Consider the following 126005-nt stretch of genomic DNA (forward strand, 5'->3'; position numbering starts at 1 on the left):
AACAGGTTTTGATGTATCTCCAGCAGTTTCTTCTATCGCTTTATCTTCTTGTGCCCCTGCCTCCTTTTTAGGGTTTCATGGCTATTCCAAGCTGAGAGAGTTGATTTAATTTCATAATAGAAATGACTGTCAATATTACGGATGAGAGTGAAATTAAAACTTTCTCATTTTGCAAATGGGATAACAGAAGCCCCACGAAACTAAATGATTTATCTTAGAGTTACAGCACCAATATCTCAGAATCAGATTTGTATCGTCTTGGTTCTCTTTTTACTGCTACACACCACTCTTTTTTTTAACATTTTTTTTATTAGTAGTCATTTTACAATGTTGGGTCAAATTACAACACACCACTCTTGAATATGAGAGATTGACATTAAATAGGGAGCCAAAAATTCATGTACACAAATATCAGAGTTTAATAAGAAGGAAGACCTGCCAGGTCACCCAGTCTTAACTACCTAAATGCTCATGGCAGTATTCAGAAGGGAAAATATGGGCACATGTTGTCATTTCTGTGTCAAAAATAAGATGAACATTTTCAAAATATAAATGTTACCATATACCCAGATTCAAAAGGTGTTTCAAATTTAGGCTACTTGCCTTAGACAGATTAGAAGAAAGCAATTTGTTAGAAACAGATGAAAGAACCTTCAAGGAAGATGAGGGAAGTGAGACCCTTGGTTAGATGCGTGACTTAGAGGATTTGTTTTGTTTCTCTGGACTTTTGCTTCCTCATCTGAAGTAAATGAATGGACTATCATATTGAAATAAGATGATCAGAATATGTGCACTTCAATTTCTTTAGGTATACATGCCAATTAGTAGTAAGTACCCATTTCTCTATTTTTAACTATTCCAATTATTCATTTGTTTTGAATTAGAAATAAATATTGTTGGTCCTTCTTATGTTTTCTTTTTTTTCCAGGTAATTTAAGTGCCTTTTGGGAACTTTGCCTGCCAGACTAATTCCATGGGAAAAGTAAACAATGTAACTGAATTTGTTTTCTGGGGTCTTTCTCAGAACCTAGAGGTTGAAGAAGTTTGTTTCGTGGTGTTTTCTTTCTTCTACACAGTCATTCTTCTGGGAAACCTCCTCATCATATTGACAGTTTATGTGGGACATCTTTTCAAGTCTCCTATGTATTTCTTTCTCAACTACTTGTCTTTTGTGGACATTTGTTATTCTTCAGTCACGGCTCCTAAGATGATCGTTGACCTATTAGCCAAGAGCAAAACTATCTCCTACGTGGGGTGCATGTTGCAACTCTTTGGGGTACACTTCTTTGGTTGCACTGAGATCTTCATCCTTACTGTGATGGCCTATGATCGTTACGTGGCTATCTGCAAACCCTTACACTATATGACCATCATGGACCGGGACAGATGCAATAAAATGTTGCTGGGGACCTGGATAGGTGGGTTCACACACTCCATTATCCAAGTGGCTCTGGTAGTTCAACTGCCCTTTTGTGGACCCAATGAGATCGATCACTACTTTTGTGATGTTCACCCTGTGCTGAAACTTGCCTGCACAGACACATACGTTGCTGGTGTTGTTGTGACAGCCAATAGTGGTACCATCGCTCTGGGGAGCTTTGTTATCTTGTTAATCTCCTATACTGTCATCCTGGTGTCCCTGAGAAAGCAGTCAGCTGAAGGCAGGCGCAAAGCTCTCTCCACCTGTGGCTCCCACATCGCCGTGGTCATCATCTTTTTTGGTCCCTGTACTTTCATGTATATGCGCCCTGATACTACCTTTTCAGAGGATAAGATGGTGTCTGTGTTTTACACCATTATCACCCCCATGTTAAATCCTCTGATTTATACACTGAGAAATGCAGAAGTAAAAAATGCAATGAAAAAACTGTGGAGCAGGAGGGTTTTATGGGATGCTAATGATAAATAGTTAGAAGCAGAAATTCAAGGTGGATGATCTTAAATTTTCCCATCTACACAGTGAAGACAATAACAACCTCAGGGGTTTTTTTGAGGAACAAATGAGAGAATAAAACATTCTATAGATGTAAGTTATGATTTATCATTATTATTATAGTTGTTCTAATACTTCATAATCAGATGATTTTCTGAAATATCTAGGACAAGGAAATCTTATTAAACTCAGATTTCATCAGGATCGTACTCAGCACCACAATTTTGTCCTTGCGCTTTTTCCCTTTTGTCATTTTCTTTAAAGAATGAGAGTCTACTGTGAAGTGCCTAAAGCTGTTTTATGGTGTTTAGAACTGCGAGCAATCAATACAAGTAGTTTGTATGAATGAAAGGATACAGGAACAGTGGCAAAGATCTGAGCTAAGGCATCCTGATGTAAGTTCTCCAAAACACAGTGAAAACAGCCTCATCTGGATGGAATGGGGAGACGGGGGAAGTGTGCGCAGAATCTCAAAGAGATGAAACACAGGCTTAGAAAACAAAAGGTCTGTTCTCATTCTCTGGGCTTGGGGAAAAGTTCTTGCTTTTTCTAGGACTCATTTTCTTTACCAAAACAATAAGTAAATTGGAAAAAACAAATGCCTCTAAGACCCCCATTTTAACTGTAGCATCCCATTAATATGCTTCTGCTGACCGACTCTCACCTTTAGTTGCCGTCTGTAGCTAGCACTCTTTATTTATGTAAAGCAACTAACAAGAAAAGCTAGAGAAACTCAGTAAAAAACAAAGACATCTGTGATGAATACACGATTGTGTCTCAATCAACAGGGTCAATGCAATTTGCTGAAATTTCCTCCGTATTTCCTCCAATGTTTGAAACAAATGGCTTTACTTAAAATAGCCATTTATCACTGCTTGGCTAACATAACCTGATTTCCAGCTGTGGATCCACAGACATTTACTCTGGACGTCTTTCTTAAGTAAACTTATAACAGAGAAGAACAAACCTGATTTCATATTGAATCTACTCCTTTAGCTCTAACTTTTGTGCTCAGTTGCCTGTGCTTCGTCATGCTGGCTCCACGCCTTTTGTAAAAGACTGTTGCCTAGATCCTGAAATATAGAGGCTAGCCCATTCTCAAGGCTCTGATCTTTAAAAGTATAATATTTTTGCATTCATATAGAAATAAGTTGCAAGCCGACAATAGCATTTGTCTTAATGGAGGTTCATAGGAAGATTGTGACTGGACCTACCTGGACAGCTGGAAGAACAAAGGATTCCAGCACCAAGAAGTCTGCAACAACAAGCCACACCCACCCCTCCTTTAATACAAAAGAAGCCTGAATTCCAAATTGGATAAGGTGGTTATTTGGGATATTAGTCCACTATCTTCTCAGTCTGCTGAATTTCCAAATAAAGCCATTATTCCATGATCCAACAACTCATCTCTCAATCTATTGGCTTGCCATGCACCAAGTAATATGGGCTTGAATTCAGTAACAAACTGAAACTTGCCCTGATGACACAATCCTCCTTCACTTCACCCAACCTGAGCTTTATTTTTCCACAGCAGTAAACACATCACTATCTCTCTGCTATTGTTTCATTCATTGTTTTCACAAGTATGATTATTCAAGTTATTGCCCATACCTGGGTATGTGTTTACAGTTGTGGGGTGTGTGTGTGTGCACACACAAACATATTATGTCAAGGACAATGCATAGTTAGTGCTTTAAAAAGTAATCTCTGATGTTGGAGCATTCACAGAATAGAAGGTAAGAAAGATCAAAGGCATCAAGACATCTGGACTAGAAGATATAGTTAAGACATCCTTGCCCTGGACCACAGGGATCCATGTGTATAGTCCCCAACTTGGACATGTACTCACTGGATCTCTATGAACTTCTCTTTGCTCAACTTAAAGAGATGATTAGCCTCTCAAATTTATCTGATCATGGAAATCATCATGAGAGGTTTTTGAACCAATAACGGTATCTATTCGAAGAGTTTCTGATTCAGTTGGCCAGTGTTAAAGGGTATAAAAACATCGGTATCTTTAACAAGCTCCTCTGGAAATTTTTAAACAGGCAGTGGTGCATCTAAGATCTTAGATTTGGAAACACTGGGACTAGGTGATTCTTGATGTTCTTCGAGCATAAGGGGTCTATGAACAATGACACCCTAAGAGACCTAACTTCAGATGTATATTCCCATCTGTTCTGCTATAACTTGAACTGAACGTAAAAAACTGTAGAATAAATAAATGTTATTCATTTGATAAGTTTTGTCCACAATACTCTTTCCTTTATGTCTCTCCATTAAAGCCTTAACTATCAAGGAATAGTAGTAATATTGATGGTCTGACATCCCTAGAAAGGTAAAAGGTGACAGATTCAATACTCTCAAAGACCAAGAAACAGACCATATAAAATAGTATTCAAGTTTCTACCAGTGGCTTTATAAACTTATTCCTGTTCAGAAAACTTCCTCAGAGTCAATTCTAATCAGAAGAGTTCAGAGAGTCTGCTCTTGGTTCCTTGGAAAGAGGTGGCCAAGAATCATGGCAACTCAGACTCTCCCCAGTTTCAGTGGGGGTGACTTTTGTCAATGACAAGATCACCAAGATTTGATCTGTGGATAGCACAATCAAGCTGTAGAAGTGGGGGTCCTGATGCACCTTCTTGACAATTTGGTGAATCCAACCTCCAGGTCTCAGGTGACCCTAGATAGCATCAGAAGTCTCTCCCAATCTATAAGGCTTGAGGATTTTTGTATAAATTAAAGAAACACCTCAATGTACCAAAAATGATTTTAGTTTATGCTTTCCAGTTGGTTATATCTGTGTCTTAGTCTAATCTCCCTTATTTCTCCCTAGTACAAGGTCCTGCCTGAGTGGGAATGAGACAGATCTGCATAGTATGCATGATGGAAGAAAGCATCAAAATATACTATTAGCATGAGGAACAGTGAGGACTAACAAAAGGCACCCCCAAAACACCCATCTCTTTAGCTATGTGCCTTCTCAAATTCATGGCCTTTCACAGACTGGGAGATTTTCCAAATTGCACATTTACAAAGACAGTCAGTTTGCTTACTCATGAAGACTTTTAAAAAGAGATGATAAATATGGTCATAGAATTACATTTATGGGGTTGAAAAAATGTTCATTATCCAGTTTGAAACTTCTAATTACCACCAATAAAGTACTAAGTATTAATTAGGACAACTTCTGGAAGTATAGTGTGAGTAGTATTTGTTGGGAGACACTTGGTGGGGCCGGTGATGTGAGTTGGTGAGAAGAATTTACCAGAAAGGGAGATGTTTAAGGGCAAAGGAAAGGTTTAATAGTTATGTTCCTATAGGCAGCAGCGGGTCACACAGGCAAGTGGTGCCTGCGTGTCCACCAGGAGGAACGTGCAGTTTCTTTTATTGGGGAAGAGTCTGTGAACACAAAGAAGTAGTGGAGCAGCCTTCTGATTGGCTGTAAGTGAGGGACTGTGGTACATGGGAGGATAGTAGATTCACAACTCCAGTAAGATGGAGACACAGGCTGACACATGAAAGTAGTGGAATTTATGATTCTGATAAGGGGGAGACATGAGCTGTGATAGGTCAGCCTGAGCTACGGTGAGGCTAGTCACTTCCCACTTCCCAGCTGTTAACTATGCTAAACAGCAGTCAGGAGTTTACCTCCCAAAGAGGAGCAGGCCGATGCCTAAGGGCTGGAAGTTGGTGGGGGTGGGGTGGAGTCGCAGGGCCTCAGCTGCACCATTTGGCATCTCAGTCTTATTACATTCTATTGCGTTATTTTAGAAGAAGGGTGATTTGTTAATGTAAAAAAATTAAAGTATAAAACACTTGCAAAATTTTTGGCATTTTAAAAAATTATTGCAGTGGAAACCTCAAAAATATGGAAGTTTTTAGGGCCACTCTGTGAGAGATGTCACAGTCAGGCTATCTCTTTCCTAGAGGAGATCACAACTGCCAAACCATGCTGTCTTTACAATTTGCCCTGACAAATTGCTCGATGCCTATCTGTCAGGGTTATGAAGGGCAGAATGTTCCAGAATGTCAGTCACAAGTTCCAGAGTGTCAGAGCTGGAAGGGATCTGGAGATCATCAGATCTACTCCCCTTGTACACAGTCTCAGAAAAGTAAAGTGACAGAAAGGTATAACCAAGCAGGACCCTGTGGGGCCTTCCTGAGACAGGGCCCTCCCCCATATCTTCTGCTGTAGCTCATCTATGAAGTACCCAGATAATAGTATCTCCTGTCTATTTCCTGAGTTTTTCAGATGCTAAAAACCACCACCAAAGGGAAGAAATTAACTACTTGATGATCATGAGCACGTCGTTCCAGACCTTCTGGCACCTGGGAATTGATAGTGTTGACTGCCTTGTTCTCTCAGCATCAACCAGAGAATCGTGCATGAGCTGATCATGTACCCTATGATCCCCCTCCCTTACCTGGCCTTTAACCATGCTTTGCTGAAATCTTTAGGTAGTTCAAGGTTTTCTTGGGCATAAGCCACCTCATTCTCCTTGCTTGGCCCTGCAATAAACCTCTCTCTGCTCCAAACTCCAATGTTTCAGTTTCTTTGGTCTCATGGTGCATCAGGCACATGAACTTACTTGCGTTCAGTAACAACGGGCCGAGGGGCCATCTGTCTGCAAGGCTTGCAGCTTTTGATGACAGCACACCACCTCTCTGTACCTGAAATATTTGTCACCATTACAGATTGTGTGGTTAGAGCTGGGTCCAGCAAAGGGTGCAAATACCAGGGGCTTCATCTCCCTCTAGAGAGCTTATCCCGGCACCACACTTTCCTCATGGCATTCTTCATGTCTGTGTTTCTCAGGGTGTAGATGAGAGGGTTGAACATAGGGGCAATCATGGTGTAAAACAGCGCAAAAATCTTGTCGTTACTGACAGAAGCAGCCATGGGGACATAGGTGAAGATGAGGGGCAAGAAGAACATGAACACGACAGTGATGTGTGAGCCACAGGTGGAGAGGGCTTTGCGGCGGCCCTCGGAGGAGCGGGTCCGCAGGGTGGACAGGATGATGATGTAGGAGATTATCAAGGCAGCGAAGGTCAAAATGGACAGCACCCCTGTGGTGGTGATGATTGCAATTACCAACAGCCTAGTGTCGGTGCAGGCCAGCTTCAGCAAGGGGAATATGTCACAGAAATAGTGGTCTATCTGCCTGGGGCCACAGAAGGGAAGCTGGATAATAATCAATACTTGCATGATGGAGTGGATAAAGGCGCCGACAGCAGACGCCATTACGAGGCCATAGCACACCTGTCTGTTCATGATGACCGTGTACTGAAGAGGTCTGCAGATGGCTGCATAGCGGTCATAGGCCATGGCCACCAAGATGAAGATCTCAGTGGCGCCAAAGAAGTGGGCATAAAACATTTGGGCCACGCAGCTGTTGTAGGAGATGGTCTTCTCCTGGGCCAGTAAGTCGGTGATCAGCTTGGGGGCCACGGTGGAGGTAAAGCAGACATCCATGAAGGACAAGTAGCTGAGGAAAAAGTACATGGGCTGTTCTCCGAGGCGGCTGCCCCTGATGGTGAGAAGAATGAGAAGATTTCCTGAGAGAATCGCAATATAGCAAAGTGAGAACAGCACAAAGCAGGTGACCTTCGTGTTGTCATCACTGCAAAGTCCCAGGAGGATGAATTCTGTGATATTTTCATGTCCCATTGCTTCTGTGTGTGTGAGCATTTAGGAGGGGAAGTTAGTACACCTGAAACATGTAACTTTTTGAAATGATTTATTTTAAAAGTCATTCATTTTTTCAATAAATACATATTGATTGTTTCATATGAAACAATCACTATAATTAAGACTGAGGGTACAACAGTGTACAAAATACACACAAACTCTACCCATAAGTAAAGATCATTAGAGCAGACATGCAGAGACGGCAACAGCACAAATAATTAGCTCACTGCAGGTATGATAAATTCTAAAGCCTCACACTTACCAAGAACAGCAGGATGAGTATTTAAAAGATGAAACACTCAAAGTTTTGGGAGTCAATTTGGGGATGCAATTTCAGTATTGTCCCTTAAGAGTGACATTTGAATCTCTGGTATATATGAAACAGCACTGACGTGATCTGTTCTTCAAGGGCAAGAAGGGCCCTATAAGTCTTAGTCCTTCCCAGTGACTAAATCTGTGCTAAATCCTGAAAGTTCAGTCATGTCATTAGACTTCGTGAGGTCATAATTTTAAATATTGAATCTCTGGATGACAATTTCAGATAATGCATTAAGAAACTTTTCCTTGAACATTTAAAAAATGGAGGGAGAGAAAAAGTAACAATCACAATTTTGGGGAAAAAGTTTGCCCCTTTTTATCAGCTTCTGGTACATTTATGGCTTCCTGAAATCAACCGTATTTCCCAGGTCACTTTCCAGTCTAACCCAGGAGATCTCATCATTCCTGCCCTTCCAGCACACTTCCCGGCACATTCTTTTACTACAGCACCCTTGGAGGGGCAGATTGCATGTGAAGATTCTTTTTCACTCAGTCTCTTTCCATCACCTTGTATCTCTTTGAATTGAGTCACTTTTCTTAACAGGCTCATTATACTTCATAGGAACAAATCCTTGGATATTTTAGTTAAAAAGGAAATATTCTTTGGTGCAAAATATAACAAAAATCCCTTACTTCCTTTCTGCAAACTGATCTAAAATGTATCAAAAAACTACTAAATTCAAGACTCAATTTTTTAAAAAGATAAACCCTACACATTGAGAACATTTGTCAGTCTGTTTATGAGGGGTTATAATAGTAACTGAACACTAAACTTTACTCCAACTAACTAAAAAAAGGTCTATTTTTCTTAAATTAATCAATATATTCAACAATTAAAACAAAAGTTCTAAGAAAAATTTTCATGAAATTTGGGAATCTGATTCCAAAATTCAGAAACAGTTCATATCCAAAGTAGTTAATCTAACTTATTAAAAGAAGGAACAAAAAGTATCTGCAAATACCAAATTCCCAGTTTATCCTTCCCCATCCACCGTTTCCTCCCTGGCCACCATGAGTCTGTTTCTAGTTTGTAAATAAGTTAATTTGTGTCATTTTTTTTAGATTCCTCATAAAAGTGATATCATATAGTACTTTTCTTTCTCTTTTTGGCTTAATTCACTCAGGAGTAAACTGAGAGTTCAAGATTGGCCGATACTAACTACTATATATAAAATAAACAACAAGATCCTACTGTAGAGCACAGGGAACTATATTCAATATCTTCTAATAGTCTATGATGAAAAGAATATGAAAAAGAATATATATACATATATATGTATAACTGAATCACTCTGCTGTACACCAGAAATTAATACATTATGAATCAACTATACTTCAATTCAAAATAAAAGATATAAAAAATAATATATTTTAAAAAATGAATATACATACCTTTCAGGACTGAAGTATATTATAAAGCAATGGCAATTAAATTGTTGTTGGGAAAGACAGATTGCTAGACTTAAACATGGTCAATAAATAAACACATATCTATATATTGGAATTTATTCTATGTTTAATTTGAACTTTTAAATTGATGTGAAATAATGGACTTTTTAGTAACTAATGTTAGGACTTTGAATTTCCCTCTATAAGAAAAAAATATATCACAGGCTCAAAAAATTATGTTCCAGATGGCTGAAAGATACAAATGTATCAAACAAAACTAGAAAAAATATTTGAGAAATAATTAGAATGATTTATATTTTAGGATAGGGAAATTTTTTAAGCAAAGCACTAAAGCAAATTCATGAAGAAAAATATAATACATTTACATTTTCTGTATGACAATATCCCATATGGACAAAGTATTTCAAAAAGTAACAAAATGAGAGCAAATATAAATCCTACAAATCAATAACATAAAGATGAGTAACTCAAGTTTCTAAAATAACAAGACCTTTTTTTCTGGGCAACATAGAGAGAGGAAGGTACCACTCGTCAATAGGATATAGATAAAAGTAGTTAATCTCATAAAAATTGAAGAAATTCATACTAAGCAATGAGATACTATCCTCAATCATCAATTCTGTAAAAATAAAATTAAAAAGCCTCTCCATATAACATTTTGATAAGTGACCCAGTGCAATCTTCCCACAAAGCACACAGAAGGCTATTTATTGCAGAATTGTTCCAATTTAGAAAATGGAAATAATCTAACTCCCTCCAAATAGAATGAAAATAAGGTGAGGCATGTTCTTATGAAAAACTAGGCAGAAATTTTAATGTTTGATCCATGTGGCACATCTACTATGATATGAATCACTAAGATATGTTTTTAAATGGAAAACATAATAAAATGCAAAAGATAACCACAGTGTGAGAATTTGCATGTTAAAAAAAATCGCACCCACTGAATACCGTGTAGTGTCTATGAGAACCTCTGTGTTTATAAATCAATAGGGAAACATGTGGACGGAAAGAGTCATTCTCAGAAATAAAATGATAGCCAAAGGGGATTTTAGCGGTATGCAGTATTTTGATTTCTTTACTAAAGAGAGTATATTTCAGTTATTACTTCCATAATTAAAGTTAATTTAATTTCCCCCCCAAGGGAACTGTTTTCAATACCTCATAATAGCCTATAATGAAAAAGACTGTGAAAAGGAATATGTTTATATGTATGAACAACTGAATCATTATGATATAACCCAAAACTGTGAATCAACTATACCTCAATAAAAGAGTTAATTTTAAAGCTCATTATTTTCTAACAGGGTTTAAGAATACAATACATAATAAATGGAATTAAAATAATATATAAACCACAGTCCTTTCCTGGGATTCAGTAAACACATATAATTTATTTCTCATTAGGTTCATTATTTCCTCAATTACTTTAGTAAATACAGACACAGATGTTTTTCCGCGAGCATTGTATGCCGTCAAGTGTCATTAAAAAATGTAAACAGACTAATGAATTTCTGTCACCCTCACTGTGCTCCACAAGGAGAGAGTTGGCATAAAGAAACAGGAAATGCATTTGTATATGCATCTATATTTATACTAATATCTGCATCTCTTTTTACACATATCTGGATTTGGTTTTCATATCAGCATTATAAAGTCTAGTTATACTTTGATAAGTCTAATAGGATTTAAATAATTTCCAAGATCATTTGTTAAGTCTAATAGCTATTATTTCTGAAGACTCAAATTTGTGATTTACTCTTTCTCATGGCTCCTTGTTTTGCTGAACTAATACTGATTCTTATTACAAGTTTTAATGGAAGGAAACTGTATTTGTAGCAGAAGAATTAGAGTGTGCTGCATGAAAGGTATCTGATATGTGATGGGCTCAATTGAAAAGACATCATAGTTAAAGCTGCTAATTAACTGAAAACATCAGCTCTACTACAAGTTCATTTGCAAAATCTAGGCTGGAGAGCATCCTAAAAGAGACAGTTAAGAGACTAATGTCCATCCTGCCTTACTATAATCTCTAAAAAGGAATTTTTAAAAAATGGAAAAAAAAAAAACTAAACTAAACCTCTGATTTTCAGGGTCTTCTTGGTTTCCTTAGTCTCACAGAAATGTTTCTTAGGAAACAAGACTAACTAATCTTTAATTCCTAAAATAAATTGGCAACTGTCTCCACAAGGGAGACAGGTTATTATGGTAAGTGAGGGTACTTGAGTTAGACTAAATGAATTCTAATGTATTATGGCCCACTTCTTAACAGTTGAATAATCTTAGACAAATTGCCTATTCTCTGAGTCTTGTTTTGGTTTTTTTTTGTTTGTTTGTTTGTTTTAATATGGAAACAGTAATAATACTAGCACCTACCACATGGGATTCTTGTGAGAAACCAATTGCAATATCCATGTAAAATATTTTGATATGGATACATGCATCTAACACATTGCAAGAATTAACTGAATTCTGACTCATTATTCTTTATAAAAGGACTAATACTCTATAAGTGTTTCACCATTTATGAGACAAGGGGAGCTCAGGGAATACGTTTTCTTCAATGAATTTAACATGCCACTGAACATAGATTTCTAATGAAGTTATAAAGTACTTTGACCACTGGCCACTACTGAAAGTCCCAACTACCAGGACAAGGGTTCGGTAACAGGATTTCCCACTTCACAGATGGAAGAACTAAAATCAAGGTAAAATTTTCTTCATGAAGACCAGCAGAATCCTACAAAAGATAATCTGTCTTGTACAATTAGGAAAAATTGAATCAAACACTTCAAGAAGTTAATAATTTTATCCATATGTTTTACTTAGGTCATTTTATAGTTTTCTTTATTTCTTTCAATTTTAATAATATATGCATGATGTACCTTTGTTAAAGAAATAGCCATTAATTATATAATTTGCACTTCTCCAGCTGCGGCCTCATAAATTTCCCTCTAAACTACCTGTATTCATTTCAAATGTCAGGGATTATTGCAAAATATTACAGAGCTATGACAGAGGAAGTCAGGAAATGGAATTTCAGGTCCTGATCTGCCACTCCCTGATTGTGTGATTTAGGAAAATGTCCCTTACATTTGATGAGTATCTATTTTCTGTTAAGAAAATGAGGAATCATAATTTTCATGCATTATTTTTCAGCTGCAAAGAGCTATTTTTTTAAAATCAAGTGATTTACTAAATCATTTATCAATTCATTTTCATCAGTTTTATCATCTTTATTTCTTATCTTGTTTAATTTTTTAATAGTTTACAAATGTATATGGTTTTTTATCATTGATTTTTCAATCCAAAATAGACTGCAACACATTTCAAAATCCTCTAAACCTCCTGTCCTAGTGTCTAACAGTCCTAAGTTTGATACCAGGATTTCAGGATAGCATTCTTGCCATCTATCTGCTGTTAATAGCAAACTTTAAGTTGTTTTGTGAACTAATGTCAAATTGTGACATGACACAATGTATATGCTTAGAAGCCTATAAGGGTTGTAAAATAAATAGTTACCAAGCAGGTATATATTTTTAGAAATACATATTTATAGAAAAATACTTTCCTAGGAAAAAAAGCAGATAAGGATAGGTAATTCTACAGCTAGTCAAAGAGATGACTCTCTGTAGACGTTCACCTGCAAAAGTAAAAATGGAAGAAAGAAAGAAAAGATGGAAAAAGGAAAAGAAAAAATGAAAACTCACATATATAGTATCAGCCAATTCCAATCAGTATTTGAAGGGAGATCCTTGTCTTCTTGAACTCATGACAACAAATAGAAAAAGGTTTATATATATATATTCTAAATCAAAACAATAGATAGATCTCTTAGGGGAGAAAAAGCAATGTGCTTTGTATCTAGCTTTCAAATTATATTTAAAATAACAATATTTTTAAAACCACTTTTATGAATATTCAGAATAGGAATGAGGCTTACATCACAAAACTGCAGGGAAATGTCAAATGCACATGGGGCTTTCTCTCTCTTCTTTTTCCCCTTCAGTACAATAAGTGCAGCAAGGTCTGGCTCCCTAAATGCACAGGGTCTGCGGGCTCCTGGAGAATCTGCACTGAAAGAGGCAGGAAGCTATTAAAAGACACTGGAGGGACCTGCGAGCAATCCCAACGGCAAGCCCTATGTTAATTCTTGGATACTGAAAATAAAAAGAAACCCTGGTGATTTTAATTTGCTACTGCTTTGGCTTTTCAAGTGTCCTTTTAAGAATATATTATGTTAGATTGCTTCAAATGTATACTGTTAAATATCAATTATGGGTTTTTATACTCAGTAACCAAAAAGTTTTAAAATTAGCCTTAATAATTTCTACACAGGGAATAAACCCTAATACATTCATTATATTTATTAAGAGTCTTCCTCTGTGTCCATTACCAAAGGCTAATTATTTATTAATGTTGAAGATACTGAGATGTTTTGTTAACAGTTATTGGAATAAAGTAGAGACAGTAGAATTAATAGCTTTATTTTAACAATGGGCCTGGAGCTGTGAGTAGCAACCAGTCAGTCGGGTTAGTTGACTGTGTTAAGGGCAAGCATAAGAATAAGCAATCTGTTAGCCTAAGTGCGGCCATTTATTAATCCTCCTTCACAAGACCCTCTTTCTAAATAAGGTCACATTCTGAGGTACTACGGATTAGCACATTATTTTCTTGGGGGAATCAATTCAGCCCATAATGACATCCAATTTCAAGTCAAGGGTGAGTGCTTTGTGTCAAAAAACTCTTCACTCACCAGACTTAACATTTTAAGTGTAAAAGTTTCTTTAAAAAAAAAATTATGTGTAATATTAGGCAACATTGTTTAAAGTTAATTAATTTTTATTTAAGGAATTTCCCACGTTGTGATTTTTTTTTTCCACTGCCCATCAAGTTCCTCCAAAGTCTGAGTCAAAATTTATCTTCAAGATAACACTTTTAAAAAGAACCTAGACTTTTCTTTTATTTGAATATATTAGACATATAACATTGTGTAAATTTAAGATGTCCAACATCTTAATTTGATCCAGTTAGATACTGTAATATGATTGCTATTTGAAAAAAATAAGAACTTACAAGCTGTATTGAGAACAATTTATATCAGTGAATGGAAGTTATTCTGCAACTCATGCGGAGAAGGGTTTTCAGAACACCTGTAATAAAGATGTTTCTGAGAACATTAAAGTAAGTAAATAAATAACTCAGTTGTCATATCCGTCAGCCCACAGTTCTCTTTGCTGGGCTTCTTTTATCTCCCCGAAAATAGATACAACTGATGACATACTTCGAAAGTTTCTCTCACCCTAAAAACACTGAGATGTAATTTCTTCAAGCAATTTACTTTAGGGACCTCTAACTATGAATTAAGTTCAAATCATATTCACGCCTAAGCTATCATACCTAAGAATAGTACAGATTTTTAAGATATTGACCTATGGTCAAAATAATTAATCATAATTTAGCACCTCTGTCTTGTAGGTCTTGTAGTTTTTCTCCCACAGATCTAACGCTTAGTTTTGTGAGTGAAGCTAACCACATCGTTACTCTATGAGGCATTTCCCGTGATGTGAGTCTACAGGAAAAAAAAATACTTTCTTTTTTTGGAGTTTTCTCCCACTTATCCCTGGTTAACTGTTTGGAAGCAATAAAGAATGATGGAGGAAATTTATGCAGAGAATAAATATCATCGCATGACAATTCTTTTTAAATGAGGTGATAGCATGGCATCTAGGCTAAGGGAGACTGTTCTCGTCTTTCAAAAAAGAGGAAGCTACTTACGACAATGCGAGACAACTTTTGAGTTTATGATTCTCATTCTTCTTCACACAAATGTGTATTTTAGATCTCAGAGTCCCACTCTTTTTCCATCAGAACACAGACTTAAACAAAAAAATCCTGGTGAAGTTGTACACTCAGTCATCTTTGAGCTTCTATAATCTTTATTATAAAATCCTGGATAGGAATTTGATCATAATCTCTGTCTACAAGAGATGTGGTGACAGTGACCATGGGAGCTCTATAGTCAAAGCATGTCCAGAAGGTGTATTAAATTTTCATATTTTCCTTGTCTTTTCAAAAATTGTTTATTTGGTGGGAGAAGCAATTAGGTTACGTATGTACTTATGTATATATGTATTAATGGAGGTACTGGGGATTGAACCCAGGACTTTATGCATGCTAGGTACACACTCTACTACTGAGCTATCCCCTCCCCACTTCCTTGTCTTGATAGAAGACTTCAACTAAAATTTCACCAATGGGAATATACTGCTATATAAACTTTGCAAGGCCAGAATCAAACTGTAGCATCTGTGATCAGTGATAAACAGTTTGAGATGGATTAGCCTTGAAATTTACAGAATCTGAAAAAAACAAATGATGCATATGTTTCCCTAGATTCATTCCATTCCCACATGGAGAAATAGATAATCTTTTTCTCAAGCTAAAAAACTTCTAAAGTTTTTGGTACAATAAAATTAATACAAATTTAGTCATCTTAATACAATTTAATTATTTATAAACAGAAATAGAAGTTACAAATAAACAAAAAATACTCATATTGAATTTTCTACATGCATAAAAATACAATTAAGAAAATAAACTGAAGTAAGAAAGATTCTTAGGGATCATATAATTAGAGACTTCAGTGTTGATGGATGATGACAAAAAGCGATACCCATTCTCTTGCATAAATTTTCATCCCACTATCTGTCTTTCTTAACTTATTCTTTTTTTTCTGGATTGTATTAAAAGACAATAATTTATATCTGTGATGTAACTATCTTCCAAAGTCTAAAAACCTTCCTCTGAGTTATAACATTCTTTCTTTAATTTATGTTCAAATTCCCTACCATCAATTACATGTACTCTTTACTTCTGGCTCACATAAATACACCTACCTTAATTTGGGACATCTATGATATAATCATAATAATCTAATACTACAAACAAATTATTATAATGGGTGTGATTCAAGAGAAAAATTAATACTTCCTACAAATCTGAAGGGGTTATTTTAGGAGCAAGATCTAGTTTTTACAAAAATAATGTTAATATAAAGTCAACCCCAACAGTCAGAACCTTCCTAAGAAAAAAAGACGACTCCTACAAAAGGGTGAATTTTCTCATCATATCCTGTAACTGTTCTAGAAGGATCTAGGTAAACAGGATAAGAATTTGAAGTATAACCCCCACCAAAGAAGGGGTATTACCAAGATTATACATATCGTCCCTTAAAACGTGAAGATTTTACAATTATTTGAACCTAGTGCTGCCTGCTGAGTTAAGACAACTAAGTTGAAGGTCCATGATCAGGCATGAGACCACAAGGTCCAGTAAATAAGCTGTTAGGGAGAAAACCTGTCAGGCTGTGGCTGTGAGCTCATAGAAGTATAACTCTAAACAGAGAACACCGGAAATCAATACAAAGAAGCACAGGGAAAACTGATCAAAACTGCCGTGCTATTAGGCAGGTCAGAGAGGCAGAGAATAGAAGTGAATATCTAAGGCAGTGTGTCTTACATGAATTTTCCTCCCAGTGTTGTGTCTTCTACATAAAACTGACTCAACACTAACCAGCATATGAGTTCACATTGCCTTTTTCCTAAAGAAACTAATTCTCATGCCTCTAGTTAGGATTATAGTAACTCTACAATAAGAAGATATTCTCTAAGGCTTTCTTTTAGAGCAATCAAAACTATGAAGAAAAGTTTGAAACTTCTATTCATCTTTTGTCGTCTGAGATCACCTTTTTGCTCCACAATTTCCTCATGGCATTTTTCACTTCTGCATTTCTCAGCGTATATATTAGAGGGTTGATCAAAGGTGTTCCAAGTGTATAAAACACAGCTATCATCTTATCCATGGGGAAGGTGGTTGCAGGCCGTGTGTATATAAATATACAAGGACCAAAGAACAGGATGACCACAATGATGTGGGAGATGCAGGTAGAGAGGGCTTTTCTCCTCCCTTCAGCACTGTGGTTTCTCAGAGAATGCAGGATGACAACGTAGGAGACCATCAGCACAGCAAAGCTCACTGTGCATATGGCCCCACTGTTGGACACCAGGAGTAGGTTGGTCACATAGGTATCTGCACAGGCAAGTTTCAACAAAGGCTGCAAGTCACATAAATAGTGATCAATCACATTGGGGCCACAGAAAGGTAAACTCAAGGCTAGAAAAATCTGAGCTAAAGAATGCACACAGGACCCCACCCAGGCCACAGCCACCAACACACAACAGACCCTGTGGCTCATGATGGTCGTGTAGTGCAGGGGCTTACAGATGGCCACATAGCGGTCAACAGCCATGAGGATAAGGATGAAGATCTCCAAGCAGCCAAAGAAGTGGAATGAAAAGACTTGGACTATACACTCATTGAAAGAGATAGCGGTCTTCTTCAAAAGTGCATCCATAATCATTCTAGGGGCTATGGATGTAGAGAAGCAGGTATCAGATAAGGATAAGTGGAAAAGGAAGAAGTACATTGGACCCTCAAGTGTCTGGCTGGTCTTGATGGTAGTAATAATCAGAAAGTTACCCAACAATGTCCCCAGATAGAAAATCAAGAAAATGACAAATACTATTTTCTTTCTAACGGGATCCTGGGTCAACCCAAGCAGAATGAACTCAGTCACATTATTGTTCAGCTTCATGATTTCATGAGCGAGGAGACAGGATGACTGTGAAATGGATTATCTGCACACAAAAAAAATAATAATAATTAATTCATGATGTGATACATGGTTTTACAGAATATTTTAAGGAAAATAAGTATTTCTCATCATGGACAATTAATTGTAGTTTCTTAATAATTCACTTCAATCCTTTGCTCCTTAATTTGTAATGACCACTTCATAGGATCTTTATGAGTCTCAAGTAAGCATGTGAGTGGTACACTTCCCACGGCACTTTTCAAATACAACTCTTTGTGGCTTTTACATGATTCTGGTTAATGTTGCTATTCAATGAATGTAAAGTTAAGAGATATGGCTCCATTTTATTAACTTCATTACTTTTCCACATTCAGTAAATCTAGGGGCCATATTTGGATGTTGTATCAGTTGGCATTTTGGATCTATGTGGCTGCCTTTGGAAGTTCATAATATAAATGTAAAATCACTGCCCACTCCCATGCCATAAAAATGTCTCCTTTATACAGATATTTACATCATGTATTTGATATATTTATTTATAGAAATGTGTATTTTTATAAATATATATATGTCCCACTTCATTGTACACTCCTTTCCAGATATGACAGCTTAAAAGAGGAAGCACTAAAAATCTCTAAATAAAACACAAGTTACTTTTAAACACCCTTATGATATTTTTTAATATTTGACATACACTTATCTAGGGAAGTGAATGTTTTTCAATAGTTGATAATATCTCAAATATCCCCATTTTTATTTTTCTTTATCCAATTTCTGAAAAGCATCCTCTAAAAGATGCAAAGTTTTACAGGTTACATATAAATGAAAGGCAGGCATTAGCACTTGAAAGTTCATACATTCACAATTCAAGTGTTTAAGCATTTTAGATCTGAAGTTGTTAGGGCAGATGTCACCAGGCAGTTTGTGTAGGACCAGATCATGGTCATAATGCCCTGCAGTGTTTGTTTTATCCAGGTACCCGAAATCTCCACATACTTGTAACAGAGCAGAGTCAGAGAGGGAGTGAGAGATAGTTTTAGGTAAGAAGGATAGTAGATGGTCAGTAACTGACAATTCAATTTGTTTTCTGTCCTGGCAAAATCAATTACTATGACTATCCAACTTTAAAACTTCATTTCATTGAATGAAGATTTTTATTTATTTATTTATTTATTTATTTTTGAGATTTGGAAAGGGATATTATCATTGGCTTCACTTCTAAGAACAAAATATTTCCCCTAGGTATTTCTTGTCAAGATGATGTTGAAAAGAATTCAAATAAAAATATAAATGGAATGTGACCAATTTAAATATAATTTGGAAGACTTACCCCATAGTGTTTCACCTCAATCCCATCCATACCTTCATTGCATTGTCTTGAAAGTTGTGAGTGGGCAAAGCACAGACTATGATAGACCAAACAGACACAAAATATCCCTTATTTTTTTCTCTCCCTTGCTAAGTTTTCTTCCCTTCAGCAAAGTTGAAATATACCTTAAGATCCTCCAGATAAATAATTGCTCCCAGGAAAGTGTCTGAAGACGCTTTTTACTTTGTAATTCCCAATTTAAAAAAAAAAAAAATCTCTTTGGACCCTTTGGTAAAGATCTTAAACTTCGAGGGAACTTAGTATCTAACTCAGTGCAATAAGCTCATTCTGTCCTTAGTCATTTGAAAGAATCATCCATCATGTAGTAATTGTACTTGTGAAAATATGGCCTGCGTTTGTGGTCAACCCTTTGTATGGCTTTTGGTTTGTATGTTATCAATCTCTTTAGGCTGTCCATTTCTAGACTAACCCTATTTATAGATTAGGACATATATTTTTAAGATAAGTTAAGAATCATAAATACATACAGTTTCACTAACTTGTTAGTAATTGTGAGTTTTCATCAAATATTCAATCAATGGCTTAATTAGTAGTTTCCATTGTTACTGCAATGTTGTTTTATTCCTAGGTACTTTAAACCGTCTCAAGACTTCAGAATCCAATGGCTAAGAAATCTCTTCTGACAGTCTCCAGTGATTGCTTTATGATAAAGGAAATTCTCTTTTCTGTTCTTCAGTGGTTTCTTTCATAGCATTTCTTGTATTATTACATACTATGCCTAAATTCAATTGTGTGGGCTTTCCTTGGCTTCTTTCTTAGAAGGAAAATCTTTGAAAACTACCTAGTCTCAGGATAGTATCCTCTATAGTTCCAAACCTGATGGCTTGTGCAATGTAAGTGCTTTGTGTTTTTAAATTAAACTTTCTTAATTACTTCTTATAATAATTATCTGCTTGTTTTAGCACTATTCTGAATATAAAACGCATTCACATTATTAATCTACTTTGATCATCCACATATTATGTATGGTGAACAGACAAGCATGCCCCCAATTTATAAATCCAGAAAAAAAATTGTGATAAATTTTAAACAACTTAGCAAATCAGCTCTACAACCTGGAGTAAAAGATGCTATACTTTGAATCGCACCACGTAGTGATGAAGATTTGGGACTCTGACACCTGTAAGAATGCTTATATTGAATATTTAACATTTTTTAACATGAATCCTAGAACCTTGAAGAATACAAGAAGTGCCCTGGCATTTTTTCCCATCCTCTTAATATTTTTACATGTTTTTGTGCATGCCTCTGTGTACGATCATATATCCATTTTTTTCACTTTTTCCAGAGGTATAGTAACAATTTTCACCAGGTCCTTGAAGGAATCTGACACAAAAAACTGTGTTGCAGTGATCTGGAAATAAAATTGCCCTGGTAAAACAGCACATCTTCTAATAACTACTATACTTATCTCAACTTTTTGAACAAGTGTAGCCAACTTTAGAACAGCTAAGTTTGTCAAGACAATAATGAAGAGATAAGACGTTGAGTTAGGAGCCAACAGAGAAGAGCTGAAAGAAAACCACACAGAAAAGCTGGTGGGTAGATGAGGGTGGACTACAGACTATTAGGTGGGTCCCTCTACCCTAAAAATCTGTCTTATTACAAAAGCCACAGTGAGAAGAATTGCTGTCCTTAGGACTCTCTTAAACTATCCAACCCTCCCTGATTGGATCAATCCACATTTCTAAATTTGGAAGAATACCTACACTCATTTCATTTCTATGAAAAAAAATGTCCCTTTCTCTATGGGAAGGTTAACAGATTGTCCCAAGGTTCTTTATCCCTCAAAAGTCCACATTAAAGAATGATAAAACTCCCCTCCCACGTTCATCACACACCACCTCTCAGCTACATTATTCAGTTCTTAGCCTCCACATTGTCAAGTTTCCTCTGAACTTTCCATCAGGAGTAGCTATTCAGCTTTTCAAACTAAATCTCAGATGTGTGTCAGCTGTAAATCATATTTTAAAATAGCATTTTAGAAACATGCAGTGAGTAACAATTGAAATCTGTGATGTACAGCAGTTTATTTAAAGCTGTCTCTTGTATACGGAAAAGCTGGCGTTCTCCAGAAGTGAAGTCACAGTCTACTTTTTTCTGGGTTTTTTTTTTCCTTAAAGAAAGTAGGAGCAATATAAGCACAACACAAACAGAAATGCATGTTAAAATGATCTTAGATTATTCTGTAACGACGCCTCTTTCAACACAAAGAGGTAAGTATTCTGTCACTCACCTGCTAGAACACTCTACATTAGTGTCAAATCTATCCCTTTTTGAAAGCAGTTTTCCCATAGAATACTGGAAAAAACCCATCCTGTTCTGCATTCTAAAGGGAATATTTTAAGACAAAATGACGTAAGACATTAGCATCCTAGAGAGTAGTATTCCCTGAAGCTTCCCTACCTTTGCTAATCAGAAACATCCCAGATGTTGAAATACATTTAACTTTTGGTTTGTCCACTCAGCCTGTAGAAAAGCAAGTTAACCATCCTTGCATTCAGAAACCAAATACAATCTTTGGAGGTGTCAGGTCCCTCAGGCTGACCAAAGATATCACAGAAAAAGAGGAAAATACCAGTGGAAGGCAGAGAGGATGACAGAGAACAGGAAGAAGGTAAAACACTCTCTCTGGGGAAAGGAGAAGTGGATCACCAGGAAGCCGCTCTGCTCCCACCTGGTGCCCCTGATGCCCCTCTGTGCTTTACGAGACAAACCTCACCAGCTGTTGTAACTTAACTGCAAGCACGTTCCAGGGGCGGCATCATGGTGCCTGAGACCAGATGTTCTATTCTGTGTGCTGTAACCATCCCTCACCAAGAACCCGCAGATCTGTAATAAGTGGTCTGAGGAGTAAAATGTCTGCTGAGCATTGAGTAGCTAGCTCATATTTTTTCTAATATTTTTCATTTGTTTTGCTAACTAATGTTAGTAAAAATTACCTTTATTAAAGTATACACCTTACTGATGTAGTTTTACTCCACTGAGTATTAACTGAATGCCATTTCATATGAAAGAAATCTATAACTCACTACACTAAGTCTACTGATTTAGGACAGCAGATAGAAGCGAGGTCAGGCCTTGGGATACAACACGTACTCCTCCAGGAGTCCTTTTCATTGATGTGCCTCAGAAGCACTTAGAATCAACAGAAATAGGACATTGAATCCCACCGAGCATCAGATGGGACTTTGAAAATGTCATGCTGTTCCCATAATAGGGTATGACATTTTTCATGATGTAGTGTGGAACGTAGCATCAATAAGGAAGATGCATTCAATCCTTGGAGGACATTCGCTATTTTGCTGAAAAATATCTAAATACTTCTGCAGATATATCCCGCCTGCCTCATAAGAATATTAAAGATAAGTTGTAAAAACTGTCTTAGTGGGCTCTGGTTGTTTTCTTGCCTGACAGAAGTCCAGTTTTCCTTCTTTGAGTTACTGAACCCTGATTTTCCTCTGAAAATCTATAAACTCTCCATTTTCAGTGTATACAAGTAGGAGTAGTGAGTGCTTCTCCCAAGGGTGGGAGTATGACCGCTGCTTGGTTGATCAGAAGGTGTTTCCTCAGACTGTAACGATGGATCAAGAACATATTAACAAATGAGATACAAACTAAATACTTGGACTATTGAGAAAAATTTTTTTTAATTTCCTAATAATTTCTCAAAGTATAGACTCAGAACTCCTGCTTAATCTTACTACACATAGACAGAACCTGATTGAAAATGGAGTCAACAAAAAAGAAAGTAGAGCCAACACACAGAAGAAACCCATTCTGATAGTAAATTTTCAACTTGAGAATTCAACCATTTCCAAACTATTTTGCCATCTTTTATTTTACTCGTTTTATGTTATTGCTTTTTTACATTTATATAAATAATAAAGTGAATCCCAGTAAACCTGCTAACATCTCAAGAATGAAAATATTACTAACAATTAAATCTATTTTAATCCCTTTCCTCTCTACCCCCACCTCATCCTAAAAATAACTGATATCTTGATTTTATCCTAAAAATTTATATATATATTATATATATATATATAATATATATATATATATCCCCCCCTCCCCAGCTTTGAATTTTAAAGAACTTAGCATCTTATATGCAAACTTCTAGGAATGGCTTTTATTTTTTCATTCAACACTACATTACTAAGTTTTTTATTGGTTATTGAATATAGTTGTAGGTTCCTTTTCACTGCTATATTATACTCCATTGTATGATTATTTCAAAATGTGTTTATCTGTTATTCAGCCAGTGAATATTTGACTACTATGAACAGTAAGTATGAGCATTTTTAAACATGTCTTTAATGAGTGTAACTCATAGGTTGCAGGATGTGTTGCAGGTTGCAGTATTAAGCTTTACAAAATAATATCATACATTTCAGCAAGGGGCCCAGGAGATACAATTAACTATGTGACAAAGAAGAAAAGAACTGGAATATTTGTGAGCAGATCTAATAACCTTCACAGGATTAGCAAAGGATTAAGTGGAAGAATGTTCTAATTTGTTGTCATTTTAATTAAGACCATGGATAAAATTATAATATGCAAAACAACCTGAGTTCATATTTTTTTAATGTCAGTTTAAAAATGTCACTTTAACCTTGTCACATTTGTAACACAAGTTTCTGAACCCTAAAAATAGGCCAGTGTCCTGTGTAGGGAAGAGAGTTTCTTTGTGGCAGAATGACTTCCTCTTATTTATTAAATATTACTAAAAATACGTGGTCTGTAAATTTAGATTTGAGGTATATGGTGATGCTTCAGTTAGTGAGGAGCATATTTACAAAAACATTTCCATTGACTCCTACTTACCTACATTGATTAAAGATGACTTGCAGAGTTTGGGGGAGGCATCACAATGAAAGATCTTAGTGAACTGCATGATATAAATTTCTTTGACCTCTAGAGTGTGGCCAGGACTCAAAAGCCTAGCCAAGAAGAGTAAGATCTTCCATTGGAAGAATGATGATGAGATGTATCATCTTTACCCTCTCGTTTATTTGTAAAAGAGCTCTATTTAATAGATAAAGTTCCAGGACCTTGGGTCCTAAGTGGACCTGGTAACTTCTAATGGAAGGCCCTGTCTACAAGTACTAAAATCTATAAGAAATTCTTAATATTGGTTGAAGAACTCAAAAAGGTGGCCTAATTAAAGATAGGTTTACCTTTATCCTATTTCGTAATTTAAAAATGCAATATGAAGCGATGCTTGGGAGATGGGTAAGTGGAGCACAGAGGATTTTAAGAGCAGTGAAAACACTCCATATGATACTATAATGGTGAATGTACATCATTAACATTTGTCTAAACTCATGGAAGGTATAACAACAAGAGAGAATCCTAAGGTAAACTATGGACTTCGGGAAATTATTGTGTGTACATGTAAGTTTATGAATTGGAACAAACATGCCACTCTGGTGGGGGATGTTGATAATGGGTAAGGCTAAGCATATGTGGGGGCAGAGGCATATGGGATATGTCTGTACCTTCCTCTCAATTTTACTATGAACATAAAGCTTCTCTAAAAAATAAAATATTTAAGAAAAATTAATCCAATATGATTTATTTGCTGATGCAGAGACTTCTATATGCAAATGCCAAGTGTTTGTCTAGGGTGTAATTTCTTGGGGTCATGAGTTACACTGGGGCAATGACTATGAAATATTCTTTCAGTCAATCTTACTTACAGATGCCTTGAAACTCCAGCCCCTGCCTTTGGCTAATAAAGCTGGGAAGGAAAAAGTGAATTCCCTGAGGTATGTGGCAAACTGTGGTCACTCTCTCCTTCCCACCTGGTCTCTTGGTCTCCAAGGCTGATGCAACATTTTAATTATTCAGAATGCTTGGTGCCAAAACCACTTCCACACTAACAGGCTCTTTTGTTTATGAACTCCCCAGTGATAACTTATTTTAGCAACCAGTGGTTTCTTGGCAAGAAGCTTCAGAGATGAACACTACTATTGAGCTACTGAAAATGGCTCCAACTAGCAAGCCCCAATTCCCCTAACATAATGAAAGATTCTCTCGACATTACATCAGCCACCTTGAATGGTGTCTCTGTCTCCCATGCCCTGACCAGTCAAGAACTGCGACTGAGGACTCTTTCCTTTTTCCCCATCTGTGAGTTCATGCCAACTCTCTGCTTTTACACAGAGCATCTTCCTAAAATCACTCTTCACCCTCCTCCTGTCACTCAGAGCATGGGCACAGTACCACCTTCACATCCAAGACTGGGTGCCCCTTTGAACTCTCCATCATTTATATACATAACACGTAAGGGTACCTTTTTAATGTGTAGACAATTGTTTTTCAAATTTAAGTATCTTGCAGAAAACTTTTAAGTAGGGATGCTCTGAAGTTCAGCTTCAACCTTGGTCTTCAGCCAACATTATTTATCAGCTTGGACTCCAGCATTTGAAAGGCTGAAATCTAAATGGCTACATCAGAGACATCTCTGCCCTTCAGGGATATGACCACATAGATTACTGCCATGTCCAATCTGCATAATGGCACAATCACAGATTACTCACAGCATTCAGATTTATTATTAATCTATAAATATTTACTCTCAAATATTGGTGAACATTCTAGGTGTGATTTGGAGAGAATATCTTATTTGTTTCATTTTTTTCCACTTTGGTTTTCTTTGGATGTGAAACATTAAACAAATTGACATTCTTGTAATACCAGTGATTATAATATTAACCTCATCTCCAAAACATGAACACAGACATGACAGCCACAGCTACAACTGACAGTTCATCACGTGAAAGACAAGCACAAAAAAGATCACAAAGCAAAAACTAAATTGCACAACTTTTTACTTTCTTCATTTTTTTTCAAACCTAACACCTCATTGACAAAGAATGGAATCTTATTATTTTTCTTGCCACAAACTAAGTAGTAAAATTATCTGATAAGTCTTCCACAGTTCTGTAAATTTGGTGTGTGTGTGCATGTACACACCTACAAAATCCCTTAAAGTGTATGAAATTTCTCTTTAAAAATTTTTACTTATTGTTCACTTTGAACATTTTTATAGAATGATGACCATTGGAGGGGTCTTGGTGGATTCCTTTAATGAGACATTGAATAGTTAGTAGAATAGGACAGTAAGGGGGAAAAGAAGAAAGAAATAGGATGGTTCAGGTTAAAAATGCACTCTTTAGAGGAAAGGAAAATGAGCTTTTCATGGAATCACCCAGGGATGCTGGATGCTTTAGCTTCCATTTTAGTGTCCATAAATATTTACAAAATGATCCTCCTGCATTCAGCAGGAACTGACCTAGAGTTCTCAATACTGGAATATGAGTGAAGAACTAACAATTGCCAAAATTCCTATTCTTGCTTTGTGGTATCAGAGAAGGCTGCTGGTACACCGGAGTCGGTAGAGAAGTCACTGTAATATCAGTGGTGCATGGTAAAGAGAACTCATTAGTGGTGTATGGTAAACATGTATAGTAAACTTAACTCATCATGGGTGATCATCTGGAATCAGTTCTATGGGGAACATTTTATGGGGACCCAGGCCTCTGGGAACATAGGATCAGGGCCTCCTTCAACACCCCATAATTAGATAGTAAGAATCCATAATGAAATGTGTTCTTAGATTGGAGTTGATTTTGATTAGATTTGGAATCTTCATTATTTTACTCTTGGTTATTTTGCAAACTCTAACCTCGGGGCCCACAGGTTCTTGGAAACAAAGCAAATGCCATTCAATATATATTTGGGCACTTCTGCTCCCAACCCAGTTGTCAAAGGCTGGACAAAAACCATGCCCATAGTTTGCATATTTACTTTCCAATATGAACAAATTGGCCTGGTTAAGAAGTGTCTTATTACTTATTTTACTGGGGGACTGGTTAACGTGCAGGTGAATTTGTGGAGAGCTGAGATGGTCGGGATGTTGGGGATCTTCAGGATGACAGGCAAGATTAGTGATGTGAGAGGAAATAATTCCAGGAACTCACACAGGACCTGGACTAGTTTGGGCTTCCTACCCATCAGAATAGAAAACTTCACAATTGAAAATACAGCAATAGAAACTATCCAAAATGAAAAACAAAGGAAAAAGAGACTTAAAAACAAGGACAGAAAATATCAGTTAGCTGTGAAAAATTTTCAAACGGCCTAGCATATGAGTAATTGAAATCCTAAAAAAACAGAACAAGAAAAGCAACAGAAAAATATTTTTAAAAATAATAGCCACATTTTTTCCAAATTTAATGAAAATTATGTAAGTCCACAGATCCAATAATCCAATAAACCTGCGCACAAAAAATCATGGAGAAAGTTACAAAAAAAATGTGTTATAATGCATTGGTCAAAAGCAGTGATAAAGAGAAAATGTTAATAGCAACCAAAGAGGAAAAAAATAAAAAAGAACTTTATGTACAGTTTATGCCCAGAGGAATAAAGGCAAAACTTACAGTAGACTTCTCACCAGAAATAACATAAACCAGAAGACAGTGGAGTAACAGCTTTGAAGTATTCAAACAAAACTTGTCCACCTAAAATTCAATACTTATCAAAAATATTTTTCAAAACAAAGGTGAAGTAAAGACTTTCAGATACTCAGAAGCCAGGGAGTTCATCAACACCCGACTGCAATACAGGAAAGGTGAAGGAAGTCCTCCAGTCAGAAGATGATACCAAATGGAAATCCAGATCTGCTAAAAGGAATGAAACCCCCAAAGTGGTAACCATGTGTGTAAATACAAATAATAAGATTTCTATGTGAGAAAACGTCAACACTAACTCATTTTTCCTTCCTGTAAAATGTAATTTTTGTCTCAAATAAATTTCCATCTTAATGCTATCCTATCCATGTGCCCAATATTGAAACCCTGTATTTAAATACCCACTCGATACAGCCACGATTACCCTCCTAAATCCCCTGAAAGTTAAGTGTGCTGGTCCCTATAAAACAGCCCCAAACCAGGCTAAAGGTTGAGTGTATGGTAATTTTTAAAGCCTCATGGACTATGAGAAATGTATCCAAAATACCCTCATCTTTAAAGAACGGGGAATTTCTACACTGAAATAATCCCACTTTGTCAGTTATCTATCACTCTATAACTGTCTAGCCCTCTGAGGTTTGAAATGTCATCAAGAAGCAGAAGCTAAATGAACCAGCCCTGCGCTCCTGGAATTGTAACATGCTCTAGGTGGAAAATGAAACTGTGAGAGGAAGTGACTTTAACCATCTATCCCATGAAAACTATTCTGAACCACGTTTGCACTTACAGGTACCACAAAGTAGAAGAAACTGATTATTATAGGAACAGTTAGCAACAAATATTTGGGATAAAATCAGGAATAGATGATGCTTTGGAGACTGTTTCCAGGGCAGTCAGAGAAGCTTTCTGCCAGATTTAAGATGTTTTGAAATCTGTTTGGAGAAGATGCCAAATACACCATTTACAGAATTCTTAACTGAAGCACAACACTGTTAAGACCTTTCAGAGAAAAACAGAGACAAAGACTCTTAACCTGGAGGGAAAAGGAAAAGCTTGTTACTGAAGAGAGTTGACAATACGTTTTTTTTAAGTGGGGAATTTGTCACATCTCTGGACAAACAAGCTAAGCTGATGCAATGATAAATATAAAGTCTTTTATCAAATAAAGATCAGTTCCCAGGAAGAACTCTAAACAGGCAAGGGAACATGCCACACAACCCTATCTTTGCACAGATTAAGGACAACCCCATTCATGATAATTTCTGTAGCTCCAACACCCCTTTGGTCAACTTGGCCCTTATGCTACCTTCCCACAAGGTGGCGCCCAAGTCAAATAGTAGACTAAGTCCAGTTCCTTCAAAGTTCACTTAGAAATTTTGTAGATTTGTCTTCAGAAAATGCTAATGGACTGTGCGCATTTTCAACCTAGAATTGTATTTCATCCTGTGGTCCCATTACTTTGGGGCCACACTAACCAATCCCCCTTAAAATCATAACCTAGCTCTCAAGTGAGACTTTGACGCTACTAGACCATCACACTCCATTTACACCATCCATTTACTCCCTCATTGTTCTACAGTGAATACAGGGCTGTTAGGACTGTTAGTGATACAGGACCATACCTGCTAGAGGAGTACTTCCACCTTTTTCTCTTTCTCTAAAATCCCAGTACTTTATTCTCTTTCCTCTGTCCCAAACCAATGACGTCACTGTCTACTTCAGAGAAACCTTGAAGCAGTTAGCCTTTAAATATAGCCCTGTGTGAAAAGCTGGTATTTTTTCCCTGTGAACAGCTGTAGTCTGCATTTTAAACTTGTATTTAGCAGTTTGTACTGGTCCTCTCGAGCTCCATTCCACCTACCTTCACTTTGGAAGGCATTGGAATGCTAAAAGCCATGCTACTGGCATGCCCTAGAGCTTGGTCTCTGGATGGAAATTAGATTCCTCCCATTGTATGCGCACCTAAGGGATTTGGAAGGTGATAACTGCAAAGGCTGTGTTCTTTCAGCTTTTGGCAACAGACCCATGAACGAGACCCGGAGAAAATTCGTAATATACTATGCCCAGTGTTTCACAGCTGCTAAGTAGCAGTTAAAGCATTTCAATTCATATCTTTTAACTTCATTTAGTTCAATGCCCTGTAGACTAAAATAGAGCTTTTTTTTTTGGTGTGTAAATTTCTGTAGGTATTTTGTTAACACAACTTCAGTGATATCTTCAGTATTAAAAATAATCTGACCAGGGAGTTACAAAATTATGACAAGATTGTAGCACTTCATCATCTGTAACTTTTGGTAATTGTGTTTCTCCACAACAATGCAATATTCTTGGCTTCTTTTCATCATCTGCTAGTCATCTCCTACCTGGGAGATGGAAATACAACCAAGGGCAAATCAAGGGTCAGCAGTGGAGAAGTATTAAAAAAAACTACCACTTAATCCAGAGCATAAGCAAGTATTTGAATAATATCAAACTGATAAATGGGAGTCTGATGGAAAATCATCAAGATCTCAGTGGGGGAGGTATTAAAATAATCATGAATGAGACACCAATGTAAAAAACTGGCAACAGCAAGTCAGGAGGTAATAGGACTCTAGGATGTAACAGAAGTCAGTTTGACTACCTCAGGGTAGAGAATCTTGATAGGTTAGGAATTCTTTCAAGGAACCAAGTCTCCCTTTCTACTTCTGTCATGCAATTGCTCAAGGATAACAATAGCTATCCAATAACTACTGTAGCTTTAGAAAGCAATTTTCCAAAGCTTGAGAAAGAACAATGCATGTTAAGAAGCATATGGCGCCATTGTATGAGACCATGTGTGGCCATTCTGTAAATAAAATACAGATCACGGTGCAGGAACAATGATAAAGTGGCTAATTCTGTGATCTAGATTTCTGCTTGTGGAGCAGCATGTTGATCTGGTCTCAGTGATCAGTGATGTTCTTTCTCCTGGGAGCACCCTATTAAAGTAGGAGGGTGGAAATTCACTGGATCAAGGATTAGCACCTCCGTCAGTGGAATATCAACCACACGGGGGCCGATTAGAATGATGCCAGCCTGTGCCCTGTCACAGCTGCTGGAACCGTCACTCTGACCTCTTACAGCCCAGATTCATCACACAACGGAGAACGTTACATTTATAATAAAGCTTCTAAGAAGCTGAAAGAAAACTACTTCTATTTGATCTAAGAATACACTCAATTAGGATTCAAGAAGGGACCCTAATGATTTTGGTAAGCACTGTATTTGGATGCCTTTTAGCAATTATCCTTAATTGGAGAAAGTGGAAATCCTTTGATAAATCAGAAAGCTTACTTCTTCATTAAGCTTATAAATACTTAAGACTTCTGTTTTCAGTCTCTCTTTGAAAGCAATGAAAATCCTATCTCTACAAATTTGACCAAAAAGTAATAATTGGATAACCTTTACTTCATTTGTTTTCAATATATCATTATATCAGGCAGCTTGACACCCTCATTAAAAAACCCAAGCTGGAACAGTTTTTCCTGGCTCTTGGACTCTCTGATGTTACTTTACATGAATGAATCTTGAGTTTGGTAAGATCTTAGGTTAGACATGAGATGATTTTGGAATCTTTGTTTGTACAACTTGTCATTTTTGACCAACTGATAAAACTAAGCTCTAAGAATCATTTTATTATTTGGTTAAGTATTTAATTACCTGATGACTTTTATCCCAATTTCTCTCTCTCTCTGTCTCTCTACCTGTCTATCTATCTCAAGCTCTGTTTCTCTCTTTCCCTTTCTCTTTCTCTCCACCTGTCTATCTATCTCAAGCTCTGTTTCTCTCTTTCCCTTACTCTTTCTCTCCCTCTCTCCCTCCCTCCTCTGCCCTCAGTCTATGTCTCCACTTTCTCCCTGTGAGTTTGCATCTGTCTCTCACTCTCTATTTGTTCTTTCTTTTTCTTCTTTTTCCTACATCCCAAGACTTTTCTCTTTTCTTTCCTACTATTGGTCTTTAATCTCTGCTTAAGAAAATAAAACAAAACAAAACAGAAAAACTAAAGTACTACTTTTTCTACAATGTGTTATGTTTAGTCAGTAATAGTGTTAGATTGATGGCTTTAAGGATGGGTAGAAATTTTATATTTCTCTATATGTCAAAACACAAGTACTAAATTTAGTAGTAAGTAGATCTACCCATAGAAATGATGGTAGTGACAGCGACAATGATGGTGATGGTGGCAGTGGTGATGCCAGTGATGATAATGTTGGTTTCATGACATTAACCAGGGAGGTAACTTAGGAGCATCCTGGGCAAACAGTAATAAGTTACTGCAGACCTTAATTTTTTTTAATTACAAAATTATTGCCATTTTCATTCTGCAAAATTCTATTTGAGTTAGTTGCACTCTATTAACTAGTCCTTAGTTTTATGAAAAAAAGTACTGGGAAGATATTTGTATGAAGGAGTTGTTTTGAAGCCTTTCAGTGATAAATCCAGTTAGTGAGTTAGAATGCTCACAGAGTTCTATAGGATACAGGTCCACCAATTACACATAAAATTGACAGTCCAGATGCAAGCACCGGGACCACCCAGCTGCTCAAGCGGTCACTGGAGAAATTTTACACATATTTATATATACAGTATGTGTGTATATATATACATGTATATATATATAGTACATGTGTGTGTGTATGTATCTATCTATATCCATATCTATGTATCTATATCTATCTATATGAATATAAATATAAATATAAATATAAATATCTATCTATCTATCTCAAACAGAAATGAGAAAGCCAAGCCACAGAGTTCAATTTCAGAGTCCCTGGAATCCAAATCCAAGTTATACCACTCACTAACTCTGTGACCTCAAGGAGGTGACACTTTCTACGATTAGCTAGTTACCACAGTTGTTATTTTGAAATGGGTATACTGATGAATCTAAAAAAAAATTAATTGCCACTCTCTTTTATCTATGAAACTAATTTAAATGTTTGTTGAAAAATTTTTCTGAATTATTTTTGACTATACAATGCATTCTTGTAAGATTATAAAGATAAAAGAAAAATACTACAAAATAGAACTACAATTAAAAATAAGAAATGCTATACTTCAACTAAAAAGATACGTAACTCTGAAATTTTAAAAAGAAATAATAAAGAGCAAAAAAATAAGAAGTGGATATAAAAAAGAAAGATAGTAAGTTATAGAAAGAACAAACTCTCTGATACAATATTGGTGGGGAAAAACATTTTTAAAGGAGAATTTACCCATACTTACTCAGGGTAAAGTGTTCATAGTCTCTGATTCTGCAATTCCATTGTAAAAAATTACCTTACCGAAACATATACATATAGATAGACACACTACCATGAAATGATTGTCACTGCAGCATTGTTAAAATAGCAGAAATTGAAATAAAATAAATCTTCATATACTGACATGGAGTGGTGTCCATGGTAACTTTTTTTGTTAAAATGTACAGTGTATATGTGTACCTGTTGTATAATTGTATTATTAAATTGCATACATAAATATACAAGTTCAGTATTTCTAAATACAAATATACAGCTGAAAGAATAAATTACAGAGGCAAAATAATCACATAGCTAGAAAGTGGTCCAGAATCAAAACTAGAGCCAGTGCATGTGAGCCAAGGCCCTTACTCTCTGGCCTTCACTGCGCAGTGTCTCCCAGCCTCACCACTGGGCCTTTGCTCGTGTCCTCTCTGCTGGGAATAGCCCTAGTTCTCCTTTCTCCTAGCCATGGTCTAGCTTTAAGACACAGTTTCCTTAATAATTTCTTGATTTATTTATTTACTTTACAATGATTCCTATTGTAATTATTTGAAATTTACCAGCCCTGCCCTTATTTAAGGAAATGGATTACCTCTGAAAAACTTTCAAAATATTTGTTGTCTACTCAAGTAATGAGGGCAAAGTGAAGGAAGCAGACTATCCAATAAAAGAAAAGCATCCATCATAACTGCTCCTGTCTTTACTTGAACAGCCTTTGAAAAAGTAACTCCTTACTGACCAGTGTGAAAGGACTTACCAGGAGTGCAGCTGATGCTGAGATTCAACACCGGACTGAAGCTCAAGGTACTGTTTAATTCTTGGTTTTGGCCAAAGCAGAGATTATCCAGAAACAGCCAGTAAATGGCATCATTGTGCCCGGTTGACAGAGAAACAGCAACTAGACTATGGTAGCAGATCTGTTTTCAAACCTGGAGAAGAGCTGGCACCAGCGTTACCAGTGCCCTTCGGCTCCTTGCTGTTTCCTTCCAGTCAATAAGGTGTCTTGGATTGTATTGGTTCCACTGCATCCTTACTAATGTATTAAGGACTCTGAGAAACGTGAAAGGAGTGGCAATCCTTAAACATGTCTCTGTGGAAATAAGCGAAACATGAAATCAACGTGAAGTAGTCATATACAGAAAAGAAATGTTCCATGAGTAAGTGGAACAAATATTCAGGCTGGTGAGGGTGCAGGCAGGCACCGGGGGAAAGGCAGCAACTGGGAAGCCTGGTGTTGGATTGGTTGGTAGAAAGGAGTTGACAGAGGCAGTAAGAAAGCCTAGAACTTACAGACATAAGGATATGGTCAGGAAAAATGTGTGTAGGCTGCTTTCCAGAGTTTTCTCATATACATTACGTCCTTTGAACTTCACAGCAGCTCCGTGAGGCAGGAGGTGGGTACTGGGGGGCCTGAAAGCACAGTAGTTAGTGCTGTATGCTTTGGAATTAATCACATGCCTGCCAAGAAACTGTGGGGGTGTCATACAACTTCTCTATGGCTCAGTAGCTGCTTCAGAAAATCCACACAATAATAATACTTACATAATTTGGCTGTTTGTGGCGATTAAATGAGGGGGGAAAAAGAATCCCTGTGCAGATTCATCTCAAATAATAAGCAATGCATACATGGTATCTATGGTTTCTCTTTGAATAATTGCACTGCTGCAGGAATTGAGGCTTGGGGAGGCTGAGATTATGTACTAAGCCTGCCAGTGGCCTGGCTGTGACTTAGGGGTAAGTTTGCTGTATCTGGATCCAGTGATGTTCCCTGGACACAGAAAGGCAGATGTGAAAAAAAGTGATGAGTCTGGCAGGAAGTGGGTGGGATGACAATGCAATAAAGTGAGGAAAACAGAGGAATAAAGTTGAATAATTAAGAGACAGGGTTCTGGAGACAAATGTTGAATGTCAGGTAGGAATCACTGTAAGTCCCAAGCCACAAGGACAGATGGGGCATGAGTTAGTACTTAGAACACTGGCTTCCTTTTTTTTTTTTTTTTTTTTTTTTTTAAGCATGAAATGAATCACATCTCTAAGGAAATCTTACCCAGAGGCATAAACAATGAATGCAATTGAGATTTGAATGTTTGTGTATGAAGAGGACAGAGTTCCTTCTGTGGCTTCTCAGCTAGTGAGCCATCCTTACATGCAAGAGAGGAAACTAACAGACTCGGTTAGTGATGTGACTTGGGATAAGACCCACTTCTCCCTTCCTGACTCCTGAGCCAGTGTTCCTTATGATGAACAAAGGTTCTTCTACGAAAAAATCTCAGTTCTTGGGCTGGGAGGGAGAGGAGGAGGTTAAGTAACATGAATAAAATGTTTCTCTCGTAGTCTCCTGTGGACCCTCTGCATTTGTGTAAGGAATGGAGGTGGCGGTGGGGTTGTTGAATAGCACGGCTGACCTCTCATCACTCGCAGAGTGTTACAGTCCAAATACAGTTTGAAGCTACGCTATATGCAAAATTCCTGAGAGGAGGCAGCCTGCCTCTGCTTAGAAATCCCACAAATAGAAAGCATGTTTTCATTGTTAACTTTTTTCCAGGCTGCCATAGTAACTCTCCTGAAACCCCGCATAATCTTTTCTCTCTTCCGGAGCAGAACATAGCAGTTAAGCATTTGAGCTTTGTGATCAAAATGCCAGCTCCGTAGCGCACTAGTTGTATAATCTTATGCAAGAGAGTTAACGTGCAAAGACCTCAATTTCTCTTCTTTAAAATGGGTATAGGACCAGTGCCCGCTTCATATGGTACCATGAAGTCTAAATGAGGTAGTATCTGCATCGTACTTGACACTGCCTGGCAACACAGTTAGTGAACCTGGTTATTGAATTGTTGTCACTGCTGTGTTCCAGAATCCTTTGCTCCGTGTAGGAAACAGAGGAACTGAAAGGAATGACTTGGACTGATTCAGATTTGAGTCAATTACATTGTGACCTGGGTCTTTGCTGAATCATCACACTTTGTAATCTCCATCAACGGACACTGTATTAGTCAGAGATGATATTATCACTAGTTTTCGATGTATTTTGATCATTTCATAGTTAGGAGTATAACACAAAATTATGAAAAAAGTGTCACATTGCTTGAAAAATAACCCAGAAGAATAATCCACTTCATGTTTATTGAAGATACAACAGGATAATATATTGTAACATACTTAGCACGGAGATTGGTAAATGATAAACTCACAGTGTAATTGCTAGAGAAGCAATACTGATGTTTGAAAGCACTGATTCTGGAGTCAGAAAATGTGGTTTGCTTTCCAGCCCCACTACCCACTCGCTGTGCAGCCCTAGTTAAGTTTCCTGAACTCTCTGAGAAGCAGTTGCCTCATCTGTAAAAGAGTCAGTCATAGGGTTATTCTAATGCCTGGAGCAAGGTAGGTACTTTCAAATGTTGGCTATAAATGATAACAACAAAAGGAGGAAAAATGTATTTCACATGGAAGGACCATTTAAAGAGAGAGAAGAAAAGGCCTGGGGAGATCCTAGCTTTAATGAACTTGCTCTCTTTTAAGCTCTTTATTTAGCATGTTATTAAAGGCCAAATGCTTAGATGGTGAATAAATGAAAAAAAAAAAAAAAAGGAACATAAGTTCCCTGAGATCCTGGAAATACATGAAGCCAAACAATCACTAATTATAAATGGTATGCTGCTTTTTTCAGGTTTATAACTCTCAGCTGGGGCTTATATCATCATCTAATACATGGGAAATCAAAACAATGTGACTGAATTCATCCTTTTGGGCATTACGAAGAATCCAGAGTTGAGGAGAATACTCTCTGCTGTGTTTCTAATCATGTATGTGTCCACCGTCTTGGGAAACCTCCTCATTGTGGTAACCATGGTCACAGATCAGAGTCTGAGATCACCCATGTATTTTTTCCTTACTTCCTTGTCCATTTTGGATGTCACCTTCTCTTCTGTCATTGCCCCCAAGATGATTGTGGACTCCCTCTCTGAGAGCACTACCATCTCCTTCAAAGGCTGCATGGCCCAACTGTTTGCAGAGCACTTCTTTGGTGGAGTGGGGATCATCCTTCTCTTTGTCATGGCCTATGACCGCTACGTGGCCATCTGTAAGCCCCTGCACTACATGACCATCATGAGACCTCGGGTGTGCTGCCTGTTGTTGGGAGGGGCCTGGCTGGGGGGACTTTTCCACGCAGTTATACAGCTTCTCTTCATGTATCAAATACCCTTCTGTGGCCCCAATATCATAAACCACTTTATGTGTGACTTGTTTCCATTGTTGAAACTGGCCTGCATGGACACCCACATCCTGGGCCTCTTGGTCATCCTCAACAGTGGGGTGATGTGTGTGGCCATCTTCCTTATCCTCATCACCTCCTACATGGTCATCCTCTGCTCCCTGAAGTTCTGCAGCTCTGAAGGGCGGCGTAAAGCTCTCTCCACCTGTGGTTCCCACCTCACGGTGGTCGTCATGTTCTTTGTGCCGTGCATTTTCTTGTATGTGAGGCCTGTGGCCACCTACCCCATAGACAAGGCTATGACTGTGTCTGAGTCAGTCATCACACCCATGTTAAATCCCTTGATCTACACCCTGAGGAATGCAGAGGTGAAAAATTCCATGAGAAAACTGTGGATGAAACAAGGAAATCCTTCAGTTGGCAAGTGATAGAATGCTGAGCACATCACATGTTTCCTGTAAGGAGAAGTCATTCTTTTAGAAAGGTGTAAAAAGTAACTGTCTATTCTCCACCAACAGCCAGAGGGATCTCTTAAAAATATAAATCTGACTTATGATTTAGGGTGTTTACAACTGAAGGATTATGGTGCTCTACTGCTTCACATCCTTCCTTGGCCTCCCATTGCCTTTAGAACCTCCTTGCCTTATCCTAGAATCTCCTGGTTAATCTCTCTGCTACCTCTAATTTTCCAACCACATATTGAGTGCCTCCCTGCCCCTCACCATGAACCAGACGTGTTAGGTTTTTCCCATCTGCCCTTAGAGCTGATAAAGCCTTTTCTCACCTCAGTGCTGTTGCTTCTCTCTCTCTGAAAACAAGCTCTCATCTACTCAAGTGGTTGTTTGTCTATAGCTTCTGGTCCTAGATTAAGAGATTGGCATTCTCTCAGAGAGCCTCCTCTCATGAATCAAGTCAATGATTCTTCTACTCTTACCATTATTCTCTATGTCTACATCCTCTTTATCTTCTTAGTAACAATGACCAAGAGTTATTTGTGTATAATTATCATTGGATTTTTTTACTTTCCATCTCTCTCTAGATTGGACAACTACAAAAGAGGAAATTTTATTTATGCACGGCATTTGTTAGGTTTACAATAAATACCTGTTGAATGATTATAGAATACAAGAGCCAAATAACCAAATTCAAGTAGCCAAATTCAAATGGTTATGGGGGAAAAAGAAGGCAATCAATAAAATGAAAAATAAACAAAGGAAAACCAAAAGGCAGAAAGTGGCCGTAAGTACAGAGTTTGTGGAAATGGAGGGCTGTGACTATTTCATGGAACCTACTTCATATTGGATAGTCAGAGAAGAATTCTATTAGAAGGTAACATTTCAGCTGACTTTGAATTCTGTTGAGGGTCTAAGTTATGAAATATTAATAAGCTTAACACTGATGAGCACCAATAATTGACAAAACATATCAAAATGAAACAGCCATATGAGGATCAGTGGGATGAAGACTCTAGAGAGAGAAGACTAATGCAAGAGATACCGTGGTACTTCCAAGGAAATATAAAATACCAGAATGGATGGGACACAATGATCTGGGCATAGAGTGGCAAGGAGCAAGATCAGAAATGTACACAGGGCTTAGAGCTTGTAATGTTAGTATTTCTAGTCCTCCCCGAGCCCCCAGAGAGCATGAATGTAGTTGTGTCTTAAAAATGACCCAAAGCCAGAAATGTTTTAGGAACACAGAGTAACTCTAACTTTTGTGCTATAGAGGAGACGGGGAACATGGTGTGAAAAGCTTTTGTAGTTAGCTTCTAGTTGCCCTTTAATTTTCAATCATAGAAGAAACTTCACAATGCCATTTAAAAATACTGCAAAGTAAAGATTAATTTTAGCCCTAAATTTCTTTATTTCTTTTCCACCTATAACTAAAGACTAAATCCGTATCAGTGTAATGACTTGAGTCTTTAGGAAACTCTTAGGATGACCTTCACTTTATTATAATTACATAGTGAAAATATGAGGAAGAACCTTGGAGTGAGGTTCTTGACTTTATATTTGTTTAATATGTGAAGTAATAAGTTGATAAAGTTTGATGAATGAAATAGACTGATGCCAGCAGAGTACTATATTTTTATTTTATTGCATACAATTTTCTTATCTGTAGACCTAAATATACCACAGACAATTGTGTTTCACTTGAAAGAAAGTAAGACTGAGTTTTTAAGACCTGGATTGCAAGTTTGTAGCTGAAACTTTTGAAAAGAAGGTGCATTTCATCGTAATAGTCCCTGACACACTATATGGGGTAAGCGTGTGTAAGTAAACTAGTAAAGGCAAGTAAGTTACTGAAACCTCTCTGGCTTCAACTTGCTTCAGTGTAAAATGGTCATATTAATCATGGAATGACAGGCTTAGTATGTGGATGAAACAACTGAGGTGGATATGACTGATATATAATCAGGTGTTCATTTAGTGTAAAAATGTGCATCAGACCCACAGAGCAATAGCTTTGGAACCTAACTGTATGCATTTTTTGTTGAAATTGGATGAAAAAAAAGTTTACCCTTCTTCTTCCAAATGGCTTCACAAGTATTTACACTGAAAAAAATTCTTTATATTCATGACAAATTGTGAGCCATAAGGATAGTTAAGAAAGAGTATGAAAACAATTACATTTATGGATATGTATGACTGAAACATTATACTCGACACCAGAAACTGAACCACTGTAAGCTAACTATACTTCAATTAAAAAAAAGAGTAACTTCAAAATTTCGGGCTTATTTTGTGCCAGAAAAAGAATTTGAGATGGATTTTGAATTATTCTTTCCTCTTTTTATGGATGTCTCTCTTATTGGTTTTGTAAATTCATAGAGAAGGGATAAAATTTCAGCTGTGATTCCTTCAAGCAACTGTCCCTTCCCTGTGTGTCTGTCTAAGAATTTTTATCCCTTATTGGCTTTGCCAAAGGCTAAGCAAAAACAAGAGTTCTTAGGTGAAGGGCCTATGGAAAAGCCAATTTCATCCAAGTAACACATACTAAGAATTTGGTAAAGTAACAGGAAGATTCTGGAGAAAAAAATCATACACTACAATCATTACTAAGGGTTGATGATTGTTCTCTCCATGGGCTATTAAGAAGCTATGACATGGATATTGAAGCCTTGGTAAAGTACAAGTTATCAGAATAAATGCCTACCCATTACTAAGTAGTCAACCAATGCTAGTTCCTAGGCCTTTTTTCTCAGTGATCTGCAAACTTCCTTAATTTTTCTTTTGCACAAATTTCAACAGGTATAATCCTTCCTATGTAAATCATTACTTCTTTGGCATCATGAACAGCCTAAGTTACTCTCCTCTTCAACAAACTCCTCATGGCATTTTTCACCTCAGTGTTTCTCACTGTGTAAATGATAGGATTTAACATGGGAGTGAGGACTGAATAGAACACACTCACCAACTTGTCTACAGGGTACGTGCCCACAGGACGCATGTAGGTGAAGATAGAAGGGACAAAATAGAGCACCACTACTGTAAAGAGTGAGCCACATGTAGAGAGGGCCTTGTGAGGGCCCGCAGAGCCATGGGACTTCAGGGAGCTCAGGATGACTATGTAGGAGATGAGTAGCATGAAAAAAATGAGTAAGCACATGGCCCCACTGTTGGCTTCCACCACCACTCCAAGCCTGTAGGTGTCGCTGCAGGCAAGTTTCAACAGTGAGAAGAAGTCACACATGAAGTGGTCAATGACATTGGGACCACAGAAGGTCAAGTCAAATGCAAAAACCATCTGCACAGTGGCATGTAGGATTCCCCCAAGCCAGGCCACCACCACCAGGAGCGGCAGAGCCCCTGTCGCATGATGGTTGCGTAGTGCAGAGGCTTACAGATGGCCACGTAGCGGTCATAGGCCATGACAACCAGTATGATGGCCTCTGAGCCTCCCAGAAAGTGTTCCAAAAAGAGCTGAGTCATGCAGCCACCCCTGGAGATGGTTTTCCTCTGCTGCAGCATGTCAATGAGCATTTTGGGGGTGGTGACGGAGGTGAGTGATACATCTAAGACAGACAAATAACTGAGAAAGTAGTACATGGGCATTGAAAGTGTGGGGCTGAGGGAGATGGTAATGACAATGAGCAGATTGGCCAGTAGGGTAAATAGGAAAGTAAACAGGAAGACAATGAAGAGTACTTTCTGCAAGTGTGGATCCTGCATGAGTCCCAAGAGAACAAATTCAGTCACATTGTTGGGAGGCGTGAGGAGGTCCATTCAGCAAATAACATCTTCCTGGGGCCTGAACTACCTAGAACAGGAAAAAGGAAAGATATTCATTAATCATGAAAAGATCATGGTCTGAATTTCTTGGTATAAAAACTAGAGCAGCCACTGTACCTGTGGAGAGTGTCCTTAACACTCCTGCCTCAGTGCTTGATTCAGTTCTCTCTTACTTCCTCCATGATGTTTCCATCTCTTCAAACAAACAGTTGATGGGAAATTTACTCAGAAAACCGTAGGCTGTCCTCGTGAGATCTGGATTCTCATTCTGGTTCCAACTCCATGTGACTCTGGTACATCAGCTCTGTGTCCCATGATTCCGAGCCTTCCTCTGTGTCTGTGAGGTTACAAACTGTAAATCTCAGATGGGTCTTGTGAGCTGAGAGGTGCTGCACACAGGTAAGATGTATTCCATCTTCCATGAGAATTTACATTTGAACCCTCAGCTCTAACTGGAAAGAAAGACAATGGCGATGATAATCTACCATAAGCAGACCATTTAGGAAAATGTATATGTTGTTGTTCACATGCCCTCCCTGGTACCTCCTATAATACAGATGCTATTCATGTGAGCCTTGTCACTGAGCTTGCCGCACTGCCTGGCCCAATGCCTGCAGTTTCTGAAACCTATTAGGTGATTAGTAAATGCTTAGAGAATCGCCATTCTCCGTGGGTAAGAACGCAACTGCTTCCCAGACCACAGACCTACCAGGAATTAAAGTGTGTTTGTCCCCCTGCTCTGTTTATCATTGTTTATCTGCTTCTCTATGAGAAACATAAATAAAAATCTGAAAAGAAGCTGTATTCCAGTTTAATAGTTTCTAACACATTTGTAGGGTAAATATGAAAATATGAATCACCTCTAGTTAAGAGTAAGTTAAGGGATCATTTTACTCTCAAGATAATTATAGTGTTTTTTAATCGATAATTCTTATTCTTCAAAATTCTGTTCCACACACAATTTAATATTGACATATTGAGTGAATTTACAGACTTTGTAGACTTGGGGAAAAAAACAAACTCTTGCATAGGTGTTCAGTACACAAGGATCTGTCACACAAAGGGAATCCCAATTTTCAAAATTCTAAAAATAATAAAAAATGAAAGAGTCTGCTAGATACAACAGAGAGATAGATAATATACATATATGTGTATAAACACGCACAACACAGACACATGTAAAATCTATTACTTACTGTAAATACCTACTACAAGTTCACTCATTCAACACATATTCCCTGGACATATATTAATGTATGTTTGTTCACACAGTCGTGAAAAGTATTGCTCTTAAATGCCTGTGATGCCTGAAATTTCATTACCAGACAGCAGCAACTCATCCCTCCATGATGTGAGTGACCTTCCCACCCCTTTATGTTTCTGCTACAGGTGTTCTCGTGCCTCCTTCTCCCTTCTTCCCACAGCATCCATCATCCATCATTCCTGGTTACAAGACACAGCATTACTAATACAATGAGGAAATTTGGGGACAAAAATTTCCCAAAGAAGAGGGAAAACATGAACATAATGAAATGTATTCGACCAAAAATGTCTTTTCCTTTGAATGATACATGTTTAAAGCTTTATTTTTTTAATTATCCAAAACAAAAACTTTACACATATGAGGAAACAGAGTGCAGCAGCTGCAGTACATCCCCTTGTTGTGAGGTGGGAGCCCTCAACAGAGAGGAAACAAGAAGAGTGCACATAGAGTAAGCATTAGACATAATTAATAAAAGTGATTTAGAAATACCTAGGAAGAAATGGAAATTACTTTTTCCTTTTCCTTTGGCTCCACAGTATTCTTTCTAGGAATAAACCCTAAAGGAAAATATTTTTTGGAAGAGAAATGTCATTATTTATAGATGTGATCAACACTATTTTTAAGAGCTGTGAAAAATTTAGAAACTACATGGAATGTTCAATATTGGAGAGATGGATGACTAAAATATAGTGCATCTCCTTGATTCATGTGCATTTTTTACCAGAGGTGTTTAAAAAGGTTGTGCCATATCATAGGAAAATTCTTACATTGTTTTCTTAACTAAGGAAAATTTGGGATGTGAATTTGAATTATGTAATAATTCTAACTAATTTAATTCTAATTATATTATTATCATAACTTAAATATCTCTCACTGAGAAAAAAATATTTTATTTCTAAATTAATGTTATTGTAGTTGAGTCTGTCTTGATGTTTTCATGCTAAAGAGGGATTGAAGTCATAGATTGGTGAGGATGAGGGGTGATCATATAATTTGTAAGATCCATTTAATCTTGAAAGTCTGTGATTATATGATATCCTGGGGAAAAAAATAAACCTTACCTATGAAGTTGTCTGACATAGCTCTATGGCCAGGGCCCCAGGCAGCTGCTAGTTCTCCAAGAAAGAAGTAAAGTCGTAAGATTAAAAATGCCACCTTGCTCAGCTATAATAAGTGTCTTTGCTGATTTATAAGCAGTACCTTTGGATAAGGCATTTTTCTTGAAACTTCAAAGTGCTACCACATTTCCTGTTTATAGCCCAATTCTGTGAAGTTTTTATCTGTGACTAATTGGACTCAGGGGTACTTCACCACCATTAGTAGATCTTGCGAACAACCTAATTATTGCATATAACTGAATTTCAGAGGAGAACTCTTAGAGCACTCATGTTGTTTTTGAACTCCTCCTTAAACCTGCAGGAAGGCAAACGCTATGACAAGAGAAAAACATCATCAGTTTGACCACTTCTGAATTTAGGTATTTGATAACAAATGAGCATAATATGGAGTCCAAATATTGACTATTGTATAAACTAATCATTTAGGTAGGTAACTATCTGACTTTAAAATTTTTCAGGGTAGTATTTCATTTTCGTTGATCTACCATTCATTCTAATCATAATTTTTAAATATTGTTTTCAGATGTACAAGTGGTAATTATGAACCCTATTATAATTATGGCACTTTGGACCTGGTATAGTTTACAGCAGGTTTTTAAAGTGGTCATATTTTGTGTTAATGCTGGAATTAGATTAACATGATAATGAAAATAATTCAATTTTTCAATTATATTTGGAGATGGTAAAATGCAATTTTGTCATTTAATCTAACAGTAGACCTATGGAAAATGAAAAATGGGCAATAATATTCACAATTTATAACAAGAAAATATAAGACATTGAATAAAAACACCATTTGGCAAGAGGAAATAAGAAACCAGACCAGTAAACCCTGGGCCAGGATTCTTATCTTTAAATGATTGCTTTACATTGAAAGTGTCCTGATGTTGTTAAGCTGCCACCAACTGTAAGACTTATTGCAATTATCTACTAAAATAAATAAATTTGAATATTTGACATTATTTAGTAAATAAATTTAACCAATTCAAATCAACTCAGGAATATTCCTGTATAGAACTACACTCACTCAACATGTTAAAATATGCTTTCTTTAATAAGAAGAAAAATAAATTGTGCATAACTCTGGATTGGATCTAGAGGATGTGGTCACTGCCAGCAGGATGTGTCATGTAGGAAAAGAGTTTAAGAAAACTGAAACCACATGACTTAACCTAGTTTGACTAGACACTTTAATAGTATAATACTGTAATACTATGTGTGATGATGGATGCCAAAGACTGAATGAGGATGTGAAACTACCTAAAGAACTATAAGGAGTATGGATTTTGTGGAAGTGTCAGTGTGAAAATGGTTTTCAACTTGAACCTGTCTTTTAATTCTGTAATGAAAACTAGAATCAGATCAGAGAATTGGCATGTACAGACAGAGTCATCATTCCCAACCTCATAAAAGCTTGACATCCATTCACAGTGGCCGATTAAGTGGCCTTGCAGCCTCTACTTAAATATCTACAGTTTGGGGCAGAGAGATTGCTTTAGAACCCCAACCATTGCCTAGTCTAGCTCTCCAAGCCCTAGAGAAGCATGACATGGAAGGAGAGCAGAGTTAGGTGTAAATCAATGAGGACTGTCCAGGAAAATCTTTTCAAAAGAGGAGTTGCTGGAGCTATACCAGGAAAGTCCATATACAGAATACAAATCCAAGGCCAGAGTCATTTAAAACCCTGGAGAGTCACAGGTTCTCAAACATGAAGGGTAATTCAGAAAAAAAGCAGAAGAAATTATATAAAGATCTTATCACAGTTGACCAGAAACTAGGTGAGGTATGGTTTGATAGGTTCAGGGAATAATTTCACAAAAACCAAATAAATACCTGGCAAAGTATTCTGACAGCAGCTTAATGCATTTCACTAGGTAGAAAAAAACATGTTCTCAAAAATAAGAAAGCACTTAAGAGCAGAGCTCATGTTGTCTTAGTCCAATCCAGAGACAACTGTACCCAAAAGGACAACTGCAAGATTGTTCACCACAAAGAGAAAAGCTTTGGGAAGTAGACTGTGGTGTCATAACTCTTCCAAATTTACTTCTAATTGAAGTAGAAGCAAATATGACAACACTTATGGCAATAAATATAGTGGCTTGGGCAGATCACAGAACTTGGAAACACCTTCCAATTTACCTAAGTTAACTACTTCTAGAAATAGGGGAAGCTGTTCCAGATTATGGGAGAAGATAACGGCTTAGTGTGAAATAAAACTAGCGTCTGCTGATCCTGAAGCTAGTGCTCCTACGATCCATCACGTTTTTATTCATAATATACTTGCTAAATATTGTTACATCAAAGAGTCCATTGATTTTTTCAGTAAAACATATGGTATCCGTGAAGTGGAAGGCTGGATCTTTTTGTCAAGAGAGAAAACTATAAACACATCTCTGTGGCATATACACACACGCATGTTTTGGTAGCAAACTTCATTTTTGAAAAGAGACAAACTAATTCACAATAGAGTCTAATAACTTAGGTAAGGTATCTGAGAAGTACTTTTTTGATCAACTGTGGATTAAATATTCCTGTCTTTTCATATCTATCATAAACATTCTCCTAAAGCAGTTTTCAACAATGATTTTAGATTCAAAGAAACAAATGTAAAGCCAACTTTCTAACAGTAAAATTATTTTACAAATATATTTTACTGTCTGCTTTTGAAAAACATCTGCATTTAATTGCTACTAATAATTTTTGCTAATATAATATAGTGTTACTTCCTATGGTATATAATCAAAAATATTTTTATATACCAAAACATAATCAAATACTAGCCCTCCCAAAATTAAAAGACCACAGGATGTGGAGTAAGGGTATTTGGGCTCAAAGCTGGCTTTTCATGTTCTATGATCTAGTAATTTAACTTTTCTGATCTTCCTTTATTTTTTTGTAAAATAAGAACACCAAATTTTCATTTTATAATGCTGTTGTGACAATTTGATTACACTTTAAATTTTTCACATCAGTCTTAATACAGTAAAATTAATTTTTATAATCACTGACAACTTTTACCAAACAGAATAAGAAATCCAATATATTTTTAAATATTAGGTATGTCAGGTGTGTGCCAAGAGAGCATTGGCAAGTATCTTCTTTCTGTAATATATTCCACATCATCCTTGATACCAACAAGCCACACAGCTTAGTAACAACTGCTTATATACACAGGCACGTTATACAATTCAATAATTAGAAAAGGAAAGTTTTCAGTTACTGTAAAACAAGAGAGGTTCTAATAAAATGCTGTGTTATTTCTGTTACATATGATTGGAAAAATAAGAAATTGAGACAAGGAGAAGTTAACCCTTGTATCCCAGGACATACAGTTAATAAGGAGCAAACCTGAAGATATAATTCAAGACAGTCTGACCTCCAGTCTTTATCTTGATCTTGGCCCCACATTACCTCCCACATAAAAACTTACCAAATAATTAGCCAGATTTTTTTTAAACATTTATCCTTCAACAAAGGCTTTCAGAAGACTATTTCTGATCTTAATTTGGTGAGGCATTGAAATATGGTTTCAAAATACACTTGGGAATTTGAAAGATGACATCTTCTTCCTCTGAGAATTTCTCATCTCCTCTCTCAGGAGAATTAAGAATTGCACAGTTATTTTATTTACTTTGTTAAGTCAGTTAATAACATTTAACTTTGTTCATTTCTAATGTTCCCTAAATTTGCTATTTAAAGAAGTATTATGTGAATATGGAGTGGATGTAGAGAACAGGGAACACTCCTACACTGTTGGTGGGAATGTAGTTTGATGCAGCCATTATGGAAAACAGTATGGAGATTCCTATAAAACTAAAAATAGACAACCATATGATCTAACAATCCCACTCCTAAGCATATATCTGGAGGAAACTCTAATTTGAAAAGATACATGCACCCCAATGTTCATAGTAGCACTATTTACAATAGCCAAGACATGGCAACAATCTAAGTGTCCATCAACAGATGACTGGATAAAGAAATTATGATATATTTATATAATGAAATACTATTTAGCCATAAAAAATACCATTTGCAGTGAAATGGATGGACCAGGAGATCATCTTTCTAAGTGAAGTAAGACTGAAAGAGAAAGAAAAATACTGTATGATATCACTTATATGTGGAATCTTAAAAAAAAGACACAAATGGACTTATTTACAAAACAGAAACAGACTCACAGACATGAAAAACAAACTTAGGGTTACCAGGGTGACAGGGGGTGGTAAGGGGTATTGGGAGTTCAAGATTTGTAGATACTAACTATTATATATAAAATATGTAAAAAACAAGTCTATACTGCATAGTTCATGGAAATACATTCAATATCTTATAGTAACCTATAATGAAAAAGAATATGTGTTTGTATATGTACGTCTGAAACATTATGCTGTGCACAGAAAACTGATGCAATATTGTAAACTGACTATACTTCAATAATTTTCAAAATTAAAACGAAAATTATAAAAATCATGTGACAAGCACTTCTTGACTTTTCTTTCATATTTAATCTGAAGGTAACCCTAGGAGATGAATATATTATTCCAAATTCATAGATATGAAAGCAAAGGGTCAGAAAAATTTATTTCACCTGTCTAGGCTGGTGTAACCAGTAAGTAGTAGAAATAAAAGCCTGTTTCTGCTGTTTTAGTTCCTAGCTGTTAGCTGTCTAATTTAAGAGCTGAAATCTCTGGAAAGTGTTGGATATGGTTCACCATAATCAGAATAATATTCCTGGATTTCATACTATATTATAAATGAACTCTCTAAGAATTTGAGTACATGGAGGTCAGAATTTGATCTACAAATAAACAAACATGTAATAAAATCATAGGCATTGAGAATTGAAAGGGTTATAAGGGAGTATCTAATTCATTATTTTTATTTTGCAGTAAAAAACCTGAGACCCAGGGAAGGAAAGGAACATATCTAAAATTTCACATTCTGATGCTGACAGGTTAAAAATAAAATTCAGGTTTCCTAAATTCCAACCTGTTTTATCTTTTCTCTACATGGAATAGCTGATATTCTTACTTGTTACAGAGTAATTCAAACAAAAGGCATTGTTGCATTTGCCTAATTGGTCTCTGTAATTACTTCAGTAAGCCTCATTGTTTCCCAAGCGAGATGTGCCTGGGGAAATGAAGATGTTGAGAGGTCATAAACAAATACATCTTTGATTCTATCCTATAGGATTTTCTCATATAAAGGAAAATCACACAAAGAAAAGATATTTTTAAATGAGATTTTTCTTTAAAAAAGAACAGAATTTTTTTTAAGCTCCAATTTTCCATATCAATTTAGTATGTCTCTCCATTTTATCCTTAAACCAAACAAATAAATTATGTTGGAACATGATAAGATGTTATTTCCTGTATATATCAAATCTCTTTGTCAGCATAAGAATATGGTGCTGCTTTTTCTTTACTATTTGGAAAGGGAGATTAGTTCCAAATACTTCTACCCAGTCCTTTATATTGAAATAAATTTACTCATGCATCAGGGACCCAATATGGAAATTTATGCCTTCTGTAGAATACCCATAGTCCACTAGATATGCAGAACTGGCCTGTTGAGAGAGCTTTGGGCCAATATTCTCACCTTGTAAAGCAGTTAATAAATAGAAATTCAATTACATAGAGTTGGGAGACCATGAGGGGGAACTCTTCTGTTCTGCAACATAGCAGAAACCAACAAAAGAAGAAAGACTCTTCTTTCCCGACAAGGGCTCAGCCAATGAAAAGTCATGGGCCCTTTAGTTACAATAGCCCTCCCAAATCCCTTTACCCCTTTATGAAAGCATTCTCCTTTCCTTGCCATGGAGGGAGTTGCCCGTGGTTCAACATGGTTACAGGTCTCAAATTGCAATTCTTGCTGATGCCAAACAAGCCCATTTTTTTGGAAAAAAAAAATCTGGTAATCTGTGTGTTTCAAATCAACAGACATCAGTTGGCTTTCTGACCAGTGGACCACAGTGGCATTCTGCCACCCAGGAGTGAGTGTTAGCTTAGAATCTGCCTCAAGTAATCTCCAGAAAGATTTGAGTATTTCTGTTTGCCCAGAGCACAATTACCCCAGTAAATGGCCTCTGCTCCCTCAGAGAAAGATTAGGTTGAAGATCCACATCACCTATTTGTGGTGCTATCACAGAGTTCTCATTCAAAATTACCTGAAGTAGCCTTCATTAAAAAAAAAAAATTCTGGTTTAGAAATTATCCACACCTGGTGATTGGATGAGGAGCCATGATTTTTCCAAATTAAATCTGTTGACACAATTCAGACCACTGTTCACCAACTCTAGATTATATTTGATCACCATCATCATCATCATGTTAGTTGGCTTGGGTTTTCACAATAAAATACTTCAAATTGGGTATCTTAAACAACAGACATTTATTTTCTTACTGTTGTGGAACCTGGACATCCAAGATCAAGGTACCTGCAGGGTTGGTTTATGGTGAGAACTTTCTTCACAGTTTGAAGATGGCACCGTCTCTGTCCCCTACCTCACATTGGAGGAGAATTAATAAAATGGCTGCACTTAGGCTAACAGATTGCTTATTCTTATACTTGCCCTTAACACGGTCAACTAACCGGACTGACTGGTTGCTACTCACAGCTCAAGGCCCGTTGTCAAAGTAAAGCTATTAATTTTACAGTTTCTACTTTATTCCAGTAATCAAAAGTAACAATCATGCTTGGTCTCTGAGTCATTCACCGGAGAAGGTCACGGGACTGTAACCTTACAAAATAGCCTGAATTACTAAGAAGACCACACCTTGGGTGCTTATAAAATAAAGAGATGGAAAGAGTGACAACCACTAGACTCTATAGAATTGGTCACCTGGAGACACCATGATGCCACTCCGATTCTTATGAGAAGAAGATAATTCTGTTGATTGTTATCAATGCTTTATTGTTTAAGCTATGGCTGTATAATCACCCTGCCCCATCCCCAAGATGGGTTCACAGTTTTGAAGGCACTAGCCTGCTGTGAACTCCCTTTGCCTGGCAAAGAAATAAAGCTGTCTCTTTTTTTCTAAGCTCCAAGACTGAGACGGGAAGGGGGCAGGGCACAGCCATTCAAGGAATGCTACAGCAATTAACATCAAAATGGTGAAAGATTCAACCCCCAGTAGGCCCTGAGGCTCAAGATGGTGGGTGGTTTGACTTCTAGCAGACCTTGAGCTTCATTATATGCTCACTGTAACATATTAACATGGTGAGTAACATGCCCACAGGTGCCATGAAAGTCCCAAGGCTACCACAAAAGGTCACAGAGTGGGAAATGGCCAACTTCCTGGGAACCCCAGCCCCTTCCCCAGACTAGTTAGACTGCTCCTTCCCCTTATTAGCATATGAAGCCACTGAGCCCATAAAAACTGGCAACATGGTGCCTCACGACCACCACCTCTCTCCCCTCTCTCTCTCTGTTCGGAGACAGCCCACACTCGGTCTATGGAATGTGTACCTACTTTTAATTTGAGCACCCAACACCCACACCTTGTGGCCTTTCTCTTGCTTTTCAGTGTATCTCTCTGAATAAATCTACCTTTACTCAACTGTGGCTCACTCTTGAATTCTTTCCTGTGCAAAGCCAATGACCCACACTTGGTGGGGCACATCCCAGGGGCTCAACCAAAGCCTGGGACATGGCCCTCCTCATGCCCCACATCCATCTTTCCTGCATCAAGACCACATCTTTGAGTTTCAGTTAGGTTCATCAGGGGTGGGGGCCAATTTTTCTGCAACAACATGGCCTTTCCTCTAAGCAAACATCAGAGAGCAAGCTCTAGTGTACTTTTCATTTCTTATCAGAACGCCAGTTCCATTGGATTAGAACCTCACTCTTACTATCTCAAAGAGTACCAGCTATTCCAGTCCCTGCTGCTCAAGGCTTTCCAGCCTGCATGACAGGTATGAGTGAAGAAACTTTTTAGATGAATTCTGCCTCAGCCAGTTTCTAACCGCAAACTTATCAGAGTAGCTAAGCCTTGAAATCCCAAATGAACTGATCAAATTCCTGACCCACTGAAACTATCTGAAATAAAGTGAATGTTGATGTTTTAAATCACTAAATTTTGAGGTGATTTTTTTATATGGCAATGGTATCTGTAACACTGCTGTAATTTAGATGTTGTAGTACTGGCTCATGGTAAATACACTAAATGAACAAAATAGAAAGCTAAGAAATAGAATAATAGATACATAGATCTTTATATATGAAACAAGTAGTGGCATTGTAGGCTAATTGGAAACAAAATTGTTACTCAATAAATGTACTGGGGAAAGCTATTTATCCTTAGAAGAAAGTAACATATACACCCATCTCATACCATACCTAAAAATGTATATACTATGTGGTTGAAAGATGTAAATATAAAAAAAAAAGACTTTAAAATATTTAAAGAAAATTATTTTTATACTCAGAACAGGGAAGGAATTTGAGAAGTGCATGCAGAGATATTTTACCCTGAGTCCAGCTTCCTCATCCCTACATACAGCACAGGTGGTGAATCCTTGATACCAGCCATGCTCCCTCTAATGAGCATCTTCAGATCCAGCTGCCAGCTCCTTTAAATCTGACAGTTTTTGAAGTATTAGATTTCTTTCTAATTAAAAGACCTAGAGTGCTTTTTATTTCCTTCACTGTAGAATAAATAAAACTTTATTATTGGCATCAATTCAATACATCTCAAACATATGGAGGCATTATTATTGCTAAGCACACTGAGTGATTTCAGTTATAAATTGAGAAAAAAATGAAGGCATATTTTGGACCCAAGTGTCTAAGTTGTGGGTTGCATTTTGATGGGAAGCTTGTAATGCCAGAGCCTTAAAAATGCTCTTTGTAATACAGTATTTGATCCCCAAAACCACCATAGAGGTATTGTAAACAGAGAAGATACTTTGATTCATCACTTAAGTCAAGAACACATAGTTTATGGAGAATCAGAAAGACATTCATTATGTAAATCAAAATAATCTGTATCCCTAATGGTAAATATTTATTGCATTAAACAAAAAACTCTAAACCCAGATAGTTTAATTTAATGAAGGCAGACTCTGAAGATATAGGTGATTTGAATGACTTAAATATATATTCAACTACTGGGGAGGCCACCTGAGCTAGATGCACAGCAAGGGGCTGAAAAATTTAATTCTTAGACAAAAACTTGATCACCAAAGAAAATCAACCACACTCTACCATTACAGCATAAATTTCACAAAGTTCATGTCTTGTGGATTTATCCTCTGCTATGAACATGTGCTGTGAAATTTTAAATTAATTAATTTGACTGAGAAATTTATTTTTATTGTTAGATTAACATTTTTAAAACAATCTAAATTTTTAATTTCAAATTTCACTCTCTCAGACTAAAAGGGAACAAGTTCTATTAGGTCTTGTTTCTCTATACCAGGATGGTACCATACACCACAAACAAGAACTTGAAATAAAACCAAAAAATTGTTGTCAGTAAAGAATCTTAATACACTATGAATGTGTATATAAGAAATTAAACCTATACAATTCTCTTGGTCTTAAGAACTATGAAATATTCCACTTACAAAAAGATTAATTTGTATAGCTATTTCAGAAAAATAGGCTAAATAACCCAAAGGAAATGATGTTTTAAATGCAATCACGTATAGTTTAAAGTATTGCATGATTCTGTAAATATCATGTCCTACATGAGGGATACAGCCCTTTTCCACCTAAGGTCAGATTTTTACTCCGAAGTTTCTTCATGGCATTTTTCATTTCTGCATTTCTTAGGGTGTAGATTAAGGGGTTCAACATGGGAGCTATTAAAGTTACAACTACCATCATGGATTTGTCAATGGGAAAGTTGACATTAGGCCTTGCATACGGAAAGATACAGGGAACAAAGAATAAAATGACCACTGTCATGTGTGATGCACAGGTGTAGAAGGCTTTGTGATTTCCTCCCACACCATGCACCTTAAGGGAGTGTAATATGACCCCGTAGGAAACTAAGAGAATGAAGAAGACAACAGTGCAGATTGCCCCTCCATTAGCTATCATGGAGAGTCCGATGAGGTGGGTATTGGTGCAAGCAAGTTTCAATAAGGGGTACATGTCACACAGGAGGTTGTCAATGACATTGGGGCCACAGAAGGGGAGCTGATGAATGAAGAGAAATTGAACCAGTGAGTGCAGAAAGCCTCCATCCAGGCCACCAGCAGCATGAGAACACATACCTGCCGACTCATGATGACCAAATAATGAAGAGGCTTACAGATGGCTATGTATCGGTCATAGGCCATCACCACTAGAAGAATGACTTCAACACCAGTGAACAGATGATCTATAAAAACTTGAGTCATATAAGCCTGGAAGGAAACAGTCTTTTTCTCATGAAGCAAGTCAATGATCATTCTGGGAGCAATAGCAGTAGAATAGACAGTATCTATAAATGATTAATAAGCCAGAAAAAAGTACATGGGGGAACCCAGGAACCGGCTGGCCACGATGGTCACCATGATAAGCAGGTTGCCTGCTATGGTCACGAGTTAGATGAGTAAGAAGGGGACAAATAGAACTTTTTGCATCTCAGGGTTCTGTGTGAGCCCCAGCAGGACAAACTCAGTCACATTGTTCCTGTTTTCCATGGTGATCTGAAGGTGTTGATCAGGTGTCAGAGTCTGCAAACAAAAGGGCCAATAATGACTTGGAGAGGATTGCAAACTTTCTGTCAAAAACTGTGATGTCTTACTGCACAGTGTTTGCTCCATGAGGGCTCACACAATGAGAGTTTGGAATCTCCTCCCATAAGCACTCTATCCAATATCACAAATTCCTTGCTTCAACTACAGCGACGAGATGTCCGTATTCTAACTGGGAGGCATACGTGAGAGATGATCTACCACACAATAAGAAAGCTGCTTTTTCCAGAATCTCTCTCACAAAGATGGCTGTTTTGACTTAACATACCATTTCTACTTTTCCTGAACACATTTTGGCTTCTGAGGTCCACCATGAAAACAATCTCATCTCTAATAACTTGATTTATATATTTACATAAAGCAATACTTAGTCATGGAACATAAAACCATAGGCTTACATTTAGATAACTATCTCTCTAAATTACTGTGAGCTCCAAAAATCAATAATTCAGTCACCCACAGTGTGAAAGATCCAGGCACACCATGAGTATTCATTAAATGCTTATTAAACTCTGTTTAAATAAACTGAACTTCAAAACTCATCAGAGAACAACTGAACAGAGATAATGTATAAAATTCTTCCCAACCAATAAAGTACAATGAAAGTAATGTTTTGCTTGAAAATGCACCCACACACACACACAAACTAAAATGACACTTATTACAATGTTACTAGGGAAAAAATGGACAATATAAACCAAAGTGATTGATACTACACTGACATTTTTCCTACTTTCCAAAATTGTTTAGAATCAATTGTTGCTAAGTATAGCTTAATTAAGAATGCCAAATAAAAGCTGAGGCAGAATTGTGCTGTAGGAGAAAGAATTCTATACCAAAATCTAGAAATATATTATTTGATTTGGCTCAGTCATCTTGGGAAAATCACGTCCCAATTCATTCTTATTGAAAAGGTGATTACCTTCCCAGATGTGTTTCTGAATTCTTTTCATAGAAATCTTTATCTTAAATTGCATTCTAACACTTCTACTGGTAGACTCTCTTTATATTAATCAGGGTAAAGAAGTGTGCATTAAAGGTTATTTGATTATTAGAGTAATGAGTAAATTAGATTATTTTGTTCATATTGTAAGTTCTTGGTTATCTGAGTCTGTGTGGAATTTAGGACACTCATTCTCACTTGAGGATAATCAATCCTCTGTTGGGCCTTTCTGATATGATCCTGGGCCAATTTTTACATGTAATGTGGATAATTTCATTTTGGCAGAAATATCTTAAATGTGCTCCATTTCAGTGTCTACATTTATAGACTGTCGTTTGTGAAGGGCAGGGGGTTTTTCTATTCTTTGTGCCTCTCATGAACCAATGTGTACTCAGACATCAGCGGGGGAATAAAAGTATAGAGGAGAGAAAATAAGAGATGACGAAAAAAGGCAGATAGAAAATGTCAAAGACTGTCAGCTGAATAAAATATGCTTTGAAATTTGTACGTGGTTTGGTTTAGAGGCATTGAATGAGTTAGTTAGAAGTAGAGGGATTTTGAATTTCCTGAGCTGTCAGTCTGGAGGTGGACTGGATTGTTAACTCAGCATCAGCACCAGGACTTGCCTCTCAGAATCTTTAGACTTCCAGAGTAAAGGAAAATGAGAAAATCAAACCCTGAACTTTCAGATGTATGAGTAGACAAAACCAGCTGCCTAAAGGAATTCCATCTTCTGAACTCTGGCATTTCATTGCATAATACATAATTCAGTGTCCCCACTCACAATGAGGATGCTACATCCACATTTGTAATGGAAAATAAATACACTTCATAGAGTTGTCTGAGGATTCAAGAGGTAACTTCTAATAGGAGAGTCTAACTCCTTGACCTATTGAGCACTTACAACACATAGTTTCTAACTGCTTTTCCACTGTCACCTGTAGGGTCTATTGGGACAATAACCATACCTTACCAATAATTGTATCTCTATAATCCATGAGTGTGCCTTATGCAGTTTAAGTGATCGATAAATATTTGGCTATTAAAATGTTCTTATGAACATGATTACTATTCTAAACTGTTCAAAACTATTAATTTGACTTAGAGTAAGAAAAATTTCTATACTTTATCAATATTATACATTATTAAGAATAAATAGACCTGTCTCAAATATTTGTGAGATTCTTCAAATTTCTTAACATATTCAATGGGAACAAATAAAATCTTTGAAGAATGCTCAAAAATCTAATTCTATGATAATTTTCCCACCATGATAAATAAAATAAGGTAAACTAAGTAGATTTACATTGTGCCAAATTCAGCAACATAAGATGGGAAACAAATGGTATGTAAGATATAAAATACTGGGAAAAAAACTTTCAATTAGAAGGGCATTGAAAATTATAGACCTTGAAGTGTTGTTTCAGTCTAGATCCATTTGAAACATATGACCACAATTCATGCCTAAACATGTTTCTATTTAACTGTCTATATAGTTATTTCCCATGGAACCAATAGCTTTTTCTTAATGATTGATCAGTGGCTAAAAAATGATGCAGCAAAAATTTTGAGGTCCTAATAAACACCTAACCAGCTCATCATATTTTTTAAAAAGGAAATTTTTAAAAAATTTTTCCATGTTTTCCAAATCAATTTCTTCATAATAAAGGAAAAAGATGCTATTTCTAAACCCTGAATATGGCTGAAGAGACTTTGGGGACAAATAGAGAATAACAATTATCAGAGACAGTGCACTGCCTGTCTCATACATAGTCTTTGTCGGTTTGGTTTTGTTTGGTTTTATAATTTTGCCGAGGTGGCCCTGGATGACTGCAGTGTGCTTTATGAGAACTTGGCCTCTAAAATATGGCTTGGAATTTGAGCATCAGAATCCGTACTCACTACCTGTGAGAGCCGGATAAAGTGCTCAACATCATCTGTATAATGAGACTTAAAAAAAAGGGTTCAGTAAGATAACACAAATAAAACTCTCCAAAAATTATCGGACAAATAATAAATGTTAAATAAATTAAAAGATGACTTACTACTCTTTGTTTCCCCACGTAACTTAAGCGTCCCATCTCTACAATTACTTCTATGGAAGTTTTCCCCCATATCCACTCTTTTGTCTAGTTATCCAAAGGATCATTCCCTGAGTAATTGATGGATTGACTATATCATTACCATGCACAATTCTGGAAACTGTCCTCTTTTCAACATTTACATTAATATGTGGAAATTGCCCTGTCTGTCTTTCTCCAAATCACATTCTTTTCTTTGAAATGTATCATTAAAACTAAACTTAACCTGAGGGATCTTCTTTCCATAAATTAAGAAGCCAACTGAGTGCATAATGTGATGTGTTCTGTTTAATTTACAGTATTTTTAAGGCCCTAAAAATGAGAAAATAACCATGTCATAAACCCACAGACAGAAATAGATATTGGCATTTTATTTGAGTCTGTAAATCTCATATCTAACAAAATTCATGAATTCTGTTTCCACAGATACTAAAATTCACTTTCCAGTAAGGCATAAGTATAGGTCAATGAATCTAAAAAGTAACTAAATGTCTCTGAACTCAAGTTTTCACATTGTAAGTTTTGAGTTTCCCTTTGTGATGAGGCTATTAGTTTACAATTTAACAATGTTATTGAGAGTTTATACACAAAAGACTAGGAAGTAGAGACTCTAACAGATATTTTTATAGCAATGTTCACAGCAGAATTATTCACAATAGCCAAAAGGTGGAAACAACCCAAATGCCCAACAACTAATGAATGTATAAACAAGTTGTGGTAGATACAGACTGTGGAATATTAGTCAGCCTTAAATAGGAAGGAAATTCTGAGATATGCTACAACATGGATGAACCTTGAAGAGATTATGATAAGTGCAGTAAGCCAGACACAAAAGACAAATATTTTATGATCTCCCTTTTCTGAGGTACCTAGAAGAGTCATGTTCTAAGAGACAGAAAGTACAACAGTGGTTACTCAGGACTGGTGGATGAGGAGATGTACAGTTACTGTTTAATGGGTTCAGAGTTTCAGTTTTAGATGATGGTAAAGTTCTGGAGATGGAGAGAGGTGATGGGTACACAATAATGTGCTATGTATAGTTTACCACATTAAAAATCATTAATAAATAAAATCTCTACAGAGAACCAGAACATTTAAAGATACCACACACAGGTAACAATTTATAAAGAGCTATATTGTTTCCATTATTTTAAATATATTAAAATATAAAATAGTTGTTGAAGTCTCTAAACTGTATAATGAAATCTAAAAAAAAGTTATTGTGAAGACTATATAAATGGCAGATTATGTTGTATTTTGCTTTGTGCTTTCTGAAATGCATAGCGCAGTGTGCATGTAAAGAATTCTCATATAGAACATTGGAGAAAATTATTGTCATTGTACTTATTCCAATAATATTTTATAAAATGGTGAAAATGCATGCATTATATTATTCCTGGAGCTTCTGGTATAAAATGTTTGAAGTCATATGATAAAACCTGCTTCTTAAGAAACATACATCATTAATTTCAAGTAAGCCTATTTTCCCTATTCTTATAACAGGAAAGAGTTTTTGTAAACATGTTACCTGGGTTTTCTATTTCCTGTTTGTTCCCTTGTTCCACATACAGACTTCCCCACTTCTGTCTTTGGTCCTTGAAGATGAAGGTTTTGTTCTATGAAGATAAGTCAGAATTTCCACCACATCAACCCTGGTGTGGCTGCAGAGAGATCAGGATACACTTAATCATTTTGTCACATAAGTATAAATCTCTTGACCATGACCATGTTCTTTGACTTTGATAAATATTTTGCAGTTTAGATTATAGAATTATTCAGAGTTGGCTTCAGGAATATGCAATTGATATGGATGATAAGTCATTGAATTTGAAAGCTGTCACTGAAAATATATTTCCAGATCAAATTTAAAACTTTATTATGATATTTAACGACCAAATTAATTGAACAAAGCTTTGAAAATAGTTTTAGTCAATAATACAGAAAGCTGGATAAATGTTTTAAATGAGCTTTATTTTGGGTTTTTCAAAAGCATTTATATGACTATTTTAATATGGTTCTCATCCACTAAGGTAATGGCTTGTATCTCTTACATCTTGACAGTGACATTAATACCTAAGGAGAAATCTTCCCCCAGGTAAGTGAAGATATGGCTGGGCACTTAATCAACAATGAACAATAAATTACTTCAGAGTTGTCAAAACAGTTTGTCTCCAAGGCTGCTCATTCAATATTAAACTCACCAAGGAATCATGCTCTAGAGAACTGAGATCTTCCATAAGATCCTTCCAATGCATTGTATATTTTCAGAGTCTTCTGCCAATCACATTAGGGGAATTAAGTGGAAAAATAGCATTCTAATACCAAAGAATGAGTCACTTATTAATAGCAAAGACATAAGCTTACTTGAACAAGAATCCCTTATTTTCAGTTACTCAGTGAAAGCCTCAAATCCAAGGTGGTCCTGGAGTGAATTAAAAAGAATGTCTCTGTGTATGGCAGACGTACTTGGTGAGATTATCCCTAAGTGATTTACTAAATGTTTCAATTTAACTCAGATAACATCCACATACAAAATACCAACTCAGAACTTCTGTCCAAGAGAAAAGAATCTCTCTTAAAAAGAAATGCAAAAAAATAGATAATAAAGACTTATAATTTGAAAGAGACAACTATAAATTAATATAAGAAGGAAAACATAGAAACTAAATCCAGAGGTCTTTAACATAGCTATGGCAGGTCCTTAAATCTGAATCTCTGTACACATAGTCTAATACAACATACAATACAATAGAACAGGCACATAAAATCACACATAACTCACACATGCAGCATAACCAAGACGCTGAGAATACACAAGATTCAAAATAACCCTAAATAAACAAGCATTAAATTCCATCAGAGAGATTTCTGGAGCTTATGATCCAAGCCTGAGAGGAGATTGAAGGAAACTGAAAAAAACTATAGAGAAAAGAGGGAAGTAACAATCCCAAGGAAGATAGAGTACAGCCATAATCACATGAAAAAGAGTAAATCACACTAATTTTATTTTATTTTATTTTATTTTATTTTATTTTTATTGAAGTATAGACAGTTTATAATATTGTGTAAATTTCTGGTGTACAGCCTAATGTCTCAGTCATACATATACATACACATAGTTGTTTTCACATTTTTTCTCATTATAGGTTACTATAAGATATTGGGTATAGTTCCCTGTGCTATACAGAAGGAACCTGTTGTTTATCTATTCTATAGTCAGTAGTTAGTTTCTGAAAACCCTCAATTTATTCCTTCCCATCCTCATTTACCCTTTGTAACCATTAGTTTGTTTTCTATGTCTGAGATTCTATATCTCGTTTGTAAATAAGTTCATTTGTGTCTTTTTTTTTAAGATAACACATATGAGTGATATGTTATTTTTCTTTCTCTTTCGGGCTTACTTCACGTAGAATGACAATCACCAGTTCCATCCATGTTGCTGCAAAATGGCATTATTTTACTTTTTTTTTTAATCACTGAGTACTATTCCATTGTACAAATGCACCAGAACTTCTTTATCCAGTTTCCTGTTGATAGACATTTAGCTTGTTTCCATTATTGGCTATTGTAAATACCGCTGCTATGAATATTGGGGTGCATGTATCTTTTTTAATTAGAGTTCCCTCTGGATCTATGCTCAGGATTGGGATTGATAGATCATATGGCTGGTTTTTATTTTTTTATTTTTTGAGCAGACTCCATACTGTTTTCCTTAATGGTTGCACCAAACTACACTCCCAACAGCAGTATAGAAGGGTTCCCTTTTCCCCACACCCTCTCCAGCATGTATTATTTGTGGACTCTTTAATGATGACCATTCTGACTGATGTGAGGTGATAACTCATTGTTGTTTTGATTTGCATTTCTCTGATAATTAGCGATATTTAGCATTTTTTATATGCCTATTGGCCATTTATGTGTCTTCACTGGAGAATTGCTTGTTTAGATCTTCTGCCCATTGTAGGATAGGCTTGTTTGTTTGTTTGTATTTTGTCATTAAGTCATATTAATTGCATATATATTCTGGAAATTAAACCTTTGTCAGTTGCATCATTGTAAATATTTTCTCCCATTCCATAGGTTGTTATTTTGTTTTGCTTATGGTTTCCCTTGCTCTGCAAAAGATTTTGAGTTTAATTAATTAGGTCTCATTTGTTTACTTTTGCTGGTCCTGGGCTTTTATTTGCAGGGAGGTTTTTTTTTGCTGATTCTATTTCACTTTAAGTGATCAGTCTGTTCAAATGATCTATTTCTTCTTGATTCAGTTTTGGTGGACTGTATGTTTCTAGAAACTTGTCCATTTCATCTAGGTTTTCCAACTTGTTTCCATATAGTTTTTCATAATATTCTCTTATTTTTTTTTATTTTTTGTATTTCTGTGGTGTTGCTTGTGATTTTCCATTTTCACTTCTTATTTTGTTTCTTTGCATCCTCTCTCTTTTCTTCTTGGTGAGACTGGCAAGAGGTTTGTTTATTTTGTTTGCACTTTCAAAAAACCAGTTCTTGATTTGATTGATTTTTTTCTTTTTTTATTCTCTATTTTATTTATTTCCTCCCTGATTTTTATTATTTCTTTCCTTCTGCTGACTTTAGGTTTTGTTTGTTCTTCTTTCTTTATTCTTTTAGGTGGTAGGTTAGGTTATTCTTTTGAAATTGTTCCTGTTTTTTGAGAAAGGCCTCTAGCTCTATGAACTTCCTTCTTGGAAGTGCTTTTGTTGCATCCCATAGATTCTGTGTGATTGTGTTTTCATTGTCATTTGTCCTAAGGCATTTTTAAATTTATTCTTTGATTTGACCATTGACTCATTGGTTTTGTAGTAGCATGTTGTTTAGTCTCCATGCAGCCATTTTTTTCTTATTTTTCATTCTGTGGTTGGTTTCTAATTTCATGCCATTGAAGTCATCATAAAAAGGGAATGTTGATGAAGATGTAGAAAATTTAGAATGCTTGTACATTTGTTAACAGGACTATAAACTGATGCTACTATTATGGAAAATAATACAGACATCCCTAACATAAATTAAAAAAAGAACTAACATATGATCCATCAATCTCCCTTCTGGGTATATGTAGAAAGGAAATGGTATCAATATCTTGAAGAAATACTTACACTCCCACATGAAGCATTTTTCACAATAGCCAAGTTATGAAAACAACCTAATTGTCTTTCAACAACTAAGTGGACAAAGAAATGGGATATATGTACAAATGGAATATTATTCAGTCAAAAAAAGAAAGAAATTCTGCTTTTAGAAATATGGATGAACATGGAGGACATTAAGTGAAATAAACCAGATACAGAAGATGAAAATTGTATTACCTCACTTACTTGTGCAATCTAAAATAGTCAAGCTCATGGAATCAGATAGTAAGCAGAATGTGGATTCCCAGGGGCTGGAGGGTGGGATAAATGGGGATAAATTGCTCAAAACATACCAACTTCCAGTTATAAGGTAAATAAGTTCTGGGGAATCTAATATACAGCAAGGTGGTTACAGTTAATAATATAGTATTGCATACTTGAAATCTACTAAGAGAGTAGATTTTAAGGGGTCTAACCAAAAGAAAAACTAACCCAAATATCAAAATGATAATTGCATGAGGTGATGGATGTGTTCTTTAGGTTGATTGTGATTATCATTTCATGATCTATATGTATATCAAATCATCACACTGTACATCATAAATATATACAGTTTTATTTTGTCACCTATACATCAATAAAGCTGGTATAAAGAAAGAATACATACTATGTGATTCAATTTGTATGACCATCTGGAAAAGACAAAGCTATAGGAATAGGAATGGATTAGTGTTTGCCAGGACCTGGAGGTGAAGGGAGGAGGTGATTACAAAGGGACATGAGGAAATATTTTTACGAGGAAATATTCTGCATGATGATTGTGACAGTGGTACACAACCATCTGCATTTTGTCAAAACTTATAAAACAGACTAAAAAGGAAGAATGCTGTACGATAAAGATGAAATATCGTGTAAAAATGGAAAGCAAAAATACTTCCTACATTGAAACAGACAGTTGTAAAGTATAAGACAAGATTCTATTTATAATAGCAGCAAAAAAAAATCAAAATGACTAAAATTACAAAGAAACATACTAGATATATGTGAACATAAAAGAAGACTTGTTAAGTGGAAGGATCTACCTAGTTTGTGAATAAAAATTCTCAATTCTCTAAAGATATAAACTCTTTCTAAATAAAAACTTATTGCAAATACCAGCTAAACTTATTTTTTTACCAGACTAACTTATTTTGAAATATAATCATGCAGGAATTGACATAGTTCTGATAAGTAATTGTAATGAAGAAGTCCTTGGCTTATGAGGTATCAAAGTGTATTTTAAACCAAACACAATTGCATCTTGTGTTGAATGACACATGAATATAGAAATCAGTGGAAGATAATAGAGATCTGAATTGGATCCAATCACATGTTATTTTTACAATGAATAGTTGGAATATCAAAATTATGGGGAAAGTATGCATCTATTAAAATGGCCATTTTGAAGAATAATTGAAATATGATCCCTAATGAACTCCCTACATCAAGATAATGTGTAGATTGTATAAAAATTTAAACATAAAATATGAAACAACAAAAAGACCTAAAAATTTAAATGTTGGAAAATGTGGAAAAATAATTTGGTAATATTGAAATAGGAAAATTTTAAGTAAGCTATAAAATACAAAGGGAATGTTGATAGATTTAATTATGTAAAGGTAAAATTATTTCTATGTGGACAAAAATATTCTGCACAGTACAAAAACCTCTGAGGCAAATCGCAAGCTGGACAAGTAATAATTTCATATGCATGGGAATGGGATAATTTCCTCTGCATGTGATTAAATCGTAAAATCAGTATGAAAAGTATCAGCAATCAAAAAAGTGTAAAATTAATTAATATGCAATTCATGAGAAAGTAATACAAATCACTTTAAACATGGGAATGGATATCCAAATTCAATTATAATTATTTATAATTAAAGTATACAAGTGAAACAATATTTCTTCATTTAGGTTTTCAAATATCACAAATGTTTACCAAACATTGGTTGTTTGATAATGCCACAAAACAGGTATTTTCCAGAAATAAGGGAGTAGTGAGTTTGGTACAAGCTTATGCATGGCATTTTGGCCATCAACATTATAAATCATGTAACAACTGACTCAACAATTTTACCTTTCTATCAACATTATAACTACATATACCAGTTGACTCAATGATTTCACCTCTAGGAGCTCATACTTACACAATTTCAAAAATATTTCATTGCAGAACTATTTAACATCAAAAAAGACTGGGAAAAACATGGAAAAGAATAGATATATCGACTTCTGTGTATCCTTTATAAAATAAAGAATTTTGAAGGAACGGAGAATGATTTAAGTCTATATAAACTGGTATGTAAAGACTTTCAGAAGGCAGAGTTGTAAGATGCAAAATTTGTACAATTGGAACATAAACATACACATACATGGAAAAGTACAAGAATAATTACTTGAAGAACCTTAAAAACAGAATATAGTGAGTATATCTGAAAAGACTAGGAGACACTGGCATGGGATGGGTAGGAGGTTTATTCTACAATGGATTATTTTGCATAAATTTTATTTCTAATACTTATTATTCTGCATCATACTTATGAACTTATTTTAAATATTAAAATAATACACTAAAAATACTTAAGGAAAATTAAATTGAATAAATAAGATAATCTATACAACATTAAATACTTTGACTAGTACCAAAAAAAGATTTAAAAAAATCAGACTGAAAATAAAAATAAGAATGAGAAACTACTAAAAGAAAATGCAGAAATTAAGTAAAAATTACTGTAACTCCATAAAAATTTTGACTAATAAATTATGTATTACTTATTGATTCCCTACTAGAAATGCATTCCAACATTTCAGGCAAAGTGACAAACCAGTCATCATATAGTTTATATTCTAGCAAGGAATTTTTATTAATAACACAAAAAAATGGTTCATTTTTTATTATAATTACCATTAATCCTTCAGAGAGAAAGTTTGATGCAGATTTATGAAGACTTTTACATTCTGGGAGATTGGTGCTAATGCTAAATTACTTTCTTTATGATGAATAAAGCACTTACTTAATACTCAATCTGCCTTTTTTTCCCCAGAGTTTCTTCATAGCATTAGTCGTCTCTGAATTTCTTAGACTGTAGATTAGCGGGTTCAGCATGGGGGTTATGACTGTATAAAACACACTCAATGATTTGTCAAAGGGGAAGGTCTTAGCAGGTCTTGCATACATGAAGATACAGGGAACAAAAAAGCAGACCACCACAGTGATGTGGGAACCACAGGTCTGGAGGGCTTTCCACCTCCCTTCCTGACTAACATTCTTTAGAGAGTGCAAGATGACTCCATACGAGATGAGTAAGAGTAGAAACACAGTAGCAGAGCTCAGTCCTCCATTGGCCACCACTAAGATGCCAATGACATAGGTGTCAGTGCAGACGAGTTTCAATAAGGGGAACATGTCACAGATAAAGTGATCAATGACATTGGGGCCACAGAATGGGAGCCCATAAACAGTGCTAATTTGAATAACTGAGTGCAGAAAACCTCCAACACAGGACACCACCACCAGCACAACACACACCCTCTGCCTCATGATAACCAAATAATGCAAGGGCTTACAGATGGCCACATAGCGGTCATAGGCCATCACCAGCAGAAGGAAGACCTCTGACCCACCAAAATGTGCTCAGTAAAGAGCTGGGCCAGACAAAACTGGAAGGATATAGTATTTTCCCCAAAGAACAAGTCTGAAATCAATCTGGGGGAAATAGAAGAGGAATAAATTAAATCTATAAAAGATAAGCTGGCAAGAAAAAAGTACATTGGTGAGTTGAGGGTCTTACTGACGGTTATAGTTACAACAGTGAGCAGATTGCCCACAAAGGTCAAAATGTAGAAGAGCAAGAACATAACAAAAAGGACCTTCTGCTCCTTTGGATTCTGTGTGAGGCCCAGGAGGATGAAATAAGTTACATTGTTCCTTGGTTCCATCCAGTCTGCACAGGAGATGACTTCACCTATTAGTAAGAGTAAAATAATTAAACAATTCAAGTAAAACAATGTGTTTGAAATATCTATTTGTGTCTAGCATGTCAGAGACATTGTGAGTACTAGTACCAAGTTGGATAAGGCATAGTTCCTTACCCTCAGTGGTATGATGCATAATGAGGGATCAAACAATTCCAGATTCATAATAAGTGTCATTACAAGAAATTTACACAAAGCTTAGAGTCACACTATAGGAATACATCTATCAAACTAGAATAAGAGAAGGCATTCTATAAGAAGCAATGGTTTAGCTGAGTTTTAAAGGAAAAGTAAAAGAACAAGAAAAATGGAAGGGGAATTCTAAAAAAAAAGTACACCATTTATAAATTCACAAATCTATAATACTTCAACTAATTTGCATATTCAGTGTGATTAGATCAAGCTATGAATAGAAGTTTACTGCCCTGGATTGTCTCAGAACAAACTGAGACTTTGTTCTTAGGGTCTTTAGTTGGATATTCCTCCTTTTCCAGACCAATAAATAATGAAGTAGTCAAACTTCATGTCTCCAGACCATATCTATACCCTTATTTTCAAAAGTGTGTATGCAGTGTCTCCAATTTTGGATTTCTCCAGTTGGATATCAATTTAGCATATATAAAACAAAATTTAAATTTTTTCTCAGTAAAAAAAGGGTTTCCTATCTTATTAAAGGGTATCAGTTTCAACACAATTGCTCAGATTAAAAAAAAACCTTACAGTGTTTTTCACTCCCTTATTACTCATATTACCCTCATATTACTTACTCATACTTTTAGCAAATCTTGTTGTCACTACTCTGAATATCAAACATTTCATCGTTCCCTTTCCCCTGCTTCCTTCCTGACACACTGCCAGGTCACTCCACTTTTATTCTGGCCACCAACAATTTGTTCTCCTGAAGCAGCCTGAAAGATTCTCTTTAAATCTTGCTCTGATCGTATCATGCCAAATACTGAACACTCCCACAGCGAATTCTAATCATGCAATTATAATTTATGTATTATATTTAATAGGTACAGTAGCAAGAATGGTAACCTCCATTTTTATTTGAAATAACTGAGACTCGGAGCATCTCATTAACTTTCCCAAAGTCACACATATATTTAAGCGATAAAACTAGAATTGGCATCCAAGTTTGAATTATTTCAAAATGATTCAGTTCATTACGTAATAAAGTCACACAATCCTGAAGCCTGGTTTTCGTTATTTGCTGTTATTCTCACCTTGTGGAGGCTTGTTCACCATCTGGAGGGTGACTTTCCCAGTTACTCATAGTGACTTGGAATTCCTCTTTCATCCAATCTGAAAGCCAAGGGCGACAGGCTGCGTTATTACTCGAGGATGTATTTGGTTTCATGTGACTGTGTGTTCATTTCTTCCATGGACTCCTGATTATTCAGAAGAAAGTTTTCATTTGCTCTGTAGATTATTTAAAGTAATTCCGCAGTGCCCACCAAAAAAAAAAAAAAAAGTTTACTACGTTAAGATAATTTATCCAAAATATCTGCAAATCCTATGTTTACATTAGAAGAGAGCAACCAGCCATTTCCCAGGGAAATGCATCCTAAGTAACTTCTTTTCCTGCTAACTTTAAAATAGAAAAATACCATTCACATGTTCAGTCCTTTTTTTCCTCCCTTGTTGATATGACCAGGCTAGTTGGTTTGTGATTCTGAGATTCATTCTTGCACTGGTTTTCTTTCTTCTTTTTAATGCATTGCTTTAAACCTAACAATAAGCCTGAAATTTTTATATCAGTACTTAAAAGGATATCATCATTTGTCTCACTAGGGGCAAAGATCACTAGACATTTTATCCCTTCTAACCTCATTTATCTTTAAGTCTTAGAATTGGAAAGTGTCCAAGACTGATTCTTGCTTAATTAAATTCACTGGGATTTTTTACTACATTTAAAAAGTACATCAGTATGTAAAGAGGTTATTAATCTTCAACACAGAATTAGGGTCAAAAAGATGTAACATGGGGGAAAAAAACAGCTTTGTACCTGCTTTCAGACTATTGTGAACCAAGTACAAAGTATCAGCCAAATCTTTTTGTCCCAGTGAAGATTAATTCCTCAGATATTTCCCCACATGCCACAGCAAGCTTATCTTTCTTTTTATTTAATATTCAAATTGTCCATTATTGACATTTAATAAATTTACAAAAATATTATCACCAATTAAGATTTAATATCTCATTTAATATACAATAATTATTTATTTAATAATGTAATGAACCTACTTTATACCTGGAACTGTGCTATCATTGAGGACACAGCAATTAATAAAACAAAGAAAAAAATAACACACAGCAATTAATAAAGCAAATGAATAATGACATGAAATTTCTTTCCCACATGAATTCTGTATTCTTACAATAGAGTCAGACAATAAAGAAGGAAAGAATTTAATTAAGTGGTTGTACTCCTGTGCAGTGTTTATATGACAACAAATAGAATACTGTGACATAAATAAGATGGTAAATTTTACTGTGGAAAATATAATCAGGGAAGTGGTTTATAAAAGGTGATGTTTAAGCTGAGATCCAAAGAATAGGAATGGCTACCATTGGAAGCAGTGTTACAGACAGGGAAATTAAGTAAACTTTAATTAAGTTATCTCACTGCAGAGATGACATGATCTATACCTAGAAAAAATTCTAAAAGTTTAACAGGAACTTTTACTGCAGGATCATGTTGCAAAGATGTGGTGTGAGTGTATACTCACTCTTACAACCAGCTATGCCAGGACCTGGCCCCACCCACCAGCAGACAGTAGTCACTGCAGAATTCAAGGCTTGTCAATCAGTGGGACCAGGGGCCAGCCACATCTACCAGCATGTCCCCAGTAGTCAGCCCACAACAGGAGAGGATCCACGCAGCCCACATAATGGGAGTCACTAGAGCACATAGCGCTGGTGATCAGAAGAGAGTGTACTAATGGGATATTTTCTACATAAAACCGCTTCTTCAAGATTTAGGAACATAACCAAACCACCAAATACATGGAAATAAAACACAGAAAATCAGGCAAAATGAGGCAATAGAGGAATATGTTCCAAGTAAAGGAACACAATAAAAACCCCAGAAGAAGAACTAAATGAAGTGGAGATAAGAAAGCTACCCAATAAAGGATTCGATGTAATGATTATAAAGATGCTCAAAGAACTCAGGAGAAGATTGTAACTCAGAAGATTGTAACTCAGGAGAAGATTGTTCTGACTACCTGGTCTTTGTTGTAAAAACTCCTCTATATCCTGGTTCCTGCCTTACCTCTTCTGAGCAGTCCCTCAGAGCAATCTGAGAGGCTGTCATCCTGGGCTTGGAGGGGTTCAAGTCCTCAGAAATGTCCACCAAATAAAACATAACTCATAACTTTTACGTTGTGCATTTATTTCAGTCTACATGATTCAGTGTTTTCAGATGAGAACCTTCACATATACCAAATGGACCTCAAATTCTCCATTTCAATTCATCATCTTTAATGAAATGTCAGCAGTTTCAGAAGCATTCCAGTTATCAAGTGCCCCTGTTTTTTCAAGAGCAATTACTCCTAAGGAGATAAAGTAGAGATGATGGTAATTCATCCAGTAAATATTTATTAAGCATTTATTCTAGGCCAAGTTTTCTCCCAGTTTCAGGGTATGCGATAATGAACAAAACACATACCCTATACCACTTCTGAGCAAATAACTTTCTCTATTTTGAGTTCCTATATTTCTAGACATGTACTGCTTGCATGCTATATTGTACACATGTTCATAGCAAAATAATGTTAGGACCCCTCAGACAGGTGTTTTCAGGAAACTCAGACTCACAGATGTGTCCCCTCAAGTTTAGGAAAGTACAGGGCCAATATGAAGTAGGGAACAAGAAAAAGAGATTCAAATATGGCCAAGGAAATAGGGGACCCTTCCAGCACCAGGAATGCTTACAAGGCCAGTCAGCTTTCAGAGTATTCTTATAGGTAGGCATAGAGAATTATATATAATCCTTCCTAAAGCTAATTGATATATTATTTATAATTACATTTACTTAGAAAACTAACATGTATATTATTAGCTTAACACTCTATGCTAAGTACTGAGTTCTATTATAATTTAAGACTCAAATAATAAAGATTTATGAGCATTGAATTGTCTAAAAGCTTATACAGATTGTTTCATTTGATCTTGAAAACATCTCCACCCTTCCCCATTTCACAAAACTTAAGAACCTGTTAAACAAAAACTTGTTTTGCTAAAGTTTACATTATAAGTGGCAAAGCTGAGATTTGATCTCAGAAGAATCTTCCTCAAAAAGACTATGCTCTTTACCATTAAAGTATTCTTAAACTGGTCACCCGATCCTCAAAAATGTATGTGAAATTTGTAATAATGGAAAATCACACCAACAAAGCAAAATGGTAAAACTGAGTTTCTTAAAGTGAATGACTAGTTAAGATTCTAATAAAAATGAGTTTTTATTACTGAGTCTAAATTTGTACTGCTCACCACATAACACGCCAATAAACTGAGACACAAGCTGTTAGGGCAAGGAATAGTGACTTTATCTGGGGAGCCAGCAGACCAAAGATAAGGTGGACTAGTGTCCCAAAGAGCCATCTTGCCTGGGTTTGGATGCTAGTTTCCTTACAGAACAGAAAGCAGAAGTGAGGCAGTAAAGTATAAAAGGTGAAAGGTGTTGCAAATATTTCCTAGTTCTGGCCAGACTCCAGAGGGCATGTGTGAATGTCCTGCAGTCAGTCACAGGCGGGCCTGGTCGGGATGTTTCCTTGAGCTCAACAAAGGTATTTTAGGTTAATGCTCAGGCACAGGAGGCCGGTCCCCAGAGAGGCGTCATCCATTATGTATACTTTAAGCTATAGGCGACCCCCCTTTAGTGATTAACTTATAGCAAAAGCAATAGAGCACAAAGGTGAAAGTAAGAGAAGCAGACCCACTGTGAAGTCAGAGCTGTTCTTCCCGATCACTGGTGTGTCCGGTTTAGCGTCTCTGTGTAACAAAGTGACAGTATGAGGAAACTGAGAATTAATTACTTCTGTGTAGACTGGTATGTAATAGCCTTCAGAAGGCTAAGCAGCTCAATGTAAAATTTAAACACAGGCATAAACACATGCATCTATGAAAATATGCTGCTATTTGCAAAAGTAATGAGTCAAATCTCAGAGCAGAGCGACTGCATCTGGAAGAACTGAGAGACAATGGTCTGGGATGTGGAGGAGGTTTAATTAAACATGGATTCTATTTTTAATATTTACTATCCATCATACTTACAATTTTTATTTAAAAATTAAAATATTAAATGAAAAATTTCATAGGTATAGCAAATGAAGCTGAATAAAGAGGATGGTGTATACACATTAAATTTTGTAACTAGCATAATAAATGGAATAATGATATAAGACAAGAATCTGACAAAAATGAAACTAAGAATGAGAAAGTAATAAAAGTAAATGCAGAAATTCATTAAAATTAGGGTAACTCTATAAAAATTTCATTGACTAATTCATTAGATATTATTTATTGACTCCCTGCTTAATGCATTCTACCCTTCTCCACCCCACTAGGTGCAGTAATCAACCAGACATTACAGGATGTACACATTGACAGGGGAATTGTCATTGGTTATGAACATACAGTTCAACTTTTACTTCAATTATCATAAATCCTTTAGAGAAAAGGAAAGTTTGCATCAGATTTATGAAGACTTTTGCATTCCAAAGAGATTGGCCCTAATGCTAAATTAGTTTCTTCATGATGAATAATGCACTTATTTATTACTTAATCTCACTTTTTTCTCCAGAGCTTCTTCATAGCATTAGTCATCTCAGAATTTCTTAGACTGTAGATTAAAGGGTTCAGCATAGGAGTGATGACTGTAAAAAATACACTTAATGATTTATCAATGGGGAAAGTCTTAGCGGGTCTCACATATATGAAAATACAGGGAACAAAAAAGCAGACAACCACAGTGATGTGGGAACCACAGGTCTGGAGAGCTTTCCGCCTCCCTTCCTGACTCAGGTTCCTTAGAGAGCGCAAGATGACTCCATACGAGATGAGTAAGAGCAGAAACACAATAGTGCAGATCAGTCCTCCATTAGCCACTACAATGAGGCCAATGACATAAGTGTCAGTGCAGACGAGTTTCAATAAGGGGTACACATCACAGATAAAGTGATCAATGACATTGGGGCCACAGAATGGGAGCCCATGAATAGTGCTAACTTGAATAACTGAGTGCAGAAAACCTCCAACACAAGACACCACCACCAGCACAACACACACCCTTTGCTTCATGATAATCAAATAATGCAAGGGTTTACAGATGGCCACGTAGCGGTCATAGGCCATCACCAGCAGAAGGAAGACCTCTGATCCACCAAAAATGTGCTCTGTAAACAGCTGAGTCATGCAAGATTCAAAGGATATGGTGTTTTCCCCAAAGAATAAGTCTGAAATCAATCTGGGGGTAAAAGAAGATGAATAAGTGGCATCCATAAATGATAAGCTAGCAAGAAAAAAGTACATTGGTGACTTCAGGGTCTTACTGACAGTTATTGTCACAATAATGAGCAGGTTGCCCACCATGGTCAAAATGTAGAAGAGCAAGAACATAACAAAAAGGACCTTCTGCTCCTTTGGATTCTGTGTGAGGCCCAGGAGGATGAAATAAGTTACATTGTTCCTTGGTTCCATCTAATCTGTACAAGAGGTGATTTCACATATCAGAAGCATTTTACCTACAAAACAAGGCAGAAAACTTTTAAATGCATTCATTACAGTTTTATATTTTAATTATCCATTCCATTAAAACAATGTGTATGAAGCATTTATTTGTGCCCAATGCATCAGAGATAGTGTGATTACCAAGTTGGATAAGGCATAGTTCCCTCTCTGTGATATGATATATTATGAGGAATCAAACAGTTTCAGATCCACATAATGAATAACAGTATTAGACATTTACAGAAAGCTAAGAGTCACAGAGTAGGAATGTATCAGTCAAACTAAAGTCAGAGAAGGCTTCTCTAAGAATGTAATTCCTTAGCTAAGCTTCTAAGAGAAAGTGAAAGAACAAGAAAAGATGGGAAGGAAATTCCATGAAGGTATACCATTTGTAAGTTCTGAAAATGTAATACTTGACACCCACATAAGCTAATTTACACATCCCAGTGTAGGTAGATCAAAATATGAATAGATGGCCAGTGCCCTGAACTGTCTCAGAACTCCCCAAACTTCTCTCTTACTGTCTTAGGTGGATATTCCCCCTTTTCCTGATGATTCATTGCTGAAGCCATCCAGTTTTGTACCTCCAGCCTCTGCCTCTACGTGTATAAGCAGCATGTACCATTTTGGTCATCTCCAGTTGGGTATCAATTTAATATTTATAAAACATCATTTAAAATGTCCACAATAATAAATGTGTTTCCCATCTCATGAAATGGTACTGCCTTCAAAGTAATTGTTCAGATAAAAAGTTCTCACAGTATCGTTCGATTCTTTATTTCTTTCATATTAGTTGTTAATACTTTGAATATTTCCTGTTGTCTCTACTTTCAAAATACATCACAAATTGGGTCATTTCCTACCTCCCCCCACTTCTGTTTTTGCCCATTGTAATCACCTCCTGCCAAGTCTCTCCACTTTTATTCTGGCCTCCATGAATCTGTTCTCCTTAGGTAGTCCAAAGTTTGCTCCTTAAATTTTGTTCTGATTATATCACCCAACTGCTCTAAACACTTCTAGTGGATTCCAGTTATGTACTCAGAATATGTGTCACAGTTAACATTTAGAGTGATAGGAACTATTTTCACCTTTTTATAGCTGAAAAAAAAATGAGGCTCAGACCATCTCATTAATTTCCCCAAGGTCACACATTTTTACATGATAAAACTAGAATTGGAACCTAGGTTCAATTTATCTCAAAATGATTTATTTCTTACATAGTAAAGTCACACAATTGTGAATCCTGGTTCCCACTATGTACTGTTATTCTCACCTTGTGGAGGCTTGTTCCATAATCTGAAGGATGAGTTTTTAAATTACTCATAACCTGGAATTCTCTTTTTATCCGATTTGACAACAGAGGGCAAAAGACTGCATTATTACTTGAGGATATATTCTATTTCATTTCGCTATGTTTATTTTTTCTATGGAGTCTCCTGAATATTCAGAAGACATTTTATTTGCACTATAGATTCTTTAAGAGAAATATCATGGTGACTACAAAAAACAAAGGTTTATCATGTTTGGATAATTTATCAAAAAGATCAGCAAATCCTATGTTCACATAGGAAGATTGTAACCAGCCATTTTCTGAGGGAAATGTATCTCAAGTAACTTCATTTCCTCAACTTCAAAATAGAAAAATATCATTTAATTGTTTAATCTTCTCCTCTATCTTGTTGGTGTGGCCAGACTAGTTGATTTGAGAGTTTGAGATACATTCTGTTTCTTTTTTTGTTATGATTTGCTTGAAGCCTAAAAAAGGATCTCCTGAAAAATTATATCCATTCTTAAATGATAGTATCTCTGTTCCCACTCGGGGCAAGATCACTGGACATTTTATTCCTTCTAACCTCATTTGTTGTTCAGTCTTAGAATTGGAAAGTGTCCAAAACCGATTCTCACTTAATTAAATTCACTGGGATTTTCCACTACATTTTAAAAATTCATCAGTATGTAAAGAGGCTACCAAACCTCATCACAGAATTAGGGTGAAAAAGATGTCACATGAAAAAAAAAAAAAAGAAAAACAGCTTTATAACTGCTTTCAAACTATTGCAAACCAAAAATAAAATAGCAGCCAAATATTTTGTGTCAGTGACAATTAATTCCTCAAGTGTTTCCCCACTTGCCATAGCAAGCTTATCATTCTTTTTGTTTAATATTTGACCTATCCTGTCTTGACATTTTTTAAATTCATGAAAATGTTATCACCATTTCAGATATAATATCTAATATTGTATCTGCTTATTATTTATTTTAATACTTAAGACAACTATGTTATACAAGGAACTGTGTTATAGTTGAGGTGACAGCAATCAATAAAACAAGGGAAAAAAATCACATGAAAGTTTCTTTCAAGATGGATCTTATATTCTTACAATAGAGTCAGACAAAAAAAAGGAGACAATTTAATAAATTAGGAGGTTAGGGGGCCATTCCAGCAACAAGAATGCTTACAAGGTCAGTCAGCTTTCAGCATGTTCCTTTCTGAAGGCCCAGATAAATTATGCATGAGGCTTTCTAGAGATAGATTAATTAATTATTATGTAATTAATATATTTATTTACATATATACTTATAAAACTAACATGTTTATTAACTTAATACTCTATGCGAAGTAAGGAGTTCTATTACAATTTAAAAGACTCTAATAATAAAGTGTTCACAATAACTAACATTTCTGAGCACTTAGTTATCTAAGAGTTTATACAGATTCTTTTATTTGATTTTGAAAATATCTCCACCATTTCCCATTTAACAAAACTTGAGGAAGTCTTGTTTTGCCAAAGTTTACATTAAAATGGGAAACTTAAGATTTGATCTCAGAAGAATCTTCCTCAAAAAGACTATGCTCTTTAACATTATAGCATATTTAAACTGGCCACCCAATGCTCAAAAATGTACGTGAAATTTGTAATAATGTAAAATCCCCACCAATAAAGCAAAACTATGAAAATGAGTTCCTTAAAGTGAATGACTAGTTAAGATAATAAAAAAAATGACTTTATTACTGAGTCTAAGTTTATACTGCTCACCACACAACAGGCCAATAAACTGAGACACAAGCTGTTAGGGCAAGAAATAGTGACTTTATCTGGGGAGCCAGCAGACCAAAGATAAGGTGGACTAGTGTCCCAAAGAACCATCTTGCCTGGGTTTGGATGCTAGTTTCCTTACAGAACAGAAAGCAGAAGTGAGGCAGTAAAGTATAAAAGGTGAAAGGTGTTGCAAATATTTCCTGGTTCTGGCCAGACTCCAGAGGGCATGTGTGAATGTCCTGCGGTCAGTCACAGGCGGGCCTGGTCGGGATGTTTCCTTGAGCTCAACAAAGGTATTTTAGGTTAATGCTCAGGCACGGGAGGCCGGTTCCCAGAGAGGCGCCATCCATTATGTATACTTTAAGCTATAGGCGACCCCCCTCTTTGGTGATTAACTTGTAGCAAAAGCAATAGAGCACAAAGGTGAAAGTAAGAGAAGCAGACCCACTGTGAAGTCAGAGCTGTTCTTCCCGATCACTGGTGCGTCCAGTTTAGTGTCTCTGTGTAACAAAGTGCAAGTGTGAGGAAACTCAGAATTAATCACTTCTACATAGACTGGTATGTAATAGCCTTCAGAAGGCTAAGTGGTGCAATGCAAAATTTAAACACAGACATAAACACATGCATGTGTGACAATATGCTGGTATTTGCAAATGTTATGAGTCAAATCTCAGAACAGAGTGACTGCGTCTCAAAGACTGAGAGACAATGGTCTGGGATGCGGAGGAGGTTTTATTCTACACTCTTTCATTTCCATAGATTCTATTTTTAATGTTTATTACTATCTATCATCCAAATTATATATTAAAACTAAAATATTACATTAAAATTTCACAAGTAAGGCAAATGAAGTAAAGATAATAGTCCATACAGCATTAAGTATTTTAACTAAGATAACAAATAGAATGATGATTAAACACAAGAATCTGACAAAAATGAAATTAAGAATGAGAAAGTAATAAAAGTAAATGCAGAAATTCACTAAAATTAGTGTAACTGTATAAAAATTTCATTGACTAATTCATTAGATATTATTTATTGACTCCCTACTTAATGCATTCCACCCCTCTCCACCCCGCTAGGTGCAGTAATCAACCAGACATTATAGGATGCACATTCTAACGTGGAAACTGTCATTGTTTTTAAACATATAATTCAATCTTTAATTTAATTATCATAAATCCTTTAGAGAAAAAGAAAATTTGCATTAGATTTATGAAGACTTTTACATTCCAAGGAGATTGGCCCTAATGCTAAATTAGTTTCTTTGTGATGGATAATTCCCTTATTCAATACTTGATCTGCCTTTTTTTCCTCCAGAGCTTCTTCATAGCATTAGTCATCTCAGAATTTCATAGACTATTGATTAAATGATTCAGCATAGAGGTGATGACTGTAAAAAAACATGCTTAATGATTTATCAATGGGGAAAGTCTTAGCAGGTCTCGCATACATGAAAATACAGGGCACAAAGAAGCAGACAACCACAGTGATGTGGAACCACAGGTCTGGAGGGCTTCCCATCTCCCTTCCTGACTCAGGTTCTTTAAAGAGTGCAAGATGACTCCATATGAGATGAGTGAGAGCAGAAACACAATAGCAGAGCTCAGTCCTCCATTGGCCACCACTAAGATGCCAATGACATAGGTGTCAGTGCAGATGAGTTTCAATAAGGGGTACATGTCACATGTAAAGTGATCAATGACATTGGGGCCACAGAACTGGAGCCCATAAATAGTGCCAAGTTCAATTACTGAGTGCAGAAATCCTCCACGTAAGACACCACCAGCAGCACAACACACATCCTTTGCCTCATGATAACCTAATAATGCAAGGGCCTACAGATGGCCACACAGTGAACATAAGCCATTACCAATAGAATAACAATCTCTGATCCACCAAAAATATGCTCTTTAAACAGCTGAGTCAAGCAATATTCAAAGGATATAGTGTTTTCCCCAAAGAACAAGTCTGAAATCAATCTGGAGGAAATTGAAGAGGATTAAGCCATGTTCAAAAATAAGCTCACAAGAAAAATGCACATTGGTGAGTTCAGGGTCTTACTGACAGTTATTGTCACAACAATGAGCAGGTTGCCCAACAAGGTCAAAATGCAGAAGAACAAGAACATAACAAAAAGGACCTTCTGCTACTTGAGACTGTGTGTGAGGCACAAGAGGATGAAATAAGTTACATTGTTCCTTGCTTCCATCTAGTCTGAACAGGAGCTGACTTCACGTATTAGAAGCATTTTACCTACAAATCAAGGCAGAAAACTTTTAAATGCATTACAAGTTTTATCCTTCATTTATCCATTCAATCAAAACAATGTGTATGAAGTATCTATTTGTGCCCAATGTGTTATAGTGCAGAGCTCTACAGATGGTCACATAGAGTCATAGGCCATGACCACAAAGAGGATGATCTCTGAAGCTCCCATGAAATGTTGAGTAAAGAGCCACTGAGAAGGAGACAGCTTTTGAAACAGAAAGCAAATTAGCTAATGTTTTAGGGATTGTGGAAGAGGAATAGCATATATTTATCAAAGACGAGAAAGTCAGGATGAAATACATGGGAGGGTCCAAAGTTGGGCACAGATTATAGCAACCTCAGTGAGCAGGTTGCCTGTGACAATGACAATTAGGTGATAAGTATCACCAAAAAAAGAATTTTCTGCATCTGAGGATTCTGCTTAAATCCCATTAAAATGAATTCAGTCATATTCATCCTGTCTTCTTTCACTTCAATGCTGATGATGAATGCAGAATTGGGGCATTAACATGTAAAGACAATATTTTCAGTAGCAAGGTGACAAAAACAATATATTGGATTTTCAAATAATCCAAAGCATTTTGATAATATAAGCTATTTTTTCCATAGTGTGCTAGAGGATAAGCGACATGACAAAAAAGAGTGAACAACTGAGGCTGTTTAATTCAGCTTCTTACAAAGATGCTCAAATCCCTCTTCAATGCCTTCTGACAGCTTGTCCCTGGGCCTTTGCTGGAGGACCTCTAGTCACAGGGAGCTCACAGTATAATAAATCTGCTTCTCAGCCAATAAGAAATGCTAAAGACTCTTCTTTAACTATTAAAATATTTGTACAACTGTTGATTCTGGTTCTGCACACTGTTGATACACAGACTGAGTCTAATTCACCCACCCCTTCCATTTAAAAGCCACTTAAATAAGTCTAAGGAATACAGGCCTGTCTCCCCAGCACTTGGTTCAGTGTCTGACTCACACTGCTGTTCAACAAAATTAGGTGAATAAACAAGTTGGAAGATGTTCAATTCCCTCTGTTTTTTTTTCTTTCTTTCTTTTTTTCAAGCAAACTCTAAAACATAGCATTTACTCTCTTACCTCCCCAAAAAACAACAAAGAAACAAAACAACTGAATAAACAGTTGGAATGTTAAAAATGATCTTTCTTTCACCCACTGAGATCTCTCACTCTCTCCATCATGAGCAGCTCTCTTTCCTGATCTACTTTAACCAGTCCCCTTTCCTTCTGGCCAAGGGGTAGTGTGAGCTGAATATTTCAGGGAAGGTGAGAAGAAAAGAGGAATGTCATAGTGTTTATTGTCCTGGTTCCCTGTGGTGGTTTGTCCATGGCTGGGCACTTTTCACTGAGGATGGGCTCCCTTGGATGGAACTTTTGGGCTCCTGTGATCTCTCTCTGAAGCCCTACTGTGTTCATGTCTTCCTACTGTTACTAACCCTGGGGTCTTTATCATCCCCTGTTAGTTTCTCTCAACTCAACCCATACCTTGACAAGTAAATATATTCAACTCATTTAATCTCCCATTTTGAGTATGCTATTTCTTGTTAAAACTCCAGTGGATGCAGAAATTTTGTGGTTATTCCTTTGTAAAAATGTAAACGTGAAAATCATTTTCTCTTTATGCATACTTATTTTGTTCATGAGGCATCTGTAATTCCTTTGATGTATAGCTGCTAAATAAATGAAATTTTGTTTGGAAAAATATTGTGAAAGACAGAAATGCAACACACTCACAGAAAAAATCTATGTGTTATCTATAGCATTCCTTTGGAGTCATGAGTCTATGGGATTTATACCTTTTACTGAGTTTAAGCTGCTTTACAACTCTTGAAGTTGTAGAAAACTGACAATAATGTAGGTAGTTTTTGTCCATAGAAATAGAGTGAGAGACACACACACTGACAGAGAGACGTCTGGAGAACTAAAGAGGATCCCTCTCAGCTAAGCGTCAGACTACTGATCAGTGCATGCATTTCAGGAAACTCCCTGAGGCTGGGGAAAGTTTTAACCAGATGGACTACTGAGAAGGGTGCTTGGACTTCACACCGGACCCAGAATAATGCACATTCTCACCAGCTGGAAAAGCTCTTAGCTCCCAAGGCCAGGGCAGTGAGTTGAATATTTAGGAAGATTTAGCGTCAGTCATGGGACATAATTACCCCTAGACTGAGAGCATCTCAAGGCCGCCTCAAAAACCACACCAGAAAGAAAAAAAAAAAAAAAAATCCAATAGAATCAAACTAATTACTAAATACTGTGTTCAGAGTTTTGTGTCTTTGTTAATGTGAAGTATTAATCTAATTATTTTCTTTGCCATACTTTGTTCATTTTGTTATAAGGTGCATAAAATGCATTAGGAATTGTACTAATTCCTCCCGTCTGTGAAAGTATTTATGTATACTGGTGCTATTTCTTTATTAGTGGGTCTGTAGAATTCATTGATTGAAACTATGTGGAAATGAAATTTTGTTTTGGGAATGATAGGATTCTAAAGAATTCATTTATTTAGGTATTAAGTTATTCCAGCTTTTAATTATTTTTCCTTGTGTGTTTAGAAACTTGTAAGTTTATAGCAGTGGTCCATTTTCCCTTAGTTGGTGAGTACACCATCATAAATTTGCTCATCGTATCATTTTATTCTTTTTAAGATCTGCAGTATCTGCAGTGATGACCCTCCCTTCACTGTTAATTCTGATAATTTGTTCTTTTTTCTTATTTTTTTCTTAATCTGTTTTCTAGGATCTTATCAATTATATTAAGCTTTCAAAGAACAAATTCCTGGTTTTAAATATTTTCTCTATTTTCATTTAATTTCTATTTATGATTTCTGTCTTCTATTTGCTATTTCCTTTCTACAGTGTCCTCTGGGTTTAATTTTTATTATCTTTTTCTAGCTTCTTGAGACAGAAGCTCAGTTCATTCCGTGTAACATTTCTTGACTTCCAACACTTGCATTTAAGGTATACATTCCTCTCTAAGCACTCCTTTAGCTACGTCCAGTGGATTTATATAGAATAATATATCACATATAGCCTTTTATACGTATACATATACTTCATAAGTACCTTTCATATATCTTTTATAGAAATTTATATCATTATCCTTGTGTTGAAAATATACCTTTCAGAATGTTCACAGTTAATTTAGATTTCTAATGCTTACTTTGTAATTAATTGGAAAATGATACATTTTAGTTATCAGTCTCCAGTTGAATTACATTATTGTAAAATATATATGTGTATATATATACTATATGATTTAAGTCCTTTGTAAGGTATTATGATTGTGTCACGGCCTAGTCAATAGTCTACTTTGGTGAATGCCCCATGAGCACTTGGAGATGAACAGAATAGCCCTACAAATTTTTTCTTCCCCCATTTCCACACTAACATAGATTCTATCAACTTGCCTGTCTGAAAATATGTCACCAACTATGTGATAAAATGTATCTGTATTTGAAATGAGTTTTAAGTGTCTTGTTCTGAAATTAGCATTCATAATATTTTGGAAATGAGTTCAGATGTCATCTTCAAAGACAAAGTTTAAACACATATTCCTATTCTGAAGGTCGTGATTTAAACACATTTTTACATATTTCACTTCTGCCTAGACTGGACTTTTCCTTTCTGGTGACATGACTTCAAGTTTGTTTTTTGTTTGTTTGTTTATCTTTTTAGGCTTTTCCTTGGGGAGCATTGTCCTGTAAGTCCTGTTCTATGTGGTGATTATCCTGGTGGCATCCCTGGAGAATAAAGAGTCTACCATCGAAATTATGATTAAGGTCCCAATGAATTTAATTAGACAAGAATCACCCTTGGAGATGCACCAGTTGAATGGCTCCATTACATGATCAGGAGTTCAAATGTAGATAAAGGGTTTACTGACCTTTGTTCTTTCCTTACAGGAAAGACACTCATGAACTGAAATGATGGACTCCAAACTTAAGAAAGTATGTATATGTAATCATTCTCCATCTTTCAAGAAACCCAAAGTTCAACAATGCTGTATCAAGGCAGGACAGTATAACTTACTGAGACTCAAAAGACTGCAAAAGCTATTTCACTATCTCAGATTTATTGGTATAAGTCACCAATAAAATCATTTCTATGCAAACAATTCATAACACAATTTACAGTTTTCTCTCCAATCAAAATGTTGAATTAACATTAGTCGGTGATTCGGACAAATCCTGCCAACAATGACTATTTTAGTTCTCTGTTCAGACTCAAGATTCAGAGTTCTTTAGTAACGGGCCATTGATACTCATTTTGAAAATCCCAGTTATCTGAAAAGGAATATTTTTCTGAATGACTGAGATGAGTTAGGTTTCCTGCCAGCATGGAATGAGTTGGTCACACAGAAGCAGTTCAAGGTCCAGTGATGGTGTATGTATCTTGCTCTCTGTGTTCTGAGAGATGACATCAGTGGGTGAAGGACAGAAGAAAAGGCAGAGAATCCAGAATGTGGATTGAATGGCTGTCTCCTTGTGCAGGTAACCCGGGAGGGTGTTTATTCACAAGATTCTGAACTAAGCTTTACATTTTGCCAGAGTACAATGGTGGCATGAGAGTTCAGTCTTTTAAAGGTTCTCCTTTGTGATTTTCATAATCAGCCATGTTAGCAATCCTTTATGATCACTAAAGTGTATGGAGATTGATTTTATTCTATAATACTCTTCCTGAATATTTTTGTATTACCATCTCCAACAGAAAGAGACCTTCTTTAACATAAAGTAGTCTTAGAAACTAATTTCAAGTGTAACTAATTTGGGATATTACCATGAGATATTTATAAATCTGATGATAGTCTCAATCAATATGTTTTCTAAACATTGTTTGTTAATCTGTTAAAAATTAAAAGATGATGTAGCATCTGTAGACCTTGAGTGGCTTTTAAGGACACAAAGTAATACTGTAGTAAGTAAGCCATTACCTCAGTTCCCACTTTTCTGTTCCCAGCTTCAGTGTACTAACATGCTTGTTGGCCATATAGATGTATTCTTCCTTTAATTGTTTGTTTGTATGTTTATTTATTTTATATTTCATTTTTATTTTATGCATAAGTTATTTTGACACTTTTGTCTATTTTAGACATTAACTCTGTGTAGACCCTGTAAAATGTAAATCTTTCTCCAAACTGCCTTTGCCTATTTACACTGTGGTATCTTTTCCTAAGACCTTAAAAACTTTTTTGAAACGGTTAAATATATCTCTTTGAGACTTAAATGATTGCTTAAGAAGTTTCTTCCAACCCTAGATTGGAGAAGGTCACTTCCTTAATGCTGGAAATTAAAATAAAGTAAATCTTTCTTTCTCTTTTTATTAGAACTTTAATCAAATTTTATTTTTGTATGAGGTATTACCTATATATACAATTTAATTAGCTTTCAGATGGAAAGCTAATTGTGGCAACTCATTTACTTAATAATATTTTCTTGTCCCACATATGTCTTAATTTCTTGCCACTCCATTAGACTGAAAGCTTTTTGAGGTTAGGGACAATGTTTTAATCAGCCTTGTACTATAATCACTGAAAGTACTGGAACACAATAAATCATACTGCCTATTCCTTGATTGAATAAACTAATTATCTAAAACTTCAGGAAGCCCCTAGGAACAATTATATTAACAGAAATTTTTGTCCTGAACACTGAAATAAGACATACAGAAGACTCTATGGAACAAAGGAGGAATGTGACTGAGTTTGTCCTCTTGGGGCTCACTCAGAGCCCCCAGGGTCAGAAAATATTATTTGTTGTGTTCTTGCTCATCTACATTGTGACAATGGTGGGCAACCTACTCATTGTCATGACTGTGGTGGTCAGTCCAACCCTGGATTCCCCTATGTACTTCTTTCTTGGTTACTTATCATTTATGGATTCTGTTCATTCTACTACAGTCACTCCAAATATGATTGTAGATTTACTCTGTGAGAAGAAAGCCATTTCATTCCAAGCCTGCATGACCCAGCTTTTTATAGGGCACTTATTTGGTGGTGCTGAGATTTGCCTCCTGGTGGCCATGGCTTATGACCGCTATGTGGCGATCTGCAAACCTTTACATTATTCAGCAATCATGAATAAGCGAGTGTGTGTTTTGCTGCTGATGATGGCCTGTGTTGGTGGGTTTTTACATGCAGTAGCTCATCCTCTTTTTGTTTATAACCTTCCCTTCTGTGGTCCCAATGTCATTGACCACTTCATCTGTGACATGTACCCTTTGTTAAAACTTGCTTGCACTGACACCTACGTTATTGGCCTCACTGTGGTTGCCAATGATGGGGCAATCTGTGTGGTCATCTTTATGCTCTTACTCATCTCCTATGGGGTCATCCTGAACTCCCTGAAGAATCTTAGCCCAGAAGGGAGGCGCAAAGCCTTGTCCACCTGTGGCTCCCACATTACTGTGGTGGTCCTCTTCTTTGTCCCCTGCATCTTTATGTATGTGAGACCTCCTTCTACCTTACCCATTGATAAATCCTTGACTGTGTTTTACACCATTATCACTCCTATGTTGAACCCTCTAATCTATACTCTGAGAAATGGAGAGATGAAACATGCCATGAAAAAGCTCTGGACCAGAAAAAGGAAATGAGGCAGCAGGGAAACATTATCACGTATTTTCAATGAAAAATTACTATTTTCAGGAAAGCCATGTGTGACTGTTTACCTGTAGTAAGTGTCTCCTCAGGTTTAATAACTTGGGCATGATAAAAAAAACATTTATTATATGAAAACTTCCAATGATCTAAATATACTTTTAAGATTTTCATAATTTTCTAGTTCAAATATATATATATATATGTGTGTGTGTATACATATGTAAATACATTTTTAAGATTTTCACCATTTCTTAGGGAAATATGTACAATTATTGGATGTAATGTGTCTCTCTTGTGAATATAGATTTATATTCTGTATGATGAGTTAAGCTACAGTTTATATCACAAATTTATTTTAGTTAGGGGAAGATTTTCTCCTGTTTCTTTGTTAACTGATGTAATCTTTCTCAGAATTAATGATGCATTACAGTTTTAAAAAAAATAATAGAAGAGATATGACATAAACATTTCATTCACTCCTCCCTACACAAAGACAGCCCATATTAATATTTAAAGTATGTATCTGCAAGATACTTTAAATAAATTAATTAGCTTGTATTGCTTAGAATATTAACATCAAAGAATATAGTTTCAGTGTTGTAATAGAAATCATAAGGAAGCTAAGTTTATAAAAATAATGTGAATTCACAAGATGTATATGCAAAAAAAAGACACAAATCTTACTTCTTTTCCTAATTGGGTAATCATATTATCTCCTCAAGCGGAGCAGCTTTGTTTGGAGTTATATTTTCATAGATATGATCCATTCATTTTCCCAAATAGTTTAAAATATCTGATCATACCTCTGTTATTTTTCAATATCACCATCTCCTTTTTTGCTTATATGTTTCATAAACTCTATAGAGACCCAGGTTCTTCCTTTTTGTGTAGATTTAGCATTCACCATAATCCATGAGCTTAAAACATGCATTTTAGAACTTGACGCCAGACGTTTTGGGTGATATCATTGTTAAGAAAGATGGTGACAATATATGCCCTTCTTATCTCTCATGTTAATGAAATACAGTTTCCTAGGTAATAAAGAGGCCAGATATATATTGTTTTCTTTGATAGGTATCATTCATAAAATCCTCTCCCTCTGTGAATGAAGCTTAAAACAAAGTATTATCTGCCTCTAAATCATCAGAAGTATGTGGTCAACATGTTACCCAGTCCAAACTCATTCTGCTTGCCACATGACAGGCCAGTAAATTGGGAGGCCTGGTGTTGGTGCCAGGATAACAACTCTTTTTGGAAATCCAGCAGGCTGAGAAGATGAAGGACTAAAGTCTTAGAGAATCAACTTCCCCAAGTCACAATTCAGGCTCCTTTTATACTAAGCAAGGGATAAAGGGGAGAGGGTGTGGCTGAATGTTACAGACTTCTTGGTGTTGAAATAGTTTGTTCTTGAAGCTGTCCAGGTAGGTCAGTTATGACATCTCTGTAAACCTCCATCAAGACAAATGTTATTCTCTGTTCTGCAACTGTTTATCTATATGTGAATGGAAAAGTGTTCTATGCTTAAAGGTCAGAGTCTTGAGAATAGACTACTTGTATATTTCAAGCTATAGGCAACATTCATCTCCAAAACACACAGAACCAGCGTGACTAGGCACAGGACACAGAGCACAGGTTTAAAGCTAAAGGAACAAATCTAGCATAGAGTCGGATTTGTTCTTCCCTATTACAAAAAAACTCTATTATTCTGCCTCCATTATTTAATCTGGAGGGATTCATGAGGCGCTAAGTCTTTAGAGCAATGGGTGTGTTTCACCAGTAAATGACACTGTATGAAAAACCTCATATTCTGATATTTATCCCTACTACAGAGAAAGTTCTTATATTATCTCAAAGTCTTCACAAATACAATTCATCAAATACTACCAAGCATTTGAGTTTATCAGGTCTTATATAATGTATTCCTCCACTTTTGGATGCTGCTATAGACTGAGGATTTGTGTCCCTCTTCAAAATCATAAATTAAATCCTTTATAATGTGGTGGTATTTGGAGGAGGGCCCTTTGAGAAATGATTAGATCCTGGAGGCGGGGTCCTCATGAATGGGATTAATGCCTTTATAAAGAGACCCCAAGAGCTCACATGACCCTTCTGCCATGTAATGACTCAGCAAATAAATGGCTGCCTATGAACTAGGGAGGGGACCTTCCAGTTATGGAATCTGCCGGCACCTTAAACTTCGACTTCTGTGCCTACAAACCTGTGAAAAATAAGTGTTTATTGCTTAAGATCCCCCCAGTGTATGATATTCTGTATTAGCAGCTCAAATGGAGCAAGACAGAAATTTAGTTAATTTTCAAATTTGTGTAGTCATTTCAAGTGATGAGATAAAAGTCTTTGTTAATTTTCTCTGTTCATTGGTCTAAATCTCCCAGAAGTCAAGGAAAGTTACTTACCTTTGTGTTCTCTGTTTCTTGCACAATATATGGGACATGGAATTTACTCTATACTTTGTCCGTAACTTCAATTCTTGACCTATTGGAGTGTGATTTTTTTCTGATAAATTTTGATGAAATATTTCTATGTTAAATTGTAAATATATGTATATGTGTGTATATATAAATATGTTTATATATGTATATGTATGCTACAAATATTCACTCTTCCTTGAAATTTCCTAAAAATATTTTTATGTTATAACTATGAGTGTTAACATATACATATGTTATTTAATATTCTTTTACTTTTGATTTTTTCTATCACTTGGAAAATCCATATACTTCCAAATGTTTAATTAATTTTAATCTTTTTTTAAATGTCAACTTTTCAAATTTTTTTTTTTTTTTACCCACCTGAAATGTATTTTTGTTTATGATGGGGAAACATCTAAGCCCAAACAGGGAAAATAATCTGCCGACATAATTATTGATTTTGGTAATAATTTGAAAATTTTCTATTTAGTACATCAGATTTTACACCATCAAGAAGATTCAAATTTGGGGCACTTTCTCCTTTTTCTCTTCTTTTTTCCCCTCCTCACCTAAACTTCAGGGTAATATTGCAATGTTTGAAACCTTCTCATAAAAATATATTTAGAATGTCAGGACTCTATATATTAATTTTGGGGAAAATGACATGCTGTAATATTTTATTTTCCCATTCCAAATAAGATGTATATTGCTAAAGATTTATTGATGTCTCAATAAAAATTTGTAATCTTCACTGTAGAGTGTAAATAAATCTTACCTTATGATTCTTTATATAAAAAGAGGAGTCTCTTATTTATATTTGATTCACATTGTCAATGAGCTGATCAGAAGGGACTTAATGTTTTTTCCTGTCCTGAACTACAGGACAATTCTCAAAGCCAAGGACATTATTGTTAGTGGATAGAAAGGCCCTCAAGTTGGAAAGCCCACCAGATGTGTGGGTCATTGCCCACAGGTTAAGAAAGAATTCTCAGCAGAGGCAGAGGGACATAGTGAAAAGCTGCTTCATTGCTCAGAGAGAAAAGGGAGGGAAAAAAAAAGCAACAATCAAGTCTGAAGCAGTCATCCAGATAGACTGTTGAGACAACTTCAGCCCCTAAAAGGGTCACAGGGCCTTTTTTTGAAAGGCTTTGCCATCATTACCTTCATTTTGGTGGTGCCAATCCACTTCTATTATAGACTCTTTCCTCCCATGGAGCTCAGCCCTGAAGCAGAAACTTCAGTGGAAAAAGAGAACAAAGAAAGAGATACCGGGGTGTGTCCTTGGGATTGACGCTGCCGTTGTGGAACATAAATGTCTTCTTGTATGGCTGTGTCCTTGAGACCAAGGAGTCAGCTGTGGGATAAGAGAAAAAGTCCTGTTTTTCAACAATCTGGCATTTTCTTCCCCTTGTTGATGATCAGCTAGTGTCAGTAAGCCTGTATGATTACCTCTTTCAAAATGTCTATATTCAAACATTAATAGGCCTGTATCCAAAAATACACAAATACGTATCCCACCACACACTCAGATCTGACCCAACCTCATGTGAATCTCTATGACCATGTGTATGTGTACATTCAATGAACTGTAGGTCTACATCCAACTGCACGTATGTGCCTCTATGTGAACACACTAGGTTGGTATATGATGGCACATGGATCAATATTTGATTAGCAACATGAACGCATTTGTATATGTACATGCCTATGTATTTGATGTGATCACACACAGGACTTCATCTGTCCACACGCAGGGCTATCTTGCCATTTGCTGGTCTGTATCTGACTGCAGATGAATTTGGTTAGGATTTGGTTGAACAATTCTTTTGCTCCTTGTGACATGCACTTAGGTCACACTCTGGTATTCATCTTCTGCCTGACACTTAAGGAGGGTCCAAGATTATTTCAGTTGTATGAATGGTGCCTTGGCAGGGATGACTACAAGACTAGACTGTTTTGAGTCTCTTTCTTATACATGTAGATGTAGGGTAATGTAGACAATGTCTGTCCAGTGAGGTAGTCAGACTTGTAAAATGGCAGCTTAGGGCTCCCAAAGAGAGGAGGTAAAATCAATCAGACCAGTTAAGTCCAGGATATCAAGTTTTAAATTCAGATTAATCTTCATGTTCAAGGAAATAATGAAGGAATGAAAAGGTAACTTACAGAAGGAGAGAAAATCATGTCTCACAATGAGTTAATGTCTAAAATATGTAAGGAACTTCTACAACAAAATTGCAACAACAACAGAATGATTTAAAATTGGGCAAAGCACCTGAATAGATATTTTTCAAAACAAGACATACAAATGGCCAATAAGAATATGAAAAGCTGCTCAACATCACTAATCAACAGGGAAATGTAATTCAGAGCCACAGTGATGTGTTACCTCACACCTGTTAGGATGGCTCTGTTAGATATGGAGCAGACATTTTGGTGAGGATGTACAGAGAATGGAACCCTACTGTACTTTGGAGGGAATATAAATTTGTTCAGACACCATGAAGAACATTATGGAGATTTTTCAAAATATTAACTAAAAAACTAGTGTATGATTCAGCAATCCTATGTGTATGTGCATATCCTGTGTGTATTTCTTATCCAGGATATGAAACCAGGGGTTTGAAGAGATATCTATACTCTCATTTTCACTGCAACATTAATTATAAAATGAAACCATGACAGAAATAAATGTATTCTACCACCTCTGAATATAATTAAAGAGTGAAATTATTTTCATCATTATCTTGTTAATCTGATTCCAGAATTGAAACAAGATACAACCACTTTGAAAAAGTACCATAAACTTTACATGATGGGAAGTGTTAATATTACAATAGGGTTCATAATTATCATTTAATGTATATCTGAAAACAATAATTAAAAATTATGATGTGCATAAAAGGTAGGTTGATAATGAAATCATACAATAAAAAACTTTAAATCAGATTGTTACCCACCTAAATGAGTAATTTATATAATAGCAAATATTATACACATAATAACATAATATAATACATAATACATACTATAAACATACTATTAAGCTCATTTGTCTCAAATACCTAAATTCATAAATGGTCAATCTATTATTTTTCTCTTGTCATAATATTTTGTCTTCATGTAGATTTAAGAGGAGTTCAAAATAAAAATGAATGCTATGATTTCCCCTCTGAAGTTCAGTTCAGTTACATGAAATAATTGGGTTGTTGGAAGATCTCCTAATGGTGGCGAAATACCCCTGAGGTTCAATTAGCCACAGCTAACAAACGTCTTCAAATTGACCTACAAGCAGGAAACATGGTAGCACATCTAAAATGAAAGAGAAAGACCTTATCCAAAAGTACTATTTATAAGTCAGCAAAGACAATTATTATAGCTGAGCTAGTTGGCAACTTTAATCTTACAACTTCAGTGCTTTCTTGGAGAACTAACATCTGCCTTTTGCCCTGGCCATGGAGCTGTGTCAGACAAAGTCATAGGTAAGATTCCCCACCTCCCCCAGGAAATCACATCATCATAGACTGTCAGGGTTAAAAGGCCCTTACAAATTGAAGAGTCAGCCCTCATCCTCCCCAGTCTGAGATTCCAGTCCCTCTTCAGCAGGGGAAACATCAAGAAAGACCGACTCAACTACACCACCATCAACTTAGAAGTAAAATTATTTGGGGCCTTTTTTCTTACTGACATATATTTCAACTAGAAGAATAAGATAATTAGTTAGAATCAAATGAGATCAACTACATAACTCAAATTTTCATACAAAATTTTCCCCACTTAATAATAATCAGACTTTTGTAATGATACTGCACCATTTTTAAAAACACTCTGTTAAAAACCACGCGTGAATCAAAGTGATGCACTATGTTTTAATGATCAATTTCCCCAATGGTGAATATCCCATGTAGTTTCTAAATTTTCCACAGCTCTTAATAATTGTGTTGAATATATTTGTAAATAAAGACTTTCAGCTTTTAAAAATATATTTTTTAGAATTTAACCCTAGAATGAGTACTGTGGAGCTAATGAAAAAAGAAAAAGTAATTTTTATATCTTCATAGTTATTTCTAAACCACTTTTTAAATATAATTCTTACTTTATGTACAACCTTCTCTTTTCTGGTCTGTTGGGAGTCAATCTTAGAACAGAGGAATGCAATGAAGCTGACACACTTTGTTTTCACATACGTGAAATTTTTCATATGGGATGATTAAAAAACAATGCTTTTTATTCACTTATCTTTGAAAGGAAAAGACTTTTTTTCACAATACATTGTATTACATTTATGTTTTTTTTAACACAGAGTAGGGCTCAGAACCATGGGACAGAGAGATGACTTAGAAGAGTCAAATGGACTTAGATCAGAAGGAGAATTCAGATCTCACATAGGTGGTCCAGTGTTCTCTCAGTAAATTAACCTTTAAATGTTACCCTATAGATGTTTTACAGGTACTAAGTGTCCAAAAAGAAGGAAATATCATGGAGGGAGTAAAGAAGAATTGAAACAAGCACTGAGGTAGGGGTGTCAAGGACACGCTCCACAGGTACAGTGGCTGCTTTTTTTGTTTGTTTGTTTAGAGAAATTCAGACCATGATAGTTTCATGATTAATGGGTAACATTTCATAACTTTTGTAGGTAATTCAGGCCCCAGGAAGGTGTTACTTGCTGAATGGACCTCCTCAAATCTCCCAATAATGTGACTGAATTTGTTCTCTTGGGACTCACACAGAATCCACACTTGCAGAAAATACTCTTCATTGTCTTTTTGCTCATTTTCCTATTTACGATGCTGGCCAGCCTGCTCATGGTCATCACCATCTCCCTCAGCCCCGCACTTTCAGCTCCCATGTACTTCTTCCTCACCTATTTATCCTTTATTGATGCCCTCTTCAGTTCTGTCACAACTCCTAAAATGCTCATTGACCTGCTGCACCAGAAGAAAACCATCTCCTGGGGTGGCTGCATGACTCAGCTCTTTGTGGAACATTTCCTGGGAGGATCAGAAGTCATAGTCCTCACTGTCATGGCTTATGACCGCTATGTGGCCATCTGCAAGCCTCTGCACTACACGACCATCATGCGACAGGTGCTCTGCCAGCTCCTGGTGGTGGTGGCCTGGCTTGGGGGAATCCTACATGCCACTGTGCAGATGGTTTTTGCATTTGACTTGACCTTCTGTGGTCCCAATGTCATTGACCACTTCATGTGTGACTTCTTCTCACTGTTGAAACTTGCCTGCAGCGACACCTACAGGCCTGGAGTGGTGGTGGCAGCCAACAGTGGGGGCATGTGCTTACTCATTTTTTCCATGCTACTCATCTCCTACATAGTCGTCCTGCGCTCCCTGAAGTCCCATGGCTCTGCGGGACGGCGCAAGGCCCTCTCTACCTGCGGCTCCCACTTTATAGTTATGATACTCTTTTTTGTCCCTTGTATATTCACCTACACGCGTCCTGTGGCCACTCATCCTGTGGACAAGTTTTTGGCTGTGTTCTTTGGAATCCTCACTCCCATGTTAAACCCTATCATTTACACAGTGAGAAACACAGAGATGAAGAATGCCATGAGGAGTCTGTTGAAGAGGAGAGTAATGTAGGCAGCTCATGATGCCAAGTAAGTGATGATTTATATGTATGGAGGATCATACCTGTAGTAATTTGTGCCAGAAAAATAGTTCCTTGAGAGCTGAATATTCCTTACTGTTTTCATATATAATGCATAGATATGCATAAATCACATATATAGGTAGTATATTTGAGGCATTACTATTTTGGAGGGGGAGATGATACAGGGAGCAGAATGTCTGAAAAAGCAACTTTCTCAGACAATAGGGAAGAAAAGAGTTAGGAATACTGTCCCAATTCATGTCTAAATGACTAGATAAGAGCATGGGGTAACTTTAGAATGTTAGTAAAGACTATCCAAGCACAGAGATTGGCCCATCACCTGTGAGAATCATATTCAGTGAAATTGAGAGACTCTTGCTTCTCATGAGACTTCTCAGAGTGTGTGGTCAATGATGATAATGAACCAGTTTTAATCTGGGAAGCATGCTGTAAATTGATATTTTCAACTATTGAATGTGGAAGAAGAATGAAGGCTATAACCCCAAACATTTCCAAATTAAAAGCATGCCATTTGAGATGTACTAATTGTTATGCAGTGAGGAAGAATTTACTTTTTTTTTTTTTCTGGCTGAAGAACATTTACAAATTCTTTTTAATGGCAACAGTCCTGCAGCTGAGTGTGATAAAATGTTAATAATAGTCTTAAAAGATGTAGAGAACACCAGATGAGGTGATAGAAAAACTCAGTTCTGGTACTAGCTAGGTAGCCAAGAACAAATCCTATTGACTTCCTTTATCTATATTATCAAGCAGAAAATTGTGTGGCCATTCTTCTATTGAAGAAGAGAGCTTAGTTGCTGAACATATAATTGAACTGTTATTACTGTGGTCTGATTTTGTACTGGTGGAGCATCATCTTGTGTGTCTCCAGTGAAGTTCTGCTTCTGGGAAAAGTAGGTCACTGCATGAATGGATGGAGATTCACTGGTATGGTGATTAGTGCCTCAGTCTGTGGGGTCACAGCCTCAGAGGGATGCAGTTGAAATGATGCAAGTCTGTTCACATTGAAATTTATTGCCATTTGAATATGGCACTGTGCCCTCTTTTAGCCCAGGTCTATTACCTAAATGAAGATATGTATTAATCATGTTTCTTCTAAGATGTAGATTGGAAACTGTTTAAAAATTAAATTCCAATAAAGCTAAATGACATGCACAGTTCCATAATTTTGTAAACACCTTATCTGGCTACTTTTTTGGTAACTATTTATGTTACAGAAACGACAGGCCAGTCAAGAAACAAGCACCACTCGGAGGGTTGGAGTACTCAGACGTATTACGCCGGCGGGCTCAGAGGGGCTTCTGCTCCAAAGCTCTGAGCACCTCCAAGATGTGCGCATGAGGTTTTATAGGGTAAAGTACAAGCTTGGGGTATTTGGCCAATAGGCATGGGACAGCTTTAGCAGCATCATTATCACAAAAGTGGAGGTAGGGAGGTAGCAAACCAACATTCCAAAGCCAGATATGTATCTTTGAAAATCCAGCTGGCTAGCAAAAAAACATAAACAGCAAGCCAACACTAATTAACTTAGATTTACAAGTTAGTCCAGCAGAACTCAGATCAGTATTCCAATACTTAGACTTGTGAGTTATCTTGTTAGCCCAGCCCAGCCTCTCCTTCACATTCCTAGACCTGTGAGTTCTCTTATTAGACCAGCCCAGCTTTTCTTTCACATTTATTTGAAATTTGAATTTGTTTGTCATCCACAAAGTTTCATTTCTGTATAAATCCTTGGACATTTAGAGCATCTGTTTTAAATCTTGCTTCAAAATTGTTAGAAACTCTGATCCTCTTGATGCAGGAAAACAGATGTGGGGCATGAGAAAGGCTGTGTCCCAGATCTCGGTTGAGCCCCTGGGACATGCCCCACCAAGTGTGGGTCCTTGGCTTCATGCAGGAAAGAATTCAAGTGTGAGCCGCAGTTGAGTGAAGGTAGATTTATTCAAAGAGAGATATTGAAAGGCAAGAGAAAGGCCACGAGGTGAGGGGGTTGGGTGCTCAGGTTAAGAGTAGGTACACACTCCATAGACAGAGTGTGGGCGTCTCCAAAGAGGGAGAGAGAGAGGCGGCCATGAGACACTGTGTCGCTGGTTTTCATAGGCTTGGTGGCTTCATATGCTAGTAAGTAGAAGGACTAGTCTAAGGGTAAGGGGCTGGGATTCCCAGGAATTTGGCCATTTCCCACTCTGTGACCTTTTGTGGCTAGCCTTGGGACTGCCATGGTGCCTGTGGGCATGTTACTCACCATGTTAATAAATTACAATGTACATATAATGAAGCTCAAGATCTGCTAGAAGTTAAGTCTCTTCATCCAGACCCTCAGGGCCTACTGGGGGTTGAATCTTTCACCGTTGTGATGTTAATTGCTGTGGCATTCCTTGAATGGCTGTGCCCTGCCCCCTTCCATCCTGTCTCATTCCCCTCTCAGAGATTTTACTCCCATAAACTTATGGGTGTGCAGAGGGGCTAAAGTCCATCTTCTGAAACTGCTTCCAGGCTGAGTAGGGGTGTTGACCCTGCCTATCAGGGAGTTAAAAATCTCTGAATGCCTAATCTAGGAGCCCCAAGGGCAGGATAGCCTTTTGTATTTGCAACCAAGGGCTGAGGGCATAGCCATCGTCTGATGTGCAGCTGCTGTAACCCACTGTTTCCATTGACTTCTGATGAATTTTCTTAAAGATGAAGCACCTTTGTAACAGCAGTTTGACCATCTGTAACAACAAAAAGACTTAAAAGGCATGGTTAAATATTTGTAATCACTGCTACATGATATTATTATTATTTTTTAAACAGGTACCTGAGGTTTGTATTGAGTTGCAAGTGTAGGTCTCTCCTGGCTCCTGTTGGGGCTTATAAATTACAGGTTTTATTCTGGACAGATGTACCCAACTAGCAATTCCTCGTAGCTTAACGTCAGTTGGGGTGCTCAGTAGTACCTGATATGGTCCCTTCCATTTTGGCTGCAGCTGGTCTTCAGGGGACCCCTCCTTCCAAGTTTTTAGTAAGACAAAATCTCCTGATTGGACAGGGACTTCAGCCTTTTCCTCTGTGGGAAAGGGCAACACTTTGTTTCCATATCCTTGGAGACCCTTTTGAACTTGACTTAAGCTAACAATGTGGGAAACTAATCTATGAGTTTCCTCATCAGACAGGAAATCTGAAGTTAAAATGAGCCTTTCATACATCATTTCAAATGCGCTAAGATTTAAAATTCCCTCAGAGGTCGTCCTTATTCTTAGAAGGGCTATAGGCAGGAGGGGAATCCGGGTTTCTGACGTCTCCTGACATAGCTTAGCAAGTGTTCTCTTTAGAGCATGATTTGCTTTTTCCACCTTGCCTGAGGATTGGGGCCTCCAGGAAGAGTGGAGGTGATAGCTAATACCCAGAGTGGAGGAAGCCTGTTGAGTCACCTTGGCAGTGAAGGAGGGTCCATTATCACTCAGTAAGCTTTTTGGTAGCCCAAATCTTGGGATTATTTCTTTGAGCAGAAATTTTGACACTCCTATTGCTTTTTCCGTTCTGGTGGGGAAAGCTTCTACCCATCCTGTAAAGGTGTCTATGAATCCCAACAGGTATTTCCATCCCTTACAAGAGGGCATCTGGGTAAAGTCCGTTTGCCAATCTTCCCCTGGATAAGTTCTCCGATGTTGTGTGGGCCAGAGTAGGGGTGGGGGTATAGCGTGACTCCCCGGGTCATTGTGGGCACAGAGGTCACAGGCCCTAGTGACTTCATTAACAGTTTGGGATAGTCCCTTGCCCAGGAGCACTTGAGAAATTAGTCTGAGCATGGAGTCCCGCCCTAGGTGGGTGGATTTGTGGAGATGCTTAATTATTTTCCATTGTTTGTCCCCAGGAATGAGAAGCTTATTATCTTTTGTCAGCCACCCTGAGAGATTCTTCTCTAGCCCCCTGTGTTTAGCCCGTTCGACTTCTTCAGGTGTGTAGGACGGCGCCGTTGGGAGAGGCTGGCCCTCAGGTGGGAGAACTGCAGCTTGTGAGACTGGCTGTTCTCTGGCTGCAGCTTCGGCGCCTTGTCTGCGAGGGCGTTTCCCTTTATAAGATATGAATCGCCCTTTTGGCGTCCCCTGCAGTGTGTGACTGCAACCTCTTTAGGAAGTGGGACTGCTTCTAGGAGTTTTAGAATTTCTGTTTGGTGTTTGATAGGGGACCCCTTGGCTGTCAGCAGTCCCCTCTCTTTCCATATGGCAGCATGGGCATGTCACACTAGGAATCCATATTTAGAGTCAGTATAGATGTTGATTCTTAAACCTTTTCCTAACTGGAGTGCTCTTACTAAAGCGATTCGTTCAGCCTTTTGCGCAGAAGTCCCGGAGGGCAGAGCTCCATACTCAACGACTGTCTGTAGCTTTACTATAGCGTAGCCAGCTCGCCCTGTTACATTATGTATATAGCTGCTTCCATCAGTAAACCGTTCTGCATCCGGATTGGACAGGGGCTCACCCCTGAGATCTGGCCAGCTGGAGTAAACTTGTTCAATAGTCTCCACACAGGAGTGAACGAGGGATTCCTGGGATGAGGGATCTGGCATTAGAGTGGCCGGATTTAAAACACGGCAATCTTTAAAAGTTCTGTCTGGGGAATCAAGTAGGAGGCCTTGCTGTTTAAGTAGTCGCCCACCTGTCAGCCAGGGGTGTCCTTCAGTCTCTAAGACTCCTTGTACCTGGTGGGGGGTTAGAACTTCCAGTGGCTGTCCCAGGGTAAGCTTATTGGCCTCTTCTACTCACAGAGCAGTGGCAGCTGCTGTCCTAAGACATCCTGGCCACCCTGCGGTCCCCTGATCAAGTTGTTTTGAGAAATAAGCTGTTGGTCTAGGCAGACCCCTGAGCTTCTGGGTGAGGATGCCCAAAGCTCTTCCTTGCCTCGCAGCTATATAGAGGGTAACAGGGTTTTTTGAGTTTGGGAGACCCAGTGCAGGCGCAGTTCCTAGTTTCCATTTTAAAGGTAAACATGCCTGTTGACAATTTTTGTCCCAGTTTAGGGGTCCGTGGTCACCCCCTTTTTAGGGCCTCATAAGGAGGCTTTGTGATAAGCCCAAATCCAGGAATCCAGGTCCCACCATCTCCAGAAAGGCCCTCAGTTGCCTCTTAGTCTGGTGGGGGTTGAAGGGTCCTAATAGCTTCCTTTTGGTCTGGGGCTAGAGCTCTGGTCCCAGGGCAGAGCGTGTATCCCAGGTACTTAACCTGCTGTGTGGAAACCTGGGCCATGTGGGGAGAGACTCAATTTCCTCCTTCTCCTAGGAAGCTGAGAACTTGAGTAGTGTTTTTATCTGAATCCCCTCTAGTGGGGCTACAAATCAGGAGATCGTCCACGTGTTGTAAGAGAGAGCCGTTGGTCAATTCTAATTATCTCAACTCTTCTGCTGATGCACTTCCAAACAAGTGAGGGCTGTCCCTGAAGCCTCGGGGCAGCACAGTTCAGGTTAGCTGGGAAACACTGTGAGTGTCTGGATCTGTGCCCTCAAAGGCAAAGAGATATTGGGAGTCTGGATGCAGAGGAATGCAAAAGAAAGCATCCTTTAGATCTAGCACTGTGAACCAAGTTGCATTTTCTGGGACCTGGGTCAATAAAGTGTGTGGATTAGGGACTATTGGGTGAATTGGAACCACTGCCTCATTAACTGCCCTCGGGTCTTGAACAAACCGGTATTCTCCATTTTGCTTTTTTATGGGCAGGATAGGAGTATTACATGGAGATTGGCAGAGTCATAACTGCCCGTATTTTAAGAACTTGGTTATCAAAAGCTGGATACCTCGTTGGGTCTCAGGCCTCAAGGGACACTATCTCCTCCATGGGTAATTAGTATTTGGCTTTAACGAGATCTGAACTGCGGGCACTTTAGTAGCCTTGCCAGGGACCTCTGTGTCCCTGACAGCAGGGTTTACTTGAGAAACAATAAGAGGTGGAAGGGGGATCTCCCCTGATTTAGTATTGAAGTGGATTCCCAAGGCCAAGAGCAGTCATTTTTCTTGGCGGGTGCCTTCTTCATGAGGGTCTCCAAACTGCAGTACTGTCTGGAATTTAGTGAGCAAATCCCTTCCCAACAAGGGGATGGGGCACTTAGGCATAAGCGGAAACTGATGTGCAAAGGTAAAATTTTCTAGCAGGCAACTAAGGGGGGCTGTAAATTGCTTGGTTTGGGGCTTTCTGTCAATCCCTGTTACTACACAGGGTTGGGAGGACAAGGGTCCAGGGAAATCAGTCAGCACAGAGTAGGCGGCTCCAGTATCTAATAAGAAAACAACTTTTCTACCTGCCACATCAAGGGTTACCCATGGCTCCTCTGGAGAAATAACCAGGTGTCCTGTGGGAGCCAGGGAGGGTCCCAGGCCCCGTTGGTCTTCAGCCATCTCAGCCTTCATTGGTTTGGGAGCCCCAAGCCCCCTTCAGGACTGGGGGCAGTCCTGCTTCCAGTGGCCTTTTTGTTTGCATATCGAGCAGGGTCCCCATGGACCTTTATCAAATATAGGTTATTTGTTCTTCCAGTGGCCCTCCTGGCTGCATTTAAAACAGGTCACTTTTCGGCAAGACAGTGGCTCAGATCCAGGCATCCTGGATCCTGTCCTCGCCATGGGTCTTCTTGGAGGGTAACCCTGAGGTGGCACAGGGGTTAGGGCAGCTGCTAGGAATTGTGCCTTTTGCTGTTGTCCCTGGACCCTTCTTGCCTCCCCAACCCTGTCTCTATTGTTCAATACTCCAAACGCCAGCTCCACGAGATGATTCCTGGGGGTCTGGGGTCCCAGAGCTGCCTTCTGTAATTGTCCCCTGATGTCTGGGGCCAACTGAGTGATAAAATGGGTATTTACCAGGACTTCCCCCTCAGGGGTTTCAGGGTTAATATTAGTGTACTTTTTAAGGGCCTCCACTAAGCGGCCCTGGAAGAGGGCTGGATTCTCATTTTTTCCCTGTGTTACATCCCTGACTTCGTCATAGTTGACAGGCTTAACAATACACTTTTTCATCCCCTCTATGAGGCAAGTTACCATACGGTTTCTGCATTCAAGCCCTCTACCTCCCTGGTGGTAGTTCCAGTGGGGGTCTTGGTCAGGGATTGCATCCCCCCAGTAAGGGAGATTATACGTCCCTGGTTGTGGGCAGCCAGTTCATCAGCATATGCCCGGGCTGCACCGAGGATCTGGCTTTTTTCCTCGAAAGTGCAGCAGGTTGAAAGGAGGACCTGTAGGTCCCCCCAGGTAAGCTCATAGGCCATTGTCAGCCTGGCAAGTTCCTCCATGAACCTACTGGGGTCCTTGGAGAAACATTCAAATTTCTTCTTGCAAATAGCCAAATCAGCCATAGGAAAGGGGCCGTGAACTCTGTTCCCCCATCACTGGCTGGCACTTCCCTTAAGGGGCAGAGTTTGGTAGTAGGAGGTTGGCAGGTGGCCCCACTTGGAGTAGTACTGGCAGGACTTTCCTCTGGTGAGGGAGATGCTGGGGAAGACTGTTCACGCTCAGAGTTGGGGGAAGTAGGAACTTCTGGCTGTGGACCTTGGGCAGCTGGACTCATAAGAGGGTCATCTAGAATATCGAGCTCCTGTGGGAGGAGATACTTAGAGGGGATGCAGGCCAGGAATATCCAGCAGGGGGTCCTTAGACCTGGGTTTTGGGATAGGGTCAGGAACATTTGGACATATGGGATTTCCCCACATTTACCGCCACTTTTACAAAAGAGGCCTAGCTGCAAGGTGGCATTGTAAGTTAGTGACCCAGTCTTTGGCCAGACCTCTTGGTCCCCTAGTTTGTTTTGTGGTCATACAGTATTACAAAGGAAAATTAATTTCTTTTTCTTTAAACTATCCTTTTTAAACTTTTTCCAATTAATTAATATGCATCCTAACGGTGAGTCCTTTGGGGTACGTGTAGTTGTCCCCATTTTGGTTAGGATGTCCTACCTGTGAGCCTGGGTGGCTCCCTTGGATTAGTTAAGGGAAGGAGCAAGGGCCAGAGGGAGAAAAGGTGACTAGAGTCCCAGAGTCTAAATCCTTTAGAGGGAAGGAGGAGACCTAGCTCCTGAGTCAACTAAGCAAATTACGTTTTGTGAAAGAGAAACAAATAGCACTGAAAGGTGGAAATCTAGAACAGAAAAGGAATGCTATAGCCCCAATACCTCTTAGACCAGAGACCCACAGGCCCACTGAGGGAGCGTCCGCCTGCGGCTCCCACTCAGGGGCACTGTAACCTGTCACTTGTGGAGAGTACTTGCTGGCAACTCTCGCTCAGAGGTGCTTAAGCCTGCGACCCCACCAAGGGGTGCTAAAACCTGTGATCCGCAGAGGGACTGCCCACCCACAACTCCCATCTACAGATGCAATGGGGTTGTATGCCCCAAGGGCACTTGGGGAAGGCCGGGCCACAAATTTTTAAAGGGGAACTCCCAGAGTCCCCCAATTTGGGCCCCCCTTTTGCAGTTCCAGTGTCCCAGAACCAGACCAACACCATGCAGAGAGGTGGAATTGGGCTCAAAGAGCCATGGAGGGGAAGCTCACCCAATCAGGCTGCCAGTTACTTGCCACGTGGTCTTAATTTGGATGTCTGAGTGGTCGCCTTGGTGGATCTTCTCGAGTCCAAAGAGATAGAGCGATAGAGGAGAGAAAGTAAAGATCCAGAGGAGAAGAGCCCTGGGCTTGGTGGGCTCCTTCACAGCTAGAGAGCTGGTCTCTGCCAGATCCTGCAGGCAGTGTCAGCTGCCACCTAAGGGCTACTTGAATCTGCATGGCACAGGAGAAACCCCCTGCCACCCTCCAAAGAGAGGGGAGTTGTAGCCCGATAGGTGGATTGATGTTATGCCCTTTGAGCCTGTTTCTTTATGTAAATGCCCCACATTGGACGCCAGAGATATGATGCAGGAAAACAGATGTAGGGCATGAGAAGGGCTGTGTCCCAGATCTCGGTTGAGCCCCTGGGATGTGCCCCGCCAGGCATGGGTCCTTGGCTTCGTGCAGGAAAGAATTCAAGAGCGAGCCACAGTTGAGTGAAGGTAGATTTATTCAGAGAGAGATATTGAAAGGCAAAAGAAAGGCCACGAGGAGGGGGGGTTGGGTCCCCAGATTAAAAGTAGGTACACATTCCATAGACAGAATGTGGGCCATCTCTGAAGAGGGAGAGAGAGGGGCGGCCGTGAGGTGCCGTGTTGCTGATTTTAATGGGCTTGGTGGCTTCATGTGCTAGTAAGTAGAAGGACTAGTCTAAGGGGAAGGGGCTGGGATTCCCAGGAAGTTGGCCATTTCCCACTCTGTGACCTTTTGTGGCTAGCCTTGGGACTGCTGTGGTGCCTGTGGGCATGTTATTCACTATGTTAATATTGCAATGTGTGTATAATGAAGCTCAAGATCTACTAGAAGTTAAATCTCCCACCATCTTGAGCCTCAAGGCCTGCTGGGGGTTGAATCTTTCACCATTGTGATGTTAATTGCTGTGGCATTCCTTGAATGGCTGTGCCCTGCCCGCTTCCATCCTGTCTCAGGTCCAACCAGTGTTCCAGGTTCTTGTGCCATCCCAGAAGGAATTTAGAGACAAGACTTAGGGGTTAAAAAAAGTAAAGTGAGGATTTATTAAAGGATGGATAGTACATTCTCAAGGTGGGAGTGGGCAGGCTCAGGTGAGAGACAGCCCTGAGTCTCTTTGGCAAGTTACTTACATAGGGAATAAAAAAATGAATGGGCAGAATATTCATTGAGGAGGGAAGGCCTTGGAGTCATAGTTCCTGATTATCATCTCAACTCCACCTTCCCTAAGGGAGGAGGGAATTTTCTCCTTATTTAGTCTGGATCAGAAGTGTCACGGCTTCAGTGCATGATGGGTACTTCTGATCTGCAAGGCTAATTTTACTGAAATGAGGACATAATGAGCAAAAGGTTATGTTCAGACACTGGAAATTCCTGCCTTTTCTGACATTTCTTTGTTGGTGTCCAGGCCCAAAGGTGAGGCCCCTTATCAGCCCAAAGATTCCTGCTTTTCTTTCTCTGCCCAGGGACCCCTGGTGCTTACATGGTGTATGTTTTCCTGCATTTGGCCTGTGCCTCACCTTTCTGCCCAATTCCTGCCATTTGATCTGTGTCCCCCTTTCTCTGCTCGTATCTAGCTATCTGCCTGCTCTAACAACTTGACCCTTCTGCCATGTGAGGACACAGCAAAAGATCACTGTCTGTCAACTAGAGAGTGGACCGTACCAGATATGGAGTCTGCTAGCACCTCAATCTTGGACTTCTGAGCCTCCCATCCTGTGAAAAATAAATATTTATAGTTTAAGCCACCTAGTTTATGGCATTCTGTAATGGTAGCCCAAATGGATCGATCTGAAATTTAGTTAATTTTCAAATTTGTGTAGTCATTTCAAGCAAGGAAATGAAAATCTTTGTTAACTGTCTATGTTAATTGATCTGTAATTTCCCTGAAGTCAGGGGAAGTTACTTGTTTTTGTGTTCTCTGTTTCTTGCACAATGTGTAGAACATAGAACACACTCTGTAGACTTTGTCCATTATTTGAATTCTTGATCTATTGGTATGTGAATTTTTTCTGATAAATTTTGATGAACTCTATTTTAAATATATATTACTGTATACTTGCTATAAATATTTACTCTTATTTGATATTTGCTACAAACATTTTCTGTATTATGTTATTTATGTTATGTGTGATTCTATATATATATATGTTACCTTAATATACTTTTACTTTTTGATTTGTTCTATCAATTGGAAAATCCATACTCTGATGATTTTATAAATTTTACTCTTTTTTTAAAAAATAACTTTTCAAACACTTTATTTATTTATTTATTTTTTAATCACCTAAAATTTGTTTTTGTTTATGATGGGGAAACATCTAAACACAAACAGGTAAAATAATTTGACAACATAATTATTAATTTTGGTAATAATTTTAAAACTTTTTACCTAGTACATCAGGTTTTACACCATCAAGAAGATTCAGTTTGGGGTTCACTCTCTCTTTCTCCTCCCCCCCCCATCTCCTCCCCTAAACTTTAGTGTCATTTTGCAAAGTTTGAAAAGTTTTCATAAAAATATACCTAGAATGTCATGATTCTACCTATTTGTTTTGAGGAAATTGACATTTTAATATCTTGCTTTCCCATTCAGAATAAGACATATATTGTGATTTACTAATGTCTCAATAAAAATTTGTAATCATCTCTGTAGAGTGTAAATAAATTATGCCTTATGATTTCTTATTTCAAAAGAAGACTCTCTTATTTACATTTGATTCACATTTTCAATGAACTGGTCAGAAAGGGCTTAATGTCTTTTTCTGGCATGAATTACAGCACAATCCTCAAAGCCACAGACATATTGCTAGCCGATAGAGAGACCCCCAATTTAGCAAGCCCAGAAAACCTGTGGTTCCTTGTCCACCCATGGAGAAAGGATTCTCAGCAGGGGCAGAGGGACAAATTGAGAAGCTACTTTATTGATAAGGAAAAGAAAGGGGAAAAAGACACCTAAGTGGGGAGCCATCAGTCCAGTAGCCTCTTGAACCAGCTCCAGGTATCATTCAGGACATGAGGTTTTTTATTGAAAGGCTCTGTCATCATTATCAAAGGAAAAGCTGTCAGATCAGTTAAATCTCATCCCATCTTGACACAAGATTGAAGTCCAGAACATCAAGTTTTAAATTAAGACTACTCTTTATATAATGAAACAATAAAATAGTGAAAAGATAACTTACGGATTGGGGAAAAATATTTGCAAATCATTTATCTCATAATGAGTAAATATCTAAAATATATAAGGAACTTCTACAACTGGATTGAAAAAAAAAAAGAGAGATTTAAAATTGAGCAAAGTACCTGAATATTTTTCTAAAGAAGACATACAAATGGCCAATAAGAATATGAGAATGTGCTCAACATCGCCATTTAAAAGGAAAATGCAAGTCAGAACCATAGTGACGTGTTACCTCACAATTGTTAGGATGGCTATCTGAGATATACAGCAGACAACACATTTGGTGATGATGCACAGAGAATGGAGCCCTACTGTGCATTAGTGGGAATATAAATTTGTTCAGCTGCCATGAAGAATATTGTGGAGATTTCTCAAAATATTAAAAAGAAAACTACTGTATAATTCAGCAATCCTATGTGTGTAGGGACCCAAGAATATGAAACCAGGAATTGGAGAGATATCTGTACTCTCATTTTCATTGCAACATTAATCACAAACCAAACCATGACTGAAATGAGTGCATTCTACCATCTCTGAAATATAATTGAAGAATGAAATTATTTTCATCATTATCATGTTAATCTAACTCCGCTACTGACAGGATACCACCACTTTGAAAAAGTACCATAAACTTTACCTGAAGTGAAGTGTCAACATTATCATAGGGTTCATAATTAGTATTTAATGTACATCTGAAAATAATATTTAAAATTATTATTTGCATGAATGGTAGACTAAAAAACAATACAGTATAAAACATCTTTTGAATCAGACAGTTACCCATCCAACTAGTTTATACAATAACATATATTCAGACAATATTAAGCTCATTTGTTTCAAATTCCTAAATTCACAAATGGTCAAGTTTTTTTTTTTCCTCTTGTCATAGTATTTTGTCTTCAGGCAGACATAAGGAAGTATTCAAAATTAAAGATGAAGGCTCTAAGAGTTCTCCTCTGAAGTTCAGTTAAGTTACGTGAAATAATTGGGTTGTTGGCAAGGGCTTCTAATGGTGGTGAATTGCCCCTGAGGTCCAATTAGCCACAGCTAAGAACCTTCCCCAAACTGACCTACAGACAGGACATATGGTAGCACTTTTCAGTTTCAAGAGAAAGGTCTTACCTAAAAATGCTACTTATAAGTGAGCAAAGACACTTATTGTAGCTGAGCTAGTTGGCATTTTTTAAACTTACAACTTTACTGCTTTCTTGGTGAACTAGCAGCTGTCTTGGGTACTGGCCATGGAGTTAAGCCAGACAAATTCATAGGTAAGATTTTGTTTTCCCCAGGAAATCATATCATTATAGACTCTCAGATGGAAATAGTTCTTACAAATGGTATAATCATCCCACATCCTCATCAATCTGATATTTAATCCCTCTTCAGCATGCAAAACCTCGAGACAGACTCAACTACAATACTAGCAACTTAGAAGTAAAAATATTTAGAATCTTTTTTCTTATTGATATATATTTAAATGAGAAGAATAATATAATTAGAATTAAATAAGAATAACTATATAACTCAAATTTTTATCTAAAAGTTTTCAAACTTCATAATACAACATCATAATTTTCATTTGCAGCACCATGGATGGACTTGGAGATTGTCATTCTAAGTGAAGTAAGCCAGAAAGAGAAAGAAAAATACCATATGATATCACTCATGTGGAACCTAAAAAAAAAAAGACAAATGAACTTATTTACAAACAGAAACAGACTCACAGACATAGAAAACAAATTTAGGTTATCCGGGGAGGAAGGTAGTGGGAAGGAATAAATTGGGAGTTCGAGGTTGGCAGATAATAATTAGTATATATAAAATAGATAAAGGACAAGTTCATACTGTACAGCACAGAAAACTGTATTCAATACCTTGTAGTAATACATAATGAAAAAAGAATATGAAAATGAATATATGTATATATATGTATGACTGAACTATTATTGCTGTACACCAGAAATCAACACAACATGGTAAACTGACTATACTTCAATTAAAAATAAGTAAATAAAATAAAATAAAATAGTCAACTCATAGAAGGAGAAAGTAGAATGGTGGCTGCCAGGGCCTGGGGGAAGGGAGAGAAAAAATAAATTAAACAAAATAAATAAATAAAAACACCTCAGTTAAAAACTACACATGAATCAAAGAGACATTCTCCATTTTAATTATCTATTTTGCCAATGTTGAACATCTTGTGTAGTTCTAAATTTTCCACAGCTCTTAATTGTTTGAACGTATTTGTAAATAAAGACTTTTATCTTTTAAAAATATTTTTGTTTAGAGTTTAGTCCTGGAAAGATTACTCTGGAGCCAATGAAAAAAGAAAAAGTAATTTTTATTTCTTCATAGTTATTTCTATACACATTTATTAATGATGTCTGATTCTTACTTTATGTATACTATACTCTTTTCTAATCGGCTGGGGGAATTAACCGCAGAATGAGGGAATACAATGAAGCTGCTGCAGTTTGTTTCCACAAATGTGTAAATACTTCAAATTGGGTAACTAAAAAATGAAGCTCTTTATCCATTTAACTTTGAAAGGAAACAATATTTTTTTTTGCAGAATATATTGTAATACATTTATATTTTCTCCCAATCTTCTATGAGAAATTTATATCCTCCAATTGCTATGCTATTAATAATGCAGTATCATCCTGTAACCAGGAATGACAGATGATGGATGCTGTGGGAAGATGGGAGAAGAAGGCATGAGAATGCCTGTAGCAGAAACATAAAGGGGTGGGAAGTCACTCACATCATGGAGGGATGAGTTCTGCTGTCTGCTAATGAAATTTCAAGGAAGGGATTACTAAAGACACTTCACAGGGATCTTTTTTAATACTTTATGTTTATGCACATACATTAATATACACAGTATCCATAAATATGCATGGAATGACTGAACATGTAATAGGTAATTATAGTAAGTAATAGATGTTTGTGTTTGTGTTGTGTGCTTATATATGTTTATGTGTATAGTACATCACCTCCCTATCTTATCTAGTAAATGATTTCTTTTTATTCTCCATATTAGATTTTTACTTTCAGAACTTTGAAAAAAAGATTTTCCGTTGCTTCATAGATCCTCATGTACTGAACACTTATACAGGTCTTTTTGTTTGTTTTTTTTTAATCCAACTCTAATGAAGCCGTAAGTGTATTGAATATGACTCTGATAAATTGCCCGTAGTATAGAATTTTGAAGAATAAAAAATAGTAATTAACAAACACTACATTTTGAAAGTAAAATGACACAATAAAATACTCATTCTTAGAGGCAATTAGTGTTTTCATATTACTCCATAAAGTGTGCCAGAAAGATTAACATGGAATGCAACTTCATATCGACATTTATTTATGTTTCTGATAAAGTAGAGAGCAATGATAAACAGAGCAGGAGGGTGAGAACACTTGAATTCCTGGTATGTCTATGGTCTGGGGAAGCAGGCGTACTCTCCCCCATGGAGAATGGCAATTCACCAAGCACTTTCTCATCAGCTAACAGGTTCCAGGCAGGGAGGACATTATGCCAGGCACTGTGGTAGGTGCAGTGAGGGAACACACCTGAATAGCTTATGTGTTCTGGCAGGTACCAGGGACAGCGTGTTGCCAACTACTTACATACATTTCCCTAAACTGCCTGCTTATGGGAGATATACATTCATGGTGTCTTTCTTCCCACACTTAGAGCTTAGGGTTCAAGTGTGAATTCTCATGGAAGAGGAAATAATTCTTACCTGTGTGCAGCACCTCTGAGCTTACAAGATCCATCTGAGAATAATAGTCTATAACTTCACAGACACAGAGGAGGGCTCAGAACCACGGGACACAGAGGTGATGTAGCAGAGTCACATGGAGCTGGAGCCAGAGTGAGAATCCAGATCTTATGTAGATAGCCCAGGGTTCTCTCAGTAAATTACTCACCAAATGTTGCCCTATAGATGTTTTACGGGTGACAGGTGCTAGGTGTCTGAAGAGATGGAAACATCATGGAGGAAGTAAGAGAGAACTGAAACAAGCACTGAGGCAGGAGTGTCAAGGACACACTCCACAGGTACAGTGACTGCTCTGTTTTTATACAAAGATATTCGGGCCATGATCCTTTCATGATTAATGGGTATCACTCCTTACTCTATGTAGGTAATTCAGGCCCCAGGAAGGTGTTACTTGCTGAATGGATCTCCTCACACCTCCCAACAATGTGACTGAATTTGTTCTCTTGGGACTCACGCAGAATCCACACTTGCAGAAAATACTCTTCATTGTCTTTTTGCTCGTTTTCCTATTTACGATGCTGGCCAGCCTGCTCATGGTCATCACCATCTCCCTCAGCCCTGCACTTTCAGCTCCCATGTACTTCTTTCTCACCTACTTGGCCTTCATAGATGCCTCCTTCACCTCTGTCACAACTCCTAAAATGCTCATTGACCTGCTGCACCAGAAGAAAACCATCTCCTGGGGTGGCTGCATGACGCAGCTCTTTTTGGAACATTTCCTGGGAGCATCAGAAGTCATAGTCCTCACTGTCATGGCTTATGACCGCTATGTGGCCATCTGCAAGCCTCTGCACTACACGACCATCATGCGACAGGGGCTCTGCCAGCTCCTGGTGGTGGTGGCCTGGCTTGGGGGGATCCTACATGCCACTGTGCAGATGGTTTTTGCATTTGACTTGACCTTCTGTGGTCCCAATGTCATTGACCACTTCATGTGTGATTTCTTCTCACTGTTGAAACTTGCCTGCAGCGACACCTACAGGCCTGGAGTGGTGGTGGCAGCCAACAGTGGGGGCATGTGCTTACTCATTTTTTCCATGCTACTCATCTCCTACATAGTCGTCCTGCGCTCCCTGAAGTCCCATGGCTCTGCGGGACGGCGCAAGGCCCTCTCTACCTGCGGCTCCCACTTTACAGTAGTGGTGCTCTCTTTTGTCCCTTCTATCTTCACCTACACGCGTCCTGTGGCCACTTATCCTGTGGACAAGTTTTTGGCTGTGTTCTTTGGAATCCTCATTCCCATGTTAAACCCTATCATTTACACAGTGAGAAACACAGAGGTGAAGAATGCCATGAGGAGTCTGTTGAAGAGGAGAGTAACTTAGGCTGTTCATGATGCCAAGAAAATGATGATTTATATATATATATGGAGGGTCATACCTGTAGTAATTTGTGCCAGAATAGTTCCTTGAGAACTGAATATTTCTTACTGTTTTCATATATAATGCAGATATGCATAAACCACATATACAGGTAGTATATTTGTGGTATTAATATTTTAGAGAGGGAGGTGAGAAAGGGAATGGAATGTCTAAAAAAGCAAATTTCTGGGACAATCAGAAAAGAAAGATTTAGGAATACTGTCCTAAATTCATGTCTAAATGATTAGATAAGAGAATAAATTAACTATAGAATGTTAGCAAATGTCATCCAAGCACAGGGGTTGGCCCATCACCTGTGAGGATCATATTCAGTTTAATTAGGAGGCTCTTCTTAGGAGACATACCAGAGTGTATGGCAAACAAAGTGAAGCATGTCATAAATTGATATTTTAACTATTGAAAGTGAAAAAAGAATGAAGACTATAACCCCAAACATTTCTAAATCAGAAGCATGTCATTTGAGAATATTAATTTTTATACAGTGATAAAAATAATTTAACTCTTGTTTTTTCTGGCTGGGGAACATTTACAAATCCTTTATAATGTCAACTGTCCTGCTGTTAGATTTGACAAAGTGTTAATAAGTCTTAAAAGATGTAGAGAGCCCCAGATGAGGTGATAGAAAAACTCAGTTCTGGTACTAGCTAGGTGGCCAAGAACAAGTCCTATTGACTTTTCTTCATCTATACTATCAAGCAGAAAATTGTGTGGCCATTCTTCTATCGAAGAACAGAGCTTAGTTGTTGAACAAATAATTCAAGTGTTAATACTGTGATCTGGTTTTGTGCTGGTGGATCACCAAAATGGATCATCGCAAGGATGGATGGAGATTTATTTAGTCTGGATTCATGAGAGGCTAAGTCTTTGGGGCATGAGTGCTTTAAAAAACCTCATATTCTGATTTTTATCCCCATTACATGGAAAGTTCTTATATTATCTCAAAGTCTTTGCAAATACAATACTATTCACCAAATAATACCAAGAATTTGAGTTTATCAGATCTTATATAATTTATTCCTCCACTTTTGGATGCTGCTATATACTGAGGATTTGTGTCCCTCTTCAAAATCATAAATTAAATCCTTTATAATGTGATGGTATTTGGAGGAGAGCCCTTTGAGAAATGATTAGGTCATGAAGGTGTAGTCCTCATGAATGGGCCTAATGCCTTTATAAAGAGACCCCATGAGGTCACTTGACCTCTCTGCCATGTGAGGACCCGGCAAATAAGTGGCTGCCTGTGAACTAGGGAGGAGACCTTACCAAATATGGAATCTGCTGGCACATTAATCTTGAACTTCTGAGCCTCCAGACCTATGAAATATAAATGTTTATATTTTAAGCCACCCAATGTATGGCTTTCTGTATTAGTAGCCCATATGGATCAAGACAGAAATTTAATTTTCAAATTTGTGTAGTTATTTAAAGTCTTTGTTAGTTGTCAGTGTTGATTGGTCTGTAATCTACCTGAAGTCAGGGGAAGTTACTTGCCTTTGTGTTCTCTGTTTCTTGCACACTATATGGGACATAGAATCCACTGTATAGACATTGTCCATTATTTGAATTCTTGATCTAATGTAGCGTGAATTTTTTCTGTTAAATTTTGATGAACTCTTTCTACTTTAAATATATAAATATACATATACATACATACATACATATATATACACATATATACACATATATTTATATAGTAAAAATATTTACTCTGGTATTTGCTACAAATATTTTCTTTATTATGTTATTTATTTCATAATTATGAGTGGTTTTATATAAATATGTTATTTTAATATTCTTTTACTTTTTGATGTGTTTTATTACTTGGAAAATCCATAATCCCATGATATATTAATTTTAATCATTTTTTAAAAAGTAACTTTACAAACATTTTATTTTTATTTAACCCACTTGAAGTTTACTTTTGTTTATGATGGGGAAACATCTAAGTGCAAACAGATAAAGTATCTACCAACATAATTATTGATTTGGTAACAATTTGAAAATTTTCTACTTAGTATGTCAGGTTTTATACCATCAAGAAAATTCAAGTTTGGGAAACTTTCTCCTCCTCCTTCCCATCCTTCCTCTCTTCCCCTAAACTTTAGGGTCATTTTGTAAAGTTTCATAAAACTACATGTGGAATGCCATGACTCTACATATTTATTTTGAGGAGAACGACATGTTTTAATATCTTGTTTTCCCATTCTAAATAAGACATATATTGTGAAAGATTTATTGATGTCTCAATAAAAATTTATAATCATCTCTGTGGAGTGTAAATAAAACTTGCCTTATGATTTCTTATTTAAAAAGAGGAATCTGTTATTTACATTTGATTCACATTTTCATTGAGCTGGTCAGAAAGGGCTTAATGTCTTTTTCTGGCATGAGTTACAGCACAATCCTCAAAGCCATGGACATATTGTTAGCGAATAGAGATACATCCAAATTGGAAAGCCCAGAAAACCTAAGATTTGTTGTCCACCAGTTGAGAAAGAATTCTCAGCAGAGGTAGAGGGACAAACTGAAAAGTTACTTTATTGCTAGGAAAAAGAAGGAGAAAAAATAAAAGCTGTCAAGTGGGGAGCAGTCAGCCAGGTAGCCTGTTAAGACAGCTCCAGCCCAAAAATAGGTCACAGGGTCTTTTCTTGAAAGGCTCTGTCATCATTATCTTCAGTTTGCTGGTACCAGTCATCTTCTATTATCAGCTCTTTCCTCCCATGGAGCTCAGCCTTAAAACAGAAACTTCAGTGGAAAAAGAGAACAAAGAAAGAGATACCAGGGTGTATCCTTGGCATTGACGCAGCAGTTGTGGAACATAAATGTCTTGTTGTGTGGCTGTGTCCTTGAGATCAAGGATTCAGCTGTGAGATAAGAGAAGATGTCTTGTTTTTCAATAGCCTGGCACTTTCTTCCCCTTGTTGATAAGCAGCTAGTGTCAGTAAGCCTGTCTGATTACATCTCTCTTAATAAAAGTATCCAAAAATACACAAGCATGTATCCCACCACACACTCAGGTCTGGATCCAACCTCATGTGAATCTCTATGACCACGTGTATGTGTACATTCAATGAAATGTAGGTCTATACCCAATAGCATGTATGTGTCTGAATGTGAACACACTGGTTCAGTATATGATGACACATGGATCAATATTTGATGAGCAACATGAACGCATTTGTATATGTACATGCCTATGTATTTGATGTGATCACACACAGCATGCATCTGTCTACACACAGGGCTGTATATTGCCATTTGCTTGTCTGTATCTGACCATGCATGAATTTAGTCAGGACTTGTCTGAATAATTCTTCTGTTTCTTATGGCGTGCACTGAGGCCATGCCCTGGCATTCATCTGATTCCTGGACTTTAAGGAGAGTCCAAGATGCACTTATATGCATGGTGCCTTGACAGGGATAACTACAAGACTGGGCTTTTCTTGGTCTCTTTCTTATACATGTAGATGTAGGGTAATGTAGACAATGTCTCCCCATTGAGGTTGTCAGACTTGCAAAATGGCAGCTCAGGGCTCCCAGGTAGAGGAGGCAAAGCTCTCAGACCAGTTAAGTCTCATCTCATCCTGACATAAGATTGAAGTCCAGGATATCAAGTTTTAAATTCAGACTAATTTTATATCAAAGAATACAATCAAAGAATGAAAAGGTAACTTATGGATTGGGATAAAATATTTGTAAATCACATATTTCATAATGAATTAATATCTAAAATATATAAAGAACTTCTACAACTAAATTAAAATAAAAAACTTGATTTAAAATTGGGCAAAGCACCCGAACAGATACTTTTCCCAAAGAAGACATGCAAGTGTCCAATAGGAACATGAGAATTTGCACAACATTACTAATCAACAGGGAAAAGCAAGTGAAAACCACAATGACATGTCACCTCACACTTGTTAGAATGGTTATATGAATTATGTAGCAGACAACACATTTTAATGATGACGTGGAGAGAATGGAACCCTACTATACTTTGGTGGGAATATAAATTTATTCAGCCATTATGGAGATTTCTCAAGATATTAAAAATAAAACTGCTGTATGATTCAGCAATCCTATGTGTGTGTGCATATCCAAAATATGAAATCAGGTATCTGAAGAGATGTCTGTACCCTCACTTTCATTGCAACATTAATTACAAAATGAAACCATGACAGAAATAAATGTATTCTACCATCTCTGAATATAATTGAAGAATGGAATTACTTTCAATACCATGCTAGTCTAATTCTAGAATTGACGCAAGATATAACTACTATGAAAAAGTACTGTAGACTTTACCTGATGTGAAGTGTCAATATTATAACATGATTCATAATTGTCATTTATGTGCATATGGAAATAATATTTAAAATTATGATTTGCATGAATGGTAGATTGATTAAAAAGCAAAGTATTATAATAAAACATTTAAACAGATAGTCACCCACTTCAATGATTAATTTAGGTAATAGCAAATATTCAGAATTAATATAAAGCTCATTGGTTTCAATTGCTTAAATTCATAAATGGCCAACCAATATTTTTTTCTGTCATAGTATTTTTTCTTGATGTAGACTTAAGGAAGAGTTCAAAATTGAAGATGAATGCTGTAAGTTCTCCTCTGAAGTGCAGTTAAGTTACATGAAATAATTGGATTGTTGGCAAGATCTCCTAGTGGAGGTGAAATGCCCCTGAGGTCCAATCAACCACAGCTACTAAGCTTCACTGAACTGGCCTAGAAACAGGAGATGTGGTAGCACTTTTAAGACTCAAGAGAAAGGCCTTATCCAAAGGTACTACTTATAAATCAGCAAAGTCACACTGTAGATGAGCTAGTTGGCATCTTTAATCTTATATCTTTACTGCTTTCTTGGTGAACAAACAGCTGCCTCGGGCCCTGGCCATGGAGCTGTGTCAGACAAGTTCATAGGTAAGATTTTTTTTCCCCAGGAAATCATAATTTCATAGACTCTCAAGATTAAATGGCCCTTACAAATTATAGCATCACCCCTCATCACCCCCAATCTGAGATTTCAGTCCCTCTTCAGCAGGCAAGACATTAAGAAAAAATGACTCAACTACAATACTACCAACTTAGAAGTAAAAATATTTGGGGTATTTTTTTCTAATTGTTATATATTTAAATTAGAAGAATAATATAATTAGTTAGAATTAAATTAGAATAACTATATAACTCAAATTTCCATCCACAATTTTCCCCACTTTATAAAATACATCAAATTTTCCTATGACATTGCACCACTTTCAAAAACATCTCTTTTAGAAACTATGCATGTGTCAAAGAGATGCACTGGACTTTAATTATCCATTTCTGCAATGAGGAACATCCCATGTCATTTCTAAATTTTCCACACCTCTTAATAATTATGTTGAACATATTTGTAAATGAAGACTTTTAGCTTCTATAATATTTTCATTTAGAATTTAACCCTATAAAGAACACTGTGATGCCAAAGAAAAAAGGAAAAATAATATTTATTTCTTCATAGTTATTTCTAAATCACATTTACTAATTATGTATAATTCTTACTTTATGTAAAATCTTCTCTTTTCTGATCTGCTGGGGAGTCAGCCACAGAGGAAAGGAATACAATGAAGCTGCTGCACTTTGTTTCCACATACGTATAAATTTTTCATACTGTTTAATTAAAAAATAAAGCTCTTTATTCATTTATCTTTGAAAGGAAAATACACATTTTTTGTACAACACATTGTATTATACTTATGTTTTTTCTTTGGGAAATTTACGTCCCCAAATTCCCTTATTCCATTACTAATACAGTATCTTGTAACCAGGAATGATGGACGATGGATGCTATGGGAAGATGGAAGAAGAAGGCATGAGAATGCCTGTGGCAGAAGCATAAAGGAGTGGGAAGTTCATTCACATCATGGAGGGATGAGTTGCTGCTGTTCGGTAATTAAATTGCAGGGAAGGGATTACCAAAGGCACTTCCAGGGACACTTTTTATAACTGTATGGGAACACACATACATTAATATACACAATCAGTGTACAATAAAGATTTGTTGAATGAGTGAACTTGTAATAGGTCCTTATACTAACAGACTTCATGTGTGTTTGTGTTGTGTGTCTATATATGTTTATGTGTATAGTCCATACCTACCTCTCTATCTTATCTAGCAAACTATTACTTTTTGTTGTCTATATTAAATTTTACTTTTAGAACTTTGAAAATAAGGATTTCTTTGCTTAGCAGATACTCACAAACTGAACATTTATGCAATACGTTTTTATCCAAGTCTACTGAAGCTGTAAGTTTATTGAATATGACTGTTAACATATATGTGGAACAGAATTTGAAAAATAAAAATATGGATTAAAAAGCCCTATGATTATCTTGAAAATAAAATTGCCTAATAACATATTCATTCTTACAGGCAATTAATATTTTCATATTGTCTCATAAAGTATGCCAAAAAATATTAACCTGATATGCAGCTTCCTTTCAAGCATTTGCTTAGGATTCTTATAAAGTGGACAGTAATGATAAACAGAGCAGAAGGACGAGAACACTTGAATTCCTGGTAGGTTTATGCCCTCTAGGGGAGCAGGCATATTCTCCCCCATGGAGAACGGCAATTTACCAAGCACTTACTCATCACCTAACAGGTTTCAGGCAGTGCAGACATTAGGCCAGGCACTTTGGTAGGTGCACTGAGGAAACACACTTGAATAGCTGGTGTGTTCCAGTAGGTACCAGGGAGAGCGTGTTGCCAACTACTTACATATATTTCCCTAAACTGCCTGCTTATGGGAGATATGCATTCATGGTGTCTTTCCTCCCAAAGTTAGAGCTGAGGGTTCAAATGTGAATTTTCACTGAAGAGGAAATACCTCTTACTTGTGTGCTGCACCTCTCAGCTTACAAGATCCATCTGAGAATTACAGTTTGTAACCTCGTAAACACAGAGAAAGGCTCCGAACCATAGGACACAGAGGTGATGTAGCAGAGTCACATGGAGCTGGAGCCAGCGTGAGAATCCAGATCTTATGTAGATAGCCCAGGATTTTCTCAGTAAATTACTCATCAAATGTTGCCCTATAGATGTTTTACAGGTGACAGGTACTAGGTGTCTGAAGAGATGGAAACATCATGGAGGACGTAAGAGAGAACTGAAACAAGCACTGAGGCAGGGGTGTCAAGGACACGCTCCACAGGTACAGTGGCTGCTCTAGTTTTGTATCAAGATACTCAGACCACAATCCTTCCATGATTAATGGGAATCAGTTCTTATTCTTTGTAGGTAATTCAGGCCCTAGGAAGGTGTTACTTGATGAATGGATCTCCTCACGCCTCCCAACAATGTGACTGAATTTGTTCTCCTGGGACTCACGCAGAATCCACACTTGCAGAAAATACTCTTCATTGTCTTTTTGCTCATTTTCCTATTTACGATGCTGGCCAACCTGCTCATGGTCATCACCATCTCCCTCAGCCCTGCACTTTCAGCTCCCATGTACTTCTTCCTCACCTACTTGGCCTTCATAGATGCCCTCTTCAGTTCTGTCACAACTCCTAAAATGCTCATTGACCTACTGTACCAGAGGGGAACCATCTCCTGGGGTGGCTGCATGATGCAGCTCTTTGTGGAACATTTCATGGCAGCATCAGAGGTCATAGTCCTCACTGTCATGGCTTATGACCACTATGTGGCCATCTGCAAGCCTCTGCACTACACAACCATCATGCGACAGGGGCTCTGTCAGCTCCTGGTGGTGGTGGCCTGGCTTGGGGGAATCCTACATGCCACTGTGCAGATGGTTTTTGCATTTGACTTGACCTTCTGTGGTCCCAATGTCATTGACCACTTCAGGTGTGATTTCTTCTCACTGTTGAAACTTGCCTGCAGCGACACCTACAGGCTTGGAGTGGTGGTAGCAGCCAACAGTGGGGGCATGTGCTTACTCATTTTTTCCATGCTACTCATCTCCTACATAGTCGTCCTGCGCTCCCTGAAGTCCCACGGCTCTGAAGGACGGCGCAAGGCCCTCTCTACCTGTGGCTCCCACTTTACAGTAGTGGTGCTCTATTTTGCCCCTTGTATTTTCACCTACACGCGTCCTGTGGCCACCTACCCTGTAGACAAGTTGGTGACTATGTTCTTTGCAATATTCACTCCCATGTTAAACCCTATCATTTACACAGTGAGAAACACAGAGGTGAAGAATGCCATGAGGAGTTTGTTGAAGAGGAGAGTAACTTAGGCTGTTCATGATGACAAGAAACTGATGATTTATATACACGTGAGGATTATACATGTTGTAAATTGTGCAGGAAAGCAAAGAAATTTTGCAGATCATTGACAGATAAAAAAGGTCCATAAACTAGTGTTTGTCAATCATTTAATATTGGCTAGTCATTTTTTAGATGTTTTGATAATTTGTAATATACTTTACCAAGGCTTCAATGTTCAGAATTAAAGCTTCAGAATAGTCAATGAAGAGAACAACCATAAACACCTAGTATGATGAATATAGTTGAATATGTGTTTTTCTCTAGATTCTTTGTTCTACTTTACAAAATTCTTCAGGTATATTATTTGGATGGAGTTCGCCTTTCCTTAGGAATTAAATATCAGAAGTTTTTCTAGTTTTGCTTAGCCTGTGGTGATCAATTAAGGGATAGAAGTTCTTATTCTCGTTCTTAGATACTTGATGAAAGGACATTTGCATGAAGGAATCACTGCTTATTTTGTATGTGTGTGTATGCTATGAATTTACCAAAAGTAAAAAGGGAGATACCTGCAAAAGAAGGAAAAGATAATTCACTATCTACCGCCAATTCTTTTTTGGCAAAAAAACAAGTCTGAAATTTTGAGATTACTTTTAGTTTGCTCCTTTTTCTTAAATATCCTATGGCTCCCAGTTTTCATGAATATAAAGGAAATGTTTTAATTTTACATAGCAAGACTGGAGGAGCCAATTGAAACAGAGATAATCATTCTTTTACCAAAATTCAACAGAATAGCCTATGGTTAGGTTCCAAAAGTAATGACCTATGAGTCTGATACACTTGTTTGCATTACATTAACACTTTATTATCTATCAGGCAGAGTCACTTCAGTTGATTCATCCACGGACTCAACTGGTTATTCCATGATCATTATCTCCAATTTACAGGGAAGTAAATTGAACCCAGGAGAGGTTTACTAATTTACTTGCCTCACATCATGCATGGCCACCCTATCTAGTGTGTCAGGGACTGTCACACTGAAATGCACCTTCCTTTCACAAATTTCAACTATCAGATTCCAACACAGGTCTTTAAAACTCAGTCTTACTCTCTTTCAATTGGAACACAATTGTTTGTGGTACGTTTAGGTCTATAGATTAAAAAATTATACGGAATCTTAATTTAAAAACTTTGTCCTTCAAGAAGATGGTGTCAGATTTGCTGTAGCCTTGCCTCACATGTAGCTGTCCATTTCAGCACTACACATTTTTTTCCTCTCTTTGAAAGTTTGAGTTATGCCATTTCACTTTCACAAAAGACCAATATCAGTATGACGTCATATGTCTTCTTTTAAAGAAGAATCACCTTCAGACTTCTTTCAGTTACTGAAAATAAGTACTAAAGTACTAATATTGGTCTTCATTAAAAAAAAGTGGCTAAAGTGAACTTTCAGAAAGTGGGGTAACTGCACTGCTCCTCTATGTGCGTGGAGAATACCAGGTCATTCTACTTTGTTACATAACTCTTTATAAAACAAAGCTTCTCTGCTACACCACTCTTGCACGTGTAGTTCTCACAGAAACTCCTTTCTCAAACTCAATGATCAAATGGAGCTATTTCTTCCATAATTTGACCATGCAGTAAAGCCAGAGCATGGTACTGGGGTGACTGTTTACTAAGGTGGGTATGGCTGTCTCCAATTCATAAGAGACAGAACCTTTTCCCAGCACCTCATCTATTTATATGGTCATATTTGAAATTGCTGGTGAGAATTAAACACTTCAGCATAATCTAAACTAAACGATGTGTGGTTCACTTTGTTGTATGATTATTAGATAGAAGATGAGAGTAAATCAGGGCTAAGGATAGAAAAAGTGTTGGTTAAACGTTATTTCCATTCTAAGGCCAAATGGAGAATTTGAAGAGGGAAACTAAAGCCAGTGATTGTGTCTTAGGGGCTATCCCAAGGGCTCAGTGGAGGGGTGAGAGGATTAATTAGGCACAAATTATAAACTGTCAGTAGCAAACTTGGAAGGTGCAAGAACTGAAGGAGGAAATACAAGGCAGTCTGGTGGTCTTAGTGGATAAAGTCTCACTGGTTGGTGAGTAAGGTTAAAGCTTGTTAAGATGTTCCCTTCAATTCATCATCAATAGTCTCTCCTGAGGACAGAGTATCACCTGATTATTTCTGATACTTAAAATAACAAATAAAGGATAGATTATGTTTCTTCTAAAAATTAATGACATAAATAAAGTTTGGCTCTAGTGTGTTACAAATATGTTGGTTTAATCTGGATTTTCAATTCAGTGAAATTATCAAGAATTTAGAAAGGGAAATGAGCTAACTGTTGTTAAAGGCCAGCCATGAAGCATAGATTTTGAGAAGTTCTTTATATACTTTAACTTTCTTAATGTAGCAACGTGTATTATTAGAGAGGAATTTACTCCATTTCATAAAAGAAGAAAATGAGACTCAGTGGACTTAAGCCATGATATGTTGTCTTTAGACTCTGCCTATCTATTCTCCCCACTCCACTCCTTGTTTTATTGATGTGAAAACACCAAAACACAGATCTGAACATTGGCCACATTGTGGAGACTGTCATTGAGGCATTATTATTTTTGGGGTGATGTAGTGACTTCTCTTTAGGTCTTTGCTGATCGTCATTTCCTAAGTTATTTATTTAGCAAGCATATTATGGTTATGAAAACATAATGGAGAGTAAGAACACCATCTTCAGCATCAAGAGATGGGTTTTATTTCAGATTGTACCATCATTTTTTTTTCCATAACCTTAAACACCCTCCCCTATTTCTACAAGTAGTTTATTTGGGTAAGTTGGAAGGTGTTTCCACGTTCTGTGATTTTGCCTGAGCCAATATGTTTGTTGCCATAAATATAGTTTTTTTTTTTTCTACTTCAATTGGAGGTAAAACTGGAAGAGTTATGAGACCACAGTCCACCTCCCAAAACTTTTCTGTTTCTGGTAAACAACTTCAGAGATGTTCTTCTGTGATAAAATTGTCTCTGGATTAGACTAACACAGCATGAACTCTGCTCTTGTGTGCTTTGTTATATTGAGAACATGTTCCTCTACTTAGGGAAATGTCATCAAAACACTTTGGCAGATATCTTGTTTTTGTGAAATTAGTCCCTGAACATATCATGGTTAATCCATTCCTCACCTAATTTCTGATCAACTGTGGTAAAATCTGTATAAAATTTCTTCTGTTTCTTTCTGATTTACTCTTCAAGTTTGAGAACCTGTATTGTTCTCTCTTCAGGGTTTACAACACTCTGGCCTTGGATTTGTATTCTGGGTACAGACTTTCCTGGTATAGCTCCAGAAACTCCTTTTTTGAAAAATTATTTTCCTGGACGGTCCTCACTGCTTTACACCTATCTCTGTTCTCCTTCCAAGTCTTGCCTCTCTAGGGCTTGGGGAGCTAGACTAGGCAGAGGTTGGGTTTCTAAAGCAATCTCTCTGCCCAAAACTGTAGCTATTCAAGTAGAGGCTGGAAGACCACTTAATGGGCCATTGTGAAGGGATGTCAAGCTTTTATGAGGTTGGAATGATGACTGTCTGTACATGTTAATTCTCTGATCTGACTCTGGCTTTCGTTACAGAGTTGACAGACAAATTCAGGTTGAAAGACATTTTCATGATGACACTTCAGGAAAATCCATATTCCCCATAGTTCTATAGATAGTTTCAGGCCCTCATTCATACAATCTTTGGCATCTAACATCACAAGTGTTATTTTGGCACTATAATAATAAAGTGTCTAGTCAAACCAGGTTTACTCATGTGGTTTCAGTTTTCTTAAACTCTTTCCCTTCATGACACGTGCTGCTCACAGTCACCACATTCTTTGGAGCCAATCCAGAGTTATGTACAATTTTTTTCTTATTATTAATTCAAGCATATTGGAACATGGTGATTTAGTGTGGTTCTGTATAGGAATATTCATAAGTTGAATTGGACTGAATCTATTTTTTAAATAATCTCAAATATCAATTGTGTTTATTTTAGTAGGTAATTGTAATAGGTCTTACAATAGGTGGCAGCATGAGTATCATGACACTTGAGTCACAAAACTATAAATGAAACATAAGAATCCTGGCCCAGAATTTAGCGGCCTGGCTTCTTATTTCCCCACCACAAATGGTGTTCATATTTTCCTGCCGTAATGTAAACTTGCTGTAAATTGTGAATATTGATGCTTATTTTTTTCTATTCCATAGGAATATTATGAGATTTAATTTAAATAGTTGAAAGAAATGCATTCTACCATCTCTGAATGTAACTGAAGGATGAAATTATTTTCATCATTGTCATTACCATGTCATCTCAATTCCAGAACGAGACAAGATCCAACTACTTTGAAAATTGCTGTGAACTTTATTAGGCGTAAAGTACTAATATTATAATAAGGTTCATAATTGTCACTTAATGTACGTCTGAAAACAATATTTAAAGCTGTGATTAGTGTTAATTGTAGATAATTGAAATATAGAATACATTCATGAAAATGTTTAAATCAGATAGTTACCCACCCAAATTATTAATTCATATAATAGTTAATATTGAGCCTCCGTATTATACACATTTGTTATCAATACATAAACTCAGAAGTGGTAAAATTATTTTTTTTCTTTAATCATGGTGTTTTGTCTTCATGTAGACTTAATGAGGAGTTCAAAATTAAAGACGAGTGCTATAGGAGTTCTATTGTGAAGTTCTCGTGTTGCTGGCAAGATCTCCTAATGATGGTGAAATGCCCCTGAGGTCCAATCAGCCACAGCTGAGAAACTTCACCAAACTGGCCTGCAAGCAGGAAGTGTGGTAGCACTTTTAAGGCTCAAGAGAAATACTTTATCCAAAGGTAAATCAGCAAAGACACTGATTGTAGCTGAGCTAGTTGGCATTTTTCGTCTTACAACTTTCTTTCTTTCTTGGTGAACTAACGCTGCCTGGGACCCTGGCCATGGAGCTACGTCAGACAACTTCATAGGTAAGGTTTCCTTTTCCCCTGAAATCACATAATCATAGATTTCCAAGTTTAAATGAATCTTACAAGTTATATAATCACCTGTCATCCTCACCAATCTGAGATCTCAATCCCTCTTCAACATGCAAAACATCAAGAAAGATCGACTCAACTGCAATACCACCAACTTCAAACAAAAAATGTTTGGATTTATTTTCTCAGTGATATGTATTTAACTTAGCTATAGGAATAATATAGTTAGAATTAAATTAGTTATAATAATTATATAGTGCAAATTTGCATCATTTTTTCCTACTTAATAATGCAATGTAAGAATCTCCTATGATATTATACAATTTTTAAAACACTTCTGTTAAAAACTACACATCAATCAAAGAGATGCACCATATTTTAATTATCCATTTCTCCAGTGTTGAACGGTCCATGTAGTTTCTAAATTTTCCACAGGTCTTAATAGTTGTGTTGAATACATTTATAAATAATTATTTTTATGTTTTAAGAATGTTTTTCTTTAGGGTTTATTTCTAGAAAGAGTATTGTGGAGCCAAAGATAAAAGAAAAAAGAAATTTTTATTTCTTCAATTATTTCTAAACTGATTTTATTAATTATGTCTAATTCTTACTATATGTATAATATACTCTTTTCTGACCTGTAGGGTAAGTCAGCCAGAGAATAATGGAATGCAATGAAGCTGATGCACTTTGTTTTCACATATGGATACATTTTCCAGCTTGGGAAATTAAAAAATAAAGCTCTTTTTAAAAGGCAAATGAATTTATATATAAGACAGAAACAGATTCACATAGAATACAGACTTGTGGTTGCCGGGGGAGGGGTGGGAGGGAATAAACAGGGAGTTTGAGATTCACAGATACTGACTGGCATATATAAAATAGATAAACAAATTCATACTGTATAGTGCAGGGAAATATATTCAATATCTTGTAGTAGGTCATGGTGAAAAAGAATATGAAAATGAATATATGTTTATTCATATATGACTGAAGAATTGTGCTATACACCAGAAATTGACATAACATTATAAACTGGCTATAACTCAATTAGAACATTTTTGAAATTAAAAATTAAATAAAAATAAAGCTCTTTATCCATTTATCTTTGAAATGAAAAGACATACTTTTGGCAGAATACATCTTGTTTTGTTTATGTTTTCTCTATTCTTTGGGAAATTTATGTCCCCAGATTTCCTCATTCTATTAGTAGTGCAGTGTCCTGTAACTGGGAACGATGGACGATGGATGCTATGGGAAGATGGGAGAAGAAGGCATGAGAACGTCTGTCGCAGAAACATAAAGGAATGGGAAGGTCATTCACATCATGGAGGGATGAGTTGCTGCTGTTTGGTAATGAAACTTCAGTCACTAAGGACATTTAACAAGGACACTTATCATGATTGTGTAAACAAACATACATTAATATACATAGTAAGTATCCAATAAATATTTGTTGAGTGAATGAATTTGACATAGGCATTTATAGTAATAGATTTTGCATGTGTCGGGGTTATGTGTGTATATATGTAGATATATAGTACATTCCTACCTCTCTACGTTACCTAGCGGGCTATTTCTTTTTGTTCTCCACATTAAATTTTTATTTTTAGAATTTTGAAAATAGGGATTTTTTTCCTTGATAGATCCTTGTGTATTGAACACCTATGCAAGAGGTTTTTTTTTTAACTCAAATCCATGAAAGCTGTAAATTTACTGAATATGACTTTGTTAAATTGTATGTGGAACAACTTTTGAAGACTAAAAACTATAGATTTGCAAACACTATAATCATCTAGAAAGTAAAATGACCCACTAATATATTCTTTCTTAGAGGTAATTAATATTTCATATTTGCCCTATAAGTGTATTTGAAAATGTTAAACTGGATTATAGTTTATGTTCAAATGTTTATTTATGTTTCTCATAAAGTAGAGAGTGTGATAAACAGAGCAGGAGGATGAGAATACTTGAATTCATTGTAGGTTTTTGGTCTGGGGAAGCAGGTGTATTGTTACCCATGGAGAATGGCAATTCACCAAGTGCTCACTCATTACCTAGTGGGTTTCAGGCAGTGCAGACATTATGCCAGGCACTGTGGTAGGTGCAGTGAGGAAACACACCTGGATACCTTAGGTACCAAGGAGAGTGAGTTGCCAATGACATATACATTTCCCTAAAGTACCTGCTTATGGTAGATATTTATTGATGATGTCTTTCTTTCCATGGTTAAAGTGAGGATTCAGGTATAAATTTTCATGGGAGAAGAAATACCTCTTACCTGTGTGCAGCAGCTCTCAGCTTACAAAATACAACTGAGAATTATAATTTGTAAGCCCACAGACACAAAGGAGGAATCAAAACCGGGGGACACAGAGATG

At 36.9% G+C, this 126005-nt stretch overlaps 10 protein-coding genes and 3 pseudogenes across 10 annotated transcripts; 6 read left to right on the plus strand and 7 right to left on the minus strand.

Annotated features, from left to right (window-relative positions):
- The first annotated feature begins 967 nt into the window (after window positions 1–967).
- Window positions 968–1909, plus strand: LOC135322573 (olfactory receptor 4S2). The gene has a single exon (XM_064491839.1). It carries the CDS (start codon window positions 974–976, stop codon window positions 1907–1909), a length of 936 nt encoding a protein of 311 aa, XP_064347909.1. The 5' UTR covers window positions 968–973.
- Window positions 1910–6680: 4771 nt separating this feature from the next.
- LOC105094818 (olfactory receptor 4P4) lies at window positions 6681–7607 on the minus strand. The gene has a single exon (XM_010986911.3). It carries the CDS (start codon window positions 7605–7607, stop codon window positions 6681–6683), a length of 927 nt encoding a protein of 308 aa, XP_010985213.3.
- Window positions 7608–17079: 9472 nt separating this feature from the next.
- LOC135322574 (olfactory receptor 4C16-like) lies at window positions 17080–18012 on the minus strand. The gene has a single exon (XM_064491840.1). It carries the CDS (start codon window positions 18010–18012, stop codon window positions 17080–17082), a length of 933 nt encoding a protein of 310 aa, XP_064347910.1.
- An 18842-nt stretch (window positions 18013–36854) lies between these two features.
- On the plus strand, window positions 36855–37787 carry LOC105094819 (olfactory receptor 4C6). Its single transcript, XM_010986912.3, has one exon. The coding sequence runs from the start codon at window positions 36855–36857 to the stop codon at window positions 37785–37787; it is 933 nt and encodes a 310-aa protein (XP_010985214.3).
- A 2875-nt stretch (window positions 37788–40662) lies between these two features.
- Window positions 40663–41643, minus strand: LOC105094798 (olfactory receptor 4C3D-like). Its single transcript, XM_010986894.3, is given in 2 exon segments — window positions 40663–41162; window positions 41165–41643. Coding segments are annotated over 2 exon segments (924 nt in total). The 5' UTR covers window positions 41589–41643.
- A 12015-nt stretch (window positions 41644–53658) lies between these two features.
- On the minus strand, window positions 53659–54611 carry LOC116155231 (olfactory receptor 4A15-like; annotated as a pseudogene).
- An 11214-nt stretch (window positions 54612–65825) lies between these two features.
- LOC105103490 (olfactory receptor 4A47-like) lies at window positions 65826–66754 on the minus strand (annotated as a pseudogene).
- Window positions 66755–72572: 5818 nt separating this feature from the next.
- LOC105103480 (olfactory receptor 4A47) lies at window positions 72573–73498 on the minus strand. The gene has a single exon (XM_010997077.3). It carries the CDS (start codon window positions 73493–73495, stop codon window positions 72584–72586), a length of 912 nt encoding a protein of 303 aa, XP_010995379.3. The 5' UTR covers window positions 73496–73498; the 3' UTR covers window positions 72573–72583.
- Window positions 73499–77925: 4427 nt separating this feature from the next.
- LOC135322604 (olfactory receptor 4A47-like) lies at window positions 77926–78559 on the minus strand (annotated as a pseudogene).
- Window positions 78560–84518: 5959 nt separating this feature from the next.
- Window positions 84519–85449, plus strand: LOC105103488 (olfactory receptor 4A15). The gene has a single exon (XM_031459358.2). The coding sequence runs from the start codon at window positions 84525–84527 to the stop codon at window positions 85440–85442; it is 918 nt and encodes a 305-aa protein (XP_031315218.2). The 5' UTR covers window positions 84519–84524; the 3' UTR covers window positions 85443–85449.
- Window positions 85450–92545: 7096 nt separating this feature from the next.
- Window positions 92546–93472, plus strand: LOC135322575 (olfactory receptor 4C3D-like). The gene has a single exon (XM_064491841.1). The coding sequence runs from the start codon at window positions 92546–92548 to the stop codon at window positions 93470–93472; it is 927 nt and encodes a 308-aa protein (XP_064347911.1).
- Window positions 93473–109304: 15832 nt separating this feature from the next.
- LOC105103487 (olfactory receptor 4C3D) lies at window positions 109305–110318 on the plus strand. The gene has a single exon (XM_010997083.3). It carries the CDS (start codon window positions 109392–109394, stop codon window positions 110316–110318), a length of 927 nt encoding a protein of 308 aa, XP_010995385.2. The 5' UTR covers window positions 109305–109391.
- A 7386-nt stretch (window positions 110319–117704) lies between these two features.
- On the plus strand, window positions 117705–118631 carry LOC105103479 (olfactory receptor 4C3D). Its single transcript, XM_010997076.3, has one exon. The coding sequence runs from the start codon at window positions 117705–117707 to the stop codon at window positions 118629–118631; it is 927 nt and encodes a 308-aa protein (XP_010995378.2).
- The last annotated feature ends 7374 nt before the right edge of the window (window positions 118632–126005 follow it).

Source organism: Camelus dromedarius, chromosome 12, assembly GCF_036321535.1.
Source record: "Camelus dromedarius isolate mCamDro1 chromosome 12, mCamDro1.pat, whole genome shotgun sequence".
Lineage (NCBI taxonomy): Eukaryota > Metazoa > Chordata > Mammalia > Artiodactyla > Camelidae > Camelus > Camelus dromedarius.

What these genes read in the sequence shown, in the direction of transcription:
- LOC135322573 (XM_064491839.1), top strand. Translation starts at nt 974, where the DNA reads ATGGGAAAAGTAAACAATGTAACTGAATTTGTTTTCTGGGGTCTTTCT.
- LOC105103480 (XM_010997077.3), bottom strand. Translation starts at nt 73,495, where the DNA reads ATGGAACCAAGGAACAATGTAACTTATTTCATCCTCCTGGGCCTCACA.
- LOC135322574 (XM_064491840.1), bottom strand. Translation starts at nt 18,012, where the DNA reads ATGAAGCTGAACAATAATGTGACTGAGTTCATTCTGCTTGGGTTGACC.
- LOC105103487 (XM_010997083.3), top strand. Translation starts at nt 109,392, where the DNA reads ATGGATCTCCTCACACCTCCCAACAATGTGACTGAATTTGTTCTCTTG.
- LOC135322575 (XM_064491841.1), top strand. Translation starts at nt 92,546, where the DNA reads ATGGACCTCCTCAAATCTCCCAATAATGTGACTGAATTTGTTCTCTTG.
- LOC105103479 (XM_010997076.3), top strand. Translation starts at nt 117,705, where the DNA reads ATGGATCTCCTCACGCCTCCCAACAATGTGACTGAATTTGTTCTCCTG.
- LOC105103488 (XM_031459358.2), top strand. Translation starts at nt 84,525, where the DNA reads ATGGAACAAAGGAGGAATGTGACTGAGTTTGTCCTCTTGGGGCTCACT.
- LOC105094818 (XM_010986911.3), bottom strand. Translation starts at nt 7,607, where the DNA reads ATGGGACATGAAAATATCACAGAATTCATCCTCCTGGGACTTTGCAGT.
- LOC105094819 (XM_010986912.3), top strand. Translation starts at nt 36,855, where the DNA reads ATGGGAAATCAAAACAATGTGACTGAATTCATCCTTTTGGGCATTACG.